The 121,896-nt window shown below is 45.3% G+C and overlaps 3 protein-coding genes across 12 annotated transcripts; 2 read left to right on the top strand and 1 right to left on the bottom strand.

Annotated features, from left to right (window-relative positions):
* Positions 1-6,132: 6,132 nt before the first annotated feature.
* On the bottom strand, positions 6,133-21,390 carry EMC8 (ER membrane protein complex subunit 8). 2 transcript variants are annotated; one of them, XM_073308115.1, is made up of 5 exons: positions 20,916-21,390; positions 12,994-13,070; positions 8,594-8,726; positions 7,954-8,048; positions 6,133-7,619 (listed from the first exon to the last, which is right to left on the bottom strand). In XM_073308115.1, the coding sequence occupies exons 1-5, from the start codon at positions 21,138-21,140 to the stop codon at positions 7,460-7,462; spliced, it is 690 nt and encodes a 229-aa protein (XP_073164216.1). In that variant the 5' UTR covers positions 21,141-21,390; the 3' UTR covers positions 6,133-7,459. The 2 variants fall into 2 exon arrangements, with proteins under 2 accessions (XP_073164216.1, XP_073164217.1); XM_073308116.1 differs by having other exon boundaries at positions 8,594-8,663; positions 20,916-21,386.
* Positions 21,391-21,457: 67 nt separating this feature from the next.
* On the top strand, positions 21,458-28,286 carry COX4I1 (cytochrome c oxidase subunit 4I1). 9 transcript variants are annotated; one of them, XM_073308122.1, is made up of 6 exons: positions 21,468-21,563; positions 22,539-22,663; positions 23,268-23,341; positions 24,872-25,039; positions 27,066-27,197; positions 28,017-28,286. In XM_073308122.1, exons 3-6 carry the CDS (start codon positions 23,269-23,271, stop codon positions 28,151-28,153), a joined length of 510 nt encoding a protein of 169 aa, XP_073164223.1. In that variant the 5' UTR covers positions 21,468-21,563; positions 22,539-22,663; position 23,268; the 3' UTR covers positions 28,154-28,286. The 9 variants fall into 9 exon arrangements, with proteins under 9 accessions (XP_073164228.1, XP_073164224.1, XP_073164223.1 ...); XM_073308121.1 differs by having other exon boundaries at positions 21,475-21,601; XM_073308126.1 differs by having other exon boundaries at positions 21,476-21,601; positions 24,875-25,039.
* A 93-nt stretch (positions 28,287-28,379) lies between these two features.
* Positions 28,380-101,775, top strand: IRF8 (interferon regulatory factor 8). The gene is made up of 16 exons (XM_073308428.1): positions 28,380-32,139; positions 32,281-32,356; positions 40,920-40,953; positions 46,319-46,401; positions 54,085-54,134; positions 63,596-63,670; positions 64,310-64,481; positions 72,322-72,512; positions 87,285-87,459; positions 90,231-90,414; positions 92,450-92,538; positions 93,135-93,246; positions 94,042-94,092; positions 96,065-96,451; positions 98,192-98,307; positions 100,498-101,775. Exons 2-16 carry the CDS (start codon positions 32,336-32,338, stop codon positions 100,672-100,674), a joined length of 1,917 nt encoding a protein of 638 aa, XP_073164529.1. The 5' UTR covers positions 28,380-32,139; positions 32,281-32,335; the 3' UTR covers positions 100,675-101,775.
* The last annotated feature ends 20,121 nt before the right edge of the window (positions 101,776-121,896 follow it).

The following is a 121,896-nucleotide window of genomic DNA, read 5'->3' as shown; positions in this document are numbered from 1 at the left end:
TAGATTTTCCTCCAGCCTATGAACATCTAGTTCTGACCTTACCGTTATTAACATGCAGTAATGACAGCTGCAGGAGGTAGTTATCCAAGAGCATACCAGGTAAAGGTCTGCCATATAGCACGTGGGTTGTACTTTTTTACTGGCTGGTTCAAATGACCTGGTGCATTCAATACATCTCAATCTTCCCTAGGCTAAATGTTAATTAAAACTAACTGAATGTAGTGCTGGTGAGGGGTGCTGTATTCACAGCATGAGGTCTTCTGTATACCAGCACTGTGGGAACCAGCATAAGTGGAAGTTTCTCCACTGTCCAGCGAATGTGCTTCAAGCCTGAGCAGAAGAGACCACATATAGGAGCGTGAAGGTTGCTCAGAACTGGATTAGAAAGCAGATTGCTTGACTCCTAGTACTGTCCTTTAACCACAAGACCCTGCTCACATGGTGGGGATCAGAATCTTGGTCCGAGGGCCAATTAAACACTTTAGATCAGTAGGTTCAGAGGACAACTTATTAGCTGGACTTTGGAAGACCCCAGGTTTTTGTCATGGGATACTTGCTTCAATGGACCATTTGAGATGCAATTTGGGGTGGCCACGTGTACCTCCTTGAAGACCACCAAACTCCAGCAGAGAGATTTGGGAAGCCAAGACAGGATTGTGTCTCATGAATTTTGTGGAACCTCTAGGATACTGATGTAGAGTCTTGGAGAATCACTGAGTACAGAAGCCAGTGTGTCTCATTAGGATCTCACACCCTACCATGGCAAATATCCCAAGCCAGTAATGACTCAAACTGATTTCAAGGAGTTGTGTCTATAAAATATTTCTGGCCCTTGTCACAGTGTGTTTCAAATTTCCAAGGCATTCCTAAGATACAATCAGAGTTTTAGTGCACCAATTAAACATTTCATGTCCTGTCAGTTCCAAAAATCTAAAGCCAGTTGCTATGTTTCCAAAGGAACTTTAACACACACCTGTCCCCCTGGTAATGAAAGGGCTGAAGAATCATTTCAGTTGGAGAGGTCTTGTCTAGGCATGCTCTGCTCAATTATCCACCAGATGATTGCAGCTTTCACAAACCAGTTTTAAAGATGAAATGGCTTGTGCCTTCCACCTGGAATCATCTAATGGCTTTATATTACTCTGCAATTGTACTCTCCAGGCTGTTGCCTCTCCTCCATCCATAGCCTGACAAGGTTGGGAAAATGCCTAGCCCATCACTAGAATTTCTAAGAGACAAAGGCCATCTTGGCCAATTGCTGAACAGCCGCCACATGGAAAGGTGGAACAATTTCACCTTTCACACAGTCCTATTATAGGAAACCCCAGACTACAGACGGTATTCTGTCTCAGACTACAGCTGGTATTCTGTCTCAATTCACTATGGTTTTATATCTGTAATCTTTTGCTGAGTCAAAAATGAAACCAAGGATAAAACTGTCAGTGCAGAAGTCTTTCTGATGAGAGAGCCAAGCTGGGTTCAAATGCGGTCTAAAGGGGATAAAGACAATGGCCTCAATCAAGGCCCCTGTGGATACATGTACATGGATCAACCACTACCTATTTTGGAATGATTGATTTAGGGGAGGCTAGAATGGCAAGGGATCTTGCAGCACGGAATTAAGATGCATTGGCAGAGCAGCATGGGGGCCTAAAACCAGAATTATGAGATGTTATCAGAGGGTGGGCAGAGCAAGGAGAAGCAACTGGCACAGCTTCCTTTGTTCAATAGATGCCGGTGCTTTACAATTCCCACACACAACTGTCAGTGGCTCAGGCCCATTAGGCTTCTCTCCAGAAGCTACATTAGCATGTACAGCAGAAGCACGGCTCACAAATGCAGGGCAAGCAGATTTCATCTCAAGAACATTTTCCAAGTTCCAATAAGATTTAAGTTACTATCTATTAAAAGCTTCCGGCATTTAACATTTCACTGACTCTTTCTCCATTGATAGCACCTTCCAGCTGAGGATCTCAAACACTTTACAAATAGAGGCAGCCCATGCCTCTCTTTCTCCTTCCACTCTCTCTGTGTCTCTTCTCCATTTAGAGTGCAAGCTGTTTGGAGCAGGGACTGCCTCTCAGTATGGGTTAGTACAGCACCCAGCCTCACTGGGATCTGCCTCTCTGCACTACTGTCATACAAATAAAATACTAGCAAATGAAACCTCATCACACACCACTGTCTTTGTCTAGATGGAAAAACAGAAGGAATTTGGCAGCCTGGTTTTCAGAAGAGCTGAGCAACCACAAATCCACTGAAACCCCTGGCAGCCGCAGGGGAGCAGCATCTTTGAAAATAGGCTCTAAGGCCCAGATCCTCAAAAGCATTTTGGTGCCTATCTCCCACTGAAATTAATGGGAGTTAGGTGGCTAAATACCTCTGAGGATCCAAGCCTCAGTGATCTGCACAAGATCTCACAGCAAGTTTGTGGCAGATCTGGGAACAGACCCAGTCTCTGGCATCCCACTGTATTTATCTAGGTTCTTATCATGCTGATGGGCCCCATGATATCTGAAAGTCAAGCCCTGTGTTTTAAGCACTGTGCATCATTCATCTGCTTATATAAACATTTGCTGTTACAAAGAGTACCCTGATTAAAGCTGGCACAAGGCAGCCTTCATGTCTGGAATTATGAAGAAGAGATGTGGGTCAAAATGTGCCAGTTTGCTTCGGCTAACAGAAAACTGACAAAGTGCTCAGCCTCCCACTTCAATTGCATGGTAGTAGGAAAGGAAAAAAGCTTAATCTTTATTTACAGCACAGCAAACTACATTATATAGAATTAAACATCCCCTGCAGGCCAATCGCCATTGCCGAGTTACCAGATATTTGACCTTCCTTTAACCATCACTGAGCACAGCCATCCCAGTGTGCCACAGTACTTGCAGTCACACATACTACTCATTACCAGCACCTTTTGATCCTACAGAGGGAGGCCCCTGTCCACACAGAACTACTCAGTCTGGCACTGCCAGGCCAGCCAAGACTTTCAAAAGTGTCCAGTGATTCTAGGTGCCTCCGTTTTTTGGTGTCTAACTGGAAATACCTTTCAAGAGGTCTGATTTCCAGAGGGCAGAGGCTCAAGCCTTTTTGAAAGAGTGTCTCAAGCTAGACACCTAAAATCAATGAGTCACTTTTGAAAATCTTGGCCATGGTGCCTAGTGATTAGAAGAACCAGGGGGCAGAGCCATGGGAGCTGTACGCTGCATGCCCTTTAGCATGTCACCCAGCCTCCTTGGTTTCAAGTCAACTCGGACAGCTGCTTGGGAAGAAAGCAGGATTTCCTTCAAAACCATATGCTGCAGTGAGCCAAGTTCCCATCTTCACCCTGAAAGACTCCTGAATTAGTGCCCATTATTGCTCCTGCCACTAACCGGGAGTCTGCAAAGCAGTAAATAGCACATTAAAAAAGCCCAACCACTTTACATTCAGTGTCATTCAGAATACCATCATTTTTGGTGCTGATTGCCTATATTTATTCAAAAGCAGCACTTTAAATCAGATTGAGATGGGGTTTTCCCCTCCTTTTGTGCCAGTTTTCTACACATTCGTTATTTGTTAGAACTGTTCATCAAAATATTTCAAACACTAATATAGAGGGAAAATAGCTTCATAATAATACCAATACAACCAGGAGGGCTTTTCTGCGTTGGGTATTGTGGAGAACCCTAAGGCAGACAGACACTGTGGCAGGGCTAGCATTTGATTTCTGATCACAGGAACTTGGACTGGCAAGGCCAAAAGAGCGGTAGGAGCAGAAACTTAAGACATTTGTCAATGGGAGGAGGAGGGAAGAGACCTCTGCATGGCATTTACTAACGGATGATTGGGGTTAATTAAAGGAAAGAGGGATATGCTCTGAAAATAGTCTTCCCAGCCAGACGCGTGGTGGCTGTGACACTGAAGTAGAGGTAAAAAAATCATCAGGGTTCTCATAGCAATGCAGACTTTCCCCCTCCCACCAGCTTTTTTTTCCCTGAAAGTTAAAAAAAAGAAATTACTTTGCATTCCTTTAATCCAGTTGCTGCCCAAGCCAAGAAATATACAGCTGCTCACACAGATCAGTGACCTAGATTTGCAGTCAGGTCAACATGTAGGCAGAGATCCATCCTCACAGAGATTACCTGCTTCCACTCTTCCTTTTGCATGTAACCAACACGAATCAAAGCAAGTACAAGGTTCGCCTTTATAACATGGCTTTTTGTCCAGCTTTCAATGCAAATGAGAAGGGTAGAATGGAAATTGTTCAGGTGACAGGGCAAGTCTCATTGGTGCCCTGCTGCACCTGCCCTTTGTTTAAAACCAGCCTCTGGCTTTATTCGTGGGCAAATGTCCAATGGACCTGACTAGAAACCTACAAGCAAACAAAAGGAGGAGGGTGGGAGCAGAGGGTATCATACGGTGCTTCTCTCCTGTCCCTTCCAGCAAAGTCTCACTGTTTAACAATACACTGCTAAGCAAGAGCATTTATCATTTCTATCAGATTAGAGCCCGCAATGATAAAATTAACTCAAAGCAAGATATGTATTTTACAACTACAAAAAATTGATCTTTACAAAACATTTAGCATTTTGGGAAGCCTTAACTGGATAAGAGCTGAGTATCTGACAGAACAAATTAGAGCATGTGAATCCATAAGTGGCCAAAAACTTGATTATATGACATCTAGTTAGGAAGAATGAGAAATACATTTCCTGTAGCTTCAAAGAAATACCAGCTTGTACTTCAGTGCTGCTTAATGACTCTTCGTGTAACGGGTTCAATTCCCAGTGGCTTGTTAGGATAATGTTATCAGCCAAGTGCAACTTTGTTATGGGTTAAGTTTATACCTCTAAACTGATCTCTGAATGAGTCCCCCATTTAAGGCAGTTGTAAGAGACAAGTTAAGGGGCTACCCTTGAAGCAGAGCCTAATAGTCTGCTCAGAAACTAGCACCAAGTGGGCAGATGGTTTGACTGGGTATTGTCACCATGTGCGCATTGGCAGGAGATCACACACACACAAACTGAGAACAAACTGAAAAAGCAGATGAAAGCATGTGGCTGGACCCTGGAAAAAAACCTGGAGACTTTTTTTTTTTTTTTGAGTTGGGGTGCAGGATGAAAAGGCTGCTCTTGGCGAGCAAAAGAAGCTGTTTCCTGTTATTTGATCCCTTCTGCATTCAGAGACACAGCACTTTGTACATTCTTTGTAAATAAACAAAACTACATTGAAGAAATACCCAACTATCACCAAATTCTGCTCCCAACTGCATCACCCACAGGACCATGAACTTTGACTAGTCACTCAGGTCAAAAAGGGGCAAATAATAACATCTGTCCCTGGAATGAACAGCAGATCATAGGCTTTGCCTTATATTCTGCAAACATCTTGAAAAACTCTGTTTATACAATGTGCATGATTGGTAATGTTTTTTCTGTACATGGACATGCTGGGAACACTCCACTAGCTAGGATATTTAGATCTGTGGTATAGCAGCACCTGAAATACGAATCGCGGGTTGTCAACTAGATTTCAGTTTCCCTTGTTGAGTGATGACTAGTCAGCATTTTACTTCGCCAAATGAGGTCTGCTTCATCCTTCTCTAAACTAGTTTATCATCACTGTGAAACAAAGGGAGCACTAATTTCTGTGATCCTCATTCATAATAACTATTACTTTAGAGTGGGATTTTGGCCTTAATTCTGTTCCCATTGATATCAATGGTAAAGCACCCATGGACTTTAATAGGTGCACACCGAGGTCAACTCAAGAATGGTTTTGAAAATCTCCCTTACTTTTTGCACAAGTTTCAAAAGTTTAAGAAAAAAGCAAAAAATTAGGAGATAAATACAGCATCTGGATTTTCATTGTGAAGAGTTTGTTTTGGTAGGGAACTTAGGAAAAGACTTTGAGTGAACTATACTGCAACATGTGTGTGTACCAAATACTTATTATGATCAAGAGACCAAATTCTCTTCATTTCTGATCTAATTAACAATTGAACTCAGGTCTTTCAAGATAAAAGACAAGTTAGTGCATTAACTGCACTACACAGCCAGTGATTGAGTCTACTTATCTTGCGCTCCTTTCCTCCCTACCCCCCTCTCTCCTCACCCAACCCCATCAAAGATGCCACAAAGTATCTGATTGACATTCCCCATGTCATCAAGTTTATTTTCAGGTGGTGGGGGACAAGCTACAATAGCAGTTGGTCAGCTAAAGCATTTTTCTTCCATTTGTTGTTACTGTTAAAAAGTGCTGAATGATATAAAATTTATCCTTTCAAGTTCATTAGGTTCACCAGGTTAAGTTGTTACAAGTTCTATAGTAACAATTAAAAGAAAAAGACAGAAGGTAAGGTACAATGCCTTTGGTGTACCTGGTACAAAATAATACATATAAAAATGACAAAAGAAATTCTGCTATAAAGCTTCCCCATCAACTGGTAAACTTTTGTTAGAAACAGATATTAATTAGATAAACAGATAGATTTAAGAATAACTAGAGTGTTTCAAGGTTCCTTTGATCCATATGCTAAAGACAGATCAGTTGCCTTTAATTCACAGATAGGTACATTTCAGCCCTATTTGAATGGACAGTGTGTGAATCAGCTCAGAATTAAGAGTATCTGTTTAAAATCCAGATAGAAAGATTGCATATAATCAAAATGGCATTTTACTCTTCTCGTCTTTGTTTTCTCAACTCCTACAGAGCCTTGTAGTTGATTCAAAACCATTAATGTGCTCTACGTCCTTTTCACAAATCATAAAGTTAAGATTTGTTTTGACCTTGGTCGTAACTAGGTCTTAGGTAACAATTGTGGTTGGCAGTCCCAGCGTGGTTGGGAATCTCTGCAGCATTTGGAATATTGCTTTCAGTACATGTTATTCTGTAGCTATGATATGCTAAACTGCTGCAGAACAAATGCAATATGTGCACAGAGTATAATCTTTAGCAGTTAGCATTATTCTACTGCATCAATATAATGCCAGTTAAGAACCAGGTCAAAAGACCAGTTACCACTGGATTTTGTTTACACATTTGTGACTTAAAGAGTTTAAACATCTCATCTAAGGACAAAATTCATTTTTGAAAGATAGTTCATAAATCTTTAAAAATTACTCTCTCTAAAGATTATAAAAGGTTAGTCAAAACTTTTTAATATGAACAATTTGGACAAGCAGAAGTAGTTCTGGTTTTAAAAGGTTATAGCAACAATCACTACAATTGGGACATAATCCACAAGGATGCCTATAACTGACAGTTTGTATTTCTTCTAAGGATTCTCATTAAAAAGATTTGACTGCTTATGGGCACGTTACCTTTTCCAAGTGACATGCCACTCTTTTTTAATCTGCTGTTGGCATTCCCCAGAATGTACTGAAGATAACTCTATTTACATTCAAAAATATTTTTTTTTTGAAGTATCTTCAGCATAGTGGAAATGGCCATAAATCAGTCAGTGGAAGCCTCCCTAACATAAGTGCAGGACAGCTTTGTTGATCTCTGGGTTTGTCCAGTCATTCCGGATGTCATCTAGGTGATTGTCAAAATCCACAAGGGTTTCGTAGGATTTGCTGTCCAAGAGAGATGCGACAATCCTCTGGGCTTCAGACCAGTCTTCACAATAATCACTAGAATGTAAAATAACTAGGAATTAATAGTTTTCAAGGAAAATGATCTCCACCAGCTCTTTCAATTAAAACATAAGCCATAGCACTATGCAATGTGGCTACAGCTATGGAGGCAGAATACTGACAGTTTTTGTTTTTTATAAGCTAGATGTTATCTCTCAACATTATGAAAATCAGAAACCTTTCAAAGCATGGTCAACTATTGCCTGTTTTCTACTTACAAGGTCATTCTATATTATGTTGTTCGAGTGTAATAAGATAATTTTGCTCTTTATAGCTATTTACACAAAGGAACATCTCTTTATCACAACTTAGATATAAACATATTACTTACAAATGTGGGTCTTTGCATCTCCATTTGTTTTCATGATGCTCATACACATGAATGGCAGGTTCTATGCACTCCATCGTAAATTTAGTGTTATCCACCTGACATGCAACAGAAACAAATCATGTTCTTTCTTTCAAGATCCCAAATAAAGAGATAATATAAAAATGACAGTGTGGTTTTGAACATAATAGCATCTTCCATTCACCTCCATTAATCCATTCAGTGTTTCATCTTGTTGCTGCTTCTGAAGTGCCCATTTTTAAATGGTCTAAAGTGGTTTCTTTTAAACCACCAACATTCCACTGTAGCCCACCATTGCTTTTGCCCCATTGAGAAGGTAAGCCATTACGTCATGAAAGGTTTTGGAAGAATACACCTTTACTCTCCCACCACATACACAGAATGCAGCAACTCTCTCCATGACCAAGGAGGGCCAAAAGCAGGCTCTCTTTAGAGCACAGTAACTGCTCTGCTGGGCAAAAGAGGTTGCTTGAATGCCCTGCAAGGGACTCCCCATGGCACTCTGAGGGCTCAGCAAGTTAGTCATTACCATTACTTTATTAACAGAGCCAAGAAATGGGATTTAAACGCTCATTCCAATATTGTGATTATAATCAGAAGAGAGATAAATGAAATTATATACCATTATGAGTGCCGGGTCATTAAAGCCCTCTGCAATCCTGGAGGCTACCTTTTCAGCGACCTGGTTTGGACTACAGAAGAAGGTCAAGTTAATTGTACTATATATTTCAGCTGAAGCCAGTAGGAAATAAGAGCTGAGAAGAGACATGAGAAAAAACAGTGTAGTTGCAAACACGAACAAGATATTAAACTGATACTACACTTGATCTAAATCAGAAGGGTAAGAAAACACTGAATCATCTCCCTTTAGCACATGATCTATATCTTAGCTGCGTTCCAGCAGTAGACATGATATATATTGGTTTTAGTAAGGCTTTTGCTACAGTCACATATAACATTCTCATAAGCAAACGAGGAAAACGTGGTCTAAACAAAATTATTATAAGGTGGGTGGCACAACTGGTTGAAAGACTATACTCAAAAAGTAGTTATCAATGGTTCGCTGTCAAATGGGTAGGGTGTATCTAGCAGAGTCCCACATGGGTTCAATCCTGGATCTGGTACTATTTAATATTTCATTAATGACTTGGATACTGGAGGAGAGAATATGCTTATAATGTTTGCTGATGACACCAAGGTTGGAGGGATTTCAAGCACTTTGGAGGACAGAATTAGAATTCAAAATGACCTTGATAAATTGAAGAATTGGTCTGAATTCAACAAGATTCAATTTAATAAAGATAAGTGCAGAGTATTTCACTTAGGTAGGAAAAATCAAATACACAACTGCAAAATGGGGAATAACTGTCTAGATGGTAATATTGCTGAAAAGGATCTGGGTTATAGTGGATCACAAATTGAATATGAGTCAACACTGAAATGTAATTGTGAAAAAGACTAATATTCTGGGGTGCATTAACTGGACTGTCCTATGTAAGACAAGGGAAGTAACTGCCACACACTATTCGGCACCGGAGGCCTCAGTTGGAGCACTGTTTCCAATTCTGATTGCCACACTTTAGGAAAGAAGTGGACAAACTAGAGAATGTCCAGAGGAGAGCAACAAAAGTGATAAAAGCTTTAGAAAACCTGACCTATGCGGAAAGATTAAAAAAGCTGGGCATGTTTAGACCTGGGGGGCGGGGGCGAAGACTGAGGTAGACCTGATGATATAATAACCCTTCAAATATGTGAAGGGCTGTTATAAAGAAGACAGGGATCAATTGTTTTCTATTTCCACTAAAGGTACAACAAGAAATAATGGGCTTAATCTGCACCAAGAAAGATTTAAATTAATAAGGAAAAACTTTCTAATGATAAGGGTAGGCAAGCTCTGGAATAGGCTTCCAAGGGAAACTGTGGAATCCCCATCACTGGAGGTTTTTAAGAACAAGTTAGACAAACACCTGTCAGGAATGGTCTAGGTTTACTTGGTCCTGCCTCAGAACAGAGGGCTGGACTTGATTTCCTGAGGTCCTTTCCAGACCTACATTTCCATGATTCTATAATTTTTCTGCAGTAAATGCTTACTCAGACTTGGTGTGGATCCAATAGTTTGCAGCCTCCAAACCTTCCCACCAGATCAATATCATAGTTATCTTTTGCTCCATTTCCAGGAACTTGGAAAAGGAGATTTCTAAATTTGCTCACTAAATCTACATCTAAAACTCATTCAATACCCAGTTCCACTAGTAAGCAAATGTACTGATATTTCTTTAACAAGGTAGTAAAAGGTACAGTCACTGTATGGTGCAAGGGTATCTTGGCAAGCAAATTCATAAATTTAAAGTGAATAAGTGCGTAATATTCCTTCAAATTACCCAAGTGCATGTAAAACACATTCCCCTGGAAGATCTAGAAACCTAAGAGGAGCACATAACTTAGAAATCTTTAATGGATTTACTTTGCTCTAAATGATAAGTCCAGGGCCGTGATCCTTAAAACTTCCTTTATGTGTGAAACTTCTGCTACAGATCCTCCTGCATACTAGCTTCCCTTCATTCCTAATATTCCCAATGCACAATTTCTCTGCAGGAACCCGAGTGCATAGCTACATGGAACAAGTAGTATTAAAATAGTATTCAGATGAAAAGTTCACTTTAATGGGATAATTGTGGCTATTTAGGCCGTGGAGGAATTTAACTGTTTTGTAGATTTGCTATTTATTTCTTCTGCCTGCATTTAGAGAGTTACATTGAATAGACCCAGATCTCTCCTCATTGCCTACAGCAATTGCTGCTTTTCTCCCTTCAGGTCACTTTGGAATTGAGTTCTGTCGTCTTGTATTTGCCACTCCTTTAGCCTTAGTGGAGAAAATCTGATCGCAGCTGAATTTACCCAAAATAAAGCTGTGCTGCGTGCAGACAGGTGTGTGCGCGTTTCAGTTTAGTTGGTCCAAAATACCTCTGGAAGTCTTAAAATGTCCCAGACTGTGCTCTTATCAGACGAATGCATCACAACTTAAAAAGTGACAGATGCATCACCACCTGAGAAAAGCAGTTCTGCAGACCACCTGAAAATCCTCCACAGACTATAGTAATATATATATATATATATATATATATATATAAAAAGAAAGTGTATATAGACAAACTGATATATGAAGTGTGGTATTTTTCAGTAGATTCAGTCTTCATTGTGAGTTTACAAACTCTAAAAGGCAGAGGCACATTTGTGTAAGAAGGACTTAACCCCTTATCTATAAATATTACGGTGGTGTCTGGAGGCACTGATCAAGTCGTTGTACATATACAGAGAGAGTCTCTGCTGAGGAGTTCCTTAAATGCCTTATCTTATATTTCCGGCTGGTCTTATGGCAATGTGAAAGTCAACAGCAACATCTCCAAAAATTCATAGCGTCTCTAGCAAGCCATATGCTGAAGCATACATAGTATTAAAGTATTGTGAAAGTAAATCCCCCCCACTCCATTTTGTTATAATTAGTAGATTCCAAAGAAAATCTGCTTGCGCCTAAATCATTACTGATCAAATGGGAAACCCTCTGAACTCCTCTGACAGCTTCTGAGACATGAGAATTTTTATTTGGAGATATCCCTCAAGACCAGAAGAAATTTTGCTCCAACAAAATGGCTTGAATAAATTAAAATGTTTTACTGAGAACAAGATGTTAATATTGATTTAAAATGAAAGCATTTATGTCCTCAAATTAGTCTTAATACTGGATAAGCTTAATGATTTAAACATGGGAAGAAAAAAATATTCAATATACATGTGTAAACTTAAAATATTGTCCCTTAGGATGGCTTTTATTGGTTATTTAATGAGCTGAATTAATGAGATGGAAAATATAGACTTACTCAGTTTTAAGATAAGGCATACATTTCAGATGCATTTGAGTGTGATTTTAAAGCTTTTCCCCAGAATACTATTTGCTGAACTAAAGAGCCTAAGTAACTTGGTATTAATCTACAGCAATGACACACAAAGCGGACAACAAATCCACTGTGTCACTACCGTATCTCAAAAAGCATAGTGTTTCTGACAGGACTGCAAATAAAATTTGCAGTCTAGTGGTTTTCATTTTTGCATCAGTATAGCTAGACCAACACAAACCCCCAATGTGTAGATGTATTGCACTAATGTACAAGTTACAAATCACACAATTTAAGTCACCTCTGGTACTGGCAAAGTGTGTCTACAACATTAGGCGCTTCCACCACTATGACTACATATCAGTATAGTTATACTGACACAAATTTCCTGGGTCTAGATAAGCCCTAAGTGGGTCTTAGTTGTAAAATATTTACAGTGGACTTTACTTTTAAAAAAGAATTAACACATGACCGTTAAAATTCTATAATTAATTTACAGTGAGGGCATGTTGGGTAAAATTTACAAAAACAGCATGAGTGAATTAGAAGCTTAAATAGTTCCATTTTCAGAAGTGCATTAAGTCCCACATACTTTCAATGGAATTCGGACTCCTAAATAACTGATGGTTTTGAAAATTTTACAACTTGTTATTAAAGAGTAATCTTGGGGAAAGTGATGAGTAAGAAATCACGTCTGTGCTCTACTTACATGGTGTACCATTGCAAGATAATTCCATGACTAGGTAGCAAAGAGCTTCATAAAAAATTAAAGGCAACTAAATAATCTGATAGAGATTAAATCATTTCAAAATGAGTTCCCAAAAAATCTATAGATTCATGAATCCATCTGTGAATTCTAGAGATTTCCCTGATAATCTGCCAGTTAAATTGATTAGCAAGCACTGAAACATCCAGCGATTCTATAACATCTGCAATATAGGAGTAATTCTGGGAGACGACACAAAAGACATTTCACAGATATCTAACAGTATTAAGGAAACAAGGTGAAACCACATGACAGTTGTCAAAGTTAAAAACATTCACAGATTATACGTGCAATTATTTTTGTTGGCATAATATAAAGTGCAGCAAGAGAGAGTAAACAGGAGGAGATATTGCGTCGACACACCTGGCATCTTTCACACGCTCGTTAGCCTGATAATATCCAGCTATCACGTAACTATTCTCTTTGCACCACGAATCAATCTGAAAGAGTAAACAAAACAATTGTGAGTCCAGAAAATCACACTAAACTACCAAAAAGTATATATCTTTCCTGAGGCTAAGATGGCAATTGAAACCTTATAACATTTTAGCCAACTGCTAACGAAGTTAACCAAATGCTAATATACTTAACCACAACACAGGAAGAAACACAAGTTTTAGGGAAAAGATATATAAAACATTAATGAAATTAAGTTGAACAAGAAGATATTTGAATTGTGATGTACAGCCTGAAATTCAAAGAACAGCATATGTTCTGGAGTGCTTGAGTAACCACTGGCATAACATTTTAGGTCTTACTAGCTATTTTCTGTTAGTGTTTAGTTGGCAACGGGAAGTAGAGCAACATACAGGATGCGAGACTATACCCCATTTCACAAAACAGTTGCATCCATTTTGCTCAAAATAGTAGAAGTTCACATAGTGTTAAAATGTATACATTTTTGTATTATATAATGTTTTCTTTAAAAAGCAACTGATGCCTTAAATTTAAGAACTGAAAGATATGACAAAAAATTCTGACCATTGTCTCATTCTTCCAAATCACATCAGTTTCTAGGGGGATCTGCATTAACACAAGATTTTTTCTTAATAGTTTACCTGTGAGGGTAATTAAACATTAGAACAATTTACCAAGGGATGTTGGGTGGATTTTCCATTGCTTAGTCTTTAAATCAAGATAGAATGCCTTTCTAAAAATGTGTTTTGCAGCTGCGCTACAGCATAAGCTTGATGCAGGAATTACTGGGTTAAATTCTATGGCCTGTGTTATACCGGAGGTCAGACTAGATCCGTGGTTCTCAACTAGGGGTACATGTATCCCTAGGGGTACGCAGAGGTGTTCCGGGGGTACATCAACTCATCTAGATATTTGCCTAGTCTTACAACAGGCTACAGAAAAAGCACTAGTGAAGTCAGTACAAATTAAAATTTCATACAGTGACTTGTTTATACTGTTCTATATATTATACACTGAAATGTAATCACAATATTTATATTCCAATTGATTTATTTTATAATTATATGGTAAAATGAGAAAGGAAGCAATTTTTCAGTACTAGTGTGCTGTGACACTTTTGTATTTTTATGTCTGATTTTGTAAGCAAGTTGTTTTTAAGTGAGGTGGAGCTTAGGCGTATGCAAGACAAATCAGACTACTGAAAGGGGCACAGTAGTCTGGAAAGGTTGAGAGTCACTGGACTAGATGATCATAAGGGTCCCTTGTTCTATGAATAAGACTTCACATATGCAAATACTTTAACAAAAAAAAAAACAACTATGAAAGCTTATATAGTTTTTTGAATGAAAGGACAAATTCAGACCTGGTGTAAAGCAGGAAAAAAATATCTGGAAAACAATGGATATGGTCTGAATTTAGTCCATTATCCGTTGTTTTGAAAATACACATCTACCATTCCTGTTGCTCATAATTAAGAGCATCAGGCCAGGATAATCCAGAAATTTGGAAGGTGGAGAAAACAGCTAGTGCTTCCCTCCCCAGGTACTATGCATTTTAAAAAACCCAAACAGACTGATTAAAATGGATTCCAAAATGTATTTGATGTTGAACTTTGGCATCCTGTAAATCAGAACAATTTCATATTTAGTACAATAATTACAGTATTTAACTGTCTAAGCAGAAGAAAGCCATGCGAATAATCCCTCATCCACAGGGGATGACACGGATTTATATGTTTTATTAAAATGTCATCTTCTGGCATTGAAACAGCAGTTGGCCCTTAACTGGAGCAATTATAAACCCCATTTCAAGGGTTTATGATTTCAGTTTTAATTGCTAGTGGGCTGAAACCCTGGCACTAACGCCAACAACCCTGACACAAATTTACTTTAAAAAGGAAAGCTGTCAATTTAAAAATTACGTTTGTCTGTTTTCAGTAGCATACACAGTAAAAATGTCAATTTCAAACAAGTGTAACTTTTAAGTTGACAGTTTCCTTTTCACTCAGTGAAAAAACTTTTTCTGTAAACAAAGATTGTTAACTTTTTTAATTTAACAGCAATTTCGCTCGATTTACACTAGCACTTTTCCTTACATTTCACATTGTAGCAATACCACCAATGGTAACCCCAGCATCAACTGGCCACTGATGTTTCTATTCCTGTCATCTAACCCTGATCAGAGCAGGTCAACGTGAGACAAGTGATAAAAATAACAATACCCAGCTCTTATATAGTGCTTTTCACCTGTGGATGTCAAAGTGCTTTACAAAGGTAAAAATGCCAGTGGCCAGTATACCCAAGGGGCAGATCCTCAGCTTGTGTAAACTGTCACAGCTCCACTGAAGTCAGCTTACTCTAGCAGAGGCTCTCCCCCCAGAGCTTCAATCACTGCTACCAGAAGTGGAGCTGCATCCACACTGATGCAACCATGGAGGATTTTGAAAGATTTGCAAGTATAGATAAGGCCTGAGTATACAGGCAGTGTCACTGTTGCTCATGTATAACCAGGCAGTGGACAGCAACTGCACTACATCAGGAAAGAGAGTTTTTTAAGTGTGGTTGTAAAACTACAACGACCGGCTGGGGGAGCCAAAGGCAGTACCTAAAACTTTTCGTAACTTGCTTTTTAAAAAGGACTTCATTTCAAATTGAGAACAAATGTGCAAATTAAGAATCGTGCAAATTTATTCCTTTCAATCCTTTTGCTGAAAAAGCCTGGTAAACACTATGAATGTTTCCATTAAAGCTGTTGTGCCCACAGAAGCTGCTGGCTTGGTACATGTTCCTTTCCCCATGTGTACTTTGAAACTGAGCTATGACATCATTTCAGGGGTCATTTGATATCAATAGGATTTTTTTTTCATATTACTTCAATAATCATTTTTAGAACTTTTTTAAAATGGACAAGGCTGGCACTGAAAATGTACCCTCTAAACTAAGGATTAGATTTGGAAAATATTAACTCAATTTGATGCTCATGCATAACTCAGAAATCAATGGGAGTTTTTGTTCATTAAGTGTCTGATCCTAAAAATCCTCATTCACATAAGCAGTCCATTCACCTCCAGGGTAATGATTACTCACCCAAGGAAGAGTTTATAGTAATAGGCCCTGAAGGGGAAAAAAAAATAATACATCCCCTCATTAAATTCAACCAATGCTGCAAGACGCTTTGGATATCTAGGAGTTTCTGGAAAAGGACATCAACTTTAACTGCGTGAATTTTATTGACTTGTTCACTTAAGATGGCTCCTTAACTCAGAATTTTCCTTGTATTCATATTGTTACATTACATGCAAAACAGCCTCCATTTTAAAAGCCACAACAATCCAGTTACTATGAGCTGTTACATAAATACTTAGCCTTTGTACAAATAGAGAGAGAGACACACACTCTGGGCTCTTGGTAAGTTTTTAAAAATTGACAAGTATTGTAATTTGCAACCCATCTTCATGAACTTTATAATTAGGGCTTGCAAAAATTGATTAATTGTGGGAAAGACAGGGATTTTATGACTTTACTTTTAAAATCAATGTCCAAATACAAATAAGAAGTAGTGAAAAGGCAATAAATTGAGGATTTTAAGGTTTCTTAAATTACATAATGTACTAATATTTCAATTCTTTAGCTGTGTAAGAAACAGAAGAAAAGATTAAGACCCAGATCTTGTAATGAGCTTCACATGTGGACCCATTAAGGATCAGGGTCCCAATTTGGATTTAAAAAAAATTCTTCCATGTCCAGGGTACCTTTTTACATAGTTGAATCATTCTGTAATTGTGCTGTGTCCCAATTTTTCCCAGATCTCAAAATAAAAAATATAAACACCACAACGTCTAGCACAGCAGTCTCCAAGCATGTTTGCAGGTTTGGGGCTTTAATCTGTGAAGCTCTTGGTGTTTTGTGTTTTTAAAAAATCTTGGAAGCTACTTGCCCACATAGGACCCCGACTGGAGTCAGCTGTGTTCTATGGGACTGCAGCAGTCCCTCTGCATGCCACACATTGTAGGATCAGGATCTAAGGAAACAAGGCCCCCTTCCTAACAGTTTAGAATTTTAACTCCGGAAAAACAATGCTTCTGATACAGGCCAAACACTGAAACGCTCCACTGCACTTGGGAGATTTACACACGCTAAGGCAGTGGTCCCCAAATTTGTTATATTGCACCCCACCCCCATTACTTGTAACGTAATCTGTCTGTACTCCCCCAGGTGCTGGGGCCAGAATCAGAGCTGCGACTAGGGCTAGGAGTGGAGCTGGGGCTGGAGCAGAGCTTCTCCCACCAACATAGCTTTTGTCACTCGCAACTGATGGGAGAGCTCTTCACCAGAGCATAGAGAATCTTCACCCCATGAGCTGCAGCGATGCACTTTTATCGGTGCCGCTGAAGAGCTGTACGTATAGACGTAGTCTGACGTACTTATATCGCAATCTGTATGAATTGAGTACTTACCTATACCTTAAACCAATTAATCACTGGAAATGAATAAATATACAAACTATCACCTAGTTCAGCTCGTCTAGACAGAGCTGGTGTTTCTCAAAAGGCTACTGCCCTTCGTTTTGTCTAAATTTTGCTGTTTCAGGCTCCAGTAACTAGACATTCTACGACTGTGTCCAGTCATTTTAAAAAACTAAGAGACATCATCTCTTACCACAGGCTCAGCTTTCAAATTTGGCGGCTTGCAGCTAAGCATCTAAGGCCTCAATCATGGAGCTCTGAGTGAGAGGACCCTTATACCCACATGGAACCACACTGAAGTCAGTCGGCTTCTACACAGAGACAAGGACCTGCCCTTATGTATCAGCTTGCAGGACTGGGCCAAAATCTGTGTATTTAGGTATCTTAAAATCCACGTCTGGGCACCCATGTTTGAAAGCTGAGCCTTATTTTGTTTCTTAAGCATTGTCACATCTTTTGCTTATCGACATTAATACTTCATTTATATTTTACGATGACTAATATAACTTCAAGAGGTACACATTTAATATAATGAGAGCCCCACGTTATACATCAGTCCTAAAATTTTAGCTCAGTATATTCCAGTGCAACACAAACAATATAATGTGGGACACTCACATCAAAGTAGCAGGCAATCTTGAAAGTCACAATTTCAGCTTGTTTTAGACTGGTGATGCCTGAGCAAAAGTTCCTTAAAGCTAGTCATGGTGGGTGTCAGTCTGCTTGCAGCCACGTTATTCACAGACCTGAAGGCTAACCTCCTACATAACACAGGCCAGAGAATTTCACTCAGTAATTCCCTGGATCAAGCCCAGAACTTGTGCTTGAGCAAAATCATATGTTTTAAAAAGACATCCAATCTTGAGTTAAAGACATTATGAACACCACATATCTTAAAAAATACAGTATAACATTTTATACTGTACTTCAATAGCATCTTTCATCCAAGGAGCTCAGGACCCTTTAAAAACACAAATGAATTTAAAGTTCACCCATCTGAAGAAGGGTTAAACCAGGTCCTGTCTACATAAAGAAATTCACACAAATGTGACTATATTGGCATGTTACTGGATTAAATCACAGTGCACTGCTGTGGTATAATCCCTATTTTGCACTGGTGCACCATATATACATTAGGGGTTTGCTTTGGCATAACTACACCAATAGCGTTATACCAGTGGAACTTTCCTTAATGTAGAAAAGTTTTGAGTTACCCAGCGTATCACAGCAAATCCATGGCAGATGCAGAAAGAGGACCCTCATCTCCTGTCCAAATCCTGTGCTCTACCCACATCAGACTATATGTAAACATGTATTTCTGTCTTGACTAAGAAAAACTGGTGCATTTTTAGAAAGAAATGCTTTTTTAAGGTAACATGATTAAACTGGAAGTCATTGAAGTCAATTTAAAAGGCTTCAAAAAGGGATTGGATATTTATATGGATATCTAGAATAGCTGAATTTATAATTCACAAGAATAGATCTGGGAAGGAATATTAAAACTTGTGCTTCAGGGTTGAAGCCAATTTCTGTTAGAGACCAGGATAACACATAATATGGGAGCAAATTATCCCAAACATGCCTACTGTGAGGTTCCCATTCCTTCCTCTGTAGCATCTGGTACTGGCCACTGTGAGACAGGACACTGGACTAGATGGACCTTGGGTCTGATCCAGTCTGGTAATTCCTATGAGCTGTGTGTCATCATCAGAAGCAATCTCCCCACTGACCAGGACACACCAACTCAAAGCAGCACTGGACCCTGCCAGAACAACAGATGCAAAACCTGCAGACATATCCTCACTGGTACAATGATCAACACCCACCCACAATACATCTTTCAAGATCCATGGGTCTCACACATGCCTATCACAACATGTGGTGTACCTCATCCAGTGCACTAAATGCTTCAATAACAACTATGTGGGTGAAATGAGACAATCAATACATTCTCAAATGAACTCACACAGAAAAATGATAAAAGACAAAAACACCACATCACCATTTCACGAAACTATCACTCTATATCTGACCTCTCATTCTCAAAGGAAATCTACACATCATCTTCAAAGGACAAGCCTGGGGACTTAAATTCATAACTTTTCTTGACACTAAGAACCATGGACTGAATAGAGACATTGGATTTATGGTTTATTACAAACAGTCTATAACCCACTAACCCCTCCCCATAGCATTGGCCATGTCACCTTGAATGTTCCCTTGCAATGTGTGTTAACTACTTACGTAGTATTTATTTATTTCACCTTGTATTTAGTTGTGACACTTTGGGTATGTTTACACAATAAAGAAAAACCTGCAGCTAGCCCATGCCAGCCGACTCAGGCTGTGGTGTTGTTTCATTGCTGTGTAGACTTCCAGGCTCAGGCTGGAACACCAGAGGTTTTTCTTTGCTGTGTAGACATACTCTCCGAGTACAGTTCCCAGACCTGAAGAAGAGCACTGTGTAAACTTGAAAGCTTGTCTCTCACCAACAGAACTTGGTCCAATAAAAGATATTACCTCACCCACCTTGTCTCCCTAAGAATTACCCACCTTGACTTAAAATACCATTTGTAGCATGTAAGCAAAGTTTAACGCCTGTTTACAACATGACTAGGTAACACGATTTAAAAGGTGTTACATTTGATGCTAAGTGGTGTTTCAAGTCACGTTAGCTAACACCATTTAAAAAAGCCTAGGTTTTTTTCTAGTCTCGGAGGCAGACCTTGGCTACATAAGAAAGTTAGACCTGTAAAAGCAAAGCTGTGAATTTAAACCAATCTAGTTATATTTGTATAACCTGCTGTGTGGGAATTCTTATTTCAGTATAAGAGTGCCCTTTTCAGTTTAGTTTATATCACTTTGGAAGGGGTAAACAGGAATCAGTGTGTCCACTTGGGGAATTATGCGGATATAATTATGCCCCTATACCCGTCAACTTCCTCTTACAGAGAGGATCACTAAGTCTACACTAGCAAAACAGGAGCTGTACTTTTCAGCTGGGGCAGTTTTCACCAGCGAAAAACGGTAGTGCAGACAGTGTAGAGCATCTGTTTGCATGAACCCTTGCTTTTCCAGGGCTCAGTCTACAAGCTCTTCTGCGAGGCAGAGTCTGCATCTCCCTCTCGGCCATTACATGCCACTCAGGGCCCTTTTTGTTTTGGGGCCATTCCGTGGGTCTCTGCGGTACAGCTGTGTCTGCCTGTGCGGGCGCACGTGCGAGTCTTCCCCCTTTCAGCTTTGTCTGAGGGGGCCTTTCCGCGCCTGGGCTCTATCCCTAGCCCGTCCACTGATCTGACGCGCGACCTCGGGGGGCGCAGGGGGGCGTTTCCCCACCTGCCTAGCGCTCTAGGGGAGCCGTGAGGGCGCTGACGATGGGCCCAGTGCTACTCTCGCTCCTTACCAGCGTCAGCGCCACCTCCAGCATGGGGGCCAGGGCCAGGGTGCCGTGGAAGAGGGGGACGCAGTCCACGAAGAGGGTGTGGGGCTGCGGCTGCCCGTGGGGCTGCTGGTCCTTGCGGGGCGGGGCCGGCTGCTTCTCGGCCACCAGCAGCCCGTTGACGGCGCAGTGCGGGTACTTGGCTCCGTGCAGCACCATCTTGCAGTAGGCCTGGGTGGTCAGCTTCATCCTGGGGCGCCCTGCTCCGTCGCGGGGGCCGGCCCCCAGCTCCGCCCGCCTCGCCTCGCCTCACGGCGCGGCGGGGGGCACCATAGGCGGCGGAGACGCTGGGGCTGCCCCGCCGGGCCGCGTGAGGCTGCTCCGGGCGGCCCCCGAGAGGCCAGCTCCCGCCTCCGTCCTCCGCACGCGACGCCCTCGCGCTCCCCGCCGGCGGCCGCAAAGCGCCGCCCGGCGCTGTCGCAAAGCGCCCCCCGGGGACGCGAAGGGGAGGGAGTCCTCCGACGTCCCACTCTGCACCGCGGCGCGGCTCTCTCTATTTCCCTCCAACCGCCTCGCGCTCCGCCGCTATCCCGGCGGGCCGTGCGCCAGAGCGTTTCCGCTTCGCCTCTCTCTCGTCTCCGGCTCGGCAGCCGCGTAGAGGACGGTCGCCAGGTCGTTGGCAGGGGCGAGCGAGAGAGGCCTTAGGGCGGGTCAGGCTCCGTCTCTGTGGAAAGCGGGGGGCACTGGTGGGGGAGGAGGGTCCGCCCGGAGCTATCCCGGGGCGGGCGGGCGGGAGGGAGGGGAGCGCGGTGGCGGGAGGCCCCTTCTCCCCCCCCCCCCCGGTGTTTCTGTTTCCTTGGCTGCACCGCATACGTCTTGTCCCGCTGCACAAGCCCCTGCGGCCTCCGCCTCCCGCTTCCCTCGGGCGCGCCCCGCCCACCCCTGCGGGTAGGGAGCAGCCGGCTCCCCGTGCGCTGGCGGGCCTTGCACGCCGCTGGCTCGGCAGGGGGGGTCGAGTCAGTGGCCGAGTGGCGCTGAAGAGCCAGGCCTGTGGGAGGCCGGGCCCGGGAGATCGAGCTGGGTGCTCAGCCCTAATCAAGTGGGGGTGAGGTCCCTACCAGGAGGAGATGATTTAATGACTGAAAGCTGATCAGTGCTGGACAGGACCCAGAATACAGACCGTCCGTGCTCCAGAGAGCTTCGTGCTAGACTGGAGAGGTCGTGCTAATTTATTGGCTTCTCAGTGCTCCCATCACTGTAGTGTCTGAGCATTTTGGAAACGTGAATGAATTTTTGTTTGGGATGCTTCTGGTGGGTAGGGTACAAACACAGAGATTGTAACTTACTAAAGTTGCAGTCTGAGTCATAGTCAGACATAGAATCCATGTTTATTTTAATCCTAGATCAATGTTTCTAAATCAGTGGATTTTAGCTCTCCCCCCACGCCCCTGGGAAGTCCCAAAAGGCACAGGGGGGAGTGGTGTTGGAGAGCATTGAAAATTTTATAACAATAATGCAAAGACAAGCTAGCTCCTCCACTTCCCCATACACCGTTACTTTTCAAGGTCATGTATTTTGTCAGCCTCTTGTAACACACACAGATTATATAGTCATATTATAATTGATACTTTATTTACTCTTTTATAGTAAATGTAAGGAAGTCCTGACAACTTTTAATAAGGACTCACCACATGAAGAGGTTGAGAAATCTGGCCTGAACCAATGCCTTTAATTATACAGTATTTGGGATTCATTGGGAAGCGCTGAATAAGGTGTCTAGGATTTTTCTAAATGTATTGATCTTATTGATTTGTCAAGATATCTTCATCACATTCTCCTCAAAATGTTAAAGAAAACAAATTTGCCTACAGAATTGAAACCCCAAAACAGCAGCATCTTGGTAGTGCAAATAATTATTTTTAAGTGGTTTTAGTAACATGGGCAAAATATATTAAATACTCATCTTCACAATAATCATTGGCATTGTGTCTTGTTTGAATGCTTGTTCCACTGTCAATCAAAATCTAGTTTTTCTGTTGCTAGTAGGCCTTGTAATGACTCCATGCACAAAAGGCTAGGGTATATTTCACAACTATTGAAATAAGAATCTTAATTATTTGTAACTTCCCCTTCCAAGATTGCATCTGAAATCTCTTTCCTTCTTATCACCCCTTCTGCCCTGGTCTGTTGAAAGGTCATGAAAGCGTTGAGGGGGTTTGGGCAATTGTGATTTCTTCGGAGAAGAAGCCTGGAAAAAAACACATCGGTCTTCAAGTACATTGTTATATTCTAGTAGATGGAGAACAGCATTCTTCCAATTGTATCTATGAATTTGACATCTTTTAACTGGTAATTTTCTGTTTTTTCTCCCCTTAGAATGTTGGCGTCTAGGGCATTTAGCCTAATTGGCAAGCGTGCCATTTCCACCTCCATCTGCTTGAGAGGACATGGTAGGTAACTTGTTTAATTTTAAATATGACCGCAGAAGAAACTTAACATTTTAGGTGCCTCTTCTTAAATCACCCAGTATGAGCAGCTTTAAACTTTGTAAAAACAAGCGTTCTAAAGCCCAAGCTAATCACTGGTACAAATAGCAAAGACTGAAAGTCCTCTTAACAGGAGAAGCTGTTTTTTTAAATGAAGTGTTTGGAAGCACTTCACAAGAGGATCACAGAATTGCATTTAAAGAATTTTTGTAACAATGGCCATTAAAAATGCAATTTATCCTCTCTTAATGTTCTTATATGCTGAGCAATATGAAATTTCTCTAAAAACTTGAGTTAAAAGTACACTGAGATCTGTAATTGTTCTGAATTCAGACGTAGCTCTGCTATAATAGCAATTTCTATGAGAGCCAAATGTGGTTTGTTGGCAGCACACCGTTATTTGGGAATATTCTTTTTTTTTTTGGTTGGTAATTTGGTACTTTAAGGATATTATTTATTGACCCAGCACCCAGGCTGGGCATTTCAAACTCAAGTGTGTTTGGAGAGGATGGGACATTATGCAAATATCAAGCAGTGACTGTGAAAACAAGGCAGCAAAAACCAAATCAAGGAGCGGTGACGCACTCTGATTTAAAATTTATCTACACTAAGGACTTGTCTATACTGGCAACGTTAAAGTGCTGTCGCGGCAGCGCTTTAATGTGGCTTGTGTAGTTGCGGCAGAGCGCTGGGAGAGGCCACAGCGGTTTTTTCACAACCCTGAGCGAGAAAGTTGCAGCGCTGTAAAGTGCCAGTCTAGACAAGCCCTAAAAAAACTACATCAGCACAGCTGCACCTGAATTCTTCTGTCAACCTAGTGCTGTCTACACAGGGATTTAAATTGGCTTAGCAACATCAGGGATGTGGATTTTTCACACCCCTGACAGATCTAAAGTGACCTAATTTGCTAATGTAGACCAGGCTTTACTTGTCCAGTAGCTGATGATGTGTGCCATCACCAGTAGATGGCATCACAGAACTACAATAGCCTTAGAGCGATATTGGATTAATAGAACCTAGACAGGGTAATCTTATGAAATTGTATAGGAAAATATAACTTGAGTGCTTTCTAAATATTTAAAGGAAGATTGTCAACTTTAAATAGAGTAAAATTTTGGGAGGGAAAAAATAGTTGAAATTAGTTTCAGGTATTACAAGTTCCTTTGAGACCCTTTGCCAATTTTTGTAGTCTGAAAATATTTACTAATGGGTATTTAAAAAAATAAATAAATCTCTCCTTTGATGCTGTGATACACACACAGTACACAAATTGGATAAAGAATTACTCTTTTAATCTTTAAATTATAGTAATCTTACGTGTTTCTTATAACAACAGTAGTTGAAAAAAAATCAGACAGAAGCATTTCTCCCCTTTAAAACTTCTTACTTGGCTTTTTTTTTTTTTTTTTTTAAAAAACCATAGAAGTTCAGGTATGCTCTCTTGGTACTTTTGGATTCTGCACATGTGTACATTTGACTCTCTTATCTCTTAAGCAGGTGTTGCGAAAGTGGAAGACTTCAGTCTTCCAGGTTACACTGATCGTCGTGACATTCCTCTTCCTCAACTGGAATACGTAAGGAATCTATCTGCTGAGCAGAAAGCCCTGAAAGAAAAGGAAAAGGCATCATGGAGTGCCCTCTCTACTGATGAGAAGGTTGGATGTAGGTACTCGGGGCACTGGAAAAATAAAATACAACCCTACTGCTGAGGATGATGTAATCTGTTCTGTTGTGCATACAGTATTGATGGACATCTCTCAGGAAACAGATGAACAAAGAAGGAAACCTCCAGCTCTCTAGTCTTAAGACCTGATCCTGGAAATGGATCTGTGTGGGTGGAGACTCTTGGGTCAGTTTGGAGTCCCATTGAAGTAATTGGAACTCCTCTGTTGGCAAAAGCCCTCTTCTCCCCTCTCTTCCCCCCCTCCCCAAATCTGATTGCAGTATCAGTGATCTATTATAGCAATCTGAGTCCTGATTGTCTCAAAGGCTTGCCTTTTTTAACTCCCCGTGGTACACACTGATGCCTTAAACTCATTGTTAAAGGCCCTATGGTAGTTTGTATAAAGCTAACTCTGTTAGCAAATAGTGATGTAGATGCTGTGTCTTGGGGTTACTTGAATCACCCTGCAAGTTCTCTCCTTCACTTTGGGGTGTCCCAACTGATAGCTGTTCTTAAGAACGGCAAAGTAAATGCTCATTTTTGATTCCCAACTTAAGCTGTAATGAGTTTAGGCTGTATGCTATGGTCAAGGACCTCAAGCTGTGCATGTTGCCCTACTGCTTACTCTGGTTTTCTGAGAATCCTCCTGCTCTCCTTAGAGCTTTAGAAGCTTCTGCTTCTTCCCCTGTCCTCCTCCTTTCTACTTTACACCCATTTTTCAGCTACCATCTGTATGTCCGAATCCTTCAGGTGGAGGGGTCACTGCTGAGCAGTCAAAGGCACTTTTTAACTCCTGCAGGCTTAAGTTGCTGGCTGAAGGAGAGGGAAGCTGGTGAAACCCAGGTTTCACACTGGGTAGTGGAGAACATTTAACACCTCCCAACTCCCCTGCTTATGTAATTAGAAAAGCTGAGTTTGATTATATGATTCTTTATTCTGTGATGGGGAAACAGCTGGGAATATAATTTGTTTTCGCTTGTTGCTAACAGCAGCTGATATTAATTGCAAAGTATACTGCACAGAACGGAAATATTTGCGTACTTTTAGTCTGTGATTAATAAAGTATTAAACCTTAACATTATTGGCTAAAGCTCAGACTTAGACACACAGTCATCTAGAGTTGCAGGTGAAACTGTATCTTTATACCAGTCTGTTGTGTTGAGGTATCTAGTGAGGGTTCCCAACATCTTGGGATCTATGTACAATGTGTACTGTCCTATCCTCTTTGCCAGTGGCATGAGTCTTACGCCACTTCACCATTGTAAGGTGTAATATGTTTGTCTTTCTGAAGCTTCTCTACATATAATAAATTATATTTTTCAAGATACCTTAAACATGGATGAAACTAAGACTCTTTAGCAGAGTAGAAATAGCCTTTTAAAAAACCTCAAATGCAATTCAGCCCCCAGAGTAGCTGCAAGACAATTCCTGTTAAAACAGAAGAACTATGCATGGAGTCAGGAGATGTGGATTTTATTCCTGATAGTGTCACTCACTCTGTGACCTTGGGTAAGATCATACAATCACTACAGTGCCTTGACTTTCCCATGTACAAGTGAAGCTGAAAATAGTGTCTGAACTCAGAGGTGTGATGAAGCTTAATGTGTGTAGAGTGCCATGAGATCTTTGTGTGGAAGATGGTCTAGAACTGAAAAGCTGTTATAACTTCTGTGCAATCTAGAACTGCTCTATAAATTAGTGTCCTCTCTCTATATATACCCTATGCATGCACAGGGATTTCAGCCACTTCTGTGCCAAGCTGAGTGATTCATACTGTTTGTTTGAAAAGGGGGATTAAAATAGATATGGCACAGCTGAATTCCACTATCTGTAAACTTGTGGAGAAAATAAGCGATTAAAAAATATTCCAAAAACCTAATAGACTCAAACAAATGTACTGTAGTTTCTGTAAGATGTATGTTCAGTCTCAGGAGCCATGTGCTAGTTGTTAAAACTCAGGGGAGAAGTCTTTTGTGCAGCTTACAAATAATGCAGTAAAAAAGATTGATGCTCTCTCCTTTTCAGTGTATCGTATCAAATTCTGTGAGACCTTCGCTGAAATGAATAGGGGATCAAATGAGTGGAAGACTGTTAGTGGTGGTGTGCTCTTCTTCCTTGGCTTCACTGCCTTAATTGTCATTTGGCAAAGACTGTATGGTAAGTAAACAACATGTTCTGAATTCTTACACACTAGCTCATACCTATTTTCAATTTAAAAATTTTTTTCCTACCGTAAACTGTGCTTAGAACTCCAAATCTTGCATGATGCTGATAGACACTGATTCAGGAAATGCTGAAACCTTAAGCCATACTGGTTTCTACAAGGTTCTTTCCTATCCGCTTTAAGCAGGTAACTAACTTAACCATCCAGGAATCTTAATCAGATGTGTTTGGGGAAATCGTATTAGTGTACCAGTGATCACACAGCTTCCCCTTCCTCCTTCAAAACACAGTCCGCACGTGGTAGAATCAAAACTCATCCCCTTCTGAGAGTTTGGCTTTATTTACAAGAAAACTAAGAACCATAAAGCAGACTCCAGCCCAAGCCTTCTCAGCATGCTTGGCTGCTCCTAGGGTTCCTCTAACCCTCAGAACTGCCCAGCTCAGATCCTTTCTCTCAAAGATAGCCACTCTTGCTCTCCATCACAGAGAGCAGTTAACTGAACCACCCACAACAGTGAGTTGGCAGGACTCCTCTTGCATCTCCCTGCTGTCCTGACATCTGGCTAACAAGGTGAAGTACAGGAGAAGGTTGCCCGTTCTTACAGCATCCGCGCCAATCAACAAATCAGTAACTGGACATTTAGAATTCATGCAGGAAACTAAATAGATTTTATGGGACTTATTCACTGGGTGGGTATTTTAGTGTGCATTATCAGCTTTGAGTTGATAAAAGTGCATTTTTCATGAGATCAAATAGATGGCATTGAACATCGTTGTGTCACAATAAAATCCCAACTGAATTTTGAATTTCAGTTTATGGTCCTGTTCCTCACACCTTCTCTGAGGAATGGGTGGCTATGCAGACCAAGAGAATGCTGGACATGAGAGTTAACCCAGTCGAGGGCTTCTCGGCCAAATGGGACTACGACAAGAACGAATGGAAGAAGTAAAATCACTCCTGGGATCACTGGACCTGCTGTCCACTTGAATTTTAAATGATTCCATTACCTACATGTGACCTCACTGCTTATGTACTGGAACAAACTCCATTTAAATGATAATAAATGTCTGGTTTACTTGAAAGTTTCTTGTATTGATCTTAAATGCTTTCAGTTGTGTAGGCTGTAATGATTAGTACAATTTTCTAAGGGGCAAAGTCTTTCTAAGTACTACTGAATTGTCGTGGATTGATGGCACAGCATTACAGGTTCAGTAAAAGGGAATGATACACCCGTGTGCCCAGTTATTTTTAATTTAGGGGGTCTTATTTTATCAGAGAATAACTCCAAAATTAAAAATGCAGTTTAAAAAGCTCCAGTACATGACCTCACCCTCACTTATTTTACCGAAATAGTGATGTTTCATGCCGCTGTGTACCAAGTGCTTTTATCTAAGCCATTGGCCCTGGAAATCCCAATATTAAGTGGTGGTTTAGCTTTCATTAGCACAAAGCATTTGGAATTCTTGTGGCAAGGGTTTAACAGAAACAGTCTGAAGAAAATGTATCTAAAGTGTTTCTGTTGCACAGCCAGAAATCATTCTGGCTACATAAAGATCTGAACTGCATTCGGTACAAGCAGATCACAGCTTCCAGGAAAGCTGCTGTGGGCTATCTTCGTCCACAGATAGAATTTCAGAGTGCAGAACACAGTAGCTTGACAGATTTCAATCTAACTCCATTTCCCCCCGCCCCCTTTTTTTTTTTTTAAAAGGAAACTTGGCTAAGAATTTTCATTGTCTACCTTCTGACCTCCGTTTTCAGTCTGACCCATCGTCAGTTCCACACTTATACTGTCATTTTTGGAGGGCAGGGGAAGTTTATAATAAAGTGGGATAAGGAGAGGCCTCTAGCTCATCTGTGCTTGGGCCTGGACTATTTTGTTTTTTAAATGCAAATTAACAAAACTTACTTGAGGGAGAAGAGAAATATCCAAGATGTGTCAGTGACTATATTTCAGTATACACATTTTAATATTTACAGTCAGCCTCTCATCCCAGAGGGTGACCGTGTAGATGGATTGCTTCTTCATCTCTGAAAGAACATCAGCAGCACTAAAGTTTTTAGAAATGAGTAATACCTTCTCCAACAGGAATGAGCTGTTTACCTAAAATCCCTTTGTATTTACCTAAACTTGGTCTGAACTCATTCCAAGGTCATACCCTTTCTCTTGCAGCAATGGCATAATGTGTGAAGCAATTTAGATGTAAAAACAATGTGTCCAGCTGGGCAGGGGGAAGTGCTTCAATACTATGGTGACTGGTGCTAAACAAATCCTAAGGTAGCTAATCAGTGCCCCATAACACATCACGATGTCAATGGCATGGTGGAGTGAGCCACCTCTGGCGTCACTTTCTACATCCTGTAGCTGCTGGATTTTCCCTAGGGAGACCCCTATCTAACAGTGACCTGTGCCATAAAATTCCTGTGGGCAAGTCTTCGGGCCAAAATGTTTAAAAGTGGTCTCGGTTTGTGCACGTTAAAAAATCCCACTCAAGCATGGTACCCAAAAATTAAAGTGTTTTACAGTAACTTTCTTTGTCAGTTTCCCTGCCTGCAAACTAGGAGACAATGCTTCCTCTTTGCAGGGGGGTGTCCTGATTCTAAAGCCAGTCACACGTTTGGCATTCCTGTGCTGGGGTGAGGATGGTCAGAGAGAAAGGTATACATCAAATAATTCCTGGTCCCTTCCTTGTGCATATCCGATGTCTACTGTACCAGAGGTCAATCTTTGTTTCAGGAAATGAACTTTTCAACGTGCATTTAATATAACAGTTACGGGGAGATTTTCAAAGGCAGGCAGATGCCCCACTCCCATTGACTTTCAAGGGAAGTTACTCTGAAACCTGTCAAGGGAAGTTGTGTACCAGACTCATCTTTGAGCATTTTGAAATGTCTCCATCTATGTACACCGGGCTACCACAAACTACTGGAATGTATATCACAGAGGTGAGTATCATATGGTCAGTTTAGCAGATTCACCATGTTAGTTGGTGCAAAATTCTGTTGCTCCTGACTCTCAGCCTGGAAGAGAATAACAGTGAAATTCAAAGGACCTGTCAGTATCCTGTGAACCAATGTTGGTGCCTTTTGTGGGTCATGTCAATTCGATACACTTTTTTTTATTTTTCAGCCTAAATAGGGGCATTGTCATACTCTTCCCCCGCCGCCCCCCCCCCCCCAATCTGTTTTGGGAATTAGAATTAGGTCGCTACCATTTGATTGTTTCCAGAGAATCTGATTGACTTGGAAGATAATGATTTAGGGGATAATGCGGACATTCCATCCAATGCTGGAGTGTAGATATCTGATTGCCCGGTTTTAACCACTATGCTGAACTGCTGCTGCTTTGTTTTTCTCAGTGCTAAGGGCCTCTGTTGTGTGCTACTGACGCTTTCACAGTGAAAAGTAATTTTGTGCCTCTTCAGAAGAGTTTGTTTCGGCTTCCTTGGAGGGGTTGATTGGTCTAACACCTCCCTTCTCCCTCAGGGTTCAGAGAGTTAGTGTTAGCAGCCGTGTTAGTCTGTATTCGCAAAAAGAACAGGAGGACTTGTGGCCCCTTAGAGACTGACCAATTTATTTGAGCATAAGCTTTCATGAGCTACATTTACTTGAACATCTCTTTCCCCTCTTCCCCCCTCATTGCAAAAAAAAATCATTTAAATACCATGGGCCAAATTCAGACTGTATTTCTTTGTAAATCTGGAGTAATTCCACAGGTGAGAGAGACATGCTTTGGAGCTTACAGGGAGCTCTTCAGGTCTGGGAAATACAAGGTGAAACAGATTGTTTAGCAGCAGTTAACATATTTCAAGGGATTATTCACGGTGAAGTGGCCTATTAACACCCCTCCATCATAGGGAGGAAAGGAAGAGGGGAGGGCTGTTAGTTACAGTAACCCAGCGCAAGGGGTTAATTCTCTAGTTATAACCCTGATAGTTGTAAGAAGCCATAAATCCAGGGTCTCACTTCTGTCCATGATTTTTAGTGTCTAGCAAAGTTACGGATTTAAGCTTCCAGGCTCATCTTTTGAAGCTGTGCCGTTTCCCTTTGCGGAGGTGGACTGACAGGTCAGAGATAGGGATCGCTTTGTGAAAAGTGTTCGCCCAGGTGGGGGGTGGTGGTCTGGTCTTCTATCATTTCCCTGCGTGAGTTCATTCGTGAGCGTGCACCGCATGCATAGGAGCCATGGATCTTGAAAGGGGCGTTGATCATGGTGGCAGTGGAGATTTGTCTGACAATAGCTTAAGTGAGAAGAGAACCCAGCCCTAAAAAAGGAGAGAAATGAATTGGTTCGGTAGGAGGTATAGTCCAGACAGCACCTTAGCAGAATGTTGCCCACCAGGTGAGCTCAGTTTTGCCAGGAAGCACTTGGGAGAGCAGTGAACAGATGTCTGGAGCAGATGGTGAGGGGAAGGTAGTGGGGGGAGGGAGATTTAAACTGTCTGTCAGGTGAAAGGGACAGAATGCAGCAGCCCTGGGGATAATAGCCAACTGCAGGCGGGTAGGTGTCCTGCTGAATGCCCTGGAAATCTGCATCAGCATAGGGATTGCTTGCTGCTGCTTTGGCCCGGCACTGGCACAGACAGTGTCTCACTAAAATATTTAAATCCTCTTCCTGTGCTACATTTCTGCACCACTACCGAGCTTCTGAGCACCTTCCTTTGCTGCAGCAGCTGCTGCAGTGAGATCCAGGACTGGACTGGCAAAGGAGAGGGGAAAGGCACCGTACTGTGATGAGTGAATGACTAACTCCAAAAGCTTCCCCAGAGCCGGTGTGCGTGCGAGAGTCTCCAGAGGGACAGGGAATCCGGAAGAGAAACTGGAGCCACACACATCCTGGGAACCTTCCTTCGTCCAACTCTGCCCTGCACTGGCTGTAGTGCTCAGTGCTCCCTCGTCCCACTGAGACCTAGGCAGAGCTGCTGCAGCTGGCAGGTGAGCTGAATTTGCTAGCGCTTTGTAAACTCCTACCTAGTGCATGCAACCCGCTCTCTCCTCTTGGCAGCTGCCCACACAGCTTTGGTTTGTCCTTTTTGGAGGAGGCAGATCTCACTGTCCTGATTTGTTTCTTTGCAGGGAGTCCTGGTTACTGAGAGGGAACCTGTGCCCTTTGCCTGGGGAAAGCGCTGTCATGGGGACTGGAATGAGCAAGGTACATTCACCTCAACACTGCAGCTGTTACATTTGAGGCAATAACCCTGATGCTTATGAAGAACCTTTTACTCCTGTCCACTAGCCAGTAAGGAAAGAGGGGATGCCCTAAATGTGATCTGATAAGTCTTTCCCTTCTATGCCCTGTATGATTCTTACAGCTTAAAGAAAAGGAGTACCTGTGGCACCTTAGAGACTAACCAATTTATTTGAGCATAAGCTTTCGTGAGCTACAGCTCACTTCATCGGATGCATACTGTGGAAAATACAGAAGATGTTTTTATACACACAAACAATGAAAAAATGGGTGTTTATCACTACAAAAGGTTTTCTCTCCCCCGACTCCACTCTCCTGCTGGTAATATTAGAAGAAATAGAAGAAATTAGGAGAGAAAACCTTTTGTAGTGATAAACACCCATTTTTTCATTGTTTGTGTGTATAAAAACATCTTCTGTATTTTCCACAGTATGCATCCGATGAAGTGAGCTGTAGCTCACGAAAGCTTATGCTCAAATAAATTGGTTAGTCTCTAAGGTGCCACAGGTACTCCTTTTCTTTTTGCGAATACAGACTAACACGGCTGTTACTCTGAAATCTCACAGCTTAGAGGCTTACTGTAGTTTTCCCTGGGAAAAGAAAAGAGATTTTTAAAACAAGCAATGATTCTTGGATTGCTTATACCTAGATAGTAAACTCCTTGGGGTAAGGACTGTCTTTTTGCTCTGTGTTTGTACAGCATCTTGCAGAATGGAGTCCTGATCCAGGACTGGAGCTCCTAGGTGTTACCACAATACAAATAAATAATTTCCTGGAAGGGAATGATAAAACCATTAGGAAAAAACATTAAAGTTAGACTCGGTCTGGACCTTCATTTCTTGTTCTTGGGGTAATAAGAACTCCACACCATTAGCATCTTTAAAGCCAGTACTCACCAATCCGGTGAGCCTATTAAACCCTAATTCACTATTGTGCCCATGTGAGAGGGAGTGAGGTTGTATTTTCCCCATTTTTTAGCCAGTTATATATATTTTTGGTCTGTTGCTGTCACCTGGATACGATTCATTGGGAGAGAAAGAAGATTTTGATGGGGTGTTTGTTACTCTAGTGCAGGCAGTGGAAGGATCGATTACTGTTCATGTCCCTAAATAACTGGGAGAGGCATGACTTATCTAATTTAAAATTAGATCCTGGAACTAACATAGAGACACCGGATCAGCACAGACTCTTGCCACCCTGTTCTCATGCTGCTGCATCGTAGTATAACACCAGTTTCACAAACAGGATGGCTGGCATCCCTGCAAGAAAGGTGGGGGCTTTTGTTTTATGAGAACTTCTCTAAAGACAGCCTGGATTTAAAAGTTGTCACTCGTCTGACAAACTGTGGCCCTGGTCCTGCAATAAGAGCTCTGCAGGGGATACCCTTTCAGGATTGGGGCTTATGTCTTATGGCTCCAAATGCAAACCTCAGAACTGAAAACTCGAGGGAAGATCAGAGCTGAGTATCTGGGGACTTGCTACCCTGGCAGATCCAGCGCTCTGCTAACAGCACTTTTATCTCCCCGGGGGAGCGGGGTAGGTAGGTGCAAAAAGAACGAGGAGGACTTGTGGCACCTTAGAGACTAACAAATTTATTTGAGCATAAGCTTTCGTGGGCTAAAACCTACTTCATCGGATGGATGCAGTGGAAAATACATATATACACAGAGAACATGAAACAATGGGTGTTGCCATACACACTATAACAAGAGTGATCAATTAAGGTGAGCTATTACCAGCAGGAGAGAAAAATGTGTTATCCATGGGGCATCAACACTAATACAGAACTCAGATTTCTAATTCAGAGCCATTTTTAGGTCCTCTACTCCTCTTTTGAGAGCTCAGTAACTCCATACAGCCATCAGAATCAAATAATACATATTTTTACACATTTTGGGGACCTATTCCACTGTTAATTCTTGTGGTGTTCAAAGTGGATTAATTATTAGGAATAATTTTTTCCCCCTTTTGTGAGATTTTTCTACCCTAAGGTGTGTTGTGGCCTTACCTACTGCTGACTGGGTTTATTATACATAATGATTGGACTTTTATGGGGATAATATAGCTGTACTTTGTCATTGTTACAATAACTTCAGTAGTCCTAAGTAAAAAATACATCTGAACTGTTCTTTCTGTGTCAAAAGAAGACACTGAGGTGTAGCGGATTGAGGTATAGGTAACATGTATGTTGCAGGGCAAATCTCGGGGGAAGGGATATGTTTCCGGGGTAGGTAGTGGCTCTGCAGCGGTGACTAAGCCAGATGACAAGGCGAAAGCATGGCTTCCCTCTTTGTGTCCATAGCCAGAGGAGGGAGCAGCTAAACAAGTGAGATGAGTCATGTTGCAGCAGCCTCAGGGAGAGATCTCCGCCTCTCTACAGGACAGAAAACACGTGCGCTGAGTTGCCAGTGGAAGGATTATTTACTAATGCTTTAATTTTAGTATCCAAGTTTCTGCATGAGAGATCAGGAGTTTTAGTGATGATTTGTAGAAGCACAGAGAGTAGATTTAAATAATTTAAGCAGCTCGACGGCATTTACATATTTATTATCCAGGGAGACAGCATAGAGGGTTTGTCTCTGTGCTTTTCTTCTAAGTTAATATTTGCATCACACAAACTGCAAACTTTTCTGATTTAGTAGAAACCAGACTGAATGACAGAGCAGGTCTGGACTTAGGTAGAGTCCATTTCCACTAAATGTGCTGGTGTGACATTTCTATGTACAGAATGTCTTAGCATTAGGGCTCCTGGCATCCAAATGACGTTACGAACCTGTGCCATGATCACTTGGGAAATCAGCAGTGTGGCTACAATTCAGATCCTCCTATTCCAAAAGCAGGAGTAGCAGACTACTGCCATCTTAATTGAAGGAGAATCTGTTAGTTATTAGCAGTGTGGGGCCAATGATACACAGTTGCACTGTTCTGATTTCTTTTAGTAGATGGCAGTGGTGCACATATATGCTACACAGTTCATTACACTAATTAGCACTAGAACTGGTAGAAAAACCAGGAGAAAAAAAATCACAAACAAAATAAACAATTTGAAAAATTTCAGCAGCTTTTCATAGTACATATGATCTTAAAGAACTCTGCAAACACTAACTCCCTATTTCCACACAACAACCCTTCCTCATATGTGCTCGTGGCCCTTTGCCCCTGTTCCAACTGTACATCAAAGCGGGGTCCAGATTTCATGGTGCTTCAAAGGTTGGGGGCTGACTGGAATAAAAGTAAGAGCTTACAGGGCATTCTGGGTGTTTGAGGACAGGCTGCAGCAGGACCCTGATCTGAGACGGGGAAAGGAAACCAGTATTGTCAGACCCAAATGTTCAAAAACCATGAGTCCAGCCCCCCCCCCCCCCCCAATCATGATAATTGGCTTACAACATGAGGTTTTAAATAAATAAAAGTTCGTTCATTTTCATTTGCCTTATGGCTTTTGAGCCTTTAAGGTACTCTGGTTTCCTGCCTTTCTCTGCAGCTGTGAGGGCTAGCAACTCGCTGGTTTTGAAAGTGAAGGCTGAGACTCTTCCGCAATAGCATGGGGCTGGCGGTAGGGAATTTATGAAAAGTGCTAGAACTTACTAGACTCGTGAGAGTTGGTAACACTGCAGAGCCCCGGATCACGGCTGCTGTTTCCTTTGAGGGTTGTGAGCCGAGATAGTGCAAGGCTTCAGAGCAGCCCTTCGCAAGAAACTCAGGGAAATATTTACCCTCCAAGGAAGGATCCTGAAAAGCCTTTCTCAGGCTGTATGTAAGGAGCCCTGCAGCAGCCAGGGTGACCTGCATGGCCTAAGGGAACTTGCAGACCCAGCAAAGTGTATTATGATTTTAGTTACAAAAAGAGCACCCTGAGCCCCATAAGGAGGAGCTCTCTTATCTCAGCCCCTAGGGGGACACATCTCTGGGGCCCAGTCCCAGCCTTAGCGCAACCCAAGGGCGGTCCCCATGCTGTCTCAGGCCTTGGGCACGCAATCATAGCTTGGTAACTAGCGCTTTCCTCTATAGTTCCCTGCAATGCTCCCACTCATGCAGGAGGCCCAACGGCTAGTCAGAGGTTGAAAGGAACTGCCCCCACTGACTCAGGGCCTCGCACCTTCCATCAGACAGTGAAAACTACACCCCATTTTAAGGCCTGCACACAGTCAGGGGCCAGCCCCTGGAGCCCAGGTAATTTGCTTACCAGCAGCAGAATTTCAAAGGCAAAGCACAAACCCCTTAGGAAAATTAAGGGGGAGAGGGAAGAGGATGCTCCCAACTCCCCCCAGTAAGACTAAAATCTTCTTCATCAGTGTGAATAGCTACCACTGTCCTGGCCTGTTGATCGATAGCCTGGTCCAGGCCTGCTCCATGCCTGATGAGCAGGAGGAGAGGCAAGGTACTTCCCCAGTAAAGAAGTAGCTGGCATAGGGAGGCATTATGCCCTCTCTCCTTGGCAATATGTTTCCTCCACCACAGCGATGAGCTTTATCAGACATTACTTACAGCAGCCAGCGTTCTTGCTAGGGCTCCAGAGAGAGTCAGCCATGCACAGACAGGAGCCAGGCAGCAAGTGGAGGGCATCTCAGCTAGCGCAGGGGGATACATGACTGTGCAGAGAGAGATGCCCAGCTGGGCAGTAGGTAGGGTAACCTGCACCCCAGGGTGAGGTGGGGCTGTGCAGCCATCAAATGGTGTCCCACGGGAGTTCCCAGCGAGGGAGCAGGCAGTATGTTTCCCAGCAACCCCACGAAGATGCCCAGCTGTGCATCGCTCCAAGTTGCCGAGGAGATATACAGCTTTGCTATGACTACCAGAGCCCTGCTTTTCAGCACTTGGCGTTTTCCTGCTGGGTGGGGACTCATACCTGCTGCAGGTTTGTTTTGTCCTGTGCCAGATGCTGCCTGTAGTTAGGGACTCAAAGCTGCCAGGCCCGGAATCCCTCTTAGCTACCTCATCTCTCTGATTGTGGGCTCAGTCAGGTCCCAGCAGAGCGATGTCTTTTCAAGTCGCCTCTGTGTAGAGCGTGACCTTGAGGCAGGGATCCATTCCCGACTGTAGCGATGTCCTCGCAAGGTCCTCCAGCTGGCTGCAGGAAGCGATCAGTCATGATGACGCTGCCGGCTTGGCTGTTCTACCAGGAGCAACACAGTGCTTGAAGACAAAGTGCCTGGTTTCTTTTCCTCCCTCCTCTCTCTTAGCTCCTTAGAAGGGCAAAGAGTTCAGTCCTCTGATGTCACGAGAGCTAAAGCCACTGCATAGCCAAAATCATTCCCAGACAGAGTCTAGACATGGCCAGTCACCGATCATAAACCATAGGCCCTGTAGGCCAGCCCGAATACTCTGAACCACCTGGCCCCTGGTAACTCTGCTCTTCCGGCCTTTGCCTTTCTGATGATACACTAGAGGAGCAGAGCTCAACTAAGCAGCTGCGCTGCCTCTGTCTCATCTCCCATTGAGGTGGGGCCGTGCTGGGGGAAGGCAGGAGGAGCTGAGGAGCTCCTGCCTGGAAACCCCCCAGGCTGCAGGGCCTTGTGTGAGGCCTAAACAGGTTCTGGGGCTGCAAACGAGCAGCCTGGGGCTGGGTAGAGGCATTAGGTCCTACCTCCCCTTGCCTATGATGGCTGGCTTATACAGACTGCAGTTGGCCCCAGTGAAAGGGGGCTAGATGGTGACTAGCAGTAGCCCATAGGCTGAGGCAAGGTGGGATTTGGGGGTTTCCCTGGGGAGAGGAGACCCAGAGACTGTGAGGGTACTGCCAGAGGGCAGACCCTCCAGACAAAGGGGCACCGGGGTCTGGAAGGGATGTGAGGGCCAGCAGTGGTGAGGACACCGGCCTGCAGAGGGCGCTCCGGAGCTGGAAAACGAGCTAATTCCCAGCAGGAGACAGCCAGCCAGCAGGAGGCGCTGCGGAGATGAGTCTTGCATTGCTACAGGAAAGTATTAAAAATAGCCCAGGCCTTTCCACCTCTTCCCAGCCCTGGATGCGTCCCCAGAGCCAGCGCTTAAAACTCTTTTCAAGAGGTCGTTGCTATAGAAACACAAAACAAAGTCCCAGTGTCTCTTGGCACAGCCCTGGCTCATCATCGTTTAAAGTCAAGCCAAGTCTCTTGAAAGCTCATGGCAGGTGCTGCTTGTGTTTTGGTTGCCATGCAACTTGACATGCGCATGGAGCTCGGCAGCGGGTCAGGTGATCTGGTTTGGCATTTGGGCTGCATTCCCCATCGGAGTCACTGGTTGGTTGGATGAGTTTTGTTGCCTCTTGCAGCGTTGTCGGATGGTTAACATACTGGATGCTAGGAGAGTGGACAGCCCGGGACATTGGGATACAGGAACCTTTAGCTTCTGCTGCAGCTCACGGGATTGCTGGTGACCTTGGATCACCTGGGGGAAATGAGCTGAGATTCTCAGACCAGTTCCTGGTGCTCAGGTGTCCTCATAACACCACCTTCGCAGCTGGCCCCCTCACTGGCAGCCTCAAGTGGAGAGGCCAAGGGCTGATTGGGCCATGGAGACTGAACTCCCGTCTCACCCTTTGAACTGGACTCACCCTGTAAAGGTGGAGACGCATTGACTTGGCAGCATGGGGGCAAGCTGGTCCTGCCACAGCACATAAGGTACCTGCTCTGGGGATTAAGCAATGGGCTTAAATTGCAGCAAGGGTGCTTTAGGTTGGACATTAAGAAAAACTTCCTAACTGTCAGGGTGGTTAAGCACTGGAATAAATAAATAAGCATAGGGAGGTTGTGGAATCTCCATCATTGGGGATTTTTAAGAGCAGGTTAGACAAATACCTATCGGGGATGGTCTAGATAATCCTTAGTCCTGCCATGAGTGCAGGGGACTGGACTAGATAACCTCTCAACGTCCATTCCAGTCCTATGATTCTATGTGTAAAAATGTAAGCCAGCAAATGAAACGTGTTAACGTCAAAGACCTAAGTTTGACTGAACTCTATATTTCTCCATTGCTGGACTAGCGTTGGGCAAGACACCCAGCGTCTTTGATACCACTAGAAATTTTTACACCCTAATGCAGTTTGTTTGCTTATTAATTAAGATGTTTTTTAATTATACACATAGCTTATAATTTCTCCAAAGGGTTTGTAACCCCAGGTCCTGATCCTACAAGCCCTTACGCATGTGTTCAACGTGAAGCCTGTGATCATTCCCGTTGAATTCATGCCATGGGACAAATCTTAGGCTTCAAGCGAAGCATGTACGTGTTTGCTGGCTCAGGGCTCGAGAGAAGCAAGCATGTGCTGGGAAAGGAGGGAACGAAACAAACAAGAAAAAGTCAGTTATTCCCTTCTTTCCCCTGTGTCAGGGGTTCACTACTCCCTGCTGGGGCGCCTCCTTGTGGCTGTGTCTGGGGAATAGCTCCGCCTCTGACACCCCCTTCCATGTCTCATTCGCGCTGAGCCCCCCCTCACACTTTAGGAGTTGCAGTGCTTTCCCGTTGAGACTCAGGATGCTAACTCTTCGGGACTGGGCCAGGTCATTCTAGCAGTCCCTTTCCTGGGTATCAAAGTCTCACCAGACTGGCTGTCCGGGTATCATTCCCAACAGTCCTCCAGTTCAAGGCTAGGCCACTTCATTTGTGGCTAGAGGGGAATCCGGGCCTGCCTACTACTCAGGTTTCCAGCCTAGGGACCTTACAGTCAGCAGCCAGGGTCTGCTCCGTCCCAAACCTTGCCGCTGTTTCCCTGGACTGCTTCCTACTCTCTCTATCAGGCTTCCTTATCCACAACCCTCCCGAATAGGTGCACCCTTGTCTTAGGGTCAGTGTCCCAGGGCTTCTACTCTTCCCCTGGGTTTCTCCTTCATTCCTCTCTAAGTCAGGAGAGTGACTGCAGGTTTCCCACGCTGCAGTCTCCTTCTGCCTTCATGCTTGGCCTTATACCAGCCCCCTGCTCCTGCTCAGCCCGGTGAGGCTTATCAGGTAACTTAACCCCTTCTGAGCCACATTAACCCTTTTCAGGCTAGTGTGGGGTGAACGCCCCGTCACACCTCAGCCACTGCCATAACCTCAGCATCTGTCAGACTGTTAAACCCTTTGGGACCACCGAGCACACTGCTGACTCAGCAAATCACGGTAACAACACAGCACCCTTTGTGTTAGTCATTGACTGACTGCACCACAACCTGCCCTCACTCCAAACAGGAGACACGCTGCTCCTTGTAGTCTGGTGCCCTCTCTCTGTCACAGGCCAGAGCCTGATGCTTTCTAAGAAGGCACCTCTAGCCCTTAGATACCTGCTCATTGTGCAGTGCTGTAACTGGGGATCACCGCAGACCACCACATGTCTCCTCCTAAGCATGAGGTTTCGTTGCATAGCTAGGAAGGATGGTAGGGGTCAGAAATGATCCAGCCCACCTTTTAAAGTCCAGCCACAGGATTGGTGCCAGGCCGAGCGACATCATGATCACAAGGTTTAATGTCACCCTTGGTATTATTGCATAATCCTGCAATTCACCTGCTCCAGCATCAGGATTCTTACAGTGAGGCCACTCTGACATCTCTCCTTTCTCTGTCTCTTTCTCAGGTTGTTGAGGGCCTCTACCTGGGAAACATCCGGGGTAAGTATCTTTCGCTCATTCCCTCTCCCAAGCACCAGGGGAGATTGTTGACCGAGCGCGATCAGTGCACTCGGTGTTGTACAGGAGGACATGGTTCCTGCCCCACCAAGTAAAGAGTCCAAGGGCCTGATCCTATCGGGTACTGAGTGCCTCCTGCAAGGGGCTGAGCATCCTCAACTCCCAGTGATTTCATTGTGAGTTGAAGTCTCTCCACACCCACCCAGGACTGGGCCCTTATGAGCCAGAGGCTGTATAAATGGGCCACGCGCTATGAAAAGGACACTCCTTCCTTCCCAAGGAGGCTTTCTTCTCAAGGCTCTAGAGAGACCCCCCCCAAGTAGGGCCTGGAAGTGTTTTATGTATCTCTTTTACTGCTGATGGCACGGTCATTCCCCTTTGGCTGGGCCAGGAGTTTTTCCACATAGCGTTAGGAGGATGAGGAGTAAAGAGAAGAGGCAGGACGAGTGAAAAAAGTTGAAAAGAAAATGAACTACAGAGCTGAATAGGGCTGCCAATTTTTGTTGGACATGTTCCTGGAGGTTTCATCGCATGACATAATCTTTCATTAAAGATTATTCTTTAATACCTGGAGACTCCAGGACAATCCTGGAGGGTTGGCAACCTTAGAGCTGAGGCTCTTTGGACAATGTTAATTCTGCTTTCAATCTGCGTGCTTGGCATGGAGATGGCAGCCAAGTGGAATTTACTAGGTTGGTTCCCTGAGCTGATGAGAGCTAGCACGATGGAGTATGTGCCCCGGGTTGCAGACCTAACCTAAGTAAACCCACCCCCCAGGTTACCAGCTCCTTGTGTCGGCACTGCTGAGACTGGTGGGATTCTAGCAGAGAGGCAGGTTGCTTCATGTTCTCATTTGCATATCATTAGCCTCATGCCTTTCCAGCTTGCAGCTGTTCTCTGGGAAGAGGCTGAGAGGCACCAGGGTGCTTTGTCTGATGACAGATATGAACTGAATTTAAGTGTTCCTCAGGAGGGCTGGGCAAATGGGGATAATTAATTATGAGACGAACCTTTCAGAACTGCCATGCCATTGCTGCTATGAAATATTGCCAGTATACTGTCTGTGGGCCCTCTCTGGGCACCTCACAACCATTAATGTGTTTATCCTGTGACGGAGGGCAGCTTAGGTGCTGGCCCTCAGGATGCTGGGGGTGTGGCAGCACCCTCTGGCTTGAAGTGGTTTCCACCATATACCAGATTTATAGTTTGGTTTAATGGCTCTCAGCACCCTAACTGTTCAAATGGTTCCAGCACCACGGGAGGGCAGTGCTATTAACCCCATCATACAGCTGGAGAACTCAGGCACAGAGAGATCATGTGACTTGCCCACAGTCACATGGGAAGTCAGTGGCAAAGCAGGGGATTGAAGTGGGGGTCTCTGAAATGGCCCACTAGTGCTCTAACCACTGGACCATCCTTCCTCTGTGTGTGTTTTCTTTTGTCCATCTGATGTGTTGATCTTAGGTTTCTCCATCTCACTATCCCCGTACTGTCTGAGAGCCGAGCAGGGAATGTAAGCATTGTGTGCACTAGGCAGAGATTCCATAGCAGGTTGGCTCAGTTTACAAATAAAACAAAATATTTTCTGGTGCATTTTTAAAGGCTGGTCCTGCAAACTGCACTGTAAGGCCGCTCGCTACCCATTCCTCCTTTACATGTCCCCACCAGACCCAGCTCTATGAAATCAGCTGTGTCAAGGGAGGGCAGATGTCACTCCATCTGTTTGTAATCAGGTAAAGAATCCCAAATGTGTGTCTCTCCCTAACCCTTGTATGGTATCTATTAGAGTATATGCCTACCCCCACACTCCCCAACCTCACACACCCCTTAACTTCTTCGACTGTAAACTCCTTAGGGCAGAGTCTCTGGTTTTGTATGTGTTTGTACAGCTCCTAGCACAACCAGGGCTTCTGGGTGCTACCATAATATAAATATTTAAAGAATAATAATACCCAGCTGATATAATCTGCCTATTGCATTTATAGGGGACCTTAAAGAGATGTCACCCCTATGCTCAAACACACCTATAAGGAACCAGCAGTATATGGGCACTGCAATATATAGGCACCGAGGTCTTTATATTTACACTAGCATAACACGGAGCCTGCTGTGTATCCCAGGGCTTAGCCACTCAGGCTGGGTGTTTTGTATTTATTTTGTAAGGGTTGTTTTCCAGGCAGCCCTGCACTTTAAGCATGAAGTCTGGGTGTCGCTGTGGGGTTGCCTTGTATGCCACAGCAGACAGCCTGCATTTCCCGAACAGGGTGACATTTTTTCCAGAGGACGTGAAGGGCTGGGTTTGGTTCTTCAGTGATTCACACCCCCCTGGATTTCTCTCCCCTAGCGAGTTAGTGATCACCATGCCTGGAATGGCGTGGCTGCCACTGCAGAGCCTGTGTCCTCTGCAGGAGCAAGTAGAGAGGAAACATGGGCCAGTGGTTTGGGTAACTGGGTTTAATTCCCTGCTCCAGCAATGCCTCCCTGTGTGACCACAGCCTCTCAGTTTCCCCCGTCTGTGCAAAGGGGATAACAGCACTGCCCTGGCTCCCAGGGGCGTTGTGAGGGTGAGTATCTGAACGGTTATGGGGTGCTTAGATACAGCAGTGATGGGGGGCCAGAGAAGTACCACAGAAAGGGGGCTCTAGGTGACTGGTGTGTTTTCAAACTACTACGCCTGTCCTGATGGGAAAAGTGCCTTGTTACTGAAGCATCTGGTTACCTGGACTGCGGGATCCTTGCCTCCTGTTTGTATAAGAGGTGCGCTGTCTCTAAAGGTCAGGGAAGGGCTGGATGGAAGCTCCATTCGGGATCTTTCTTTCCGGTTAAATGATTTCTCTTCCCCCAGTGCTGGTTTCTAAAGGTGTCTGACGCGACTGGCCATTGTTTGTGTTTACATGAAGCAGTGGGGCCACAGGGCAAAGAAAGGAATGAAGAGAGAAGGGCTGTATGTTTGCATGTCAGTAGAACCTCTCCATGGAGAGACTGCAGAAACCAGAAAGGCCTCAATGGATATGTCTACACTGCAATCAGGAGGTGTGATTGCAGCACGGGTAGGCATGCCTGAGCTAGATCAAAACTCACTCGAGCAACAATAGCAATGATGCCTGGCAGCACAGGTGGCTGCATGGGTTAATTCTGCCCATCCAGGACCTAGGGGATGTACTTGAGTGGCCATTAGCTCAACGCTAGCGTTGAGCTATGTCTGCAAAGTCAACTCACCCACTGTGTGTAATGTGTAGACGGGGGAAGCCGCCAAATGTATATTTTTAAAGAGAGAGCAAAGAAGCGTTGCAAAGCTGTGAGCCATCTTAATAAGGAGAGTGGTCTGTGGTTCTGCGGGATGCAGACTGAATTGTGCCCATGTGTGGCAGAGTCCCCAGGCTACTAATGGAAACTCTCCTGTGGCAGGGGCCCAGACTTTCAGAGCAGGAGGAAACACGCTATCTCTGGAGTAGCGGCAAGGGTCTGAAGGACACTGTTGCACAGCAAAGACACAGATGCAAAGTCCTGGGTTGTTGTGGATTTGTTCTAGTCCTTAGCACTTTTCATTCTCAAAGCCCTTTGACATTAATTTGTTAATCCGCGATCCTCCTCGGAGACGTAGGTGGAGAACTAAGTATGAGTATCCTATTTAAGAATGTGGGGGAAACTGAGGCCCAGAGTAGTTGAGTGGCTTGCCTGAGGTCACAGAGGGAGATGGTGTCAGCACAGGGATTAGAATTTGGGAGTTCTGGCTGTAAGCACTAGGCCCCTCTTTGCTTTGTTAGATATAGCAGTACCATTTACAATCCTAAGTGGACCTATAGGGTATGTCTACACTGCAGCTGGAAGCGAGCCCCCCGGCTTGGGTCCACAGATTTGTGATGGGGGGGCCTGAGCTGCAGCTTCTACACAGCTATGTTTAGCATGCTAGTGTGAGCCCTGCCACAGCAAGTCTGTGGATCCAGGCTGGGAGGCTTGCTCCCACATGCAGTGTAGATGTAGCCACATAGACTAGGTAGTCTTTGGAGCTGTTCTCCGAGACCTGTTTGGAGTCATAGCCTGCCGTGCTGCTGGTGGGTTTATCTCTTACGCAGTGTCAGGGCTGCCTGAAGGAGACGGGCAGAGGGAACCGAAGAGGAGATGGTGATGGGGTTTGGAAAGTGTATGGCACCGCAGAACAATCCAGCAGCCGGTGACGATGCCTGAGGCTGGGCAGGATTTGGGACACACGATGTAACCACTAGAGGGAGCAGTTTATGTCTCTCTACAGGCTAAGCCTTGTTGAATTAGTGACTACTGCCTTTAAACAGGAGAATGGGCTGTAATTCCTATGGGCTGGGCACATCTCTGTGCGTGTTTGTGCAGTTCCATGGGGTCCAAGCCATGGAGGGGAATCTAAATCAGCTGGCCACAAGTCGGCTCGGCTCCACCAACGTGGCTGGTGGAGGTATGATCTTAATGCCGAAAGCCCTGGCATCTTCCAGAGTGAAAAGACATCAAAGCAGTATGGAAGAGGAGCTGTATCTGCATCCACAGTCTCCAAAGGGCTGGGAAGGGGTGACTGTAGGATTCAGAACATCTCAAATGTTGCTTCTGCTTAAATATGGGAATGTACAAAGCCCACAACCCTTCTCACAGTCAAAAGATTGTGGGATTGGATTGAACGATCCCGTCCCTGAATGGTCCCTCAAATACTAGGAACCCAAGCTGGCACCAGTAAACAGGTATGTTTCTCATAGGGCTGATGACATTTTTCCATCAACTTTTTTTGGGATGGAAAATTGGATTTTCAATGAAAGTAAAATTTTCCGGCAAAATGTCTTCTCTCGTCAGAAGCGTTTCAGTTTTTTTTTATTTGTCAGAAAATCAAAACCCCCAAAACTGATTTATTATTATTATTATTATTTATTATTTTGGCTGAAAATTGAGCAATTGGTTTTGGCCCTTTTTGTCCAAATATTTTTTTTGGCAAAGTCAACATTTCCCACTGAAAAATTTCCAGGAAAACCAAACAAAACAATTGCATTTTTGTTGAAATTTTCCATGGAGATGGGGGGGGAGGGTGTTTGTGCAGTTCCAGGGGAGAAGAAGAGGGTTTCAAGGTTCTGACCAGTTTTAATTTCTAAGATCAGAGCTATTAGCAATCGGAAAGACCTATTGGATCATTAATTTCCTGCACCTCCTAGCGCAGACTGTAGTCGATGTAATAGAAAAGACCTAGCATGTACTAAACTGACACTCACTTGATGTTAGCCCAAAGACCACTCCGTGTTTAGCTGCTGCAAACTAATATTCCTACTTAATGCTTTATGGGCTAGCTTTTAAAGAGAGGGTTGGGTGTTTATGAGACTTTTTCTGCCTACAGATTCTGAGGACAGAGAAAATCTGACAAAGAACGGGGTCACCCACATCCTGTCGGTGCATAACAACGCCAGACCCCTTCTGGAGGTGAGTGTGAGTGCGTTCGCAGCCTGGGGAGCTGGGAAGGAGGGAAATGTGAGAGGCGAGCATTGCTGCTATCAAGTGGGGATAATAACGCTTCCCGTAGCCAGGGCTGTGCAGCTGTGTTTGCTAAAGTCTCTGAAGTGCTTTGAGATCTCTGGATGAAGCTCTGCGGCTATAATACCAGTGAGGAGGATTGCTATGCAAAGCAGAGGTGCCAGGCATAGATGGGGCCACCAGAGGGCACCCCAGCTCTGTGCAGCGTTACAAGGCTTCTTCCAGGCCAGAGAAGGAGCCATGTGTGCGGGAGGGGACGTGGCAGCCATTCGTGGGTAGGGTGATCAGATGTCCCGATTTTATAGATTTTATCAGAGGTCCTGATATTTGAACCTTTTTCTTATACAGGCGCCTATTACCCCTCCACCACCGTCCCAATTTTTCACGCTTGCTATCTGGTCACCCTATTAGTGGGTGAGTCGAGTGTTCCTTTTTTGGGATCCTAGATTGTGCAAATAGCTTGGTGTACCCACACAAGCTTGAATCCAGGCCTTTGTCAACTCCAGGCTTGTACTTCTGCCAAGCGCTCCACACAGGGCAGATTGGCCTGGCCTGGGGCCACTTGGGGCACTTCTCTGCTGGCAGCCGCCTTGGGCTTAGGAACTGGATTCGTGATAGGGAGGGTGATGAGTGGGGCAGGTGCCGGGTGCCTGGTGCCATCTGGTAGAGAGTTTTGGGGTTAATCCCAGACACGTTCCCCAGGTGCTGGCGATGGGAGCGGGGCGAGTTTTGGACGCCAGCCCTTTGTGCGTCATTGAGATGAGAGGCCAAATCTCAGAGATCTGTGGGTATACAGGGGTGGCTCGCCCTCCTTTCCAGGGCGGGGCTGGGGTTCCTGGTGGGAGCAAGGTGCAGGTAGAATTGCACAGTGGAAAATAGCAGGTTAGAGTGAAAAAATAATCTGGAGGAAACCCAGATCCCACTTAGTCAGCCCCATATCCTCAGGCCCTTCTGCAGCACCCGCTATTGTGTAAGTGCACTACTGACCTCTAGTGGATAGGAAAGCAAATGTGTGTGAACTTAGTACCCGTGCCTGCTGCTTCTGGGGGGACCATGGTTCTGCTGGTTGGGGATGCATTTAGCTTATGAGATAAAACCGTACATCTCTTGTGTCTCTCGGTTTCTGCAGCTTGGCCCTCTGTGCTTGTGCTCCCCACTCCCCTATCTGCTAGTCACTCCCTTCCAGCAACTGTTGTTGTTGTTGTTTCCCTCGAGCGAAATGAGGACCCCATTGTGCTAGGTGCTCTACACACACTTAGCCAGAGACAGTCACTGCTCAGAAGAGCTTGCAGGGCAAAACAGACAAAGGGTGGGAGGGGAAACTGAGGCACAGACCTGGGAGGTGACTTGCCAAAGGTCACCCAGCAGGTCAGTGGTAGAGCTAAGAAGAAACTCCAGGTCTCTGGAGGCCCAGTCCAGTGCATTACCCACTGGACCATGCTTTCTCCCTGCTGGGCCACTATGCTGTTCTTCTTCCACCTCCTCTTGGGCAGGGAGTAGGCTCAGTCTATATCGCAGTGCAGGCAGGACCTTCTGCTAACCCCATGGGCTGGTATGGTACCTGAGGGGAACTCTTTCGGTGAGGGCAAAAGGTCAAAGGGCATTCTCCTGTGGGCCGTTTAATGGTAGCGATAGCTGCAATGATGGCAGAGGTCTGGTGTCTTCGGAGTGGAAGGTTCTCAGGTTGATCCCTGCTGACGGCTGTGAAGTCCCGTGTGGCCCTGTGCGGTTGCTGAGGATGCTGAGACTGTCCCAGCAGCACTGGGCCTGTGCTACTGGACCTTCCTCCTGCTCAGGAGGATTACAAAGAGAAATAACAGCGGGAGCATTTTCCCTGTGAAGGGCCATTGAGTAATTTGTGGGGTAAAATCAAAGATGTAGAAACTGCTGCGGGCGTGGGGGGGGAGCAGCAGCAGCTGCCTGGGAGCCGTCTCTGCCAGAGCATGGCCCCTCCAGACGGGTGGCGAACCACAGCAAGAGCTTACAACACGTTCGAGCACGTGGGGCCAGAGGAAAAGGGGAACCGGAAAGGCATGGTGGGTTGAGCAATGTGTCAATCACAGAGCCAGGCAGGGAACCGCAAACCCCAGTGCTGTTCCCAGGCAGGCAGCAGTGCTGTCATCTTCCCTCCTTGGGCTGTGGGACCTGTCTCCAGCAGGGCAGAGGAAACGGCTAGCAGAGCAGCAGTTAATCCTGGGGTGTGTGTGTGTGGGAAGAGGTGACCTGCTGGCAAGAAGCACCGAGGAGCTAGACTATCTCCTGGGCTGGAGACTGTTTGCAGTGCAGCTTCCCTGGTTGCTGGGAAGCTGCAAATCCCGGCCAATGTGTTTTTGATGCAGTTGACTGCTTAGTTTGTTGCTTGCCTGGGTGCTGTGGCGTGAGGCCAGCAGGTGCCAGGCAAGCTGCAGCTACATGGCCCTGTCAATGCGTCTTGACCACGTGCTGCAGCACCGTGTGTTGTTCCAGGGCTGCTCCTAGCCTGGCTCTGCCAGTGCACCTCACTCCTGAGCAGTGTTCTCCCCCTTCACTCCCCTCCTGCATCCCCTGCTATTCTGTCACAGCTCTGCCAATGCACCTCACTCCCAACTTGCAGCCCCCCGGCCTGTCCAGGCCTGGGCTTGCTCCCCCACAACCCGCTGTGCCAATGCACCCCACTTTCCTTCAGCTCTTTGACAGCAGCTGTCAGTCCGTGGCAGAACAGACAGTGGTTTGGTGAGGTGTTGGGACGAGGAAACCACCGAACGCCTTTTCCCCAAACTAATTTGGACTCCCTCAGTTGTGTGAGAGGCGAATTCTCACGCTATGCAGAGGGCTTATGAAAGGGCAGGGCTCCCGGGTGACACACCACAGTGCATTACACCCAGCCCTCTCTTTCCGGCTCCTCCGGGAGTTCTTCCAAAATGGTGTGTGTGGGTGTGTGTGTGTGTACATGTATGCACATTGAGAAGCTCTGAAAGGAAACAGCCAGCCTTGGGGCCAACAGTTCTGATGGTACCCAGACACCAAGGTGATGGGCACAGCATAAATCTCTAGAGAGGAGAGACAGACCAGTATAACTCTGCTCCAAGGGAGACAGTAAGAGGAGAGCGCAAGGAGATCCCAGAGCAGCCTTCTCCACCTCTTACAGTCTGAGAGGTGGACCCGGAATATGCCTTTTCCCATAAGAAGGCCAAGCTGACAAGGAGCAGAGTTCTTGGGAGATGCACAAGCAGCGCACGCGTGAGAGAGATTCCCCAGGGTGGACTGTCTCATGGTTCTTTGGCCTGAATCTGCCAGTGGATCCTAGCTAAAGACACGGCCTTCATAATCCCCACCTGTAGCAGTACTGATCGGCACAGCATGGGCCAGGGTACTGCAGGCTTCCCTTCACCTGCAAGGGCCAACTCTAGGGGTACAAAAGTGGGTAATTCAGCCTGTAGCTCATTTTGAACCTTGGCTTCTTCGTGGAGAAAGCCAGCGAGGTGCTGCCCATGAAGGTAACCTTTGAGATCTGGACAGCTGCCCCTCTAGAGACTGGACTGAGTACCACCAAACTGCTTTCCCAGAGCGACTGTGCTCTCAGATGCCTGTCTCTGCTGATGACCTGGTAGTGAAAAGCTCCATCTCCCATTCAAAGGCCCCTGCACCTCCTTCAGACTGACCATTCATTAGGCCCAATCCGTCCGAGATCACAGCAGTGAGGAGCTCTCCATTCATAGCTGGGTCTCAATGGATGTTTGTGCTGCTGGAGACAGGAAGACGCCCTGTGCTGGCTCTGCTCACCCTACGAAAATGGCCTTGTTGAGGCCCATGTCTGTGGGAGGCTGCGCAGCAGCTGCCCCTGTTGTGCCTTGCTCTAGCCGCTGCATTTTCACAGCTCCATGTTCACTGATTTCTCAAATCACTAGCTATGACTTGTCCAGCCATGACGCAGGGTGAGGGTCTTCCGCAGGGCCTTAGAAACACAGGTGAGATGAACACATGTGGAGGAGATGCACTGCCTTGCAGAAGACCTCTGAGATTAGGGGTAACAAGTGCCGCCGGCCCATTGGCTTCTAGGGACTTTGTGTGACCGGGCAGTGGGAATTCTGGCTTCTAGTGTGCGCTCGCACGTCAGCCACCGTGAGACATGTGCCCTGTGGGCTAGTTTATACGTGGTCTCGTTGGAAATCCCACGGGCCTGGGTTCAGTGTGGGAGCAGTGCCCAGGAGGGGATTCCCAGCCTTGCAGGCCTTGGAGGCCAGGGTCACAGGGACAGAGGCCTGAGCTACTTCATCACCACAGCCAGGAGGGGGCAGACACAAGCGGTTCAAGGCTCGAGGTTCCTCCACAAGGAGAACAACCAACCTGGGTCCCCAAATCCCGTCCGACCTGAGTCCCGTGGGGGGACCGGGCTCACCCCCCCCAGGAAGAGAGGAGAGTCTCAGGAAAAGGCGGAGAACGATCTCCAGCCCTAGGAGTGAGCTCTGGTTATCTGCAGCGTATCGTGAGGTACGCACAGGATGGACAGACTCGGGGGTAGTGTTGGCTCTGCAATGAAGGCTACATATGCAGGGCGGGGTTGCGTCTCTGTGCCTGGCTGGTCCCGTGTAATAAAGCGACTCCTTTGAGCGGAGAGGGGCCGCATGGGAAGGTTCAGTGGCCCGTGTTCTCATGGGCGGTGGGTGTAATAGGCCAGAGAAGGCTAAACCTCCCCAAACCCAGGCTGTGGCCCCACCCATGCTCTGCCATGAGGCCTCGCCATCGTTTTGCATCTCCCCCCTGAAGTCAGTGTGAGCTCAGCTCTGGCCGGTGGCCTGGGGCTCAGGCCCACCGGCGGCTCGGGCTGGCTGGTAGTCAGGGGCAACTTGGCCTGGGTAGCTCAGGCGGGCGGGCTGGTGTTTGGTCCGGCTGGCATGGCTGGAGCGGGCTGGCTGGCAGCTCAGGGCAATTTGGCCGGGGCTCCTCCGGCTGCAGTGGGGTGCTCGGGCGGGGCGGAAGGGACAGGGTAGGGCTAGGGCCTCAGGTGGAAGGGGCAGAGCCTCCCCTAAGGGGGGTTCACACGCCACCCATGCATGTTGGGCAGGTCTGACTAGATGGTCTGTGAATCGATGGTCTCTGTTTCAGACGTTCGGTCCCCTTGTGTGTTTGTAGCACGGTGGGGTCCTGCTTCACTCCTAGCTGCTACAGCAATACAAATAAATAAATAATAATCACAGTATGTTTCCCTTGGGCCTGCTCCAAAGTTCGCTGAAACCAATGTGAGTCTTTCCACTGACTTCAGTTTGGCTTTGGCTCTAGCCCCAGTTGCTTATGGGTTGTTTTTATTGAAAAGTCCACTGCAGCTGATCACCGCCACCCAGCAAAGAGACTGAAGGAGAACTGCAGCCAGTTGGTGTTTACCTGCTCAAACGCTGGCTGGCAGGATTCTCATCCGCTTTGCTTTGGAGCAGGAGCCTTAAAAACATCCCACTTTCTAATTTTAGTGCAGCGCTGGGAGGATCTGGGAAGCATTGTTTTAGAGAAAAGAAGTCCCCTCTCCCCCCCAGTGCAGCAGGCCCGATTTATATCTATATAAAGGTAACTAGAAAAGGAAATAACGCACAGATGAGAGCGATTTCAAATGTACATGTTTACACACCATCTTTCTAATCCAGGTGAGGCCCCCATCTCCATGATAGCTAGTTCCACGGCAGGCAAACTAGTTATAACACCTCCCCCCGCAGCTTCAATACAGCATGATTCCGCGTTGGTGGGAACTCTCTGTGTTCTAACCACGTTCCCGAACTGTGCCAAATTCTTGGCTTTAGCGTAGTCTCAGCACTTGGTTAAAGTCCTGTTTGCAGCACAAGAGGGAACCATGTTGCAACTGGGTCAGGGAAAACTGTTGTAACGAGGGCCCCTAAATATGGGCTTGTGAGATTACCATATGCTTCCAGTAGCTTCACCATGGGAATCGCAAGTGCTCCAGAGCACATGCCTTGGCTGCACCATGTGAATTTCACTTTATTTTGGGTACTATCCATAGAATGCTTGACCACGTTAAGACAAATAAGCCCCTCCTCACTGGGCTCAGGATGGGGCTAGCTAGTCCGATTATATGTTAAGCAGGTACAGTGGATGAAATCCTGGGGACATGATGATGTTAATGGCAAAAATCCCATTAGATTCCATGGGGCCAGGATTCCACCATGTGTTTTAAACATGGCTGCTTGTTAGCTAGGTTTTAGTGCGTTTACATTCTGAGCCCCTCGGCGCAAGGGCTGTTCTTAAGTGCTTGGAAAGTGCCTGGCACATAGTGGACGCTACCCTTAATAACTCCTTTCACTGGTCTGGATAGGGGCTGGGGTTGTCTGAAAAGCATGTTATAAATCATCCAGGATCCACAAACTGAATTAAGTAAGGAAATTCAATGACATTTTCTCATCCTCCTTTGGGGAACTTTTACCCATATTCCGTTCTGGATTTTGTGTGGCCAGCCTTTTGTTGAGGTCTTTGACTTCAACAGGGCCAGGATTTCATCCCAAGCTGGTTGTCATGCAGTCTGGAGTGGCTCACAACTGTGAGTGCCAACCTCAGGGCAAACTGTCAAAAGCAGGGCAGACACCCCAAACTGGTGCCATGTTCTATAATTAGATTTCATCAACCCAATAACAAATGTGACCTCCTGGATCCCTGTGACAGTCTTACCATGGAGTGACAGACAGCCCCCTTGGGCACTCCAGGCTATCTTGCCAGCCAGGCAAGTTGCACTTGGAGATAAATGGTCACTTACACCAAAAAACAGCAGAATTTTCAGGTTGCTCCCAGTCCCAAGAAACCAGTCATTTACCCCAGATCAATTTGTACCTTAGATCTCACACCAGAGACAACACTGGTAATCAATCCTATAGCAATTAAGGATTTATTAACGAGGAAAAAGAAATGAGAGCGTTATTTACAGGTTGAAGAAGGCAACAGATATGCACAAAAGAGTTACAGTATATGGTTCCAAAAGCGACAGAGATGTAGTAATCCGTCAGCATTTAATGTCTTTTCAGGGCTAACCCAGGTTGCTCTTAGCTCCAACCCTTGTAAGAGTCCAAACAGCAAAGAGATGAAAAATCTTCATGTCAGCTATCTTTATTTCCCTCTTCCAGCATTCAAACCCATGGGACGAGGCCTTCTGCACGTAGTTCCCCACGTGTGCATGGGGCAACCAGCAAAGCTTTTGCTGTAGGATGGCCCACCTCATTTTGATAATCTTTCTGGATGGGCGGAGGGAGCCACTCTTCCCGTCTGAGTTCACAAGTTCAGAGCAACCATTTTTACAATTATAAAACAAACATATTTTACCTGGTAGCCTGGAATACAGCCATTACAAGTGAGATTAATGCCGGCAGCAATTTACAAGCATTTTATAGAGACTAAACACATCCTTACACGTCTAACATCTATCTTGAACAATATTAACGTAGGTGAACTGGTCTGGTTTCCAGCTATAAATTTGTCAGTGCTCACCTGATGCTTACAGACTTGGCAAGAGCTGGCACCTGGTTTAACGATGTCACACGGGTGATGCTGCAAGAACAGTCGGGCGGGGGGAAGGGGTTTAAGAGGGTCATAGGGGTTGGAGATTTCTGGTTACAAGCTTGTTGAAGGCATTTTAATGTTGTCTCCTTCCTTCTGTTTCAGGATATGACCTACCTCTGTATATCAGTGTCAGATTCGTCCAGTCAAAACCTGTAAGTTCTTTCCAAGTTTTTACACAAATTGTTACATGGGCAGCAAATTGTTAGTTTTCAATGAATGAATGTCCCAGCAATGAAGGGGTGATCATTAGAATTTGAACTATCTTTAGATCATTGCTGAGCTTAAACACAGCCTGCATATTAATAACATTTCTAGATTTGATATATATGTACATATATATTCATACATAGAGGTGTATATGTATGTGTGCAGAGCTAGTCAAAAAATGGCAAACTCATTTCCCTCAAGATTTACAAGTTGATTTTGTGTCAAAGGATTTTAAATGGATCCATTTTTTATTTGCTTATATTTTTCAATTGCCATTTCTCCCCGATTTTTCCCTCCAAACTTTCCTTGGAAACATTCCTGAAATAATTGTCAAAACTTTGCACAAACAAGTGTCCATAGGCATTTAGATAATGTTTTCAACACTAACTCTAAAAGAAACATTGAAAAAAGGCACAACATTTTTCACAAAACCCCTCCCCACAACATCTGACCAAGTTGACAATTTTTTGCCCAAAATATTGTTTCTGAAAAAAGGCCATTTTAAAAAGTGAAAATGCCCCCTTGGACACAAGAGAGACAGGGCGGGTGAAGTAATATATTTTATTGTACACTGGACATACAACCACTGGAAACATGCTGACAGGTCTGTTTGTGTGTGTGTATACACATAGATACATAAAAACATAAGAACGGCCATACTGGGTCAGACCAAAGATCCATCTAGCCCAGTATCCTGTCTTCTGACACTGGCCAATGCCAGCTGCCCCAGTGGGAATGAACAGGACACGTAATCATCAAGTGATCCATGCCCTGTTGCCCTCTCCCAGCTTCTGGCAAACAGAGGCTAGGGACGCCATTGATGGACCTATCCTCCATGAATTTATCTAGTTCTTTTTTGAACCCTGTTATAGTCTTGGCCTTCACAACATCCTATGGCAAGGAGTTCCACAGGTTGACTGTGCGTTGTGTGAAGAAATACTTCCTTTTGTTTGTATTAACCTGCTGCCTTTCATTTGGTGACCCCTAGTTCTTGTGTTATGAGAAGGAGTACATAACACTTCCTTATTTACTTTCTTCACACCAGTCACGATTTTATAGACCTCTCAATCATATGTCCCCTTAGTTGTCTCTTTTCCAAGCTGAAAAGTCCCAGTCTTATTAATCGCATCTCATACAGAAGCTGTTCCATAACCCAAATCATTTTTATTGTCCTTGTCTGAACCTTTTCAAATTCCAATATATCTTTTTTGAGATGGGGCTACCACATCTGCACACAGTATTCAAGATGTGGGCGTACCATGGATTTATATAGAGGCAACATGATATTTTCTGTCTTCTTATCTATCCCTTTCTTCATGATGCCCAATGTTCTGTTCGCTTTTTTGACTGCCGCTGTACATTGAGTGGATGTTTTCAGAGAACTATCCACAATGACTCCAAGATCTCTTTCTCGAGTGTTAACAGCTAATTTAGACCCCATCATTTTATATGTATAGTCGGGATTATGTTTTCCAATGTGCATTACTTTGCATTTATCAGCATTGATTTCATCTGCCATTTTGTTGCCCAGTCACCTAGTTTTGAGAGATCCTTTTGCAGCTCTCCATGGTCTGCCTGGGACGTAACTATCTTGAGTAATTTTGTATCATCTGCAGATTTTACCACCTCACTGTTTACCCCCTTTTCCAGATCATTTATGAATATGTTGAACAGCACTGATCCCAGTACAGATCCCTGGGGGACACCACTATTTACCTCTCTCCATTCTGAAAACTGACTATTCCTACCCTTTGTTTAGGAATAAATGGCTAAAATGGGAGGCAGTGTACTGGAGTGAGTAGACCACTGGACTGGCTTCTATGCCTGGCTCTGCCATGTGACTTTGGATAAGACATTTCCCCTCTCCGTGCCTCAGTTTCCCCATCTGTAAAATGTGGACGATGATACTGACCTCCTTTGCAAAGCGCTTTGAGATCTCCTGAAGAAACGGGCTAGCTAGGAGCGAGGCATTATCATCTCTGTGTGTATGAATAGCTGCATGTGCATTTGGGGCCCTTTCAGGAATCCTGTCACCCCAGCCCACGGAGCTGTACTCTGCAATACTAATTTTTGCTGAGGTGTTACTGCTTTTGCATCCATGCATGATTGCCCTCAGTCAGCCTGGCATGCTCTGAGGGTTCATGCAGCTGCTTCCACCCTGCAAAACCCTCTTCCCAGGTAAGATATGGCTGGGGGCAGAGCTGATTACAGCTCCTCCTTTGTGCTGCAATGCTTGGAAGGAATGCACTGGTGAGGGAGCGTGGGGGGTGCTACTCTCCAGCCACTCTGGAGTCTGACTTCTAGGAACTGCTGCAGCGTTATAACCCCAGGGAGATGGCGCGGAGTAGTGACTTTCTGCATCAGACCTGGTCATGAGTCTCTGTTCAGTTCTCTCTGGTGCCTGAGTGGGAGGAGCTGTGCAGGTCCGTCTTTGGGATGCGAGTTCTCTGCTTACCTCCTCTCCTCACCCACAAATCCTTTCTGTCTTGTTTTGCTCCTTCTCACCCCACTTTCCCCTGCACCCCCAACCCCCATGCCCGGGATGGAGTGTGTGTGTGTTTGTGTGTTGTGGGGGTGCAGTGGATTTTCTCCCTGCCAGGTCCCCGTGGGATCTGAAGAATGCGGCTGGTGGACAGGTCTTTTCCCACTGCTGAGCTTCACTCTGCTCAAGGCCACACAGCATCAGCAGAGTGCCTGTCAGTGCCCTCCAGATCCCAGTGGATCCATGTTAAATTCAGGACTATTCACAGTGGTGATCCCTCACTGGTGGATTTAATGGGCCACAAAACCCAACTCCAGACAGAGAGTTGTGTGTTTGGAGTTGGAGGTTTTGACTTCTCTTCCCAAGGCCTCCTGCACATGCTGGCCAACCCTTGGTGCGGTACCATTATCACTGAAATGTTCATGGTATCGGTCCCCACTGAGCGTAATCCAGTGGCAGAATCTCAAAGTGGCCTCTCCACAACACTTAAATTGCAACCCTTCTGTTCTGGGGCACATACTTGTGGGTGCTCCAAAGCTCATCTTTCCATGCACAAATAGTATTGGGGTGCCCCATGAATGACGCCAGTCCGACACCATCTCGCCACTCCATTTCCATAGAAATGCCACTTGTACATGCAAACCTGCGGTTCTGAGTGCCCAGAACTGTGGGTGTGCAGGTTCAGAGGCTGCTTTGGAAACTTTGTCCCTGGGTATTTGGAGAGCTGCTAGCGTTCCACTGGAGAGTGCATCTTTCGGAGAAAGAGACATGTCCCGGCCTTCTAATTCTGCTTGCTCATGTTCCCACTGAGCAGAAAGAGAAGCTTTACAAGAAAACCTTTCCTCAGCAAGATCAGGATTTTTTTTTTCCTTTATGACATGTCTACACAAAACTGGCCACAGGAAGGAAGAGTTGTTCAAGGAACTATTTTTTGCACATTGCTTTATACCAGAGATTTCACAATGCGGCTGAACTTACAAAGGATTTCTAAGAAGGGAGGTTTGTGACTGGAGACCTTGGAGACTCATAATGACCTGCATGTAAAGAGGGAATCTGTACCGATTACTCTAGGAGATGGCTGGAAATTGAGTATGTTCCTTGGGGCTGATGCCTGTAAACATGAGAGAGAGGATTCTGGTGGCTGACATGGTCTGGGAAGTCAGCTGGGGTAAAGAGTCAGCAAAAGTGGGTTCCCATGGTGAGGAAGTCAGCACTACATTAAAAACCTGAACCAAACTATTACACAAAAAGTCTTGTCCAGCAGTGCATTTCCGGGGCTGGTGTATTGTGGGACATGAAGCCAAAGGCTTCAAGCTCCCCAAGGAGAGCAACAAATCCATCATAACCGAGGCCCTGTGTTTTTGGTTTTTATTTTGTTTAAAATATGTATCCGTGTTTATTACAGAAATTAAAAACTGGGTGAAAATTGGTGAAAAAAATTAACTTCACAATTTTCTGGGTAAAAATCCACGTTAATATTAGGGGATGGGAGGTCAGAAAAAATGCAACAAATAGAGAAAAGTAAGAGTATTGAAAGTGAAAGCTGTTTAATGCTGTGATTTATTTTATGAACTGTACATTAATAGTACGTACATATATGCACACAGTGCCTTATTCCTACAATGGAAAGGAAAGTATTACAAAGACATTCCTATGGATATATGAGCTGAGAGTTGTTGACTCATGGAAGATGTTACCCAATCAGATAGCTGTATTTGGGCTAGTTTTGTGACCTAGCCATAGGGCTTTGTGTTGGTATAAGACAACTCAGGCTTCCTTCACATCCTTTTCTTTTCACTTCCTTAGCCAGTAAAGTGTGGGAGAACGGTGGCAGCAGTAGTCAGTCCCCTGGAGATATGCAGAAGGGGTGGAGGCATCCTGTGACTCAGTCCCCCTCGTGGCTGATTAAAGTGTCAGCTCCGAATGGAAACTTTCTGAGTCGTTGTTTGGAAGGATGGTGGTGAATGGCTGTGACAGGTGGGACGGCTAGAAGGTGTGAGTTCAATGTGGAGAAAATAGGGGGCTGTCATAGAATATCAGGGTTGGAAGGGACTTCAGGAGGTCATCTAGTCCAACCCCCTGCTCAAAGCAGGACCAATCCCCAATTTTTGCCCCAGTTCCGTAAATGGCCCCCTCAAGGATTGAACTCATAACCCTGGGTTTAGCAGGCCAATGCTCAAACCACTGAGCTATCCCTCCCCCCCGAGGGCTGTGTATCCCAGGGCTGTGTCAGGAATGCAAAGGGGCTTGGGATGGAAGTGAAAGAGAAGATCTGAGAGATGACGATAATTTACAAAGCCATCCATTCATTTCTATATGAGAGACAGCACGGGGTGGGGAACTACGAAGCAAGACAAGAGGAGCTAGAGGGGAATTGATTGAGGACTTCAGAACGTTGAAGGACAGAGTCCCTTTCCCACAACATGAAAGCAACGGGTCCCTGCATGGGATTGTTCTTCTTCGAGTGACATATCCAATATGGGGGCTGTCCACCACCACCACTATCACCCATCTTTCGCAGTCACAACAGTGTTATAAAACTTCCCCTCTCCTTTGGGTACCAGTCGATCTGGTGCTGTTTCCAACGTAGCTGGCTTTCTTTCCTCCTCTTACTGGTTTGCCTGCCATCTTGCCTGATAGTATGAATGCTCCAGTCAGGTCACTCTGAGATCAGCGTGTCTACAGAAAGATGTGATTGATTTCCTAGGGTCTCAAGTAATTGGGCTTTTTAACAATTCATACTTCTCATCACCTCATTGTTCCTAGTTTTGGTGATCCAGCTAATTTTCGTGTTCTTCTGTAATGCCCAAACTCAGACCCTCTGAGCCATCTCTGTATCCTCCTTAAGTGTTCAGCTCCCACATCCCTGGTGGAGGGGGTGACCACATGCAGCCTGTCAGCAGTTTAGTGCGGCTGAGTCGTGTCAACTTTCAAAAACCCAGCTGCTGAATGGAGAATGGGAGACTTAGCTGTACGGCGTGACAAGGAATAACGGTTAGCTCTGGCCAACAAGGGGTTAAATTCCAAGGAAGGCGCTGCCACTGGGTTCATAGGAGTCTGTTAAACACCAAGTTACTGCCAACAGCTGTTTTTTCCCACCCAGTATACCTCTTTAGGTGCCATAAAATACAAAGTCTTATCAATTAATAAGCTGATAAACCTCACCCTGCAGATTGTTAGCTAATTGCCTATGGGCCAACTGAATTATAGGGAGTTGGGTTTTTTTCCCTCCTTCTCCTGAAGCATCAAGAATTGGCCACTCCTGGCAGGAGGATACCGCAGCAGATGGACCAGTGGTTTGATATGATGTGGCTACTCCTATGTTCCCAAAAGCAGAGAGACTTTACTTGCCATGAGTCAAGGAGGCGACTGGAAATCTGCATGGGGATAAGCTTTTGTTCCAAGCCCAGGGGAACGTGGGACTTTTCCAGCTCACTTTTAGCCAGCCTGCATCTGCTTCTCAGTCCAGAGAAAGAAGGAAAATGTGCTGAAGAGCTAACTGCCTTTGCTGTAAGAGAGTCTGGAAGAGCCTGTTATAAACCCAATGGAATTAGGGCCTTGAGTGCATCCAACCCATCCTCCTCTCTCTACACTAGCTTCCCTTCCCATAGAATTTCAAATCTACTGCAACGTCTCAGTCCTTATCTTCAAAGCCCTCCATGGCCTGAGCTCAGGGTGTCTAAAAGACCATCTAACTCTCCAGCACAAAGCATGGTTAACAACTGTGCTTTAACACAATGGAGCTCTCAGCAACAAGGGTAGAGGACATCTTTGTGGGAGACAGAACTTTCTCTGGGGGTGGTCCGAGACTGGAATGAACTCCCCCAGGAGCAAAGATCCATCCCAAAACTCACCACTTGCCACTTCAAATGCAAGGTGCATTCCTTTGACCAGCCTTCTCTAACAAATGCATAGCCACAGGTATACTTATATTAAAAAAAAAAAAAGACCCCTACCAAAACAAGACAAGTAACATGTGACAGATGTGTAGACACATTGCTTAATGCACTACGGGAAGATGCTCAGGTATTATGGTGATGAGCATGATATAAAAACCTTTATAGGATAGTAGTGTCTCTCTGAGCTTTGGGCAACTAAAACATTTGCTGCCATTGGCACTGTCTTTGGATGGTTTCTAGAAGGTGTGTGAACAGTGTTCTTCCAGGAGGTGGGCAGCATCCCTTCTTAGCAGAGAAGCTAGAGATGGAAAAGATTTGCCAGATCCCTGGAGCCGGGATTAGAACCTGGACTCCCACTCCTGTGGTCACACATGAATAACAAGCCCTCCAGTACCAGTGTAGAATGTTCTACAGAGAAATGCCACCGGCCTGGTTGCTGGGGAATGGCTCCGCTGTGGCTTTGTACAATCAATCGAATCTTGTCTTAACTTCTGAGAAATCAGGAAGGCTGTGGGAGAACATCCCCACCCTTATCATGAGAAGGCTGAGGAAGTCAGGGTGATGTCTGAGAAAGCATGTGGGGTCGGGGGGGGGGGGGGGGGGGGGGGAGGAAGGAAGGAAGGAGAGGAGCTTCTGATGGCTTAACCTTATTCCTGCAATAACAATAGCCCTTATCTCGGCTCCAAGGGTCCTGTTCCAGGGAGAGATGCTGGACTCATTTAATAAATCACCAATTCACTTGGATGGTGACAAAGGAAGCATTCTGCTGCCACACACGCAAAGGGTTAATGTCTCCTTGGATGGGACTGGTGTTATGCCAGGATGGCTGGTTGCCAGACCTCGGCTTGCTTTGTTTTTCTTAGATCTTTTGTTAATGGTTCACATATGTCCAGGAGCTCTGCAGATCCAAGAAAGGCTGAGATAGCAGGGCAGAGAGAACAGATCAGATTCTTTTCTCTGGCAAATATGGGCATAAGCCAGGAGTAACTCCATTGACATCTGTAGAGTTACTCCAGGTATAGCTGAAGCCAGAATCTGGCCCAGTATATTTATGCAGAGGGCAGGAATCATCCAGGATTTCTCCTACATCTTCCCCTGGCCATTGTCCTGGCTCATCCTTATGGCTCCCAAGTAAGCCTGGACCAAACACCTTTCCAGAGTCCATCCAAGTCTCCCAGAGGTGGCTCCCTGCCTTCAGAGTTGCATCCATCGACACCAGGTCTGCATTTATCCCAAAGAATTGGGCAGGGAGAGCACGAGATAGAGAAAGGAACAGCTAATCTGGAACGTGAATGGAGAACGCACTGGTGGGGGGCAGATGGAAACAATGATATGGGGCAGCCACACACCTGCTATCCTGGGCATGGGCTTTCCCTGCAGTCTCTCCCCTCGGTTACCTCTCCCTTTTGGATTGAAAATGGCCCCTTTGTTTTTTTAATGGCGAAAGAGGTCTTCAGAATTCAGCCATCAGTTCCTTGGCTTAGCGGCAGCATCTGGGCCAGCGAATAACAAGGAAACATTTACTGTAAACACTGATTTAGAAGAAGAAGAAACACAGAGGTTTGTACCCTACCATTATTTTTGAAATGTTCTTTGTCTTTGATGGGATTTAGCAGAATGACGTTTATATTGGCACCTAGATACTATGATGCCGGGCATGGGCGGATGTTTGTGATCTGAATCAGTGTAACACCCTGCCTGTAAATCTGGTAACATATCACTGACTTGCATGGAGTTCTTGTTATCATTTGTATGAGGGTAATACCTATAGACGCCAACTGAGATCTGGGCCCCACTGTGCTCTGTAAGGAACGGTCCCTGCCCAAGAGGGCTGACAACCGATTTAGACGAGAAGTAGGAGAAAGGAATCATGATTATCCCCATTGTACTGAAAATCAGAGAAATAATAGAAATGTCAGGCAGGAAGGGACCCTGAGAAGTCATCCAGTCCAGTCCCCTGTGCTGAGGCAGGACCCAGTAAACCTAGACCCTCCCTGACAGGGGTTGTCCAACTCGTTCTTAAAAACCTCCAATGACGGGGATTCCACAACCTCCCTCGGAAGCCTCTTCCAGAGCTGGTCTGATAGTTAGAAAGTTGTCCTAATATCTAACCTAAATCGTTTGTTGTAGGTTAATCCCATTACTTCTTGTCCTACCTTCAGTGGACAGGGAGAGCAATTGATCCCCATCCTCTTTATAACAGCCTTAACAGATCTGAAGACTCTCAGGTCCCCCGTCGGTCTTCTTTTCTCAAGGCTAAACGTGCCCAGCTTTTAAAATTTCTCCTCATAATAACAATACCTAGCTCTTATCTAGCACCTGTCATCAGCACATCTCAAAGCGCTTCAAAGAAGAGATCTGTATCATTATCTCCATTTTACAGATGGGGAAACTGAGGTACAGAGAGGTGAAGTGACTTGACCAAGGTCTCTCAGGAAGTCTGTGGCAGAGCTGGGGACTGAGCCCCAATTGCCCGAGTTCCAAGCCAGTGCCTCTTCCCCAAGACCATCCTCCCTTAGAGGAGGAGTATGGGCCAGTGTACTGAGTAGGGGACTAGCGGCCAGGGCGTCCTGGGTTCTAGCCCTGAGGTGCAGGAGAGCTAACCAATGAAACTCTCTGAGTCTCAGCTGCCTAATGCCACAAAGGGGTTAATTTGACACTTCTCTCTCACAGGGTTCTGGGGAGTGTCCGGTTAATGGCTGTGCATCGCTTTGGGTACATAACCGGCTATCCAGGTGCAGTCTTTTTATTATTGCTGGCAGCAGTGCTCACCTGGTGCCTATGCTAACTCGCCAGGTGAAGCAGCGCCATGCTTAAAAACAATCTGTAAAACCAGAGTCTTCCTGCAGCAGCATGAGACTTGGCAGCTCTCTTTATTACACCTCCCCATAGAAAGGAGCTCAGCGTCTTGTCCAGAGAGCCGGAGGGCGCAGGTTCTCTGGAAACGGACTGGACTGAGCCAGAACCACATGCGCCATAGAATGGGTGACCTCTGCCTAATCTCGCTGTTTGCTTTCTCTCCTAGGATCCAGCATTTTAAGGAGAGCATCGGGTTCATTCATGAATGCCGGCTCCATGGGGGAGGCTGCCTCATTCATTGGTCAGTGTTGATGTCAATTGCCCCCTTTGCTTATATTCACTGTGTTTTTCATTGTTATCAAAAGCTCTGTTAATACTACGGTAGCACCCAAAGGTCCCAGTGAGACCAGGGCCACATTGTGAAGGCGCTGCACAGACACACAGCCTGAGACAGGCCCTGCCCCGACTGGGACCAGAGTCCCATTGTGCCGAGTGCTGCATGGGCACAGACGAGAGACAGGCCCTGCCTTGAAGAGCTTGCGGTTTAAATAGACAAGACAGATTAGTGGTGGGAGGGGAAATAGATGCCTAGAGATTGGAAGCCTCGTGCCCAAGGTCCCTCAGCAGATCAGCGGTAGAGCTGGGAACAGAATCTATATCTTTTGAGTCCCAGTGCAGTTTCCTATCCACTGGATTAATGATAGCTCTTGATAGGAAAAGCATTCTCGAAAGAGGCCCCCTCTGAAACAGGGGACTGCCTTTCCACACACACTTTGTGTCTTTCACAGGGTGTTGGTGCAGGGCTGACTGATGCACTCCATGCAGGATGTACTTCTAGCCAGGCAGCTGAATTGGGGTTGCTCCTCCTGGGCTCTCCTACCTCCTGAGTGCACTTTGTCACTGTGTGCTCTTCTTGTTTTCAATCCTTCTACTACGATAGCCTGGCTGGTGTTTCCCGCAGCACCACCATCCTGGTGGCTTACCTTATGACTGTGACCGACCTCAGCTGGGAGGAGTGTCTGGCTGCCACCAAGGTTGTCCGTTCCTATGTCAGTCCTAACTTTGGCTTCCAGCAGCAGCTGCAGGAGTACGAGATGACTCTGCTCAAGGAGGTACATCCTTTCCTCTCCTTGCTCGTGGGCTGGCATTTACGCATGGGACAAAACAACTGTAGGCCATGACTCTCAGATGTTCCCATTTTACTGTTGTGATTGTTGGTGCATGATGTGACTGCATATGCATGGGGTGTGCTGAGAGTAAGTTGCAATGTCATCATGTCTCGGCCTCCAAAATAAATCAAGAACCAAATTTGCAGAGGGTCTCTTGTCTGTGTTAGCAAAATTCGCAGGCACATCTGTTTTGTACGCATAAAATAGGTAACTGATCATGCAAATACCAAATGCTTACAGAAGTTGGGGGTTGGGTCTGGTACTTGTTACTTGGGGATTTTGTTTGTTTTATGCATGCATGCAAAAAAAAGTACCTACAGTAACTCCTCACTTAACATTGTAGTTATGTTCCTGAAAAATGCGACTTTAAGCGAAGCAATGTTAAGCAAATCCATTAATGTTAAGCAAATCCAAGAATTATAAGTTTTAAACAAACAATTTAATACTGTACACAGCGATGATGATGGTGAAGCCTGGTTGAGGGGGTGGAGTCAGAGGGTGGGATATCTCCCAGGGAATGCCTTGCTGCTAAATGATGAGCTAGCCATTGGCTGAGCCCTCAAGGGTTAACTCACTGTTGTTAATGTAGCCACACACTCTGCAAGGCAGCCCGCATGGAGGGAGGGGAGACAGCACGGCAGACAGAGACAGACGCACACATCCTGTGTGTCAGAGAGAGAGATGCGCATTTCCCCTTTAAGTACACTGACACCACTCTTAAGTACACTACCTTGTTAAGTTAATCAGCAAGCTGAGACCGCAGCAGCTGCTGCCAGGAAGACCCTCTCTCCTGAGCCCTGTCGTGTGTCCCCCTTGCTCTATGGAGATGGGGTAAGCGGGGTGCAGGAGCAGGGGAGAAGGGGGACACCCTGACATTAGCCCCGCTCTCCTCCCCCCACCCCAGAAAGCAGGAGGCTCTGGAGAGCAGCTCCAAGGCAGAGGGCAGGAGCAGCACATGGCAGTGGGGGGAGGGACAGGTGAACGGCGGGAAATTGATCGCCTGCTGGACCGGCTCTAGGCACCAGCACAGCGAGCACCTGCGTGGGGCGGCACATTTCCAGGGGCTGCGTTCCGGCCATCTATTTTTTCCCCCTGGCCCCACTCAGTCAACCAATGGGACCCTGCGTGGGGCAGGGCGGCGGGCTCAGCGTGGGGGTCCCGGCCCGGGGGCAGTCCCTGCCCTGACCCCCCGCCGCCGGGGGAGTGGGGTGATGCGGCTCCTCCCCCCTCGCCCGCCCGCCCGCCCCTGCCACACGTGTCACAAGCAGCGGAGGAGTCGGAGAGGAGCCCGGGATCGGAGCAGGACCCGCGGCCAGTAAGGGACCCGCCGCCCCGGGCGGCTTGGCGCTGGGCAGGCAAACCTGACCCCCTCCCCCGCCGCTCTGTCAGTTACTGTCCCCTCTGCAGGGGTGGGGCTGGGTTTGAGATCGGGCTAGGGGCCCACGGGCGGGATGTACAGCCCCGAGCACCTCACTCCAAGCACTGCTATAGCATTAGGCATTCTTTTAACATCACCAGTATTAGTGGCTTCTGGTGAGCGCAGTTTCTCAAAACTGAAATTACTAAAAAATTATTTGAGGTCCACCATGTCTCAAAGTGGTTTGTCAGGACTTGCATTCATTTCAGTGGAAAGTAACATTGCAAAAAATTTAGATTTCACTGAATTACTAAAAGACTACGCAAGTATAAAAACCAGAAACACTCAGTTCATATAAATTCTTTTAATTTATGAGAAACTGGGCGCACGGGCAGACACTAACGTTTTTCATTACGGTGTGTAGTTGAACCCAAATTGTTTGTAATTGTGATTTTGTTAAAATGAAATGAATACACTAGTAGGAAATTGTTTTATTTCACTAACTACAAATTCTCTGTTTTCATTTTTTTTTTAATTTTAAACAGTCAAAACCAAACAAAACCATTGCAAAGTGCAAACATGCGTAAAAGCGAAAAGAAAAAGGGGGAAGGGAACCATTTTTTTGCTTGGGGCGGCAAAAAACCTAGAGCCAGCCGTGATAGCCTGCTGGGCTGCTGCTGCACAGGGAATTTAGGGGAGCGGGGAGCTGATCAGGGGGCTGCCGGTCCACGCTGGTTCCAACCCCCCACCAGCTCACTCCAATGGGCTGCTCTTCCTGCAAGCAGTGGACAAAGCAGGCGGCTGCCAAACGGCGTTAGAAGGGAGCATTGCGCAACTTTAAACGAGCATGTTCCCTAATTGATCAGCGACGTAACAACGAAACGACATTAACCGGGACTTTAAGTGAGGAGTTCCTGTACAAATTTTGTGGGTGCATTTTATGGGTGTAAATTTGGTACTGTAATTGTCTGATGAGCTCTGTTTGTGAGACCGGCTGGTGAAAAAGAAGACACTGCTGGGTATTCCAGGATGGATGATGAGTGCTGGCTGGGGCCCCAGCAGCAGCAGCCCAGAACTAGCATAGTGGAGAGGGGTCAGGTAATTGCAAGTCAGGGGAGAGATGCTTGGATAGTGTGTGCGTCTAAGCAGGGCTTCATTTGACAGCAAGTCTCCCATGTTCAGCAGCACCTAAAGGACATCAGCAAATGTTAATTAAGAAACCCAACCTCCAGGGAACAAAGCAGAGGATCAGGCATAAGGAAAACACGATCACTGGCTGAGCCCGGCCAGGTCCGATCAAAGAGAAGGGTTCTTTTTGGCTAGCATTAGATTATCCTAGAAGTCAGAACAGGAGATGTCATGAGTAAAGATGATGATGTCTGTATAGTTCTTCTGCTTCTGATCCATTTTGCGCTCTTGAGCTGGAATGCAGCTCTTTAGAGACAGAGGCTGAGGATCTGCAGCCAACTCAGTGTGAAGAGGTTTGAGGTTGGCTAACTCTGGCAGTAGCATCTTACCCCCAGGCTGGGATCAGGTAACCAATGTTACTCCTCCTTGGACATCTGCTAGTGCCTGCAGGCCAGCAGTGCATGGTGCACCTCTTGAAGTGTTTAATAAATGTCACTTCCACGCATGCTCCCCTCCGTGTCCCCGGAGCCATTCTGTCTGCCTCTCCCTCATGCAGGCAAAATGCCTCCTGCCAGCATCACCAAGATATTTCACGTGATGGTCCTTAGTTTTGTGACAGGTTGTAGCTAGGGCGTACTCTGTTCCATTCTAAGCCCCAGGGTCTCTGGAGGGGATTTTTTTCTCTTATCCAAAGAAGCCAGCATGTGACACAGCTCAGAATGTCAACAGCTTCCCACTGAGTCCCGGGCTATGTGGATCGGTGCCCTGTTACTTCCTTTCTGGGCCTGTTGTTTTGATGGGTGAACTTAGGTCAGGCCCTTCTGAGCAAACTCCGGTGGGGGTGGACTCTTGTGTCACATGATAAGCAGCAGTCTGACAGTCACCAGCCTGTAGGAACTTCTCCAGAAAAATGTCAAACAAATTACAAAAGATGCCACACCCTGGAGATTCCCTGGGGCTTCCCCACAGTGAACAGAGCTTGCCCGGACATCAGGAATTCAGCAAGGCTGGATGAAGTCCTAGCAGAGAGGGCCGTCAGGACGCTGCTGTGAGGCAGGCTCCCCTGAACTAAATCCCCAGTGTTCAAAATTCAGGGGTCAGCCCCACCCCAAAAATCATGAGATTAAAAAAAAAATCATTTTGCATTCCTGTTCTTTGCCTTTGGCTTTTTGAGTCCTTTGGTCACACTCGGATGCCATAGATGCTGGAAGTAATGGTGTGGGGGTGCTGCTGTAGCCCCTGGCTTGACAGGGTTACAGTTTGGTTCAATGGCTCTCAGCACCCCCACATTACAAATTGTTCCAGCACCCCAGCTCGGGTCACATTTTTCAAGCTTTTCTCTGCAAACGTGAAAGCTAGAAGTATTTAAAAGAAGAATGCTGAGAGTCTCAGTTAATCACATGACTCCAGAAGTTGGACCTTTAAGAAGACCCCAAAACAATGTCAAGGTTGGAGCCTGTGCTGCTGCATCTTTGCTATTATTGTTACCTGTGCTAGCTAGATAAGAGCTGACATGGGTATGCTTACCCATGCTGCAATCACACCTTGATTTTGTGTGAGGACACCCCTTGTCCAGTGTCCTGCCCACTGCACCACACTACCTCTCATCCTAGGGCCCCCCTTATCTTTTAGACACATGCTGTCTTGTTCTCTGACTGCATTAACAGATGAGTGGCCTGTTCCCAAGCAGGTGCTGATGTTGATCTATGCACCAGCATGCACAGGAAATATTTGTAAATCCATTGATTTCCCTTCCCCACCACAAAGCTTCATGATACAATGGAGCTCCCACTGGCCCAGGGAGCCCCAGACCCAAGAATGCCCACTTGCAGATGCTCTAGGATGTGCCATCCTTCACACGTTCAATGGGATGGACCCAGCTGCATCAGGTGATGGAGATAAATGTGGTCCTGAAGCAAGGGCCAGCTGTGAGATGTGAGGGGCAGACTGGCTCATGCTGGAGAAATTGCATTTGAACCACACCTGTATCTGACTTGATAAACAAACACTTGGCAGCAGCTACAACTGTCAGTCATGCTGCCTCTTGCTTTCCCCTGTTGGGAAGTTAGAGACAGCTCTGGGGCTGGGTACCCTAGAGCTAGGAAGTGGAAACTTGGGCCTGTCAGGCTGCTGCATGGTGGTGGTGCCCTCCTTCCCCACCCCAGGTTATTTACCCAGGAGCAGTGATTGGAAATGTACCTCTGGGAGGTGAGCCGCACTGTACAGTGAGAGACTAGGAATGTGCTGCTGTTACATGCACAATGGTCGCTGCCAGAAACAGCTGGGTACGCCCACCAGTGACCTGCTCTGCAAACTAAGGCCCTGGCCTGCACAGTGCTGAGTACCTCCATCTCCGGTCCTAGCCAATGGGAGCTATGAGTACTCAGCATCTCACAGGATTAGGCCATCAAAGGGTTAACATTGGCACTGTTTCAGAGCTAAGCTTAAAGCAGAGATGGCCTCTGGCAAGTGAATTTCTTTCTGGGAGCTTCCTCTTGGCAGGAAGCAGCCGCGCTGTCTGTTAAGGCAGGTCTCTTGCAATGCATTGTCCTAGTGCTCTCTCCAATCCTCCGGTGACCCACTGATCTGCCCTGCTGTTAGTGAACCGTGCAGATTGCCATGTCAGATAAGCCATGTGTAGTGTGAACTCATGGTGACCTGACCTGAACTGGATGTATAACTAGACTCTTTCCAAGATCTAGTTTCACCAGGACCCATGGAAACTTCTCACAGAAAAGCTTGTTCAAGGACATCAGGCCTGATTCTTCTCTCACCATGGGATAAATCAGGAGTAGCTGAATGGCAGTGCAAAGAGGAGGATGTGGTCCATATTATTTCAGGGCAGTGTTCTCTTTGCACTGAATAAGCATGCAGGATATCCTGCTTGGCCACATTTTTGGGAGGCCAGCTCCCATCAGTTGTTTTCTAGCAAGGAAATTAAGCCTTGCCTTCTGGCCTACGGCCAATATAGCGATGTCTCCACCCTTAACAAAATGTTGAATGTCTTCCTGATTCAAGGCAACGAGTGCACATTGAGTGGGTTCCGCAGCCTGCAGGCCTGGGAAGTAATTAGACCTGGAATTGCAGAAGTCCCCACTGGAAAGCCCCCGGATTTAAGTGGAAGCCACCACCCACTCAAAAGCTTGTGTTATCAGGGATGGCTCAGCTTGGTGACGACCATCGCTGCTCCAGAGAGCAGAAAGGTCACCTAGCAAGGGATTCCCCCTGTCACAGCCAGACGAATGCTGCAGAGGAGTCGCTCTCAAATTTTTCCTTATTGTGCCCTTATTTTCCTTATTGAGACCAAGACCAATCATGGCTATGCCTCTTCCCAGGTGCTCCCAGTCCCGATTCCACATTTTTCGCTGCAGCAACTAGAATGTTTGGCTATACAAAAATGTAGGACGATTATTTGTATCGTGGTAGCGTCTAGAGGCCAGGGCACTGTGCAAAGAAACAGTCCCTGCCCCGCACAGGTTACAGCCTGAGGAGTTTAGGAGAGTATATGGGGAACACAGGAATAGCCATACTGGGTCAGACCAATTCTCCATCTAGTCCATTATCCTGTCTCTGACCGTGGCCAGCACCAGCTGTTTCAGAGGAAGATGCAAGAAACCCCCTAAGTGGACAGTTGACCATAAAGTTTGCTGACCTTGCAGAACCCTAAACTGGCCTCCTCCTTCTACCTGTGCCCTCAGGGATGGACTCACAGTGCATAGGGCTCTTTCTGACGGCTTCATGTTGCAGCACAATGGGAGGGATGGGGTGTGTGTGTCACAAAGATTCATATTAGCAATATTTTGTCTTCAGACAACCCCACAGTCTCAGCCCAAACCTAGCTGACCATAGACATTAGCAGGAACTGGAGACACTGATGAGAAATCAGACAGAACAAATATGGTACAAAACCAAATAGTACGACAGGCAAGAACCGACTTGTGTTGGTGACCTACTGCAGTGATTCTGGTTGTTCCCGGAGTCACCATCAAATAACAATGTGAGGTGTTTGTTTATGGTAATTTGACTGCACTAGGAACCAGGGTAACTTCTTGGCAACAAGAAGTAAATAATCCCATTGCACTGTCATGACATAAAGTGAAAACAGGAATGCGAGTGACTGTGGTTACATTTTCCAATGGTGTCACCATTATGTTTACCAAGCCAGACGTCGCACTTTGCACAGGAATTTGACAGCATTTATCTTGCCACTCTTTGCCTGTATAGCACTAGGGGTGGGAAACAGCTTTTGAGACATGCAATAAACAGGTCTGCTCTTAATGGAACCACTGTTGGATTAAGAACCTTCTCCTCTGTAGCTCCCACAACTTGTATCAGTCTCCTTGTATCCTTCCCCCCCTTGTTTACTCATAATCTTCTTTCACCTCTCATCTGACAACATCTCTCGTCTTCTTTATGTTTCCCGCTGTGTTTGGCCTTGGGAATGAAGGCTTTAATTTATTCCCCATGCTAAACTTTTGCACCATTGCTTTCTGCAATTTATATCACAGCCTAGTATCAGAGGGGTAGCCGTGTTAGTCTGTATCCACAAAAACAACGAGGAGTCCGGTGGCACCTTAAAGACTAACAGATTTCTTTGGGCATAAGCTTTTGTGGGTTTTAGCTTATGCTCAGATAAATCTGATAGTCTTTAAGGTGCCATCGGACTCCTCGTTGTTTTTGTTTTTATATCACAGCCTGTCCATTGTCCATTAGTGCTTAAAGTGCTTAGGGATACAGTTTCTATGAAGGATGCTATAGAAGAAAAGAAAAAGGGGTGTGGCTTCCCTCATTAAGTTAACTACAAGTTTAGTATCTAATCATTGTGGGCCTGATTTCCACAATTGTGCATGTCCAAAAGTGCATGCGCAATTGCACACCTAACTAGCAAGTGCAATCGCCATTGCTGTGTGCACAAACTGGATAACTGCAGGTGCAAATTAGTGCAGTTAGTAGTTTGCACACGTACATGCAGCAACAAATTAGGTGCACAGTGGTAGGTGCAAAATTCTGCAAATCGGGTCCTTTAAATGCTGTATGATGATGGACATCCAGCAGCACAGTCTGGAACCCTCCTATAAGCTTTTTTCACAGAATTTCATGGAAAGCAAAGATTCACCATAATTTCAGTTACAGTGTGTACTGGGACAAGTTAGGATTTCATTCTACATCCCAATAATTCTGATTGCCTCTTGTATCTGGATCTTTATCTGCAGGTTCTGGTGTAGGGCGAATGATAAGCAGAGGCATTTTTCACCTTATCAGTGGCCTTCACAACTCATTTTGGTTTTGTTTTGGCAGTACCGAGCCTGGGTTCAACAAGAGTATGGCAAAAACCCATTTAATGACCAAGAAGAGCTACAGCGCTTAATCACAGAGCAGGAAAAGAAACAAAGAGAACAGCAGCTTGGAAGCAGGGAGAATCACTGGATCAACTCCCCAACATCCAATTACCCGCTTCCCTTCAATGCCTATGGTACCAGCAGCAACAGATGGATGAACAGATAAGAAAGGACAGCTAATTCCACAGAGCTGCTATCACTGTTGGATGAAAGTCTCTGCATGCATCTTTCAATGAGAATTGCTTTGATGTTTATGGCTAGGGTGGAGAGCAAACTGAATGCCAACTTCCAAAACATGCTATGTCAAGTAATGTTATCTAGTGGTTAGAGCCGAAGATTGCAATCCGGACTCCTGGGTTCTACTTCCAACTTTGCTACTGACTTATAATGTGAAACCAGGCAAATCACTTGATCTCCCCATGCATCAGTGTAACCATCTCTCAGGGGTGTCGAGTGGCTTCACTTATTAACGTTTGTGAGGGTGTTTTGAGACCCCCTGATAAAAGATCCTATGGAAGCGAATTTATTAATGTTACTGAGTTGGGTTGAACCTTTTCCTGTGAAACTTTTAGCACTATTGCACACATGGAGGGTGAGTTTTCTGCTTTGCAGATGGATCACGTTATGATCCAAGCTTGTTTTGTTGTAGGGCTGCACTGGAATGATGGGCATGCTCTCAGTTACAGACAAAGAACCAAATTCACTGCATGGGTAATCAGGCATCAATCCACTGAAGTCAAGAGTTGCAGCTATTTACTCCATCAGTAGGTTTGGCCCGCAACTTGTTTTCAGGGTGTTTAGAAAACAACCAACCACCATGTTTCAGTAAGAGGATGTGTGATAGCTTTTGAAAGCTCTTTCTGCCTGCTGGGACTTCATCTCCTTGGTCTCTTGTTTTCCTATTATTATGGTGTGATAAATCCCACGATCTCTTCAGTTGTTGGACACTGAGGGCCAATACAGGGCCAGGATGTCTGAAAACAGAGACAGCTGCTGCTCAATACCACTCTCCATTTTACTCCATGCACAGTACAGCAGATATACAGATTTCACTCGCTGTCCTAGTCATCATCAGTTCAGATTGACCTTACGCTACAGATGTGCCTATCAGAGCCTGATGGGGCATCTACCCATCTCAGAAGAAGGAAGCTTGGACTGCACAGAGCCAGTTAGGGGTTGGGGGAAGGACGCTGGAGTATTTTCACATCCACAGCGCTCTGAGGTCCACATGTGCAATGACAGAACAGTTGCAATCACATTGCTGTCACTTTCTTCAGCAAGCAGACCCATGCCTCTCACAAACATGCCATAGAGTCACAGAAACCGGAAATGGAAAAGGCCCATTAGCCCACCTTTTCCACTCCCCCAGCCTTTGCGAACATGCATTCCCTAATGCTTGGTGAAGCCCTGTTTTAAATGACTCAAGCAAAGGGCTTCCACTGCTTGCTTGGGGCTGGATTGCACAATCCCTTGGCTTCAATAGGACTGCTCGTGTATGTAAATTCTCACCAGCATGTGTAAGGGTTGCATTACCCATTGCCTTGGGGGTACCTTGCAGTCTGGAAACTTTTCCTCTTGTCCAGATTACGTTTTCTTGTGACCTGTTTCCTCCTATTCCTCCTCACTGGACCACCCCAAAGAAGTCCTTTGTTTCCTGGGTGTCTCCACCCTTCAAATCCATGGCTCAGAACCCCTTGGAAAATTCATGATCTTGGGCTCCTCACCTGTGTCCGATACATGAACTGTGCAAAATCCTTTCTGAGCTGTGCTTTCTTTTATAACTGTCATTGTGAGGATTTGATCACAGAGGCCAACATCAAATCCAGTCTACAACCAAGGCTCCACACACATTCTCAACTGGGGTAACTTGGTGTAGTTTCATTTGCTTCTTACCCCATCTCCCTCACAATATTTGTGTTGCTGTTGTTGAATGTTTTGACATTCAACAACAATTCAACAAGGGAAGCGTGCAGTGCTGCAGGCTGTGCGGCTTTCAGTGTGTGGATAGATAGAGTGTGTAGATGGCAGAAGCTGTCGGCCACGCTACTCAATATTCACAGATTTTTTTTTTTTTTTTTTTTTACACACAGTTAGGGCCAGGTTCTCATGTACACCAAGACCCCTTTGCATAGCTCTCGCAGTACAAAGGGGCGTTAAAATGAAAGGCAATGTAGTAAAGTGGGGGAGATTTGAGTTGGTTCTTACCACCTTTACATTGCCGAAGTGGTGTGAAGTGGTGGTTAGTGCAAATGAGAACCAGGCCCAACGCTATTAAAAACTTTTAAAAATCCAGGCGAGAACAATGATTGTATTCAGACTTAGAGGACCTGATCCTTCAGTCAATAATTCAGAAAGATACTTAAGGAGGTGACTAACTTTAAGCAACTGAGCAGTCCCACTGACTTAAATCGACTACTCATGTGTTTAAAGTTAGGCATGGGGAAAATACTTTGCTGAGTTGCAGAGTATTCCTGAGTAAGGACTGCAGGATCAGGAATGAAGTACCCCTCAGTGTTTATGATCCTACATAAGATTAAGGGGAAAATAGCAGGGACTATTTTATAGAAACCTTGCCCTAAAATGTAACCAGCCTGTGTTTATTATTTGTTCTGTTTCATTGCTAAAAATACAGGCTACTAGTTTTATGTATTGACTTAAAACCCAGACATAATTTCCATCCATCCATCCATCCATGAACGTATAGGACCCTCACTATTATAGCATCAGCAATATTTAAAACCTACATGACTGATTTTTGTCTTTCACTAAAAAAATCCTGTAAATAGCCTGCTTGGATTCTCAAAATTTTCTGTTATCTGCTATCCGTTTTTAGACAAAAAGTTGTTCAAAATATTTCTAATAATTCAGTTTATGGTTGGTTCTGGATGCTGGAATGTTTTGAGTGTGACAAAACGGTGGATGACTTGAGAGATCTTTAACTGAACATTAGAATAAAAATGAGATTTATTACACATTCGGAATCCCTGTTCTTGGTCTTTGCTTTGGCCTCATTAATTCCTGGCATAACTTCAATGAAATCAGTGGAGGCTAGGTATGAACTGGGGGCCTGGGCACTATTCCACTGATGTCATGTCATGCGTATTTTTTCGGAGAACCATGATCAACATCAAAATAATTTTATTTAAAAAGAGCCAGATTGTTTTTTTTTTCTGATACAAATTAAGATTCTGGAAAAGAAATTGATGGAGTTTTTCTTCCCCTTAAAGCAGGAAAAAGGCCTCTTATCTTCTTGTCTTTCTTCATCCATTACTCTCTAGCATTCAAAATGGGAGCCTGAAAGCCAGCTGAAAACACTAAAAACAAAACCTGCAACATACACTACCTGGGAATGCGCCCTTAACAATTAGCTAGATAAACCATCATAAATGCTCTTAATCAAATGGATTGAGAGGAAGTCAATCTCTTAGACATTGCATCTAGTAACTTGGGTAACATTTTAGGAAGCAGACAATGGAGCTTGTGTATAGGAAAAGAGAAGAGAGTTGGTTTCTCTGGTATTAATAGGAAGTTATAGTAGATATGTGATAAGCAGAGATTACATGTGCAATAGGTGTTACAAACTCCCATGGGCAAGCCTGAAACAAACTGCTAAACCATTGCTATGCTAGTCATTTATGTGTGGCTATATCACTGAGCTCTTTTGACAAAGGAATGGTCAGAAGTTCCAAACTATTACGAGTTGCAGATTGTGCGATTCAAAATTCATGTCTCCCTAGACTTACCACAAGATCTCAGATTTGGCTTAAGGTCTCGATGTCACAGGGTACAAATGATATCCAAGTGGGTATCATATCATGAAACAACTGTCTCACATTTAAAAAAAAACCAAAACACTGTCACATACAAGAGTCAAGGGCAGTACTTCTAACTCTCAACCTTTCCAGACTACTCTACCCCTTTCAGGAGTCTGATTTGTCTTGCGAACCCCCAAGTTTCACCTCACTTAAAAACTACTTGCTTACAAAATCAGACATAAAAAACCAAAAGTGTCACAGTGCACTATTGCTGAAAAATAGCTTACTTTGTCATTTTTACTATGTTATTATAAAATGAATCAATTGGAATATAAATATTGTACTTACATTTCAGTGTATAGTATATAGAGCCGTATAAACAAGTCATTGTCTGTATGAAATTTTCATTTGTACTGACTTTGCTAGCGCTTTTTATGTAGCCTGTTGTAAAACTAGGCAAATATCTCGATGAGTTGATGGACCCCCTGGAAAACCTCTGTGTGCCCCCGGTTGAGAACCACTGTTTTATTCGACCCACTTCTGTTGGTGAAAGAGACGAGCTTTCAAGCTTCACAGAGCTCTTCAGGTCTGGGAAAGAAGTGCTCTGTGGAGCTTGAAAGATTCTCTCTTGCGCTGACGGAAGTGGGTCCAGTAAAAAGAGATGACCTTCCCCACCTTCTCTTGCTGTGATCTGGTTGCAGTCAGTAGGTGTCACTGTAAACGTAAGGAGAATTGGATGCAAGGCTGATGGCCTGGCAATTTTGAGAATGAACACTATGTGCCTGATTTGTCAGAAGCACCGAGCACCCACAATTGTAGCTGAAGTTTATGACAGCTGTGGATGCTTCAGCACTTCTGAAAATCAAATCTACGGTACTGACTCAGTGAGGTGCTGTGCACTCTACTTCAATTGGCCTTGAAGGTGCTCACCGTCTTTCGGGGTCCTTATGTTGCTTAACTGTTGTCACACACACACAGTCCTGGCAACAAATGGCTGACTCCCCATCCACTGAGGCATTCCACCATTCAATAATTTTCATAATACAGAATTCACAATTTTTCAGAATTCACAAGTTGTCCATAGGCAGCTTTCCCAAATCATCACAACTCTCTTTTATTTCTGTACATTTATTAGCTGTATTCCGTGTGTCATGTCTGTTGCATATTTGGAAGTCATACGATATAAATAAAGGTCCGGCAGTGATATGTTATTCTCATATTGGGAAATAGGTCTCTTAAAATAAATATTTGGCAGTTCTGTTTGCATGGAAACTGGTTTAGCTAGTTTTTGTACAGCCATTGCCAACTGCTGATGGGAATGATTTGGAATATTTCTCAAGTGCATGTGTTTTGGTTTCAGGCATAATAAATGTCCAAATGTTAATGTGTAGATATGGCAATTTAAGCAAGTGTTACTGGAAAGGAACTACATGGACTGAGATTTTGAAAAACCTCCAAGACATTTTCAGGGAGGTTATTATTCGACAACTAGTAGCTCTGTAACTTCTTTCTAGAATCACCTTTCACTTATTACTGCCTCAATCAGGTCACCACTATGGTATAAAGTGCCTGATTCTGATCTTGCTTATTCTGGGTTTTGTGCTTGTGTAATTCCATTGAGTTTGGTGGAGTTACTCCTGATCTACAGCAGTGTGAGAGCAGAATTTAATTGTGGGTCTATTTCTGTTTGTCTTCTTGTTTAGATTGTCATTGTAAGGTCTTTGGGGCGAGGACTGTCTTTTAGTCTATGTTTGTAGAGCAGCTAGTACAATGGGTCTGGGACTCCTAGATGCCACTGTCATGCAAATAATAACAACAAAGTTCTGTTATTATTAAGAAGAATGTACAGTGATCTATGAAAGATCTCTATTGCTTAGGGATGATTTGAATGGCAATCTGTTCATATGGCTCACTAATGCTTTGGGCCCAAATTCAGACTTAATGTGAATCAGTGCAACTCCTTCGGGCCTCTTTCTGATCTCACTTACATAGGTTTGTTATATATGTAACCCCATTGACTTCAGAGGAGTCACTTCTGATTTCCATGGGTGTGCATGAGATCATGACAACAGAAATAGGCCACTGGCTTCAATGGAATTCCTTCGGCATACAGCAGGATTGGATTTTGTCATCATTCCAGAGGTTCACAGTCTGTGTTGGACGTGGGATAGATGGACAGATAGATTTGGCACAACAAAGCTCATTTTACAAGGTAACAAAATGTTGTTGCTTTTTTTGGAAAAAGAAATGTATATTTATACTCTTATGTTTGCAAAGTATATACAGCCCAAGGGCCCAATCCTGAGTGATGGTGTTTGCCTCTTGTCCAAGTTGTTGAACATCTCATCTTCCAAGGAAGTCAAAGGGACTATTTGTGAGTATGTGTTTGCAGGATCAGGTGCCAAATGAACATATGATTTCCCACTACATTAATAACAATCCACATAGTTGCATTTGACCCCTAATATTTTTATAGTTATTACCCAAATATCCCAGAGGATATGGATCATGCTTCAAGTGTGGGTATTTAAAAAATACTTTAAAGATTAGGGTTGCGATTTAGGTCATAAATTAAAACAGTGTTTCTGTAACCTAGGTCCTAATTTTTATTATATTGTTTATGTGTATAGTTCCATACACTCCCCTTGCGGATAGCAATGTCATCTCTCAGTGTTAGCCACAGTGAGATGTACACATATTTCTTCTTCTAAAAAGCATGTATATAATCTGTACGCGGTGTGTAGGCCCCCTCTTTTTGTCCTATGATTGCAGAGGTGTTAATGAGCCACTCTACCTTGAATGAAATACTTATGGCACCTTAGAGACTAACCAATTTATTTGAGCATAAGCTTTCGTGAACTACAGCTCACTTCATTGGATGCATGCTGTGGAAAATATAGTGGGGAGATTTTATATACACAGAGAACAACACCCATTGTTTCATGTTCTCTGTATATATAAAATCTCCCCACTATATTTTCCACTGTATACATCCGATGAAGTGAGCTGTAGCTCACGAAAGCTTATGCTCTAATAAATTGGTTAGTCTCTAAGGTGCCACAAGTCCTCCTTTTCTTTCTACCTTGAATGGTCCCTTACAATATGTGCTCACTACCTATGATAAACAATCTGTTCCACCTCGCATTGTGCTGTGATGCTGGGAGTGCCTTTCCCAGACTTTATGAAGATCTCTGTGTGGCTTGAAAGTTTGTCTCTCTCACCAACAGAAGTTGGTCCAATCAAAGATATTACATCGCCCATCTTATCTCTCTGTATTTAATTTGGCAGCCCTAAAAACAAATGTCTAAAATCATCAGAAAGCAGAAGTCCTCTTGTCTCTGTTATCACAACTAATCTACTTGGGGAATATCTTGGCACATTTCTATTCCAGATAAAACATGGAAAGGCACTATTCAGTTTGATAAAGAATTTTCTGTTCAGATCTACAGGTGGAATGGAGACCAAAGTAAAAAACACTGGCAAAACAGTCACAAAATGACATTTCCCCTGCTTAATTTATTTTTCCAAATCATAAATCATAGGTGTGCATTTCAGGTCATCTTACTCCTGAGAATCCTTTTCAGATATGGGCTGGCCTTATCCCGTGCAGTGCTGAGTACCCTCACCTTCTAGGGATTTTAATCAAAATTGTACTTTGTAGAATCGGATCCTTAATCCCTAAATGTTATAGAACAGTGATACTCAGACTGGGAGCTGCAAGTGGCTCATTAATGTGCCTCCTGGGGCTCTTTGTGGCACATGATATTAAAACACTATGTCATTTAATTATTAACCAATCTAAGTTATTAACTAATCAGGATGCTTTTATTACGTTATTAACCAATTAAGTTATCAACTTGCACTAACAATGAATTCACTCTACTGTGGCTTTTTTGGGTAATGTTGATCACTAATTCGGCTCCTGAACCTCTGAAGTCTGAGTATCAGTTTTAGACTCTCCAGCTTATGTAAAAGAAACTGGCTCTAGTGAATCTTGGTTTTACAAAATCAGTGCTTTTTTTCTTTCTACTGTATAACCAGCAAGCAATTCCAATGTTTCCAACGTATCCATTAGTAGTAAGCTACACCTCCAGAGTTAGCTGCATACATTATCCACCCATTGGTGTACAGCTATTTTACACATAGTGCATACATTTATTTACATGCTGATGATCTCTTTGAATTACATTTTCTTTGTGCCAGTAGTGCAATAACTATAGGAAAGACAATAAAGCTGGTGAAAAGATATCCAAGATAGGTGCCTTATATGTCCACTGATTATAATCAATGCCCTAGAGGTTCTACAGCTTCAGAATTCCCCAAGAAATGCTAGGTTTCAGAGTAGCAGCCCTGTTAGTCTGTATCCACAAAAAGAAAAGGGGGACCTGTGGCACCTTAGAGACTAACCAATTTATTTGAGCATGAGCTTTCCTGAGCTACAGCAACTTTAGTATTTTAATAGTGCCCATAAATCGGAAATTAAGGAGGTGTTGGGTCATGTGAAGTCCATTTTCCAGTCAATGCAGGATCACTTGCTACAGAATGTCCATCTGTGATCTGTCTTGCTTGAGTTTTAAATGTCACCCAGTGGAGTTTCCGATCCTTTCTCTTGGGATACTGTTGCACTCTAAAATTGTCCCAGCGCTGCTGCAACTACACAGAACAAATATCTGTGTTATTAGATCACTCCATTGACAGTCTCATTTCTCTTCCTACATGGTAACCTGCCGCCTGGGTGATGGCTCTGGGTATCCCACCTTTCCCATCTCATTGCTTGCACTGGAATCAGCAAATGTGAGGTGCTGAGTGAGTTAACCGTGCAACTGAGCTGTAATTTAGCGGCAGAGAGAGAGCTGCGCTGGAGAGCCACCCTGCTGCCCGGAGCTCTACAGAGTCACTCTCCCAAGACACAAGGTGTCTGGGACACGCTCCAGGAAATTCCCAGCCACGCTGCAAAGCGGGGGCAGCCTTCCAGCAAAGCTTGAGTTTCGACGAGAAATCCCCTCTTCGAGCTCTGCCCCCCTCACACTGAGCAGAGTTTCAGAAAACGCCCCCAGTCGCTGGCTCCCTGCCTGTCCACCTCATGCAGCCTTTGCAAACGACACCCCCGGGGAACGAAAGCCAGGCTGAGATCCCTGCCAAGCAGCCAGGGATCCTGATGGGAAAGAAGGGAGGTTAGGAGCATGCTCGCTGCGGCCCGGCAGCCCTGCGCTACATGTGGCCGAGAAATGGGCCACGGGCGAGCTCCCGGGGGGATGGAACGTTGACCCGGGCGAGCCCCCGGGGGGATGGAACGTTGACCCGGGCGAGCCCGCGGGGGGATGGAACGTTGATCCGGGCGAGCCCCCGGGGGGATGGAACGTTGACCCGGGCGAGCCCCCGGGGGGATGGAACGTTGACCCGGGCGAGCCCCCGGGGGGATGGAACGTTGACCCGGGCGAGCCCCCGGGGGGATGGAACGTTGACCCAGGAGAGGAGGCTCCAACATCGAGACCCCCTTTGCGCCCCCAGCGCAGCCTGATTTCTCGGAAAAGAAAGGGCTTAGAAGAAAGCGCTCAATTTTGTCCTATTCCCATTGGCCAGCCGGAGGCTTTCCGCCGCTGTCCATTGGCTGCAAGCCCCGGGGGAGGCGGGATACAGCAGACCCTCCCCCTGCTTTTTAATAAATGCGAGGAAGGGGCGGGGGAGTGCCTGCTTTCGCTTACCCTCTCTGGCCTGCGAGCGCTTTGCGCAGAGCGAACCAGCTGCGCGCAGCCGCTGGGCACATCTGGGTGAGCACCGGGGCGCAAGCCGATTCTGCAGACTGCTGACAGGTATTTGCATCTCACCCCTTCCTCCTCCGAGCAGAGCATTCTGCAGCCGGCAGGGTTGTTGATAGGTGGGCCGGGCAGAGCCCAGGTGGTGTTTGCTAAGCCTTGCCTCTTCTTTGTAAAACCATTGACTAACGTTTGCATTTGCAAATGTAACGTGGCCCGCTTTGGCATTGATTTGAGGAGCTTTTTATTTCTTTGCAACCTCAGCTTCCTTTTTGCAGGTGAGATTTGAACTTTGGAGGTGGCACGTTTCTGCTTCACGCCGGCCAGCGCTGGGCTCCCTCTGTCCATGCTAATGCATTTTGACCTAACTTTAAATGAAAGCATGGAGCTCGCTCCAGGCAGGAATCAGAAATGACGCTTAAGAATGTGGAGTGCAGCGCATGTCCCAGGACCCTAATTGATTAAAAACAATTACCTGCTCTGTTGACAAGAAATAAATCAGTGATTCCTCGTTGATGCTATGGAGAGGGATAATTACAGATATTTTCCATTTTTGTTCTCTTTTATATTTAAATAATGTAATCTGGACTGCACCTGGTGAAACACACTCCAACTGGTGTCTGGGAGAGCATTTGCTAGTTTGCAAAGGCAAGGTAAAAGGTTTTGCCCATAGCCAGTATAGTAAGGTACAGGCTGGAGGAAAAGCAACATATGTAAAGATCTCTCTCAACTTGAAACAAGACCACAACAAAAATGACACCAGCAGTATTACCTCTTGAGCGGTTTCATGAAACAATGGAGAAGCTGGGAGCTTGGAAAGTTCCCCCCCCTTCCAAAATTCCAAACTCCCACCTTAGGTCTCTGCTTAAAAAGAAAAGAAAAGTTCATCGGGCACAATACACACAAGCTGTGAGGGTAACTGGTTCTTTGAAAATGCTTTGGAGGGATGTGCAATATCCTGTGATTCTGCCTAGTGATGGGCTCCGTCACTGGCTATAGGTCAAGGTGGTCAGGGACACAGGCCCATGCTCTGGGTGTCCCTAAACCTCTGACTGCCGGAAGCTGGGACTGGATGACTGGGGATGGATCACTTGATAATTGACCCTGTTCTCTTTATTCCCTCTGAAGCATCTGGCACTGGCCTCTGTCGGCAGACAGGATACTGAGCTAGATGGACCATTGGTCTGACCCACTATGGCCAGGCTTATGTTCTTTTGATCCCTATCTTATTGTCTCCTGTTCCCTAAACAGTACAATAAAGTCGTCTTGTTTTAACTGTACTATTATGAATCCCAGCTGAGCACAAAATAGGAATAGGAACTTCTAGGCTAGACACAGCTTATGGGGTCTATTCAGCACACCCTCTAATTAGACAGAACTCTGGCTAACCTTTATAGGAATCTGGACAGAATGAATAGTGAGCAAGCAGTGCGACAGAGCCCTGTTGTTATCTCTTGCCCCCAAATCATATTATTGAATGGAGCTGATCTCTTCTTATTTAAGCAATAGGTATGGTGGCCACTTTTTGGCTTTGGGGTAATAAAGACAGAGTAATATTAAAAGATTGGGCTAAATGTACAAAAGGCAAAGTCATTCCTATGTCATGTGTGCACTCAGTCTTTAACTAGCTCCATTGTCCCTACGTTTTGTAAGGGATCTCCAATCAGCTTGCCACCAGCCCACTTCTGTTAAACTCCATCTAACTGTTGCATCATATAAACCCAAAATATCAGTCATTCAGGGTTTGCATGCTTTGCATGGTGTGGAAGCCAAGCCAAGGTGTCAGGGAATCTGGACTAACATGAAGGACAGCATTTATGGACAATCAGATGAATTAGAGAAGAGTTGTTACCTTTAACTGAGTATTTCCCTGATGGCATTGGTTAAATTGGACAGTTAACATTAGTTTAATTAGGCCCAAAGTAATTTGGCCTGAGTTCAGCAATGGCCCCAAAATGCACCTTGTCAAGTAAGTGCCATTGGTCCCTATTAAAAAGTTACAAAAGACAATTTGAAGCATTAACAGTTTATTCTCAAATAGAAGAATTTGCCTAAATATCACTGAGTAATTCAGAGACAGAAGAGAAGTGAGTACATACGATCTTTTTGATTGTTTACATGGTTTGTCTTTAATGTTACCGTGGATCCTCTTTCAGAGGAATGAGCCAACAAATCATAATTTAGGTGGTCTTGGACTTTGCCATGGACTTCCTAATGATTAAACTGTTAAGGACCTGCTGCAGAAAAGGAAACGGGAGAGGGGTGAAAAAATGCCATTTCTAAAAGAGGAAGAGACACTGAAAACTGATCAGTTGTTTGAGCCCTTGTGCTGCTATTCAGGCTGCTCCCATCTCTGGTGTGGAGGCCAGGGAGGAAAATGCTGGTGGTAGCATAGGAATCTCTAAATCCTGATCTGCGGCTCCCCTTGGAAAAGAAAATGCGATGCTAATTGGTGTCAGACAGGGATAAAACCACTTTTCAACAACTGGAAGAAATGAGTGGTTGAAATCAGGAAGCAGGGTGGGTGGGGGAAGTTAGACTAAATCTTGGGATTATTCGCTTTACATATTTATTTGCAGCAATGAAGTCCCTGGGGCCTCCCACAACTGGGAGATGTTGCACAAAGTGACATCATCAAAAAGAACCAGCCAGCCAGTGCAAACCTTGGTTTGGGTGATCCATTCCCTAACCCATCCTTCTGCAGTTTTAGGTCCTTTGAACATACTTTCTAACACCGGTTGGAATATTGTGATTCCTTAGGTGTGCAGGTCCTTAGCATACAGTTGTAGAATTAGGACCACTCTTCCATTGACCTTGTCATGGCTCTGAATCTATTACCTGAATTTTTGCCTGGTGTCCTGAGTGTGAGGATTTGGCCAATGGAATAATCTGTCACTCAGAGGAACCTCTTGATCTTGGTCCTCAAAACCCAATTGAAATCCATGTTTGCAATGTAGGTTATATATGCATAATGTGTGAACAGATTTTCCCTGGGATAGACCCACACAATCCCCATTGACTTCAGGTATGGGCTACTATGGAACACAATTCTTGTTAAACTTAGTTTGGTATGTGCATATAGGTGCTTTTCAAATTGTGCCTGCTACCAGCATGTCAATGACCTGCTTGCTTAATTGTTTAAAAGAATACTCCTCCCCCCCATTTTGTTTTCTGTAAAAACACTTTTCTTAATTGTTACCAGCATGTGCAAAAACAGCTTTGGAAATTCAAATAATTTACACACTTATTCTCATGCAACAAAGACACTGATCCTGGAGGACTTGGTCACATGAGTTATCGCATTGAAATCAACGGGGTTTATTGTCTAAGGATTGGGCCCTAAAACATAGCCAAACTGACTTACAGCCAAAATGGAATAAAATTACACTGAGGCAGAGAACTCTGTCTCTTTCAGCATGATGTATATTAAAACTGCTGAGCTATAATGAGAGGCCCAGTGATTAGGGGAAATTCTCCATTTCTAACTATAGTGATGCTGAATGCACTATAATTAGATGATTCTCTGAAATGCTAACTGCATTTTACTTTAGTTCATTTGTATATGTGCTCATGGCTCAGTCCTGCGTTTGTTGCTCAGCCCAAGTACCAGCGAGAGGTAATGGAGTCTGTGTGAGGAGCAAGGGCAGGGATATAGTAAGCCAAGAAATGCTGACCATTAAAGCATATCAACTTACTAAATAGACTTCAATGCAAACTCAATGGATTTCATTCTCCCCTCTCACCAGTGAAGAGCAGGAATAACTCCTCTAACATCTCTGGAGCTTCAGTGGTATAAGTGACAGCAGTATCAGGCCCCGTAGTCCCTAGTTCTGTATGCAATGAACACATCATGTAATTGGTAAGATCTTCAGCTGGTGAAAGTAGACGTCACTCCACTGAAGTCAGTGGAATTGAATCAACTTACACCAGCACAGGTTCTGGCCCTCAGTGGAAAAGGCCGAGGGAAGAAATTGTAATAATTCAAGAGAACTGACTAATACAGTGTGGTTTTTTGTTTCTTGTTACTCTGGCTACACTGATTCAAATGAGGCTTCTTTTCAATAGTGCTCCTGGGAGTTTCAATCTGATAATTGGATAGCTTTCATCATCTCTATTAGCCTGCTATTAGGCAGGCATCCAGCAGTCTGAGGAATTTTTCTCATCAAAAATAACATGGGGAAATAGTCTATAGCACTGAAATGTTGGCAAGACAAATGTTTAGTTAAGGGCTGAGCATCTTTCCAGCTATCGGGGGGATTTCCAGCTGTTGTTCTTGTGACTGGCACCTGAATTACAGAGAAGATGATTTTGTACAATACAAAGCAGTCTTTTGATGGCGTTTGTCAAGATCTCCTGCAACGTGCATATTATGTGAAGAAGCGTTTGGGAGCGGGGACAGAGGAGTTGGGGAGGAAAGCTCTAAGCTTCCTGTACCGCCTGCAATTTTCCAAGAGGGACAGTTCTATGAAAGTGTTGGACACATCTGAGTCACAGAGGCTCTGCCTAAAAATGCTAGTTCTATGGAATATCTGTTTTATTCATTTCTTTGGATCCTCCCCTCCCGACTTTACAAACAGATGCATGTGGGCCCTACAGAATGCATTTCAAGCAACTTTAGGCCAGATTCTGCTCTTGGCTATTAAATAGTCTCTCTCCACTGAAACCAGTGGAGTCACTGTATATTTACACCAGTGTAACTGAAAGCAGAATTTGGTTCTTTACATCTAAATTGTGCTCTTTTCCTTATCCATTAGGTATATTATGGCAGCACTTAGGAGCTCTGCCCTGGACCAGGACTCCATTGTGCTAGGCGCTGTACAAACCCAGAACAAAAAGATAGTTCTTGTCCCAAAGAGCCTTGAAACCAAGTTTCAATCCACAGTGTGAATAGTAGGTGGCATGGTCTAGTGGTGAGAGCTGGGGAGTTCTTGGTTCTAGTCCTGATACGCACTCCCATTGTGGCCTGGGGCAAATCACTTATCCCCTCTCCGTGCCTCAGTTTCTTTATTTGTAAAATGGGGGTAATAATAGTGAGCTTTGAGATCCTTGAATGGTAGTTACTATATAAGTGCAAATTATTGCTATTAATAGTAATTTATAATGGGCTGTCACAGAGTATTGGGGGCATTTAATAGTTTTGGCCTTGGTTATGTGTACACAATAATTAGGACATTTTGATATCGCTGTATATTGTCCGTTAAGTGCTGACCGTGTACCAGACGTACACAATGAAGACAGCCCTGGCCCATGGTGTGTCGTGTAACAACCCCCCCCCCCCCCAACGGTTGCTGACTCCTGATGTCTGTGTACGGGTCAGCAGAACGCCTTGAAGTGTGACACTTGACTCCTGTAGGTGGCAGGCGTGTGGCCGGTGGGAGGCATTTAATGGACCCTGCGAATTTCCCTTCCAGGATGTGTGACAGGAACGGTGGGAGGCGGCTCAGGCAGTGGCTGATTGAACAGATCGATAGTGGGATGTACCCGGGCCTGATCTGGGAGAACGAAGAGAAAAGCATGTTCCGCATCCCGTGGAAACATGCCGGGAAACAGGATTACAACCAGGAGGTGGATGCTTCTATATTCAAGGTAGGAGAGATGGTACATTTCTTTTCTTAACACGCTCATGCACCGTGACTTTCTCTTTCATTGCAAACACATTGGGCCCATCCCCTTCCTGCTGAGCAGCCCTGCCCCTGCCTTTGATGCTCTGGTGCTCTAGGCTGCTGGCTGCCTCTGGAGAGTTGCCGAGCGCCCTTGTCTCCCACTGACTTTGCAGAAAGTGCTCAGCCTGCTCCTATTTTTGGCAATGTAACAGCTTTCCATGCTTGCATGATTTTTTTTTTTTTCCCCCAGTGAGAATTGCCTAGCACTGCAATCCTCCTTTAAATTAAAGTCAATTTGGGCATTAATAATACATCCCCTACCTCTTCCTAAAGGTGCTGAGCACCCACAGCAGTTGTTGATAGGGCTGGTCTAACATTTTTTGATGGAAAATTGGCTTTTGCAAAGATCTGCTTCTGTACAGAGATGAAATGAGCTACAGCTATCTGGGTCCCGACATGACTATGGGAGTAGGCTAAATCTGGCTCAGCCATACCGCCAGAGCCCTGTTGGCTGCATTGAGGCTGCACAGGTGTAAGGTGCAGAGTTTGACCCAGGGAGTTAGCGTCTCCAACTTTTCAGGAGTTTATGGCTCTGAGTTTAAAAGGCTAAGATATTGAATATGGAATATATTGGTGGTACTAACTGGTCTTTGTCTGGTTTTTATTATGCATAGTTGCCGTAGACATTTATTTATAAACAGGGCTACAGCCCCCATTCTGCCAACGCTTATTCATATGCACAGCTTTATTCACTGCGAAAGGTCCCATTTATTCCAGTCAAGTCGCTGCGGGATCAGGGCCTAAAGAAGTATTTTTATGGCACACCAAAACTGCTCCAAAGGGATCAAGCCTGCTAAATTAATATGGTTTTCCAAATCACTATGTGCACATTATATTGCGAGACACCATGTTGATAAGCTTTTTCAAATGTCCCTAAATATTAATTTTCAGTAGCCTGTAATAATAAAAATACCTAGCCCTTACATAGATCTTTTTGTCAGTAGATCTCAAAACGCTTTACAAAGGAAGTCAGTATTATTATCCCCATTGCACAGATGCAGAAGCCGAGACACGGAGCAGGGAAGTGACTTGTCTAAAGTCACCCAGCAGGCCAGTGGCAAGCAGAGAATAGAAATCAGGTCTCCTGAGTCCCACTTTTGTGCTGTATCAACTGAGCAACGCTGCCTCCCCTGCAATGAAAATCATGCCAGCCTTGAGTGATAGCTTTTTAAAAGCACTTAATACTGTGGATGTGATTTCCAAGAATGAATGCACCATTGTGCATCTGCTATGCAAAAGCAATTTTAAAAAAATCCCAATTATTGCTATTATGCCTGAGCTGAGCACAGTTGTGTTAATTGTAAATGTATTTTTTGGAAATCAGACCTTCCATGGGCAAGAGTATTAAGCACAGAGAAGATTGTTTAGACTAGTTTAGAGCTGGGACGCACTAATGAAAAGAAGAGTGTGCAAAGCTTAAGACTCTCCCCACATCTCTCACTCACCTGTCCATCACGATGAGGGTAATTACAAGGCTAATTTTGGACCGTGGCAAATTGTGTAAGTCACAATTTGTGCAAAATTCTGGAAAGAAAAGAATTTCACGTTAGGGATATGGTGACCCTATACAGGCTATTTGCATGCAATAGTCTCCCTTCTCGGCTTTTCAGATTTTGGGACAAGAGGTTTTTTGTTGTGCTTTTTGAAAACTTGATCGAAACCTATTGCAGCTTCCTCTTTGTAAGCTCTGACTTTCCAGTGCACTGATATTGTGGGCCGGATTCTCCCGTGCCCTGTGCCTTGAGTGGTCATTTCCACCTGGGCAAAGTGACTGTAAAACACTACTCCTGGGATGAAATGAATGGAGAACTCTGAATGGGAAGCATTTTGCGTGGGTTTAAATGATAACTGCAGAAGCTGCAGTGCCCTGGAGAATCAGGCACTTTGTAAGTCAGTGTGAAGGATAGTACAGTAGTTAGGGCCCTGACCTAAGAGATGAGGCTTCAATTCCCACCTCTGATGTACTTGCTCAGGGTTATCCAAGAAGTGTAACTCTGCCCCTCAGTTTCCCATCAGTGAGAATGGGATAACAGCCCTTCTCTGCCTAACAGCAGTGCTGTAACTGAGAATAAATCCAGTGACGATTATGAGGAGCTCAGACACTGCAGTGACAGTGGCCAGGCAAGTACCTAGGAGAGGTGGTTAGATCTGCGGTGGAAGTCACTAGGAGTTTCCCTGAGTGAGGACATTAGGAAACGGCCTTGAGGAACAAATGTGAGATTTGGCCCTGAAGTTATAAACTGGGCTTCTGATTTTAGCCTTTAACCAATCAGACGACAATGAAATAGGCGTTTAGCCAATAAACACCAAAAATGGTTACTTGGATCTACGGGTTTGTCTACACAGAGCTGCAATACGGACTATGGGGCTGTGGTTTCTAAAGTGCTCTAACATGCTGTGCATTAATTAGTCTGTGTAGACCCTGCTGGTGCTCACTAAAGACTCCCTAGTGTGCTTGAATATAGTGCTGTTTGAAGTGGTACTACATTAAAGCACCACTCGGGAATATTCCCAAGAGATTACTCATTGCTGTATACACAGAGAGAGCCCCAAATCCCCTGGATTTTTTTGGAAAATGCATAAAATTCAAAAATTGCTAAAAATAAACCCTGAAAAATGAAATAAACCCCATAAAACGTAGCTCTAGTTGTAAAGCTGGTTCTTCAGCTCTGTGGCACTTCTCTTTTGTTTTAGGCTTGGGCAGTTTTCAAAGGGAAATTTAAAGAAGGTGACAAAGCCGAGCCAGCCACTTGGAAAACGAGGCTACGCTGTGCTCTGAACAAGAGCCCGGACTTCGAGGAGGTGACTGACAGGTCCCAGCTGGACATCTCGGAGCCGTACAAAGTGTACAGGATTGTCCCAGAGGAAGAGCAGAAATGTAAGTGTCCTGATAAACTAAGTGACTTGTTCCATAGCCACCTGCCTCCTGAGCATTGAACATCTGAGGGATTTATAGGAGAAGAGAGATTGTGTCTGGTTATTAAAGCAAAGGGAAAAACAGAAGTGGACTTATGCCAGTTCTGACATGCATTCAGATACCGAGCTGCATTTCCCGGGCCATATTCCACCTTCACTTGTGCCAGTGTGAATCTAGGTGATTCCACTGGGTCAGGTTGTACCCCCTAGATCATTGCCCAGGGAGCTGCCTTGGTCATGGAATGGGTGGGGAAGGGGGGAGTCAGCACTGTCCCACTCTTCCCTAGAGCTGTGGGGCAGGGATCCATGGCTGAGGAGGGGCAGGCAGAGGGCAGATATGGGAGATCAAGGGGTTGGGGAAGGAGAGGCCAGGGGGTCATGCATCCTTTCTTCCTCAAAGCCACCTGGGGAAAATTAATGTAGCTGTAAACTGCTGTCACTTTACTGTAGCCACATGGACTGTGGAACCTTTTCAGGGAGGATTCTGGGGTGCCTTTTAGCAAGGAAAGGCCTGGCAGGCGAGGGACAAGGGCCCCAAGGCCACTTCAGATGCACAGGACCTGCATGTGGAGAGCCACTGGAAGTCCATGCCATCAAGATCTTGTCCCTTCTTCCTGGCGGGAGGAGAGCAAACACTCCTTGGCCCCCGCTGGAAGGATCTGGGGAAAACTCCATGTGGAAAGTTTGGAATTCACCCTCCTCCCCAGGGCCTCATCCCACAGCTGTTTGAGTATGAGAGGCTATTCCCGCCAAGTAAAAAACCAAACAACAGAGCGTGCTGTCTGACATTAGCTGACAATACTCCATGGCAGTCTGGCTCAGAAGGTCTGATCCTGTTCCCACTTACACCAGTATAAACACAGAGTGACTCCACTAAAGTCAATGGAGTCCTTCCGGGGTAAGTCTGGGCTGAGATCAGAATCAGTCCTGAAGTCTGTCCTGGTGAAGGTTTTAGTTGTGGTTTTGGCCTTACATTCAGTCCTGTTGCCCCCTTCTAACCTAAAGGTACAGCTGCTTTAATCTGTACAGATGCTGAGGAAATAGAATAACTCCCTCGCATTGCCCAACAGTAAAAGCGGCGATTATAGTAACAGGGGTTCAGCAGAGAACATTTGTTGCTGTGATGTCCGGTCTGGTGGTAGCTGTGCTAAGTTTATTTTTATTTGTGGTTTTGTTTGTGCTTTTCTTTTTTTTAAGCATGCAAAATCTGGTTGTCAGGAAGTCTACCTTTAGCATTTTGGTCTCTGTAAACTTCATTCACGCAGAAGGTTTTATATTTCTGTTCACTTGTTACAAGCATTATGCAAATGGCATTCCATTTCCCCCCAACAATGCAGAGCTGTGCTTTGGCAGGGAAGAAAATTTGCCAGTGAAGGTTAAATTGTTCCCAGCTGCAGCAGAACTGTGGCTGTTTTCTGGATTTAATCTTATTCACACCCATGCAATCCGTTGGGCTCAATCTTGCAGTCCTTGCTCTGGAAAAACTACCATTGATTTCAATGGGAATGGAAAGGACTACAGCTGCAGGGCCAATGGGGTTGCACAGTTGTAAAGTGACAGGTTGGCTCTAAAGTGGTACATTGTCAAGTGAATTCCCCATACATGGCAGTGAGAGGTAAGATCCCATGAAGGATTCTAGGTTTCTTTATTTTAACAATGGTAAACATGTCCCAACTTGATGATCACTTTAGATAAGCTATTACCAGCAGGACAGTGGGGTGGGAGGGGGTATTGTTTCATGGTTTCTGTGTGTATATAATGTCTACTGCAGTTTCCACGGTATGCATCAGATGAAGTGAGCTGTAGCTCACGAAAGCTCATGCTCAAATAAATTGGTTAGTCTCTAAGGTGCCACAAGTACTCCTTTTCTTTATGTCCCTAAAGCAAGTCACCCTCATCCCATGGCCTTCTCTTGCATGTTTTATGGTCTGGTTCCTTGTTAGATCACTGCACATGGTGTGATGCGTTGAGCATTGAATTCTTGTATTTCTTTCCAGGCAAAGCAGGTGTTGCTAATGGAGGGAGCTTGAATGAAGCCACTGAGATGGATTGCAGTCCTTCTGCGATAGATGACCTAATAAAAGAGGTAACTAACTGCTATAGAGAAGTGTTCTCTCTTTGGTTGGAAGGGCTAGATGGTAAAGTTTCTCCATGAAATTGTGTATTGCATTTTTCTAATGATAAAACCATACCGCCGCGGGACCTAGATTTTGATATCACTGGGGCAAGAAGAACAAATCTGCATGTTTTACAGATATGTTCGTTACATTCATTCATGTAACACAGTGCACAGTTTGCTTGTCATATCAATGCATCTCACGTTTGCATACAGCTCCATAAGAGTTTCACCAGCGGGTCAGACTTTTGCAGCTCTTGTCTCCCTTCATTGTGATGCAAAATTGTTGGGGTAAATTCTGCTCTCAGCGTCCCTATGAAATCCAAGGCCCCCTCCTCCTAACCAGTCACAAAGCCGAAGAGTTCACCTATGTCACAGTATCCCTGCTGCCCTACTGTGTTTGTTTTTACTATTCCTGTTCAGGGGCCAGTGAGCAATTTAGATAATGGCTTGTTTCCATACCATATTGATTGCCATTGATATGATGTTGATTGCTTGAAACTGCAAAACTGCTTAATCTCGGTTTTGTTGCCTGGATGATGTAATGGCTTTTCTGTCTTCCTCAGTCCCCTGGTGTAGACGATTACCTTGGTATAATAAAGAGAAGCCCTTCCCCACCTCAGGAGAATTGTAGAAACCCTCCAATACCAGACTGGTGGATGCAGCAACCTAGCCCTGGTAAGACACCAACAACGTATCCAGGATTTATAGATCAGAGTGTCTAGTTTGATTGGGTAATCCCTCAAGGACACAACCAGGATAGCAAAGACTAATTTTGGTGATCTCTGAATAGCTGCCTCTATATTTGATGCTTGTGGAGGATTTTTTTGTTTGAGGAACAAGTTTATAAAGAATGCCTAAAATATCATCATACCTCGAATTTAAATCTTGCTGTAAGTACAGGAAAAATTATCTTTGCAATGGCACATGTCATGACTGTCAATGTTTTGTAGTTGCTCAGGGGGTTACGTCTGACTCTACATATATTCAGAAGCCCCAGATCTAAAGTATAAGGTTCGTGTCATCATCGCATTGGCAGTGGCTGACCTTAGTTAGATGGTAGTCCTTGCTCTGGCAAAACTCCCATTGATTCCATTGGGAATGGTAAGGACGACAGCTGCAGGCCCAACGGGCTTAAAGCGACAGGTTGGCTCTAAAGTGGTACGTTGTCAAGTAAATTCCCCATACATGGCAGCACCGTTCTGGATCCCATGTTGGGAATCTCAGTTCTGTCGCTGCTCATCTGGCTGGGGAAGTGGAACCCCTGATGTGGGCCAGCCTCCTTGCAGGATTTTCTTTTCTCATGAAACCATGGAGGGATCAGGACGATGTCGAGAGGAAGAATTTAGGGGTTGAGAGGAAACAGCACCTGGGTGGAACGAGCGGGTGGCCAGGTCACTGGATTTTACCAGAGATCCAGGTGCTTGTTTCAAAACTTGGCACACAAATATAACTTTATTTCTTTTCCCACAGCAGCTGTGCCCCTGATGAATGGGTACTCCAGCTATGAACAGCTGCATTCAGGTACCAGAAATCCCATTCCACTGCATGCTTCCTTGCTTAGTTACATGCTGTGCCCTCAGTCAGTATGGTGTAAGCTACCTCTCATGTGACACTCCCAGCTGGTGCCTGGCTTCGCTGCTGTTGTGGCCCTGTTCATGCGCACACAGAGAAAATAATCATCAAAAATGGCAGAGCCACCGAAAATGGCAGCTTAGGGCTCAATTGCTCAGAAACACTCTGACTTCATAAGCCGCTGTTCCATTCTCAAAAAGAAAAGGAGTACTTGTGGTACCTTAGGGACTAACCAATTTATTTGAGCATAAGCTTTCGTGAGCTACAGCTCACTTCATCGGATGCATTCTCAGCACCCAGGCAAAGGCATTAAAGCTTCTAAGCAGTAGCAGAGATTCATGCACCAGGGAGGAGGCCAGATCCTGCCCAATAAGATGATGCCTTTGCACTGCTCCAACAACACGTAAAGTTGACTTAAAGAGCCAGCTGGGGATTCCCTGGGTGTTGGGAAGTCCCCAGGTGGCATGAGGCTACCATAGCCCCGGCTCTGTGCCAGTCCTTCCAGCCCTTCCCGGGTATTGAAGATATGCCAAAAGCTGGAACGACTGTGACCAGAGCACTCCATGCTTCGGTGATCTGGCCAGCACAGCAGCCCATAGGTGGCACCTTGAGGCTAGTCTGACTTGTGCTGAGGACCAAACCAGCCCCTGGGTGCCACCAGGATTGGGGAAGAGGAGTGTAAAGGTGACATTAAGCCTCCTTTGCTATCTCTACCAGCCACAGCAAGAACTGGGCTCTTGGTTGCAAATCCGCTGTGCATATTGCTTACCCACGGCAAATCTGCTCTCTGCATTGGTACAGGCATTTGTTTGGAGACCTAGCAGGTTGTTTAGATAACAAACAGTAGCATGAGTGAAAGGGCAAGTTTCAGCTGAGGTGGCAGATGCACACACAGGGCAATATAGTTAGCTAACAAGGGACCAAGTCTGACAGACACCCTTAAGGACAGAGAGTTTGTTGGTAGAAGGATCCCAAGGCCACAGGGGATGCCCTCCTGCACACCTATGTGGCAGCATAAAATGGCTGTCCTGGTCTCAGACTCCTTTACGTTTGCTTCACTAAAGGCAGGAGCAGCGCAGTCCACTTGGATGAAGGCTGTTCCAGGATGATTGTTCCCTGGATAATGGAATCTGGAGTGGGTGGGGAGTTTCCAAGGGGCAGTTTATAAACCTGTTACTCCCGTGGCTGAGCACTTACCTGAATCGTGCTGTTGGCTTCAATGGGGCTGCTCATGGAGTGAGGAAATATTTAAGGGGAGGAAGGGTGTTCAAATCTGCCCCAGGGCAGCCACTGCTTGAAGTATGCAGCCATCTGCTCCTCCAGTTCCCAGTGAAAAGGTAGAAGGATCCTGGTGCGTGCAATCGGTGCCCACCACGCTGACATGTGTAGTCATGTTTGCAAACTCTTCTGCTGGCATGTTCTACCTAAATCTAACCAAGGGGTAACTGGTAACACTACTTAGGTAAATCTAACTGGTCAGCTGCAGATAGACATGTGGGACTCTGGAGGATTGGGAAGGTAAAAGGTTGTGGGGTAGAGGGCGTGCTGAGTTCAGGAACCCTGTGCCGAAAATCTGTGTCCCCAGTGGAAAGTCTGAGAGGGTCAGGGAGGAAACAACTGGAGTTCTTCCTCACAGGAGTAGTCCCATTAAAGACCACGCTTGCTGAGCGAGGTCTGCTCATGCCTGCCGGGGCTGCAGGAGCGGCCCTTGACTATCCTGCTGATTCTGGCCCCAGGTGATGCTGACTCTTTACATTCCCTGCTGTTGAGCTGGGCACACAGCATTTCAAGGGCTTCAGCGCTTAAGTGGAGCTTTTCTCTCCCGGGCAATGGGATGGTTATTCCTGCAGCACTGGGTGAAGGAGTGGAGGGGGTTAGCTGCGTCCTCTGATTGGCTGTGTGTGGGCATGTCTCCCTGCAGCGCACTCACAGATGGTGATCAGTTTCTATTATGGAGGGAAGCTGGTTGGCCACACTACTACCTCTTACCATGAAGGCTGCCGAATTTCCCTGAGCCACGCGCCCGCCCACTGTGACAAGCTGTATGGCCCGGATAGCCTGGAGCATGTGCAGTTCCCGTCCGCCGACACCATCCCGAATGACCGCCAGAAGCACATCACCAAGAAGCTCTTCGGGCACCTGGAACGGGGGGTGCTGCTGCACAGCAACAAGCAGGGTATCTTCATCAAGAGGCTGTGCCAGGGGAGAGTCTTCTGGAGCGGAAACAACGTGCTGTACAAGGACAGGCCCAACAAGCTGGACCGGGATGAGGTGGTCAAAATATTCGACACCAACCAGTTTGTCCGAGGTTTGTGGAACATTCCCACCTCTCTTGATCCACCCTCTTCATTACATCTGACTTTTCTGCCCCCCTTATTGTCCTCTGGTCACTGACATGAATAGAGCCATGTTGCTTTAGGATGGTGTCTACATCCTCCTGTACTGATAGGGGTCAGATCCTCAGCTGGTGTAAATCGGCTCCAGTGAAGGGCCGTTGTTTTGAAGGCACTTACGATGGGAACAGGAGATCATTTGTCTTGAGTTCTTTGCAATCTTTAGCATATTTATCCTCAGCGCACCCATGTAAGGTGGGGCAGCGGGGAACGGAACCACAGAGAAGCTAAGTGACTCGCCCAAGGTCACACAAGAAATCTGTGGCAGATCAGGGAATTCCACCCAGGTTTCTTAAGTCTCATAGTAGTGGCCTAACCAGTGGACCATCCTTTCTGTGTTTGAAGTCAAAGAAGCTATGCTGATTTATGCCAGCTCAGGATCTGGCCCAGAATGTGTAGAGTTCAGCCCTAAAGTGCTCACATAGTCTATATGTCCTTGCCAACACTTATAGAAATAAACACAGCAATATCCCTTCCACCAAACGCTGTGGCTTCTCTCTTGGGAGCTGTGGCGTTTGGAGATGATATAAAACACTGCAGTGGGGTTTTTATACAAGTGAGGGCACAATTGATAGGTTATAAAAAAAATCTAAAGATTACAAAATAACATTCCTAAAGGCACTGTGTGTGATCCTGAATCTGTGTTAATACATATTAATGCAGGACCCAGTTCTTTCTCCTCAGGTACAAGGAATGTCTGTGGACTTCCCTGAGGTGGGAAGATAGGACCTTTAGTCGTTCCTCCTTTCTTAGACCTCCCCTGAAAGCACTAGATCAGCAATTCTCAACCAGGGGTCCAGGGCCCCCTGGGGGCCACAAAGAGGGGGTCCGCCAGGCACGGCTGGCATTAGGCTCCATGGGGCCCAGGGTAGAAAGTGCACGCTGAGCCTGGGCCCTGCCAAGTGGAGATGAAGCCAAAGCCTGAGCAACTTAGCTTTCCAGGGCACCCTGTGGTGTGGGGTCCTGGGCAGTTGTCCCGCTTGCTACCCCTGAAGGCCAGCCCGGGCTTTTATATACAGAAAAACAGTTGTGGCACAAGTGGGCGGTGGAGTTTTTATAGCATGTTGGGCGGGGGGGGGGGGGAGGTCTCAGAAAAGAAGAAGGTTGAGCACCTCTGCTCTACATCAAATCAGTCTTCTCCCCAGAGCGGGGAGAAGTTGCTGCTCCATCAGTCTCCTGAGGGGGTCGCTACAGGGGGATGGAATGTGCTCGTTGCCAGACTCCGAGAGGCAGCGGCTCGGCACCCAGGGGCTTGACTCGTCTCCGTCTAAATGGCTGCAGAAGCAGGACAGCAGGTGCACTGGAGTGGCCAGGCACCGCGGCTGTTGAATCCGAGATTAATTCAGCCTGCATCTCAGCACAGTATCGCTTCTACAGCTCTTTAGCAAGGGTTTCCTGCACTGGGATTTTTAATCCCCGCACCCTCTGGTTTTCTCTCTCGATAAAAGCTAAATACCTTTCGCTGAGTGTGTATGCAGTGCTCCCGGCAGGTGTGTGTGTGTGTGGGGGGTTTCTATACAACACTTGCTGCCGAGGTGTGCATACCCAGTTCTCCCGGCAGGTGAATAACCCACCTGCTGCAACTGCCTGTGCTTGTGTCTCACCAAAGTTGGTTGGTTTCCATCCTTTCCGACCATCTGTTTCTCTGCTTTTAGAGCTGCAACAGTTCTACAGCAACCAAGGCCGTTTCCCTGAGAGCAGAGTCTTGCTGTGCTTCGGCGAAGAGTTTCCAGACACGGTCCCTTTACGCTGTAAATTAATCCTTGTGCAGGTAAGGCACATTCATGAGAAACAGCCATTGCTTGAGCTTCCCCTTCGTTCTCCTACAACTCAGAAATGTATCCCCAAGACTATCTGGTTTCTGTCTCTTAACATTTAGAGCCAGATGTTTCCAACCTCAGAAGCATAGGGCTGCATGCAATTTGCGTACCTAACTTCAGGGCTGGATTAACACGGGGGCTTTAGAGGCTGCAGCCCCGAGCTAAGGGGGACCCCAGTGCAGTAGGGCTCAGGCAGGCTGCCTGCATGCCATGGCCCTACGCCACTCCCAGAAGCGACTGGCTGCTGGCACGTCTCTGCGCGCCCCTGGTGGGGGGTAGAGGCAGCTCTGCATACTGTCCCCGTCCCCAGCACTGTCTCCACAGCTCCCATTGGTCAGGAACCAGCCAATGGGAGCTGCGGGGGCGGCGCTTGCGGGCATGGGCAGCGCACAGAGACATGTCCCCCTCCCCCTAGGGGCACGGAGAGACGTGCCAGCAGCTGGCCGCTTCTGCTGCGCTGCCAGCCGGGAGCTGCCCTTGGTAAACGCTTCCCAGCCGAAGCCTAAACCTCACACCCCCCTTGCACCCCAACACTCTGCCCCAGCCTGGATCCCCCTCCTGCACCCAAACTCCCTCCCAGAAAGAAACTAATATAACAGCTGTTCTAAGGTAAGAACTAAGCTATTTTGAATTAACTTAACTATATTCTACATGTTTTAAGACTGAAATGTAACTACAGAACAACTTTGTTAATTAAAAGGCAAGTTTAGTATAGCATTAATAGCCTCGATGCCGTAATTGTGATCGTTTTGTTTTCAATTAGAAAACACACTTGTTTACAGGGGCCCCACAAAATCTAGTAGCTCCAGGCCCACAGGAGAATTAATCCAGCCCTGCCTAACTTGTTTACATATGTGCATCAATTGCATGTATAAAACAGGTATTTGCTTGCACAAATCAGTGTATTTCTTCCCCCTTTCCCTCTCTGTTTTTTCTGTTGTGCTTTGCATAGCCATTTGCTAAATAATTTAACTTTGTACTGTACTCCTCAGCCTGGTGACCTTTTTCTGGCCTCCCACTCCTGCCTTCTAGGCAACTGTAAAATAAATCACTGCAACTGATTGTGTTGTTAGCAGCAGGATTAGGACTTCATGCAGAGAAGGAAGTGTAAGGGGTGAATGAACTTGAGAGTAATGGATAGTTTGCTTGTAAAATCTTACAGTACAAAGAATATGGAAGAAGTGAGTGGGAAAAACTCTGGTGGTAAATTAGAAACAAGTAGGAAGATCAGTGTATTACACCCAGAATGGCTTTGTTCAAAGACTATATAAAAAAAAATTCAAGACCACCAAATCTTTAAGTTAGACATCTTTGCTTTCTTTTGTTGATGACATCCTAATATATTCTCCATGTTATTGATGTGTATTATAGTACAGCCTATAATCTCCAGTCCACATAGGCCACAGAGCAGGCAGGGCCCACCTGGGTCACGGCACGACCAGTTTTTGGCTGGGCCAAACCTAAGCGGTGTTGTGATCCCATGTGCCAGTTTGCAACACCATTTACTCAAATTTGGCCCAGTCATCCGTCTGGCATGATGGAGGGACTGCCAGGCCAAACCCGAGTGGTGCTATGATCCCATGCATCCCTAAGTCAAAATTGGAAGGGGTTGGTGTAGAGGCTTATGGGTCAGGCTGCTGGTGAGGCAGGGCATCTGAGAAGGGAAGAAGAGAGCCAGGTAGGGTGCGGAAAAACTGCACCCTCTCACACTTTTAAATGGCTCTCCGCAACCCCTTCCAATTGAGATTAGAGCCCCATTGTGCTAGGCACTGTGTATATAGAAAGAGACATTCCCTGCCCTGAAGAATTTCCAATTTAACTAGACAAAAGTTAGTGACTTGCCCAAAGCCCCATAGGAACTGAATCCAAGACCAGTTGCCTTAAGCACAAGACCATCCTTCCCCTCTTTTCCCAATTTCTCTTTTGAAAGAGGTTTTCCCTACCCATCAACATCTTTCTGTGCAGTTAGACCGTTCTGTTCCTTGTGGCCTGTTGTACGGTATTGACATTATCTCGTATACCCGCACTAGAGTGTTCAGTGAAGTCTGGGCGGTGGTGTTTATGGTGAGTTGGAGGAAGACGTATGTCTTAAGTGTTCTCATCTTATTTAAACATCTTGGTGGTCTTTCCTTCTACTGTAGGTTGAGCAGCTGTGGGTTAGACAGCTGGTGGACGAGGCAGGAAAGGTCTACAGCAGCGGCCCGATGCTTCCGGTTGCTGATGAGACCCAGCATGACCAAATATTCAGGATCTTCCAAGATATCTGCGGGACACACCAAAGACCCCTGTTTAGAGAAAATCAACAGATCACTGTCTAAGTGCTTTTTAAAACAAATAATGGTGGGGTTAATTTAGACCCTGGTTGGTCCCAGCACTGTTTGAATTCCCCGGTGGAAAACATTCTGATTTAGAATCTAGATGCCCATGGCTGTTCTTTGTTGCTGTTTAAAATAAACTCAGCAATTAAAATTTTCATTTGTGAGCAAAGGAACTAGACCAGAACGGTGAATTCTGGCTACATTTTATTTATATGGATGGCTTTTATACCATTCTTTGTCTTCATCTAGTGCCAACAGCAAGTGGATGAGGGAAGTTTCTTGAGTGTTATAGGAGAGTGACTAGAAAGATCAGTAATGCTAGAACAGCTCTTCTTAATGTCTGTGACCCATCTGGCAGTCAGAACACTTAAGAGCAGACCCTCAGCTCAGTTGTAGTCATTGGAGCTATGATGACACAGCTGCTGAGGATCTGTCACTGCAGTTTCATCCTCTTTTCCGAAAACCTCATTCTGGAAAAAACTGAATCTTGGGAAAGATTTTTAAAAGCTCAGACACAGTGGAATGTCCCCAGGGATCAGGTCGTCCCACTGACTTCCAAACAGTTTGGAATACCGCTGATGGTAAAAGACAATGGAAACTTTTTTAGAGCAAATATCCTTTAACTTCCAAAGGACCCGCTCCTGAAGTAATTTCTTGTTTGCCTTTATGACTGAGGGTTTTTTTTGTATATTGAAGTATTTTGCAATTTGGAAATAAATCCCAAAATTATTTGTAAATATTGAATGTAGGAAATGATCATTTTAATTGTCTTAGCCAAAGAGATAGTTTTTATATATGTAAATGCAAAATATGTTTTTTTAAGTTTGTAGTAAAATGTTCATGTTTAGTTGGCTTTCACCTCAAAAATGCATGTGCCCGACATCCAATGTGTGTGCAAGTTGTGTGTGCATGTCCTGACTAACACGCGCTTCTGCAACTAGGGAATGTGAATTTTTAAGAAATGAGGTCGTGTGCCTTACAGCCGAAAGCCCAAAGCCAGTACTGTGTGTGTCTCTCTCTGCTAGGCTAAGTATTTATTTTATGCCGGTTTTTCAATGGTTTTGTAATTTGTATCTTGCAAATAAAGTGCTCTATTTTGTATCTCTTTTTATCTCCATTCTTCTTTAATGTCCTAATGACGGTACCAATGGGAACCAGTTTCTCTTCCCAGGGGCAGTGTGCTGACTATTGCATTCTTTTGGGGTTAATTATGGAGAAGGATTTACTAACCTAGCCTGCCAAGTTTACTATCCTGGCCTGCCAAAGCCCACCGTTCTAAGGAACTGACCCTGTGAGCTGGGCGCTTGCAGCACCCACTGAATTGATTTCGGCCCCACTTTCTCCTCTCAGCCCTAGCGTGTGAGAGGAGAAATCTATTTCCGCTTGCAGTTTCCTAGTCACTAAGGCTATACTTGTTGGCAGGGATTCTAGTTTATGGACCAAACAATTTGAAGTCAGCCTCTGAGTTTTGCCCTTGATTTGTACATGCACATTTGTATTAATGTGCAAAAGTCAATGATTAGTCTTTATTATTTGTGGTACTGTCTGCCTAAGCAGATTCCTTCTGCCTTCTCTTCAGAGACTAACAGAGTAATTGCCAACAGTGGTAAGTTACCACACAGCTCTTTCTAAGCAAGCATGTTTTATTCTTAAAGGGAAAGCAATACAGAGATAACATTAAAAACAATAAAAGAACCTCCACGCATGCTAATAAGCCTACCAGAGATCAAAACGAACTCCAGCATGAGTTCTGGCAGGATGATTAACCCTTCAAACCCGACAAAGGGGTCTCTTCTATGATCACAAGTTCAGAACAGCCTCCCCTTAGAACCAGCACACACATGACAAATTTAGTCCATCCGTTGTACAGTTCAGGTGGATTTGATCTGGAGTTTTCAGGCACAGGTAATAAGTAGACAAGGAGGTTTTCTCCTCAGGACTTAGGACTCCTCAGGACTCCTTCAAAAGGCCTCCCAAATACTGCCTAGGATACCCACGTATTCACACGTATTATCCCAATCAGTTCTACCATTTCCCCAAGGTCTGTTGGAGTCACAGCTCCTAGAAAAATTACACGCGGTCCTACACTAACCCATACACAACTGCATTTTTAATATAATGGACCCCCGCAAAGGTCTTACACTGAATTCAATGGGGTTTAGCTTAATTCCATGAGGTCTACCTAGGGTAGTGCAGGAGGCCCTCTGGAGAATCTGCCACCTCCCCCCAAAGACATTACTGTGGCCTCTTTCCAGTCCCATGAGCACCTGCTCCAGGCACTCTAGTCTCTGGCTAATGGGACATGTGTATTCTACTTGCTTGGCAAGGTGATTTCAAAAGCCACCTGCCAGCCCAGCTTCCCTCAAGTGCCTTCCTTAGGGGCTTTGTTCTGCGGCACAAACCGAAGCCAACGGTGACTCCATCAAACCTAACCAGGTTTGTTTGATGCACTAGATCAGTAAGTTTGCATACACCAGGGCTTAGGTTCCTCCTAAATCAGGATTTGAGGGGATGAAAGAAGACAAGAATAATCTTTATCCACTCTCCGGGTGTCCTATCCCAAATAAATGTCTTGCAAAGAGCTGGAGGGTGTTGTCCTACCAAAGAGGGCTTAAGTTCACTCATGCTCCTTTCTGCTTTAAAGAGGAGTTGTTAATTTTTCACATTGCTACATGGGATCAGGGAGGAGGAGGGCAAACAGGAGTGGAGGCAAAGGGGTGGGAAGGAGACAGTGTGACACCAGATCTGGGTTAGCTGTTCGTGCAATGGAACAGTGCATGCCCACTTGTGAAACTCATGATGGGTCACAGGTGCAACCATGGCTTTTGGTTGGAACAAGCCCTTCTGCAGAAATCACCAGAGGGTGCTTGTCTGGAATCCCTTTCTGTATCTTCCTGATTTTTCCTCTGACCACAGCAATGCTGCTGAAGGGCATGAGTGATAGGGCGCGGTGTCACCTTTAGATGGGTCAGGCTATATTATTATTGTATTACAGCAGTGCCTACGAGCCCCTGGCAAAGACCAGGACCCTAATGTGCTAGACGCTGTACAGACAGTCCCTGCCCCAAACAGCTTTCAGTCACAGTATAAAGACAAGAGAAAACTGATGGATACAGACCGACGGGGGGAGTACAAAGAAACAATAAGCCAATATTGGTCAGCATGACAGGCAGTGGTCTCCACACAAGAGTGGTCCAACCATTGTCAAGTTTTTTGTAGGCCTCGTGGCACAGGAGAGTTGTAAGGAGGAATTTGAAGGTGGCGAATGTGGCTCAGTTTCTGATGAGGACATGGCTAGCTCTAACAACAACATGGGTGAATCATTCCTGGCTGCACAGGCTATTTACCCCAAGCGAGGGCATAACTGCTATATTCCTCTCTAGACATCGGAAACAAAACACCCTCCCAAACCGAGGTCACAATGAACGGCATTTCTAGCTGTTTGAAAGCAAAGTGAGGTGCAGCTGATGTAAATTGATTTCAGTGGTGTTACACCAAATCGTGCACGATGAGGCTCTGCCTCAAAGTTTTAGCAGCCCCAATAAATAATATGCAGTGTTGCAATATCAATGCTTGGCTCGTATACCGAACTTTTCAGTGGTAGCTCACCAAATGGTTTACAAAGGAGATCAGTATCATTATGCCCATTTTACCCAGGGAGAAACTGAGGCACAGAGCAGTGACATGAATTGTCAAACATCACCAAACAGGCTAGTGGCAGAGCTGCGCTTAGACCCCCCAACTTTCCTGAGTCCCAGTCCAGTGATCTATCCACTAGGCAAAGCTGTCTTCCCATAATGAAAGCTAGAAATGCAAACAACACAGTAGATGCCCATCGTGACTCTCACAATGCCTTACAAACACTTGTTAAGCCTTGCAGCAGCCCTATGAGGAAGCTCAGCGCTAGTTCCATTCTACGGATGAGACGAGCAAGGCACACAGAAGTTAATTGACTTGCCCAAATGCAAAGTGTCATTGCCAGAGCCACCTGCCGCCATATTTTGTACTTGAACCAACCTGCACTGCATCACTTGAGCATACGGACGGATCCAGCACAGCTGCATGAAACTTAGTGGTTTGGGGCTGCAGGGAGCTGTTCAGACACTTTCGTTGATTTCTGTTCACTTGGGTTCTTCTCTCTGGTCCCACTGAAGTGGAACCTGGGTGCCTTGCATTTATGCTTCTCCTCCATCGGCACATCCCAGTAAAGACCCTCACCCTTCCCCAGCCAAGCGGTTGTAGGCGGAGCGCAATGCTCCGGTTGGTCTCTGCAGTGCACGTTGCACTCTTTCTGCTACTTCCATTCAGCACCAGTGAAAAGGACTCTAGGTTCAGAATTCAACTGTTGGTGCTACTTGAGACTCAAGAGCTTGCCCCTCCACAAATATGTGCCCTCCAGCCACCTGTCAGGTAAAACTTGCTTGAATAAAGCAATCAGTGTTGCATGGGATTTAGCTGCTCTGTTCCGATGCCGTTAGCCAGAGCTGCTGTGCAGCTAAATACCACGCAGGTCTGAAACCATAAGGGCTGGGGAAGACGCAGCCAAAGAACCGTTTCTCGCTGATCCTCTTGGGACCATCCCTGCCCATGTGAACAACGGACATTCTCTTTGTATGCGACTTGAACCGAAGTTCTGACCTGAGGTGGTATAGGGACCCTGCAATAATCCTGGCAGAAAGGGGGTTAAAATCCCCTTGAGTGAAGGAAGGGAGCAGACCGTGCTCCTCTGATGTCCTTTGATTCATGCATGGAGGTAAGGGGCTACATGAGAAGCCATTATGGTCTCCCAGCAGAGCAGACAATAGCTCAGAGCCATAAAGGCCCCAAATACTGAAAGCAGAAGAACCTGGGCTTTCCTGGAGTTGGCCCCGACCTGTTCCCTGTTTGAGTCACCCTGTGCCTTTGCCAATACACCCTCTTGGCAGGATGAGCTGCCTTTTAACCCTTTCTTAAGAGCCTCACACTGACGGGACGGTTTTTGCATGAGACAGAGTGGTGGTCACTGCCTTCTGGGGGCACAGAGAGGACCTAGTACCCGAAGTAACACTGCAACCACAAGCATGACATGGCCCACTCGGGCTTGGAGCATTCTTGGGGTTCAAAGGCGGTGTTAGGACTGATAGATTTAAAGGCTAGAATGCCAAGGCTCCATGGAGAGGCACGTGTTCTGGAAAGAGAGGAGCACGACTGACACTTCAGTATAATTCAGGCCCACTATTTAATAAGCTTTACGTATTGCTCCAATGTTTCCAGTGGCCCAGTCTACGTTAAGGCAAAAATGGGCTACCCTGTACTGCTCTAGGGCTAGAAGCCAGCTTCTGAAATGGCCACCAGCATTGCAAGCACTGCCCTTCCCTAATGCTCTAGTGAAATGATGCTGCAAGAGGAGCTATATCGAGATAATTAATCAGTCTGATGAAGAGGAAATGGACTCATTTGAATGGTGTGTGAGGGGGAAAAGAAGGGGGTGAACTTGTAATTTAGGGTAAGGACCAAGTAGCAAAGCTTAGATCCAGATCCATGCTTCCCCAGATCTTGGGAACATTCAGATCCTGGGATTTGCTTCCGCTCGTTATGGAGAAAGGGGTCCAACCAAGCAATGCCGTCACCATTTAAGGGTGTTTGGAATGGGCCCACCTCTATCATCAGTAGTTGTGTAAAGTTCTACAACATCCTGAAGAAGACCAGTGTCTTTGCCTGGGATGCAGAGGATTGTATATAGAGAGATGGCTAGCCATCACCTTTTACAAATAAATAGACCACCCAAACTTGCAGTTGAACTGCTCAGGAATATGAAATAAACCAGCTACATCTGCTTCCTCTAAACCTCTTGCCTTTGGTTTGGCCTCCTGCAGCCCCCCTGCATTATAAAACAAACAGTCACTTTTTATTTCTAGACACTGGGTTTCCAACTGGTTTGATTGCTCAATGCACCATTTCAGTGTGGCAGCCCGTCTACAAAGAGAATCTCTGGTTTCTTCCTGTCCTCATGTTGTAATATGGGAAGCGCACTGTGGATGCACTGTCTTCCTCATGGTCAGGAACCTCAGAGATTTTCTCCTCTCCATCTGACTGAAAGAGAAAAAAAAGAGAGAGAGATTGAGGGAAGGAGGAATGGACAAGTCAGTTTGCTCAGGAATCCTGGCTGCCCCATGTCTTATTTACCAGATGTAAACATCAAAAAGTCAAGGAAACTTCAATGACTCAGGGAGACCTGAGTGGGGGAGCTAGTTCAAATCAGAAAGGGGTCCAAGACTGAAGAGTTTGGGTCCAGATCTGAACAGTTCTGGGGTGTCATGATGTGGTCTATTAGTTTGGTCAGTTATAGTCTTAGACAATGGGACTGTAAGGGGGTTTCTTGCTCCTTCCTGGGCAACTTTGAGCCCTGACATATTCTGGGGAGATTTTTAGAAAAGATTTCCTTAATGCTTATTTCACCTGGCACACGACCACCAGCCAGAATGTAACAGGTGGCAATCAGAGCTCTGCGAATCCTTCATTGTCAGACATGAAGCCACTTGAAACTGTATTTCAGGTACCTTCTCTGCCTCATTTGGATCAGGGATTGGATGTGGTTTCCCCCCCTCAGAAGTGAGTGCTCTAAATAGCTGTTGGCTATTTTAGGGCAGTGCTCTTTTTCTCATGCACAGAAGGTCTCATTTTCCACCCTCCTCCCACATTGGATTGAAAATTAATTTTGAAACCTCAACATTTTTTGTGAAGCAGAATTCTTGTTTTCCGCTCAGCCCTACTTAAAACTCATCTGATTTCTGGAATTGGTGACACATCTGAAACCTGAGGTTCATCTGAAAATTTGTCAAAGTTGGAAACAGTTGAGAGTCAATCTGGGCTGGGTTTCAAGCAAACTACCTTTCTCCTGTCAGGGCGAGATTTATAGTATTGCCTGAAGTCACATGGAATGAAGCTGGGCTGAGCTCAAACCAGGCACACACTCTAAGTGGAACGTGGGGAGTGCGCGCACAAACTGAAAAGGCTGCTACAGTGGTTGATTCCCCACCCTGCGTGCTGGAGCCACTGTGTTTTGTGCAGATCTAGAAGTAAGAGGAAAGGCACAAGGACCAGTAGGCCAGGGTGGGGTATACTTGAAATCCAGCCACCATCTGGTCATTTAAACCTCTGACAATAACGCCAGGTACCTTTTTCTCTTAATCCATTTCTGGTTTATGACATTTTCACGCTGATATTTAACCTTTCTCTTTACTATTAAATTACGAGAACATGAAAATAGGCCCCGCTCAAACCACAGATGCAAAAATACACAGGAATGAAAAGAAATACAGCTTTAATTATTATTTCGCTTCATCAGACTTCACTTTTATTTGGGATAGGAAAGTCTGTGAAGTTAGGGTCCAGATCTGAACCTTCTCCACATATTGTGCAGACAGAGGGTCCTGATTTGGATCTATCTTTGATTTTTCATAAGCAGTTTGTAATGACAAATACACTGATGCATCAAGGTGAAAAGAAGGACACAATATGTCAAATTACGCAGGAGTGGCCTGCCTCTTTTCTATGGCAGTTACAATGGTAACCTGCTACACTTTAGGATATTGATATCCTGGGTCTGGTTTACCTTTAATAAGAATAAGAAACAAGAAATTTCTTAGCTGAGTCTAATGAATGGACCAATGAATAGCAACAAGGAAAAATAGTGTGTTTAGGACTAACATAAAGAGAGATCCTTAAAGAACACGAAATAAAAAGTATGAAAAGGAGAACAACTTCATAACTTAATATTCTTCCTTGCTGCCTAGAAATAGACGATACCAACACAAACAGAAATTCAAAGGAGTTTGGAATGGTCCTCACTATGACTGTAATACACATGAACTATGCAAGGGCTGGTCACAAAAGCAAATGATTCAGGATTCAGAGGAACAGCTTAATAACTGAAGACTGTAATAGGGCGTTGATTTGCAAACAGATTGCCTCATTCATTTCAATGAGAACTTTTGCTTGATGCTGGGTTATGGCTTCTGATTTTGCTTCTGACCCAGTAACATCAATGGGAGTTTTGTCTGAGTGAGGATCGCAGGATTTGCCCAATAGGCCTTACTGGTTTTATTTCATTGAGAGAGGGAGAAAACAGAGGACGCAATGACACAAACACAGAGCTGGACTCCTGGGGGTCATGCACCCACTGGTTTGAGCTGCAACTTTAAACACTGCCAGGTCACACTGAGTCCAGCAGCTTTACCGTGTGTCTCAAGTAACTAGATATGGAGGCACAGCAGATGGCGATGATAAATTGCATTGTATCAGATCACGATACATATGTATAACTCCAGAAGGGACCTTTCCTGTTTACATAAAGCTGAGAGTCTAGTGACACGAGAGGCAGCTGCTCTCTCTGCCAAACAGATGCTCTCAGGGTCCTGTTTTTGTTTGGAAAGGGAGAGGGAAAGACCGAGCAGTTCCAGCATCCCAGCTGGAAGAAGTTTTCCTTTAAACGTCACTCCCTAAACAGCACTCAAATACCGTAACTAGCTGGATCCCACTGTAATCAGCGAGGGTATCTGACTTTTAGATAAAACAAAGGCCCCAGCGAAGGGGTCACAGGTGTAATTTGTTAATGATCTATGAGCTCATGCCTTAGAGCTATATTGGAACCAACACCACTTTGACATATAACGCCCTAAACTGGTCTGGGCCTTGCCTCCTGGAGAGACCCTGCCTCTGTATCTTCACCACACAGCGCTGCTGAGATCAGAGGAAACCCTTGAACTTTCTGTTGATAAAAAGGAGCTGCCAACTCACAATGATTTACTCGCTGGCATAAACCAAAGAGTCACGAGGTCGGTCTTCTCGGCTTGTTAAACCTAGACACACACAAGGATTTTGAGAGGGGTCCTGACCCACTTACACTATGACCCTGCGTCACTTCTCATCATGCATCTTGTGATCTCGCCAAAGCCCTTTGTAATCTTTCCCTCCTAGGCCCCTGTGGGGGCCAGATACTTTGATTGAATATCTTGAGCATGGGGATGAATATAAAGTCGCACCTTGGGAGGACTATGAAAAGGACACTGAAGAATCCTTGCACACCTTGCTCAAAGGGGGGCTTTGTCAGAAATGCACCTGGAGCTGCAGAGAGAGGATGAGGAAGCCTCTAGCAAAGTGGTTCTCAACCTGGCCCATCAGCACACAGCTGCGGCCCATGTGAGATGCTCAGGGCCATGCAGATAGTGTTGGATGTGGCTCACAATGGTAAATAGGTGGAAAACCACTGCTTTAGCAGAACTTCGGGCAGCCAGAGTTCAGCTGATGTGTCTCGCTGCAGGCATTTCATGTGGGGCCTGATTCAGAGCCCACTGCAGTCAATGAGAGTCTTCCCATTGCTTTCAGTGGGCTTTGGATCAGGGCCTTGGCCTATATTGCTCCAAAGCACAAGTGGCTACAGGAGTAGTTTTCAGGCCATTGTAACGCTCCTAGCAAAGCAAATGTTTCCCATTTTCACACATTTGCTTCTATGGGACAATCAATTCCAAATTAACTTGGCATTTCACTGATTTACTACAGGAAACTGGAGACCATTGGGGTGTATGTGAAAGCCACACAGAGGTTCTGAAACACAAGGTGATTCCCTCCCTGCTGACTTTCTGTTCTGTATTTCTCTTTAGAAGTAACCACTTCTCCCAAAATAAATCAGGCTCATGAATGCTTATGCGGGTTGCAGAGAAGGCCTCCAGATTATTCTATCCCTGCTTCCCAAGAGGCGAGATTAGAAAACAAAATGTCAGAGTTGTTAGAGCGGAGAAAGACGTCATGCTCTGGGCATTTATGGGGCTGTATAATTTTGTAAAGGCATCACTAATGTGACCATTTTTAGGGTGGAGAAGGAAAGACATCGGGATGCATTTGGTTCATTTCAGTTTTGATTTCCAAAAAAAAGTTGTTTTTTAAACAATTCACCCTGCCGCCGATAAATGATGGAGGAAACCCCAGAGGAAGGTGTGTCATGGAGAAGAGGCTGAGGGTGGTATCTGGGGGCAAAGTAGGCGAGGCCGATGACAGGGAGAAAAGGAGGTGCTGGGAAGGCTTGGGTGATGGGGTGACAGAGCGGTCAGTGTAGCGGAGCAAAGAGGATGGGGGTGGGGGAAGGTGGTACTGGGGGCGGACGAAGAGAACAGCGATCATGAGAAGAAAAGAGGCAGGGGACAGGATGACTGTGACAAGAGATGATGGACGGGGTGGCTCCAAGGTCATGGCGATGGTTATGCGGGGAGGGGAGGAATCTCACAAACTCCTCCTGCGCATTTTTTAAAAAGACCTCTACGTGCAGCTCTATCTCAGTTCCTCTTTTTCAGCCACCGCAGATTGCGGTACCGAATCTCATCCTCTTTGTGAAGGTGAGATGTGAAGGCTGCAGGCTAGTGTAACACCAAAGAGAAGGGGAAAATAAACCCTTGGTGCCTGGTCCGAGACACACTCTGTTCAGGGTGGATGGGGAAACTCTCAGTCTCTACAAGAGACTGGAAATTCTGATACAATTATAACCTCGCCGTGGGTTGTGAGAAATGAAGGGGCTTTACAGGTTGCCACGCTGGGCAGTCAAAGTCACGGTCTGCAGCTCCCACAGGAGAAACAGCTGAACATTGGTCCGGATTAGAGCATTATTGATCAGAAACTAAACCACAGCCCGGACAGCACGGCACTTTGGAGAAGTTCTTAGAGCCTTCAATTTGACTCTCGTAAAGTTGTCAGAAATAATTCAGAAAACAACTTCCCATTGCTAGGCGGTACTGCAACGGAGTGTAACCTCACGGCAATGAAATGTATCATAACAATAGCTCGGGCAAATAGGTGTTTGAAAAGCAAATGGAGCAGAAGCTGTGGAAGGTCCATTGCTTGGGACATTTAAAACAAGACTAGACAAAGCACTAGAAAGTGTGCTCTAGGGGATGATCCTGCACTGGCCTTTAGAGGATTTGAGGGGGATTTTCTATCTCCAATTGCTCTGATTGAAGTATGACAAGGAGCATAGTTCTCTGCTGTCCTTCATTTTCCCACCCCGTGCAGAGGGCCAGCCACAAGGCCCAGGCACTACTCAAGCTCCACTTAAACTTTGCTTTGAGGATGTACGTGCTGCCTAGACCTTGCGCTGCATCTTTGCACAGGGGAGACTTTCAGGCGATGGGCCTAACCCTGCAAGCCTTTAGCACGCGGAACGCCCACTGATTTCAGGGCGAGGCCTTGGCACAGAAGCGTTGCAGGAGTCTACCTTGCCCAGACCTGGAATCATCTCACTGTTACGGTAAATTAGTGACATCACTCAGAAATGCAGAATCAGGAAACAAATTCCTTTTATTAATAGATCTGGGTTTTGGTGCAATGTTTTGCTTGAGTCCAAGGTTCAGGGGCTCTCTCGCACACATCTGGCCTCAGGCATGACCAGGCTGAGCCCCAGCACCTGTTTTCATTACAAACTAAGCACTGGGCATTGCATGCTCTTCGGCCACGTCGCCAGGATGGGCAAAAACACTCTCAAACTCCCCATTGACATGTGAAAGGGTGAATGCCCCGATTCTACCTAGCGCTGCCCATGGGGCTACTCCAGAGACTGGTGAATTCACAGGATTCAGCCAGATCCAGGAACTTCACTATACACTGCCCGATGCAACAGCATCAGTTGTGTTCACTCTGGCTGGCGTGAGAGCCCTTAGGCGTGTTTGATGATGAGAGGTTTCAGAGGAACAGCCGTGTTAGTCTGTATTCGCAAAAAGAAAAGGAGTACTTGTGGCACCTTAGAGACTAACCAATTTATTTGAGCATGAGCTTTCGTGAGCTACAGCTCACTCATGCTCAAATAAATTGGTTAGTCTCTAAGGTGCCACAAGTACTCCTTTTCTTTTTGATGATGAGGATGCCCAGATTCTCAAAGGTATTTGGGTGCATAAATCCCATTGATATCAATGGAAACTAAGCACCTAAAATCGCGTTGTGGATCCAGGCCTGGCAGATTAAGACATGTACAGAGGGGGCTAACGTTTTGCAATGAATATGTTCAAATGTGATGTCATGTCTCTGATTTTTATTCAATCTAATTATTACAATAGCTTATTGTAAATGTAGGTTAATAGTGATGATCTCTGCACATTAAGGGGAGTCAGTGAGGGTCTGGCCATTGGCTTCAATGAAGGCAAGTGCAAACGCTGATACAATGATTGCTTATTAAAAAAACATATTTCTGAGGATTAACAGTGTGTTAATTGCTGAAGCCTAAAAATCATTTGGGGCCAGATTCTGAAACACAAACTCATGTTGTGTGTCACCAAACTCCCCAAGTAGTTGCCACTTAGTTCAATAGGACTATTTGTGGAGCTGGGTGTTAGATTGTCATTTTGTTCTGTGTTTGTACAGTGCCTAGCACATGGGGTCCCGGTCCATGATTGGTGGTTCATAGATTCAGAGATTATAAGGCCAGTAGGGAACATTGTGATCATGTAGTCTGACCTCCTGTGCAAAACAAACCAGAGAACTTCCCCAAAATAATTCCCAGATCAGATCTTTTGGAAAAACATCCAATCCTGATTTGAAAATTGTCAGCGATGAAGAATCCAACATGATCCTTGGTAAGTTGTTCCAATGGTTAATTACTCTCACTGTTAAAAATGTACATTTTATTTCTAGTCTGAATTTGTCTATCTTCAACTGCCAGTCATTAGATTGTGTTATAGCTTTCTTTGCTAGATTGAAGAACCCATTATCAAATATTTGTTCCCCATATTGATACTTATAGACTGTAATGAAGTCACCCCTTAACCTTTTAATTGTTAAACTAAATAGATTGAGCTCTATGAGTCTAACACTATAAGAAATGTTTTTTATTCCTTTAATCATTCTCATGGCTCTGCTCTGAACCATCTCCAATTTATCAACATCCTTCTTGCATTATGAGCACCAGAACTGGACACAGGATTCCAGCAGTGATTTCACCAGTGCCAAATATAAAAGTAAAATAACCTTCCTAGTCCTACTCCTAAGTCCCCTGTTTATGCATCCCAGGGTTGCAATAGCCCCTCTGGCCACAGCATCACACCGGGAGTGCATGCTCAGCAGATTATCCACCACAACCCACAAATCCTTTTCAGAATCAGAATCACTGCTTGCCAGGGGCACCATATAAAACACATATTTCCTTGTGCCCAGTTTACCAAGCCATCTAGATCACTCTGAATCGGTGGCCTGTCTTCTTCATTATTTACCACTTCCCCAATTTTTGTGTCATTTTTATCAGGGATGATTTTATGTTTTCTTCCAGGTCACTGATAAAAATGTTATCTAGCACAGGGCCCAGAACCAATCCCTGCAGGACCCCACTGGAAACAGACCTGCTTCATGATGATTCACTGTTTACAATTACATTCTGAGACCAGTTTTTAATCCATTTAATGTGGGCCATGTTAATTTTATACTGGTCAATATTGTTAATCAAAATGTGGTGTGGTTTCAAGTCAAATGCCATTCAGAATTCCAATGATGACACACCGCACCATAGTAACCCTAACTCAGGAACCAATCCATGCAACAAACCACGATGCCAACTCTGCCCACATATCTACACCAGCGACACCATCACAGGACCTAACCAGATCAGCCACACCATCACCGGCTCATTCACCTGCATGTCCACCAATGTAATCTAAGCCATCATGTTCCAGCAATGCCCCTCTGCTATGTACATCGGCCAAACTGGACAGTCCCTACGTAAACGGATAAATGGACAGAAATCAGATATTAGGAATGGCAATATACAAAAGCCTGTAGGAGAACACTTCAACCTTGCTGGACACACACTAGAAGATTTAAAGGTAGCCATCCTGCAGCAAAAAAACTTCAGGACCAGACTTCGAAGGGAAACTGCTGAGCTTCAGTTCATTTGCAAATTTGACACCATCAGCTCAGGATTAAACACAGACTGTGACTGGCTCGCCAAGGACAAAAGCCGTTTCTCCTCCCTTGGTGTTCATACCTCAACTGCTAGAAGAGGGCCTCATCCTCCCTGATTGAACTAACCTCCTTATCCCTAGCCTGATTCTTGCTTGCATACCTGCCTCTGGAAATTTCCACTGCATGCATCTGACGAAGTGGGTATTCACCCACGAAAGCTCATGCTCCAATACCTCTGTTAGTCTATAAGATGCCACAGGACTCTTTGCCGCTTTTACAGATCCAGACTAACACGGCTACCCCTCTGATGCTTAATGATGATTAGTAATAATACTGACATAATTCAACATGAGCAAGCATATAATAGGCTTTCTCTTGCTATTTAACATCCCAGCATCATTCTTGCCTTATTCAATCTAAAAGGTGGAAGGTGTTGGTCATAAACAAGTTATAGCCTGTCCCTTTAAAATTCCTTCTTCTCTTCAGAAACATTGAGTTTCTGTCAAACAGACTCTTCTTTCAGGACAAGACAAAATATTAAAGGACCAGGACTGTAATTAATAGTTATGTTTGATTTCTCTTTTATAGCTATTGGACATGTACATGTGCCTTATGAAACATCACCTAGGAGAGGACATGTCAATTGAGGATTGTTGTGAATCATGCAGACATATATGTACAGTCTGATTGCGTGTGATGGTACGTGAACCCATCAGAGGTGATGCCCTTGTTTGTTGAGGGTTAGCCCATATCATAATCCGAGATTACTTTATTAGCCAAGTACTATGGAGGCTAGGCATGATTTTCTCATTGGAACGTATATCAATATTTACAAGGAAATCGAATCTCTCTGTGTTATTTTCTTTTCTGTAATAATTAGCCTTTTGCCATTCTAATCTGCTATATCAATGTATTGAGTTGTGGAGCTTGGTTCCACATTGCTGTGCCCCATGTTGTGTCATTTACACCAGTGCAAAGGGAGTGGAAGGGGCAATTTGAAATGCAACAAAACCAGATTGGCAGCACTCTTCACCTACTTTGTGTTGTTGCAAATTGATATATAAAGTAAAGAGCAATGGAGAACCAAGCCCGTTCATTTGATATTGAAAATCTTATCTCCCTGTACTCAGCTGCCTGACTGCTGCCGTACATACATGGGAAACTCTTGCAAAAATCTGTTTGCTATGGAGTCAGTTCCCACTGAAGTCAATGAGAGCCTTTCCACTGACTTTAATGGCCTTTGGCTCTGACCTGAATCTCCAGGTTTGGCTATTTCAAATAACTCTTGTGCCACTGCCTTAAAAAAAGAGGGGAGCTGGACTTCAAAAAGCAACACAGCAACAAAACACCCATCCGCACAACATCAGAAGCATCTGAGATACATGAAGAGTCTATCTCTTAGAGCTTGTAAAGTCAATCAAGTATTAATGAAATGAACTGAGTAACTGCATCATCATCTTTCTGTAGCCTGGGTCTTTTCCCCAGCTGCTTATTCCAGCAGTCTATCATATTCTCACTGACATGTCAAGCCCATTGTTTAATGTCTGATTTTTTCACCGTTAGTCATATTGAGTACTACCTTACTTGGTGAGTGGCCCCATTGAACTTGACACTCATCTTATTGATTTCACGGAGTAAGGCACCAGATGCCACTGTTAAGATTCTGAGAAGATATCTTTCATGTTGAAGCCCTGTTGCACTTCCTCAAAATGCTTTGAGAATTTTCCTTCTGTGCTGAAATATCAAATGCATTGACCCATCCCAAAAGTGATCTAGTAAGTAAACCCATGTAAATTCTATCCTGCCAGTTTGAATTAGGACCTAAGACCTCTGTATTTTGCTAATCTAAGCTAATCACTACAATGGGATCAGTTTTGTCCTTTGGTTTTTGGTATCAAGTTCCTCTGGGTGCTTTTTAAAAGTGTGATTTGTATCTCAATGCCTCTGTATTCCTGCCCATTTGTAGAGTTGAATCCTCAAACTTCTAGGCTTTAGCTCTGAAGTCTCAAAATACGGTACGCTTGTCTAGCCCACCTGTGACAGCAGTTGCACGTGCTGTTTCTCCAGCTGTGAGAGGAAGATGTGACGTTGCACAGCAGAAAGCCAAGTTTGTTGGTGGGATGGATTACTTATGACCAAAGCTGGACCTACTGCAGAAAGTGTTTCTGCAATTTTTCACCTGAATTTGAAAATGAAATTACTAAGCCTGTGTATGCACATGTTTGTGTCAGACCTTGTGCATGTGAATTTTAGTAGCTCCATTTGTGGAAAGGGAATTTTTAGATTTGCTTTTCCTGGGCATTCACCCTAGAGACTTGGTTTCATACTTATCCATTCGGGAAGCAGAAACAGTAGCAGGTGATTGGTATGACTAACCATTGCAAAGGGACAGCTTGAATTTCAGATTTGAAATTTCAAATAGTAAGTCATAGAGAAAACAAATTCCATTGTCTAATGAATACATTCCAGAAAATCGGTAGCTATTTGTAGACATCCTGCGAATGGAAAAAGAGGGGAATTCACTGAATAACTTGTTCATTGAGATCTACTTATGACTGAGATTGAGTTACTGTTCTAGTCCATGTATGTTATGTAACACGTCTTCATTCTGAACTGAATCAAGTCTGTTCGATACACAACTCTTTCTGGGCTCAAAGCCCACAGTTCTTTTTGAGAATAAGTAAGACTTTGCTTTAAACTTGGAATTTGTAATATGTGAGGAATGAAGGAATGTGCATTGCCCCTGTTGTCGTCTCCTGATTTCTACTATTTAATTACTTGTTTCACTATATATTATAGTGAAAGCCAACTGACACAAATAAAACCTGATCACCTGTTCATTCCTTCTGAAGCACCTGGCATTGGACACTGTCAGAAGACAGGATACTGGGCTAGATGGACCTTTGGTCTGACCCAGTCTGGCCATTCTTATGTTCTTATGATGACTACAACATTGTTTTAGATGCTTGGCATAATCTGAATTCACTATTGAATACAGCATGAACTAACTCTGGCCCCTTAACTATCTCATTCTGGGGTGGGTATGTCCCTTATTTTAGGCCCAGAATTTCCTTACAGAAAACTGATGTTTTCTTTCTCTTTCGTTATTGTAAATGACTTGCATCAGAAGTGGTGACTCAGTGAAACTGAGGCACTGGACAGCATGAATTATGTTAAGGATATTGATTTCATCCCCTTGCAAGCTCCCCTCTGGCCCACAGTTTGATTGTCATAGATTGAGAGGTAGGGTGGGAGCTGATTTCATGTCAGGTCTCAGGGTGATCTGAAGCTCATGTTTGCTTCACACTGCTTGGCGCTTGCAGTGTAGATGGGACCTGGTAGCATAAAGGAACTCCTCCAAGCTAATTGCATGAAGAAAAACGAGATAGCTCCTCTGTGGTTACCTTTCTTCAAACAAAAGCCTAAACAATAGACCACTGCTCTTCAAACATCCCCCTGCTAGCTCATGCTGCTGCACACTTATATGACCAGATTATCTCCATTGAAGCATTACTATGTATATGTTTACTTAAACTTGCATGTACAGGTGCTAGGCTGAGTCACGTGAGGAAAGGAAACAGCTGTGAGCTTTTAGCTCAGGAAGTCAACTCGTATCTCTGAATCCTTTTCTAACCAATTCTCTTAATACTTTCTTAGCACTGGGTTGGGTGTGCGTGTGCTCTCAGCTGTGAAGCAAGATGGGATTTTCCATTATTGTCGATGCTGCCAGTTATCGGGCTCATTTTCTCAGCAAGCAACCCGTGACAGCATCGGACAAGGCGGAGAGAAAGGTTAGGCAGAGCCCATAGGTTGGGCATTCTTCAGCATGCAGCCAGCAAGCTCTGCTAGCCAGTGCATGGGGCAGGGCAGATTCATGGTCCCACTTCCATTCACCCCTTCAGGAGTTCACAGAGGAGTTACAGTCCCTCTGTTCACCTACCCGAATGGGCTGTCGTTCTGCCTGACCTTTATGTAAGCCCTGCACTGGGGTGTGTATATGTGTGTGTGCGCACGTGCAGAGGCTCTGGATGCCCCACTGCACACCTGAGCCCAGGTGAAACAGAATCTGTCTCTCTGTCAGCAACCGCAGACTAGTCAACAGTGAAGACTCCATTTGATCGAGGCACTCCTCTTTCATGAAGCCGCCAGAAGCAGCATGCTATTGTTGGTTGGTTACCTGAAATCACTCAGGGAAGGGATTCAAAGATTTATTAAGTTTCCTCCTGGAGGTGGGTGGTTGCCAAGGAGTTCACATAAAGCAAGTTGTAGCCTGCATCTGCATCAGTGGAATTAGGTAGAAGCAATAAGGGGGTCCCCTCCTATACAATCTGGCATACTTTGGCCCCTATTCAGCAAAGCATTTAAGCACTTTGCCCACAAGAATTGTCCCATTGAAGTCAATAGGACAACACATGGGCTTAAAGTTAAGCATGTGCTTAAGCACTTTGGTGGATCAGGGCCAGAGTGTTTAGTGTCTAAGGGTGTGCATTCTTTAAATCTTCTCTCAGTTGGAGGGCTTAGAAGCAACTGGCACAAAACAGGACTGAGAGGAAATAATTTATTTTAAAAGCCCATAAATCAATCAAAATGCAAAATAGTCTGCTTTGCATTGAGGAGAGAGTTGGAAGCAAGCAAGAGCTAAAAGGGAGACCATAAAGTGCCATGAGGATGTACAGTCCTGTCAGATGACCTGGAAGCACATTGGGCTCATAGACACAGTTGTGCTGTAGTATATTATGAAAAAGGTGTCTTGTATTATAGTGATGTTTGCTTAATGCTCACTAGAGTAGGTTGAAAATTCAGACAGTTTTTAATGTAAATTGCCAGACAATTTTTATGCGGCAGATTTGGGCTTCATTCAAATATTTGAATAAAAAATGAAAAACTGAAAAAAAAATTCATTTTAAACCATTTTCTTTTAATTAATTATTTGGGGTGGTTTTTTTTAATTTTCAAAAACTGTTTTTTGTTTTTATCAAAAACTGAAAATTTGTAGGGTTTTGGTTTTCAAAAAAACCCCAGATACTTTCGGTTTTCAGAACCCCAAACATTTTGAAATTAGCCATGAATAAGAATTGTCATTTTCCAACCATTTCCAATCTTCACTCTTACAATTGGGTACATAGTCTTGCTATTCTGTGATTGGAGATCCTCTGCAGAACTTTCTAGCCAATAGGAAAACACTTGATCTACTGTGAACTTGGCATTCAGTCCTTCAAGGCATGGTGTTATTTAAGAGTTCCCTAGAGAGCACCTCAGTACTGGACAAGTTACAGGGCTTGGAAGGGTGGTTCTCGCTTCACTGCCATATTGAATTTGTCCATGAAAGAGATCTTCTTCTTATTGTTACTTATTTGTGCCACGTCAATATAACGCTAGACATGCAGATTTTATGTGAGACTTCATGTTTCATCAGTTTTCAGGTGGAGGTGGCTGACAGGTGCATTGGCCTTTTACCTCTCAAGTACTTTCAAAGATCTCAATTCAAATCTTGTTGTATTCCCCACTAAGGATCCTGCATCTAGAATAGCATGGGGTTATGTGAAGCAGAACTGGGGTTAGAGATGGTCGACCCTCCAAGCATAAGCAAGTTTGATATGGATAAGCACTGAAAAGTTCAGATGCTTATCCAAACCTCTGGGGTTTGCAAAACAGCTGGAAATCTCACAAGGACAGGCTCTCTCATGAGATTTCTGGTACTTCCTACTTCTGGCTGGGCCAGAAATACCACAAGAACAATGCTGCATCATCATTCTCAGCTTTGGCTTTATGCTTCCCACAGTTCTGGCAGGAATTTTCCTTGCCACATGCTCTAGGCACTAGGCAGGATTTGACACTCAAACTTAAACTAGACTATGTCTTAGAGGCTTTTACCGTAAGAGAGATGAGCCAAGGGGAAGGTTTTGGCTGAGAAATCAAAGACCCGTTCATGGATCAAAAGAACTAGATTAGGAAAAACATCGAGGCGGAGAAAGAGACAAATCTCTGATTTAAACCAGAGCTCCAGGTTTTTGTATATTTTAATTTAATGTAACTTAGATGGGAGTTAAAAAAAAAAAGCACACACACACACTGCTGGTTCCTTAGACCGTGGATGCTGGTGCAGCAGGACTAGGTTATGCAACCCAGTCATACACATTAGATTTTGGTTCTTACCCTTTCCGCCGTAGGGTCTTTGTTTGTTGTGCAGAGGAAGCTTGTTCGAAGCTCTGACAAACAGACAGGAAACCAAGTCTTACACTCTGTGTACACATTGTCTGTCTTGTGCTAATTTTGAACAGAAGACTATTTGTTTCATTTATTTATAATCCAGAGCCTTTCAATTTGAAGGCACACACATTGTCTCCTGAAACTCAGGCTGTGCCAGTGCAGGAGGGGAACAAAAATCATAGCCTAGGAGTGTGTGTTATTGCGGGGTGTAGCGGGGTCTTATTGGAAAACCTGGGAAGTGGGTGGGCACAAGCCCACCCACTGCTAACGGCCCCTCCCCCAGCCTAGCGGGAGGGACTACTGGACCCAGGGACCAACTGATTACAGGGGACAACTAATGAAAAACAGGGACCAGAGTGAGGGTCAAAGGTTCAAAATAAGGATACCGGATGAGGACACCGAGCAGAGAACCCCAGACAGCGCCCACTGCTCCTCAAAGCTGTCGAGGGAGCCAGCGGACGCTGCCCAGTGGAACTCTGCCCGGATGCGTGAAACTAGGGAGGAACGGAAATAGGCCCCGCAGTCGCAGAGCACCCCCTTGTCCAACATCCTCCTCCTGGTATTGTAGATGGAGACTTTGGCCAGAGCCAGGAGGAGGTTGATGAGGAGGTCTCGCGACTTCTTGGGGCCACGGATACGGTGTGCAAAAAGGAACAAGTGTGGGGAAAAGTGCAGCCAGAACCTCAACAAGAGGTTCTGGAGGAGCCGGAATAGGGGCTGCAACCTGGCGCATTCGAGATAGGCGTGCGCCGGGTTCTCCCTCACGCCGCAAAAGGGGCAGGCCTCAGGTGTAGGGTGAACTGTGCCAGGTGCACGCCCGTGCTCACGGCTCCATAAAGGAGCCGCCAACTAATGTCCCCAGCAGGCCGTGGGACCAAGGTGGAATAAAGACTGGCCCACCGGGGCTCCTCACCTTCTTTAGGTGGAAGATAGTCCTGCCATTTGGTGTCGGGGTGGGACACGAGGGTGAGGAAATGTAACGTATGGAGCACAAGTGTGTACAGATGGTTTCTGGGCGCGGTTTGAAACCGAACCGGCTGCAGGGTGTGCAGCTGGCTCGGAGTGTGGGAACGGGGAGGCCGGGGGGGCTCGCGGAACAGG

The sequence above is a fragment of the Lepidochelys kempii genome, chromosome 12 (genome assembly GCF_965140265.1).
Source record: "Lepidochelys kempii isolate rLepKem1 chromosome 12, rLepKem1.hap2, whole genome shotgun sequence".
In the NCBI taxonomy this organism is placed as follows: domain Eukaryota; kingdom Metazoa; phylum Chordata; order Testudines; family Cheloniidae; genus Lepidochelys; species Lepidochelys kempii.
Note: the sequence above shows the minus strand (reverse complement) of the source record. Positions and strands in the feature narration are given on the sequence as shown.

What these genes read in the sequence shown, in the direction of transcription:
- EMC8 (XM_073308115.1), bottom strand. Translation starts at nt 21,140, where the DNA reads ATGAAGCTGACCACCCAGGCCTACTGCAAGATGGTGCTGCACGGAGCC. An exon ending in GAGCGTGTGAAAGATGCCAG is followed by an intron (nt 8,727 to 12,993) that starts GTGTGTCGACGC and finishes GTCTCTTCTCAG; the next exon opens with CTCTTATTTCCTACTGGCTT. An exon ending in AGATGCAAAGACCCACATTT is followed by an intron (nt 7,620 to 7,953) that starts GTAAGTAATATG and finishes TTTACATTCTAG; the next exon opens with TGATTATTGTGAAGACTGGT.
- COX4I1 (XM_073308123.1), top strand. Translation starts at nt 23,269, where the DNA reads ATGTTGGCGTCTAGGGCATTTAGCCTAATTGGCAAGCGTGCCATTTCC. An exon ending in TACTGATGAGAAGGTTGGAT is followed by an intron (nt 25,040 to 27,065) that starts GTAGGTACTCGG and finishes TCTCCTTTTCAG; the next exon opens with TGTATCGTATCAAATTCTGT. An exon ending in CATTTGGCAAAGACTGTATG is followed by an intron (nt 27,198 to 28,016) that starts GTAAGTAAACAA and finishes TTTGAATTTCAG; the next exon opens with TTTATGGTCCTGTTCCTCAC.
- IRF8 (XM_073308428.1), top strand. Translation starts at nt 32,336, where the DNA reads ATGGGGACTGGAATGAGCAAG. An exon ending in GGAGGCTGCCTCATTCATTG is followed by an intron (nt 63,671 to 64,309) that starts GTCAGTGTTGAT and finishes CTACTACGATAG; the next exon opens with CCTGGCTGGTGTTTCCCGCA. An exon ending in TATGGTACCAGCAGCAACAG is followed by an intron (nt 72,513 to 87,284) that starts ATGGATGAACAG and finishes TTTCCCTTCCAG; the next exon opens with GATGTGTGACAGGAACGGTG.